General features: G+C 46.2%; 3 protein-coding genes across 3 annotated transcripts; 2 read left to right on the top strand and 1 right to left on the bottom strand.

Moving 5' to 3' along the window:
* Positions 1-31,247: 31,247 nt before the first annotated feature.
* LOC309548207 (uncharacterized protein) lies at positions 31,248-77,828 on the top strand (the record flags this gene model as incomplete). Its single annotated transcript, XM_082248161.1, has 3 exons — positions 31,248-32,786; positions 45,474-45,622; positions 77,504-77,828. The coding sequence occupies 3 exons, from the start codon at positions 31,248-31,250 to the stop codon at positions 77,826-77,828; spliced, it is 2,013 nt and encodes a 670-aa protein (XP_082104287.1).
* On the top strand, positions 62,517-83,894 carry MFSD5 (major facilitator superfamily domain containing 5). Its single transcript, XM_082246514.1, has 2 exons — positions 62,517-62,604; positions 82,126-83,894. The coding sequence occupies exon 2, from the start codon at positions 82,159-82,161 to the stop codon at positions 83,515-83,517; it is 1,359 nt and encodes a 452-aa protein (XP_082102640.1). The 5' UTR covers positions 62,517-62,604; positions 82,126-82,158; the 3' UTR covers positions 83,518-83,894.
* A 35,934-nt stretch (positions 83,895-119,828) lies between these two features.
* Positions 119,829-139,202, bottom strand: PFDN5 (prefoldin subunit 5). The gene is made up of 6 exons (XM_082246290.1): positions 139,067-139,202; positions 132,979-133,081; positions 132,678-132,709; positions 129,964-130,038; positions 129,245-129,350; positions 119,829-120,166 (listed from the first exon to the last, which is right to left on the bottom strand). Exons 1-6 carry the CDS (start codon positions 139,136-139,138, stop codon positions 120,096-120,098), a joined length of 459 nt encoding a protein of 152 aa, XP_082102416.1. The 5' UTR covers positions 139,139-139,202; the 3' UTR covers positions 119,829-120,095.
* Between the last annotated feature and the right edge of the window lie 4,977 nt (positions 139,203-144,179).

Here is a 144,179-nt window from a genome sequence, read left to right as displayed (position 1 = left end):
TAATATCACTAAAAGAAAGCTTTATTTGTAGGAAAAAAGGACATAAATGTTATTTGGGTAAAGTGTCACGTTACTGCGCAATTGTCAGTTAAAGTAACGCAGTGCCATATCACAATAATATCTGGAGCTGAAGTGGTTATTTAAAATCATTGTTAGCTGTTAATTAGATTGGTGTTTAAAGTTTGCATTGTCATGCTAATATCCTCAAGAGGGGAATGTCCTTCCGTGGGGTATAAAGTATGCGTCTAAGTTTCAATAAACAGTCATTCCTTTGGTTCTATCCCAACATCTTGTCTGTGTACGATGCTTGGGGTAAAAAGGACTGGTATTAGTTCTCTGTCTGCTTGGAACGGTTTGGAGAGCAGGAGGCACTGTTTGGCAGAAGGAAGCGCCCAACGGGGTGCCAAAGCGGTTCTGTCACAAGAGCTCTCAAATGCTGAGCTCAGGGCTACTGCATCAGGATAGAGAATATGCATGTGAGGGGGTTTGAATCAAAGAAAGAGCTCATTACTGTGATGGTGGAGGTGAACAATAAGAGCTGGGCCTCTCTTACCAACGTCCTAGCAACATCTTGGGAGTATTCCAGTCAGTCCTCATTAGATACGTAAATAGCCTACAACTCTTGCAAGGGCATTATTCAACTTTAGTCAGAGCTGTACAGTTTGTTTTATTCACAGACACCCATTACCTGCATAGGTAGTTTTTTGGTAAAGGTGGACTAACCCTTTAGGTCCAATCTGACAGCGTTATTGAGTCTCATAAATGAGTCTTAGCATTACTGTGGCTTGGTTTCCTCCAAGCTGGCACTTTTCTGCCTGCATACATGTTTCATACTCCACCGGCTCAGCATGCATTGCACCTTGGCTTTGCATGTGAGTACAGGAGTTGATAGAGAGTGTGACCAGTGTGCAGACTGTGGACAGGGAAGAGGAAAAAGTATTAGGCAGATTGTAGGCAGGTGCAGTCTACTTTCCCCACTGCAGGTGGCGCTATCCGCAGAGGCACTGCACTTAGGGATCAGTTCAGGAGGAACATGGTTCCGCTATGGTTTCCTAGGTCACTGGTGAAGTGGTCTGATTGGATGCTGCCACCCCATGTGACTCTAGCGACCATCTTTTGGTTAGGTGCGCTTTTGGCGAGTTGGTGGAGTAGGGACAGGTCCCCCACCTGTGAGGGACAGTACTATATCTAGGGTAAGGTACCTGATGAAGAGGGAAAGCGTAGGGTTCAATCTCCTCTGGACACCTCCCCGATTGTGCGCGAGGCGCAGGCTGCATAATGCTTCCTCTCTACAGACGCTGTAAGTCCAGGTGGAATCTGCTTCTTCATGTTGTTGGAAACTGTGAGTACACCCAGCTGGTGGGCCTTTCCACCAGGTTTGTTGTGATCTGTTGCTACATTACTTCAATACAAGTATTACATTGCATCCGACTGGGTGAATTATTGCCGCACACGCTGCACCCCACTTACAAGCTCCACTGCTGCTTCTGCTGCGGCTGCTACTGCTTCCTTAAGAACACAGATCTGTCTGCTGGGGCTTTCTCATGTGGTCAGGGGTGTCGTAGGCTTGATCTACTGTTGTCACTACCAGGAAGCTGGTCCAGAGCAATGAAGTGAAGCTAATGCTGGAGTGAGTGCAAGAAACTGGAGAAGATCAACAGCTCTGAGATATAAAGAATGAAAATGTGAATGAAAAGAAAAACCAAGGCAAATGTTTATGATATACAGTGCTTTACAAACTAACTGTCACCTAGTCAAAATGTAGATCTGCTTTTACTAGATGACACAAACACTGGAAAACCTCTGTTATCAGATTTTGTTATGAATTTTAGCAGTAACTTTTCATCCATGTTCCAACAGTGCTTCTTACAACCTCTGAAAACACGCCAGTTCAGCTTCTACATGTGGAAGCACGCCACTAAGTAAGTCGTGTGCACAAGTTTACAGAGCACCTACAGTGTTTACATAAGATGAATTTGCATAGAAGCGAAAATTGGAAAGAAAAAAGAAGATGGGATAGACTGAAGCGCTGATTTAAAATATAGAAGGGTGTAACCTAAGCATTTTTTTTTTTTTTTTTTGGTGAAGTGTCTTATATTACAAACTAAGGGTTTCATCTTTCATCTTGATGACACTTCTAAAGCTTGCTCAGGCCAAAACCTAGTCAGTTTCCGCACATTGTATATAGCGTTTACGTTTTATTGTAAAGTATAAAACGTATGAGCTAAAGTATATATAATAAAACACTACTGAATGGTCTATATACACTTATTTGGGAAAGCTGACAACATTAAAGCGGAGTTCCAGTCATTTTTGTGTTTATTAGAAGTCAGCAGCTACAAAAAGTGGAGCTGCTGACTTTTAATAAACAGCCACTCACCTGTCCCATGATCCAGCGGTTTACTCACCACAGCAGTTTTCTCTCTGTGTTCTCCCTTGGTGGCGGCGGCATCTTCACTATGGGCACCCAGCTGTGATAGCTTGCGGTTTCACAGCCAGATGCCCAGTGCGCATGCAGTCTCCTGGGACCTGTCATGTGTCTTAGAAGACTTCATGAAGGAGAATTTCCGCCTCTGATCGCCTAAGGTGACCGAAACGGAAGTGGGAGAGGGTACCTGTCAAAATCGGGTACCTGCTTCCCCCATCCTCCCCAAAAGCTCAGTTTCACAAACAGGAGACAGGGGGGGAGGCCTTAAAGCGGAACTTGCCCTTTTGGGAGGATCTCTGCTTGAAGTATTGTTGTTATGCTTGCGTGTTTTCATCTCACTTAGGTATGTACAAAGGGTTCCTTCTGTACACCATTGTTTTGTTATGGTCAGGAATATTGACTGTGGGCTGGTTCATACCAGGTGTGCTAGGGTGCTCTTTTAAATGCATTCTCAACACACAGCATTCAAAAAAGAATGGTTCCCTATAAACCTTGTTCACACCAGAGTGTTGCATTACATTGCGCTTGTTTTGCGCTGAAAAAATACAGCAGGCACTTCTTTTTTTCAACGCAGCATAAGGGCATGCAAAAGCAAATTAACACAATGCACTGCAGCTTCATAAAGTTTGGCTTCTCTGAGGAGTAATACACCACTTAATGTCACATGTTCCTGGCTGTAAAACTTTGCAAGAGGAGGAAAAATGACTAACAAAGACTGGTTGGACACAGACAGACTGCTAAATAGTGTCCAAAATCATCCAGTTCTCTATGATCCTAAGCATGGGCAGTACAAGGACAATCTTAAAAAAGAACTGGTATGGAAGGAGACTGGTACCTGTCTCTGTCCACACTGAGAGCATAAACAGATCACAGTCAACATTTCATTACAATGTACAATCCTTTAAAGTATATTCCAAAAAACTCCAATAAAACACAAGAACATGTAAAGCGCACATCAATGCAGTACAACGCATTAAAAAAAGCATGGTAATGTGCATGCATTAACACATGCAGTGTGGTGTGCATAGCTCCAAATTATCCCTGTGGAACAATTGGCACTTGTGGGTTTAACCAGTCATTTTTATTTTGTACAACTCTCCTTTAACCACTTAAGCCCCGGAAGATTTTACCCCCTTCCTGACCAGGGCCTATTTTGCGATTCGGCACTGCGTGAATTTAACGGACAATTGCACGGTCGTGCGACGCTGTACCTAAACGAATTTGACGTCCTTTTTTTTCCCACAAACAGAGCTTTCTTTTGGTGGTATTTGATCACCTGTGCAATTTTTTGATCATGCGCTATAAACAAAAAAAGAGCGTAAATTTTGCAAAAATAACAATATTTTTCAAATTTTTTTTCTATGAAATTTCCCCCCAAAAAAATGTAAAAATCAAAATAATTTAACATTTTAGGCCAATTTGTTTTATGCTACATATGTTTGGTAAAAAAAATCGCATAAAGCGTATTTTGATTGGTTTGCGCAAAAGTTATTGCATTTACTAACTAAGGGAAAGATTTTTGTCATTTTTGTTGGTTTTTTTTTAACGAGTAATGGCGGCAATCTGCGATTTTTTTTGCGAGACTGCGACATTGCGGTGGACAGATCGGACCCTTGACTGACATTTTTGACACTTTTGGGGTTACCAGTGACATTACTACAGTAATCAGTGCTATACATACGCACTGTTACTGTAAAAATGACACTGGCAGGGAAGGGGTTAACTTTATTTGAGAGGGAGGGGTTAAGTGTGTCCCTAGGGGTGTGCTTCTAACTGTGATTGGATGTGGCTTGAGGTGTAAGAACAGAGATCAACGGTCCTACATAGCAGAACCGTATGATCTCAATTCTTACACAGGGCAGAATGACAGGCGGCTTTGTTTACATTAGCCGTCTGCCTTTCACCCGCTGTAACGGACAATCGCGAGTGTCTGGCAGACATCGGGTCCGCCGGGCACACGCACGGGGGGGGGGTCCATGAGCGAGTGTGAGCGCGCCTCCAGCGGCGCACACTCGCTCCCTAGAGCCTCACAGGCTAGCGACGTAGACCTACGTCGCTTTGCCTGTGAGGGGCTGACTGCCGACGTAAATCGTCATTAGGCAGTCGGCAAGTGGTTAACCACTTTAAGACCGGCCGCAGTACATATACTGCTGTAGGCCGGCTCTATTGTGCAAAACAACGTACCTATACGTCATTTCACGCAATAGCCATCATGGACACGTGCCACCGGAGACGCACGCTCGCTGGATGGGCAGAGAGGGAGCCAATCAGCAGGTCCAGTGGAGACAGAACTGTGGTCTGCGGATGTAAACAAGGCAGACCGCCGTTCTGTCACAGATGAACACAGGGATCCGGTGTTCCTGCTATTTAGGAACACAGACCTCTATGTTCATCTAGTGAGCCCCCACAAAGCATCCCCTAGGGACACACTTAACCCCTTCCCCGCCAGTGTCATTAGTAGAGTAACAGAGCATATTTTTAGCACTGATTACTGTAGTAATGTCACTGGTCCCCTCAAAAGTGTCAGTTAGGGGTCCAATCTGTCCGCTGCAATGTCACAGTCCCACTAAAATCGCTCATCGCCGCCATTACTAGAAAAAGAAAATAAAATAAAAATGTCATAAATCTATCCCCTAGTTTGCAAATACATATTGGCCTTAAATGATGAAGAAAATTAGATTTTTTTTATTGGATGTGTTTTATATCAGAGTGTCATTCAAATACCACCAAAAGAAATCTCTATTTGTGGGGGGAAAAAAAAGGTCATCAATTTTATTTGGGTACAGCATCGCACGACCGCTCAATTGTCAGTTTAACTAAGGCAGTGCCGTATCGCAAAAAATGGCCTGGTCATTAAGGGGATAAAACCTTCCAGAACTGAAGTGGTTAATTGTAGCGTGGCAGGGGATGTGTCTTATGCCTACATACTTTTGCTAATAGGTGTCCCCCGCTCCCATCTAAGAAAGCTGGGAGGTATGGGTGTGAATTTACCCATACAGTTAGTAAAAAAAATCTGTTTTCCATTTTGATGCTTGTACCTAAGCACTCATGTATTGTACATTGCCAGTTAAGTTCCCTGCTGTATGTTTAGTTTGCGCTGTATGCCACGCTGGTTAAATTTTACATTTTTTCTATGATGCAGAGAACAGTAGGATCACAGCACAAGCACAAGGTAACTATTACATGATCAGCACTCTGCATGATCAAGTAATGTAGTTTGAAACACTAATGCCATCTAGTGTCAAAGGCAAGTACAGCAAGCAGATAACTACTGAACAATAATGTTTTAGCACTTGTTCACACCATAGCCATTGAACTTTATTAATCTCGATAGTTTAACACAAGGCAAAATAGGTAAAATTTGTTTTCTATGTGTTCTGTTCAAACTATAATGTTGCATTGAGGTCCTGGCAGAGGTCTGCAATAAAAATGAAGAATGTCTGTGGTGTGATGCTGTGAATGAAGCATTAAACCAATTGCACATGGATTTAAGAATTTACTGAGGTTTATACTTAGGATCTTGTTGACAGAAAGATCTTAGGTAAAATGTTCTGTATAGACATTGGGGGAGATTTACTATAGCTGCTGCAGACAGAATCTGGTGCAGTTGTGGCTAGTTACCATCCAGCTTCCAGGTTTTATTGTCAAAGCTTAATTAAACAAGCTGAACAGGGGCGTAACTACAGGGGTTGCAATTCCAACCAGGCCCTATGCTCCAGGGGGCCTGTGCGGCTCCCCTCTATACCTGGATAGGAGGGACAGCGGGGGCAGCATGTAGAGAAATCACTGTCCTCCTTTTTCCTCCTGTAGCTGCAGGAGGAAAATGGAGGAGACTGGGTCCTCTGCATGCTGCCCCCCCCCCCCCCCACTCCTCCTATCCAGTTCACTTGTGTTCTGCTGTCTCTGGGCTCCTGTGTGCTCCCCTGGTCACCTCATCCCCCATTGTGCTGCCCCCCCCCCATCCCCACTGTGCTCCCTCCCCTCTCCTGCCGGCTGCTGCAGGGGATGTGTCACAATAGAGAACCAGGAAGGGGTCGGTAAATATGTAATTTACCAGCTCCTTCCTTTTCTGAAAGGACAGAGTCATAGTCAATGACATTGTAAAAAAATAAAATAAAATGATAAAAAAATAATACAATTAAAATACCAAAAAAATAAAAACTACTGACACCAGTGGGTGGACTTCCAGGATCGCAAAGGTCACACTTGCAACCGGGCCCTGGCATTCCACCACCGTGGGGAGGCACCAAGATGGCAGGAAGGGAGCCCACTGCAGAACTTGTGAAAGGGTCCTGCTGCGGGACCGTAATAAAGGGCCCCACAACAAGAGTAAAGGGCCCCAGGATCAGTGGAAAGAGCCCCAGGCTTAAAGGGAAGGGCCCCGGCACCGGCACCCTTGCTCCCGGCACCCTTGCACCGGGGCCCTGAAGGTTCTAGTTACGCCTTTGAAGCTGATCACTTACTATGCACAACTGCACCAGATTCACTTTAAAGTAAAAACACCCCACTACCTGTCCTTCGCTCTCTATCCCTAAACACTTATGAGGATGGAGTAGGGGCGTGGCTTACCTGCACTGTGTGAGTCTATGGACACACACAGCCTAGTTCAGGACCCAGCGGGATCGCGCAAATGCCTCCTTAGCACCCGGCTTGCTACAGGAAGCATTTAAAGTAGAGAGGAGCCAACAGCACTAGTGGGGACTACAAGAAGAGGAGGAGAGCAACTATTGTGTGCAATATTGTTTTAAAGAACAGGTAAGTATAACCTCTTCATATATATATTTAGTATATATATATATATATATATATATATATATACACATATATATTTAACTTTGCCTTTAGTATCACTAGATACCGCCCCCTTCAGAACCTTTTAACCAACTTTTTTTTTCTTTGATTGCACCATCTATACCTTTTTAAAGACTACATGAGCCCTCCTACCATTCAATACCATCTATTTCCCTTTCCGTGCCTCCCCCCCCCCCCCCCCCATATCTTTTCTCTCCTTATACTTGCTAATGCTGGCCATATATGTAAAAACTTCTGGGATGGACAAGAGAAATCCATAGATACCCCCACCCAGTTAGCTGTCAGAGTACACAAACAGTGACTGAAGCTGATTGCCTTCAGTCACTGTTCAGCCAAATTTTTCTGCTGGGCTCCTTCTATTTATCATCCGAAGTTTGTTCAGCCGGGTGGTGTGGACAGGGCCACTCATGGCTCTTTTGGCTGATTAATAGGAATCAGTTCAAATTAAGGCAGTGTATGGCCAGCTTTAGTCTTGTTACTATACGCATCTCTTTTCTGCTATGTACAGTGGGTACGGAAAGTATTCAGACCCCCTTAAATTTTTCACTCTTTGTTATATTGCAGCCATTTGCTAAAATCATTTAGGTTCATTCTTCTTCCTCATGAATGTACACATAGCACCCCATACTGACAGAAAAACACAGAATTGCTGACATTGTTGCAGATTTATTAAAAAAGAAAAACTGAAATATCACATGGTCCTAAGTATTCAGACCCTTTGCTCAGTATTTAGTAGAAGCCCCCTTTTGATCTAATACAGCCAGGAGTCTTTTTGGGAAAGATGCAACAAGTCTTTCACACCTGGATTTGGTGATCCTCTGCCATTCCTCCTTGCAGATCCTCTCCAGTTCTGTCAGGTTGGATGGTAAACGTTGGTGGACAGCCATTTTTAGGTCTCTCCAGAGATGCTCAATTGGGTTTAAGTCAGGGCTCTGGCAGGGCCATTCAAGAACAGTCACGGAGTTGTTGTGAAGCCACTCCTTCGTTATTTTAGCTGTGTGCTTAGAGTCATTGTCTTGTTGGAAGGTAAACCTTCGGCCCAGTCTGAGGTCCATAGCACTCTGGAGAAGGTTTTTGTCCAGGATATCCCTGTACTTGGCCGCATTCATCTTTCCCTCGATTGCAACCAGTCGTCCTGTCCCTGCAGCTGAAAAACACCCCCACAGCATGATGCTGCCACCACCATGCTTCACTGTTGGGACTGTATTGGACAGGTGATGAGCAGTGCCTGGTTTTCTCCACACATACCGCTTAGAATTAAGGCCAAAAAGTTCTATTTTGGTCTCATCAGACCAGAGAATCTTATTTCTCACCATCTTGGAGTCCTTCAGGTGTTTTTTAGCAAACTTCATGCGGGCTTTCATGTGTCTTACACTGAGGAGAGGCTTCCGTCGGGTCACTCTGCCATAAAGCCCCGACTGGTGGAGGGCTGCAGTGATGGTTGACTTTCTACAACTTTCTCCCATCTCCTGACTGCATCTCTGGAGCTCAGCCACAGTGATCTTTGGGTTCTTCTTTACCTCTCTCACCAAGGCTCTTCTCCCCCGATAGCTCAGTTTGGCCGGACGGCCAGCTCTAGGAAGGGTTCTGGTCGTCCCAAACGTCTTCCATTTGAGTATTATGGAGGCCACTGTGCTCTTAGGAACCTTAAGTGCAGCAGAAATTTTTTTGTAACCTTGGCCAGATCTGTGCCTTGCCACAATTCTGTCTCTGAGCTCTTCAGGCAGTTCCTTTGACTGACCTCATGATTCTCATTTGCTCTGACATGCATTGTGATCTGGAAGGTCTTAAGCCCCGTACACACGTACCGATCGTCGTCATACAAACGTCGGCGGACGAAAGATCTGCCGATTGTACGCTTGTTAGTATGGTGCCTCCGACAGCTGTCTGCGCACATTCTGCGGACAAGAGTCTTTCTTGCAAACATGAAAATTTTTGTATGCCGACACCAGAACGGACGATTGTTCGCCAGTCAGTACAGAATTCTGCCGACAGACCGCAGATTTGCAAGACTGGGCATGCTCAGAAAAGAAAAAACACAGGGAAAGTTAACCATTACATGACATCACTTCTGCAGTCAGCTGAAGTCGGCGGACAACATTCTTGTGCTGTCTTTGCACTTTTCAACAGACATCGACATCCCGGGGAGAAAAGACGAACGTTTGTATGACGACGATCGGTACATGTGTACGGGGCTTTATATAGACAGGTGTGTGGCTTTCCTAATCAAGTCCAATCAGTATAATCAAACACAGCTGGACTCAAATGAAGGTGTAGAACCATCTCAAGGATGATCAGAAGAAATGGAAAGCACCTGAGTTAAATATATGAGTGTCACAGCAAAGGGTCTGAATACTTAGGACCATGTGATATTTCAGTTTTTCTTTTTTAATAAATCTGCAACAATGTCAACAATTCTGTGTTTTTCTGTCAGTATGGGGTGCTATGTGTACATTCATGAGGAAGAAGAATGAACTTAAACGATTTTAGCAAATGGCTGCAATATAACAAAGAGTGAAAAATTTAAGGGGGCCTGAATACTTTCCGTACCCACTGTAGCTTGATGTCCATGAATCAGTTTTCAAGTTGTGTGCACTGCTACAAGTTTGTGTCTTTTCTTCCCATTTTCTCACTCAGTGATTATAGATGCATTCCCTGCTGTCAAAGACCACACAGACAAGCTCTTTTGTCTCAAAGGGATTCATTGTAACTCTGACATACATTTGTATAATGTTTGACAAGGTGAGCTATATTTCAGTGTTTTGTTTATACTATGTATCCCGTGTTTCTGTCTGTAAAATACAATAAAACCTAAATAAAGAATTTTTACCACTTGCCGACTGCGCACAGTATATTTACTGCGGCAGTCAGCCCCGGCCAGGCAGAGTGACGTAGGTCTACGTCGCTACTTGCCGCCGGTCCTGTGCACGCTCCCGCGCGTGCCCGCCGACACCGATGGCTCGATTGGGTTCAGAACCGATCACTCATCAGGTCCAGGCCAATGATTTTTGGCCTGGACCTGTAGATCGGTCCTGCCCAATCAGCTTCTGTTCTTAGTCTGTGAAATGTAAACACAGACTCAGAAAAGACTTGCCCTCTTCTCCCATGATCCTTTTTGGATTCATCTGGAGAAGAGAGCACATCTAACTGTAAGTACTGCACCAAACACAGTCACACACAGCTAGATAGGCACATTTACCCCCCGATTGCCCCCCCCCCCCCCGATTAACCCCTACAGACCCTGACACAACACACACTATATACAGCATATAGCATTTACCAATATACCTGTATAAGTGTGATTTGTGGTCAGGTGTAGCGCTTGCGACCCCCCCCCTTTTCCACTTGAATTACCCGCCACCCCCCCTAATAAAGATTTAACCTTCTGATCCCCCCTGACCCCCCCTGATCACCGCCAGTTAACCCCTACACCCTCTGTCACATCAGCACTAATACAAACGTAATATACGGTATTTTTGTATTAGTGTGATTGTGATCAGAATTAGCGCAGGCGACTAAGTTTCTGTCCCAAGGAGGTTTAGGGTCCCTGCCACCCGCCCAATAAAGATTTAACCCCCTGACCCCCCCCCCCCTGATCACCCCCTGCCATAACACACCGTATACAGTATATAGCCTTTGTCCTATACAGGGCGTCAGGACGAACTGGATCTTTCCGGGAATTCCAGGAAGAGATCATCCTTGCCTACCTGTACCCAGGAGGCATGCCTGCCCAACTTCCCCTTCCAGATGCAGTGAGCCAGCTGCATGAGAGGCATTTTTCTTATGTCCTCCTGAGTACCCCTACCCAAAGATACCCCCAAAAAAGATGTTGTGTCTGTAGCAGGCGCGGATGTAGGCGTGACACCCGTTATTGTTGCCCCAAATGTCCTGACCAACCTGGTCTCTGCATCGGGGAATGTTTTGAGCGCTACCATACACTAGTGGAGTATTAGTGTAGGGAACAGCACGACACAGTGTAGGGCACACAAACACAGGGTCTCGAAGGATGTTGGATGTCCATCGACATTTTGAGAGACCCAAGCTGGAAGATCGCAGACTTTTAATGTCCTTTGTTTGTTTTTTCATTCTTTTGTGACCTGTTTCTCTTGCAGGTACTCGTCGGCTACCACGCATTGATTTTATATATTCTGACACAAACAGTGTTTGCGCTCAGCATATATGAATACCTTTGCTGATAGCAGCTGTGGTGATTTTCTGATTTCAGCACTGCAGTTAAAATCCTATTTTGGTATACGTGAATAGTGTCGTGTATACCCATCATTAAATTCAGTGGGTGGTTGTTTGGGCGGTTAATGATGAGTAATACTACGCATTATTCCTGTGCTGATTTCTGATAGGTTCTCTTTTTTTCCGTTAAGCCCACAGGCTGCATGAAAAAAAAAAAAAAAAACCTATATGCCAAACAAGGACCAGCAATGTACTGGTACGTTGCTGGACTTTGAGTGGTTATACCAGGATGATGCCTGCAGATTTAGGCATTGTGACGGTACTAGCCGTCACTATGGGTGACGGATCACCCTGTCCCTGGATTGTAAACCCCTTTGTGTCATTTTCTTATGAGTTTGGGACATTGCATTTTATTTTCCCTTTAGTCATCCTCTGAACAACTGACTCATGGCATTGAGTTAATGTAATGTAATGTTACAACCCACCCCCCCCCCTCCTGTTTCTGTGTCTAAGTGTGTGGATTCATGGCAGACAATGGTCTGAGTTGGAGACATCTCTCCGCAGGGGGTGTGTATTAAGACTGCATGTTTCAAATGTACAAATGTTCAGTTCTCATTGGTTGGTCCCTGTTCCCTTCCCCACCTTCTGTGGAAAGGCTAAGGGGAGTTTCCCTAACTGTATGTAAAACTGTTGTCTTGGAATGTAATAAACAGTTTAAGCTCTGCATGGCTAACCCTCAACACCTGTGTGGATTGTCTCGTGATTGAGGGGTTACGGGCTGGATATGGCTTTTCTGCAGGCTGTGGGTGCGTTTGGAGGACAGGAGACACAGATCCGGCGGATGTGCCCACCTGGGGTACAAAGATCCGTTACATTGGTGGCAGTGGTGGGATGTCTCCTGCAGTCCAGGACATCCAAACCACCACCAGGATTCAAGATCTGGGCAGCTGCCGAGGAGTGATACGGGGACCAGCCAGCATGAGAGCGGAGTTCGGGAGGAGGCTGCAAGGCATGCGGAAGCACCATCGGGGACCAGCGTCAGAGCACACCAGGCTCGGCTGGGAGGATGTGATCCGCCGGCAACTCTGGCATGAGGCGCTAAGCCACGAGCGGCACCATCAGGGGAAGATCCTTCCCTCCTCCACAGAGATGTACCGGAAGCAGTACCGTGCGCGAGAGGTGTTCCTGAGGGAACGACCGCGAGATGAAGGGAAGACGGAGCTCGGAAGATTGGTCCAGGAGGAAATGAGGCTGGACGCCAGCTACAGAGCCCTCCGGTGGTTCGCGGCTCAACTGTGGCCAGGTACAGCAGATGGCAGCCCAACAGAAGGCGTTGGCTATGGCGGCGTGGGGCTGCTCCATCAAAAAATGTACGGAGACCCAGACTTTGGGAGCGATGAGGAGTGGCGGCTGGAACACATTCTGGATTTCCGAGATGAGGTGCTGGACCTCCCCGACGAGGCGTGTGACCTGGAGGAATTGGAGTTCCTGGTTGAGCAGGAATGGGAGCTCGACATTGCCTACAAGCGGCTGTTTGACGGTGATCAGCAGCCTGGCATGGCTCCCGTTGCCTGGGACTGTCCGAGAGAAATAGCAGACAGTCACGAAGATGAGAAGCAAATGGGGCCAGGGGTGACCCTGCGTTTTCCCGTACTAACTGCAATGGAAGAAGCAGCGATGATACAGAGGGCACTGCGAGCGCTAGAATGCCGGAACGCACCGGAGGTCCACCAGGCAGCGAGACAAGCTGATAGCATAAAGGTCTCAGAAGGGGGAGTTGAGACAGGCGCTGGAAGGCTGGGAAATGGTGATCAGCAGCAAGTCCAGAGTATCTCATCTGGTGCCCCAGCAGAAGCATTGGCTACAGGGCAGAGTGCCCCTGGCATCTGCCCAGCATCAGAAAAAGAGTTGGATCCGGAGAGTCTGAGAGAGGATCTGCGTGAGCTGTTTTCCCAACAGCAGATACCCCCACCGGGAGTAGAGGAAGCAATTCTCACTCCCCAACAATTGGACACTACCCCAGTGTTTATCCCCCCAGCACAAGCGCTGGCTACGGGGCAGAGTGCCGCTGGCCTCTGCCCACCCTCAGAGGTAGATCCAGAGAGTCCGAGGGGTGACCTCAGTGAGCCGTTTCCCCAGCACTTGGACACTACCCCAGTGGTTATCCCCCCAGCAGAAGCGCTGGCTACGGGGCAGAGTGCCGCTGGCCTCTGCCCACCCTCAGAGGTAGATCCAGGGAGTCCGAGGGGTGACCTCAGTGAGCCGTTTCCCCAGCACTTGGACACTACCCCAGTGTTTATCCCCCCAGCAGAAGCGCTGGCTACGGGGCAGAGTGCCGCTGGCCTCTGCCCACCCTCAGAGGTAGATCCAGGGAGTCCGAGGGGTGACCTCAGTGAGCCGTTTCCCCAGCACTTGGACACTACCCCAGTGTTTATCGCCCCAGCAGAAGCGCTGGCTACAGGGCAGAGTGCCCCTGGCATCTGCCCAGCATCAGAAAAAGAGTTGGATCCGGAGAGTCTGAGAGAGGATCTGCGTGAGCTGTTTTCCCAACAGCAGATATCCCCACCGGGAGTAGAGGAAGCAATTCTCCCTCCCCAACAATTGGACACTACCCCAGTGTTTATCCCTCCGGCAGAAGCGCTGGCTACAGGACAGAGTGCTGATGGTCTCTGCACAGCATCAGAACCAGAGATGAAGAATCCGGGAGACAGTCCCTGCAAGATACCTTCTCAGCGGCTCGTAACTACACCAGGAGAAAAGCAAGTACCTTTTTCTCCCCAAATGCATAGCCCTACCAGCCTACATTCCCTACCAGCGGAAGCGCTGGCATCAGGGCAGAGAATTAGTCAGCTCCCCCCAATATCTGCAACCCTGCCCTGGATCAGAGGAGTGCAGACAGCTGTTCCCACTCTGCAGCGGCTGTTTTTATTCATGGGAGACCCTATGTGCGGTGTTGCTCCCCAGCGCCAGAGTCGTTCTTTTAGTTTTCCTGGTTGCCTGGGGTGGAAGTTTGTGACTAACACAGGTCCAGACCATTTGAGGGTCAGGAACCTCGTTAGTCTGTTTTTAAAAGGGGAGAAATGTGACAGAACCCACTGTCACTGTGTGTTTTGGAGGGGACTGTGTGCAAGCCTCCTACCAACAGACTATGGGCCAGAAGATACTGGAGTTTGGCGCTGCAGCCTTTTGACTTTACCATCCACTACTGCCCTGGGAAGCAAAACGGCAACGCCGATGAATTATCCAGGCAAACAGACATTGACTCTTTGGGATTTGTTACCCGACTAATTCAGGCACAGACCAGTTGGAGGTCTAGTACCTGGATTAGTCTACCTTTGGGGGGAAGAGATGTGACGGTACTAGCCGTCACTATGGGTGACTGATCACCCTGTCCCTGGATTGTAAACCCCTTTGTGTCATTTTCTTATGAGTTTGGGACATTGCATTTTATTTTCCCTTTAGTCATCCTCTGAACAACTGACTCATGGCATTGAGTTAATGTAATGTAATGTTACAACCCATCCCCCCCCCCCCCCCCTCCTGTTTCTGTGTCTAAGTGTGTGGATTCATGGCAGACAATGGTCTGAGTTGGAGACATCTCTCCGCAGGGGGTGTGTATTAAGACTGCATGTTTCAAATGTACAAATGTTCAGTTCTCATTGGTTGGTCCCTGTTCCCTTCCCCACCTTCTGTGGAAAGGCTAAGGGGAGTTTCCCTAACTGTATGTAAAACTGTTGTCTTGGAATGTAATAAACAGTTTAAGCTCTGCATGGCTAACCCTCAACACCTGTGTGGATTGTCTCGTGATTGAGGGGTTACGGGCTGGATATGGCTTTTCTGCAGGCTGTGGGTGCGTTTGGAGGACAGGAGACACAGATCCAGCGGATGTGCCCACCTGGGGTACAAAGATCCGTTACAGGCATCTTGGTATCGTTTTTTACAGCCAGCAGTCGGCTTACATGTAAAAGCAATCCTAGCAGGTAATTGGCCGCTAGACTGCTTTTACATGCAGTGGGAGGGGCCTCCCCCCCACCTCCGCCTTCCGCAGCCTTCCGTGGTTTTTCTCGGGCTCTCCTGTCCCACCGGTTAACCCGAGAGTGCAGCCGGTGGTTCAATTATCTAACCATAGAGCTAATTGGAGATGAGAATGGCTCCAATCATCTCTATGGCCTAAGATGCCGGAGGCTACGAGCATTTCATGACTTCTGTTTCGCCAGAAATAAACAGGGCCATTGGGAAATTGGGAAAGTATTTTATCACACCAATTTTGGCGTGGTCAGATGCGTTAAGGTCAGAGGAGAGATCTAGAGTCTAAAAGACCCCAATTTTTTTAAAAAAGAGTACCTGTCACTTCAGATTGCTATCATAGGGGATATTTAAATTCACTGTGATAACAATAAAAATGATTAAAAAAAAAAAAAATTAAAGGAAAGGTGTCAAAATAACATAAAAAAGCAAAAGAAAAAAAAATTCGAGCCCCCCCCCTTTCCCCCCGTGCTTGCGCGTAATGGCGCACGCAAGCGTTGATCTAGTGTCATATGTAAACCGCAATTGCAGCATGCATGTGAGGTATCACCGCGATCGCCAGATCGAGTGCAGTAATTCTTGCAGTAGACCCCCTCTGTAAGTCTAAAGTGGTAACCTGTAGAGACTTTTAAAGGTTTTTAAAAATGTACGTGTGTTTTTGCCGCTGAGCATTCATGCGCAATTTTTAAAGCATGTCATGTTAGGTGTCTATGTACTTGGCATAAGATCATCTTTTAAATTTTACCAAAAAAATTGGAATTATATAGTGTATTTGTGCAATAAATTTAAAAAAATGTATTTTTTTCTCAAAAATTGCGTTTGGAAAATCTGTGCGCAAATACCGTGTGACAAAAAAATTTGCAACATCCACCATTTTATTCTATAAGGCCTCTGCTTTAAAGAAATATATGTTTGGGGGTTCAAAGTAATTTTCTAGTAAATAAAATATATTTTTTCATGTAAACAAAAAGGCACAGAAAAGGCTTGGTTTTCAAGTGGTTAGAAGAGTGGGTGATGTGTGGCTAAGATTGTGCATAAAATGCCGGGACAGTTCAAACACCCCCCAAATGTCCCCTTTTTGAAAAGTAGACACCCAAAGCTATTTTCTGAGAGGCAGGGTGAGTCCATGGAGTATTTTATATTTTGCCACAAGTTTCGGGAAAATTATTATTATTTTTTTTTTGTTTTTGTTTTTTTACAGAAAGTTGTCACTAAATGATATATTGCTCACGTATGCCATGGGAATATGTGAAATGACACCACAAAATACATTCTTTTGCTTCTCCTCAGTACAGGGATACCACATGTGTGAGACTTTTTGGGAACCTAGCTGTGTACGCGACCCCGAAAACCAGTCCACATCTTCAGGTTTTCTAATGGCGTAAATTGCTGATTTTACCCCTGACTACCTGTCACAGTTTCAGAGGCCCTGAAATTTCAAGATAGCACAAAACCCCCCCAAATGACCCCATTTTGCAAAGTAGACACTCCAAGCTATTGGCTGAGAAGCATGGTGAGTCCATGGAATAGTTTATATTTTGCCACAAGTTTCGGGAAAAAATTTTTTTTTTATTTTTTTTTTATCTTTTTACACAAAGTTGTCAGTAAATGATATATTGCTCACACATGCCATGGGTATATGTGAAATGACACCCCAAAATACATTCTGCTGCTTCTCCTGAGTACAATGATACCCCATGTGTGAGACTTTTTGCCAGTCTAGCCGCGTACAGGACCCGGAAAACCAATGCGCACCTTTTGGCTTTCTAAGGGCGTAAATTGTTGATCTCACTCCTTACTACCTATCACACTTTTGAAGTCCATAAAAAGCCAAGATGGCACAAAACCCCCCCAAATGACCCCATTTTGCAAAGTAGACTCTCCAATCTATTTGCTGAGAGACATGGTGAGTATTTTGCAGCTCTCATTTTTTTTGGAAAATGAAAAAAAAAAACAGGAAAATGCATTTTTTTCCCTCTTTTTTCAATTTCCAAAACTTTGTGACAAAAAGTGAGATCTGCAAAACACTCAACATGCCTCTCTGCAAATAGCTCAGGGTGTCTACTTTCCGTAAAGGGGTCATTTGGGGGGGGGGGTTGTGCTGTCTTGGCATTTCATGGCCTCCAAAACTGTGATAGGTAGTCAGGAGTGAAATCAACAATTTACGCCCTTGGAAAGCCTGAAGGCGATGATTGGTTCTCGGGGTCCTGTACTCGGCTAGACTGCAAAAAAGTCTCACACATGGGGTATCCCTGTACTCAGGAGAAGCAGCAGAATGTATTTTGGGGTGTCATTTCACATATACCCATGGCATGTGTGAGCAATATATCATTTACTGACAACTTTGTGTAAAAAAAAAAAAAATATATATATATATATATATATATATATATTTCCCGGAACTTGTGGCAAAATATAAAATATTCCTTGGACTCACCATGCCTCTCAGAAAATAGCTAGGGGTGTCTACTTTCCAAAATGGGGTCATTTGGGGGGGTTTTGTGCTATCTTGGAATTTTAGGGCCTCCGAAACTGTGATAGGTAGTCAGGAGTGAAATCAACAATTTACGTCCTTGGAAAGCCTGAAAGTGGGGGTTGGTTTTCGGGGACCTGTACTCGGCTAGACTGCAAAAAAGTCTCACACATGGGGTATCCCTGTACTCAGGAGAAGCAGCAGAATGTATTTTGGGGTGTCATTTCACATATACCCATGGCATGTGTGAGCAATATATCATTTACTGACAACTTTGTGTAAAAAAAAAAAAAAAATATATATATATATATATATTTCCCGGAACTTGTGGCAAAATATAAAATATTCCATGGATTCACCATGCCTCTCAGCAAATAGCTTGGGGTGTCTACTTTCCAAAATGGGGTAATTTGGGGGGGTTTTGTGCTATCTTGGAATTTTAGGGCCTCCGAAACTGTGACAGGTAGTGCAGAGGTGACATGAACAATTTACACCATTAGAAAACCTGAGAGTGTTGATTGGCTTTTGCGGTCCTGTACACAGCTAGGCTCCCAAAAAGTCTCACACATGGGGTATCCCCATACTCAGGAGAAGTGGCAGAATGTATTTTGGGGTGTCATTCCACATATACCCATGTCATGTGTGAGAAATGTATCTTTTAGTGAAAACGTTGTGTTAAAAAAATAAAAAATAAAAAAAAAAATGTAATTTTTCCAAAACTTGTGGCAAAATATAAAATATTCCATGGACTCACCATGCCTCTCAGCAAACAGCTTGGGGTGTCTACTTTCCAAAATGGGGTCATTTGGGGGGGGGTTTGTGGTATCTTGACATTTCAGGGCCTCCTAAACCGTTATAGGTAGTGAGAAAATGCAATGAAAAATGTACGCCCTTTGAAATTCTGATGGTGGTGATTTGTTTTCGGGGTCCCGTACACAGCTAGGCTCCCAAAAAGTCCCACATATGTGGTATCCCTGTACTCAGGAGAAGCAGCAGAATATATTTTGGGGTGTAATTACACATATACCCATGGCATGTGTGAGCAATATATAATTTCAATGACAACTTTGTGTAAAGAAAAATAAAAAAAATTTCATTTTTCAAACACCTGTGACAAAAAAATGAAATATTCAATGAGCTCAACATGCCTGTCAGGACATTCCTTAGGATGTCTACTTTCCAAAAAGTGGTAGTTTGGGGGGGGGGGGGTTTGTACTGCCCCGCCATTTTAGCACTTCATGAAATGAGATAGGCAGTCAGAAATTAAAGCTGCGTAAATTTCACTATTTACACCATAGTTTGTAGACGCTATAACTTTTGCGCAAACCAATAAAAATACGCTCATTGATTTTTTTTTGTCAAAGACATGTAGCTAAATATATTTTGGCCAAAAAATGACATAAATTGAGTATATTGGATATTTTTTATAAAGACAAAGTTGAAAATGTAATTTTTTTGCAAAATGTTCGCTCTTTTTTTATTAATATCGCAAAAAATAAAAAGCGCAGAGGCGATCAAATACCACCAAAAGAAAGCTCTGTTTGTGGGAAAAAAAGGACGTAAATTTCGTTTAGGTACAGCATTGCATGACCGAGCAATTATCAGTTAAAATCACGAAGTGCCAAGTTGAAAAAAGGGTTCTGGTCTTTAAGCTGCAAAATCCTCCGGTGGTAAAGTGGTTAAAAAGCAGTGGCGGAACTACCAGGGTCGCAGCAGTCGCAGTTGTGACGGGGCCTTGGCGTTCCACCACTGTAGGGGGGCCCGCCGCCTCCTGGGAGATAGTCATTGCACTGTCTGCACACACTCCCCGCCCTGTCCCACTGAGTGCACTGTCTGCACTTCCGAGTCCCAGGCACACACTCCCGCCCCGTACCGTACCGCTGAGTGCACTGTCTGCACTCCGAGTCCCAGGCAGGCACACACTCCCCGCCCCGTCCTGTCCCGCCCCGCTCCGCTGAGTGCACTGTCTTCACTCCCAGGCACACACTCCCCGCTCCGCCCATCGTCTCCGCCCTGCCTCTTCCAGCCCATCTCCTCCGCCCGCACTCACGGGCACTGACATTCACACGGCCCCGCCCATTGAGTTCCCTGGAGCAGAGAGATGCAATGTCGGGACTCGGGAAACTCAGGGCAACAGAAAATCAGCTGACTCGGGCCGGCCCAGTGAAGTGAAGGAGCGGGAACCGAGTGATCTGCAAGTGAGTGACTGTCAGTGACACTGATCCCATCCCTCTACTAACACTGCCACTGATTTCCCCACACCACCCCCCACTGCTGCCACTGACCCCCCCCCACACCACCACCACTGGTGCCACTGACCTCCCCCCCCACTGCTGCCACTGACCCCCCCCCACACCACCACCACTGGTGCCACTGCCCCCCCACGCCACCACCACTGCTGCCACTGCCCTCCCCCCACCGCTGCCATTGCCCCCCCACACCACCACCACTGCTGCCATTGACCCCCCCCCACTGTTGCCACTGACCCCCCCCCCACACCACCACCACTGCTGCCACTGACCCCCCCCCCACTGTTGCCACTGACCCCCCCACACCACCACCACTGCTGCCATTGACCCCCCCCCCACTGTTGCCACTGACTCCCCCCTCAACACCACCACCACTGCTGCCACTGACCCCCCCACACCACCACCACTGTTGCAACTGACCCCCCCCCCACACCACCACCACTGTTGCCACTGACCCCCCCCCCACCACCACCACTGCTGCCACTGACCCCCCACACCACCACCACTGCTACCACTGACCCCCCACACCACCATCACTGCTGCCACTGCCCCCCCCCCACACCACCACCACTGCTACCACTGCCCCCCCCCCCACACCACCACCACTGCTACCACTGACCCCCCACACCACCACCACTGCTGCCACTGACCCCCCCACCACCACCACTGCTGCCACTGACCCCCCACACCACCACCACTGCTGTCACTGACCCCCCCCCCACCACCACCACTGCCCCCCCACACCACCACCACTGCTACCACTGACCCCCCACACCACCACCACTGCTACCACTGACCCCCCACACCACCACCACTGCTACCACTGACCCCCCACACCACCACCACTGCCCCTCCCCCACACCACCACCACTGCTACCACTGACCCCCTCACACCACCACCACTGCTGCCACTGACACCCCCCCCCCCCCACACCACCACCACTGCTGCCACTCATCTCAGGGGCGTAACTACAGGGGTCACAATTGCAATGGCCAATGTGTTGCCCCTGTACACCTGGATGGGGGGGGCAGTATATAGAGGAAAAATCCCCTCCATTTTTCTACTGCAGCTGCTAAAAGCCAGCTTCTCCTCCTCTCCATCCCATAGGCATTCAGAGACTGCAGGAGGAAAATGGAGGGGATTTGTTCCTCTATATATCCCCCTACGCCACCCCTCTTATCCAGGTCCTGCTGCCCTCACGCCCAGGATCAATGGGAAGGGCCCTGACCGGGGGACAGGGGGGGCCCTTCATGGTTTCTTGCACCAGGGCCCTGAAGGTTGTAGTTACACCTCTGTTAAAAAGCATTAAATTAGTGTAGCACCCTCCTAGGTAGGTGGTAGAAGAGCGTATAGTTTTTGGGTCTTTCTGCTTACCAGAGAGATTGCCAGGTTAATTTAGATTGCTCTCTGCCTACCAGGGAGCAGAATCCATTGGTAAAGTCTGCTCATGGTACTGAGGTGCAGCTAACCTTGTCTGAATGTTTCACACTGATCCAATAGGGAGGCATATTGGACAGTGGGAGGAAACCTGACAAGTGAGAGCACAGGCATTGTTACAGCCCTGGTGGTTGGCAGCGGAAAGTGCCTCAATGTATGCTGGATGACTGCATAAATGCCAAGGGCACCTGTGCTCTGGGTCTTCGGCTGGAGAGCGGGGTCCCGGAGGGAAGGGCGGCTACTCCTCCTCTGTCGAAGCTGCCATGCAGCCTTGGGTAGTCAGCCTGAGGGCCTGAGAGTCAGATAGGAGCCTAACCCAGATGTCCTGCAGAGCTGACTGGAAGGAAGACACTGGAAAGGAACTAATTCTGCCTACAGTGAGTAAAGATCTGTGTCACAGGGCCTGTCCTGTGAGGGCCATCCCTTTAGCTAGAAGAGTCAGTGGACAGGTGTCGGTCAAGGGGATGCTAGAGCATGTCCTGAAGATAAAGTCATTTGCATCAAGTCTGCTGCTAGAGAGAGCAAGAAGACTGAATTCTTCCATACAAGTGGCAGTATGGTAAAAGCAGTGTGTCTGCTTCCACAAATAATCTGGTGAGGTCAAGTGATGATTATCCTTATATACTGTGAATAGTTCAGTTGGAGTATCCCATTTATGGTAAAAGCAGTGTGTCTGCTTCCACAAATAATCTGGTGAGGCCAAGTGATGATTATCCTTATATACTGTGAATAGTTCAGTTGGAGTATCCCATTTTTCCTTTCTCCCATCCAAGTTCCACAATACATACAAAAAAACCAAACACCCTGGACAGTTTATTGAGTAACGAGCAAAATGGGAGTAGGGAGGGCTATGTGAAAAACCCCCAGCAACTGCCTGCAGGTAATCAGAGGGAGGCCTATGAAGTCAGCACATAGCAAGCCCTACGAGGACAGTGCTACATTAGTCTTTTGGATAATCAATGGCCTCAGGTCATGTTCGGGATCAAAGTCCCAACCCACGTGAGCAATCCAGCCAGGAAGCCAACACTGCACACTGCCAATAATAGGCAGTGAGGCATTTCCCGGTGCCTCACTGTCTATAATTGGCTGTGTGCAGTGACGGCTTCCTGGCAGGATTATTCAGGTGGGTTGGGACTACGATCCCAAACACCCCATTACGATCCTAAAAATGAGCCCATTGCTATCATGCACCATAAGATGTCATATTGTGCATTACCTTTTATAGGCAGTTTGGCAGCATCACCCCCCCCCCCCCAATTGGTCATGCATATAGCTGACATTGTTGGGAAGCGCACTTAGTTTTTATACCAAAAACTATTTTCACTGGGGGCACTTTGCTGGGGTTCTTTCCTTTAGTACTATTTTTTCTCTAAGTGATTCTTTATACAAGTAATATGCACTTCATGCACCTGAATGTCTCACTCTCATCTGAACATACATTTTCTGCCCTTCCACTGGTATAGTATCTTCCTGCTTTACATTCACTCAAAACTGAATATTGATGGTTTGCTTTCACTGAGTCTGTGTGCATTTTGATATGTTGCTGTCTTCATGATCTGTTGCCCTGTCTGCATCAATATGTTGTTTATGTTGCTCTGTAGCATCTTACCTAAGTTATGAGCTGAACTTATGTTTACAACTCTGCCCTCTTGCAAGCCTGGCTTAGATGTGAAGAGCTTTCTTTGATAGCCAACCATCCTTATATTAGTGTAGCACCCTCCTAGGAAGGCGCTAGTGAGAAGTATAGTTTTGAGCTCTGTCTGCTTACCAGAGGGGCTGCAGGTAAATCTATATTGTTCTCTGCCTACCAGAGAGCAGGATCTGTTAGTGAGGTCTGCTCATTGTGCTCAGTATGCAATTCATTCAGTCTAGAGAGTGTTTCACACTGGTCCAATAGGGAGGCATGTTGGACAGTGGGAGGAAACCTGACAAATTAGTGCATAGGCTTTTGATACAGTTCTGATGATTGGCAGAAGGCAGGCTGCCTCGGTGCATGTTGGGATAATGTATAAAAGCCAGGGGCACATGTGCTCGGGGTCTTTCGTTGGAGAGTGGAGTCCTGGAGGGAGGGGGAAGCTCCTCTGTTGAGGTGCCATACGGTCTCAGGAGGTCTTTCTGAGGACCTGAGGAGTGGTCGACAGGAGCTGGACCCAGAGGTCCAGGGAAGCTGACTGAGAGGGGAGACACTGGAGGTCCTGTTTCTGCAGTATCGTGACTACAGGAACTCGTGTCAAGGGGCCTGACCCGAAGGGGCCACCCCTGCTCATAGGATAGTCAGTGGACCGGTGTCAGCAGAAAGAGGATGCTAGGGAGAGTATCCTGAAAATAGGTGATCGTCCATCAAGTCTCCTTGTTAGAGAGAGTAAAGAAAACAAGAGACTGAACCCCATTTATCTCAGTGGCAGGGTGAATTAACAACATGGCTGTTCCATATCTATCAGCAGGGATTTGAAGATAGAAGTCCTCAGATATTGTGAATAGCTCAATTGGAGTATCCCACTACTCCATTCTCCTATCCCAATTATTCAATAAACAACAAAAAAAACCAACACCCCTAGACTGTTCATTTCCATAACTGTGTGTTGGTAACCAGGGGAGACTGTAGAGACAGTATCCAGCAGTCCTTACGGGGGCAGTGCTACATTAACTTATGAATAAATAATCAACAAACAACCACCCCCCCCCCCCCAACAGTATAAACCTAGAGTACCCTTATGGGAACAGCACTTTGCTGGGAGGATTGTTGCTGGGGTTATTTTCTTTTAGTGATTCTTTCTCTAAGTGATTCTTTATACAAGTGATGTGCACTTCAGGCTCTGCACTTCAGCAATTGTACGAAGCGAGCATACATAGCAAACTGCACTGAAAAGCACCACACAGGTTGCATGTGGCCCTGTCTCCCTATTCAGCTCTCCTTCTACACTGTACTATATGTTCTCTACCACTCCTTCTGGCAGTTGTCTCCTCTCTCCTTAAACTCTCTTTCATTCACCCCTCTTCTCCACCCCACAGTTTATATATCACCCTTCCTTCTGTCCTCTCCCTATTACTGCACTCACCAACTCTTGCTAATTCTACATCCACATGCTGATAAAACCTCCAGGACACTAGAGTATGTCCCTTCAAATACATCACACTCCCATAATACCTCTCTCACCCTTCTGCGTCTCCTAACCTCTCCTATCCCCTGGTGTTATATCCACAAACCCCGGGCCTCCATTATTTATCTGTGCCCAATGCTCCCATCACCCCACACCCTCTGGCAAAAGCCGCAATCCACTTCCCTCTCCCATGGTGGCCTTCTCTGGACTCACTTCCCTAGACCCAGTAAATAGATGGGAGGCGGAGTGGGAATCGTTCTAGCCCCATGCAGCACCTATCCCTTCTAGCCCCATGCAGCACCTATCGGGTACTAGAATTGCTGTGATATACCAGCCCCCTGGACTGGTATCAACCCTCCTTGATGACTTCTCTGCCTGTATCCCCAATTTCTCTCTTCCAAAAGCCCCACAATCATTCTCTACGACTTCAACATCCCTGTTAATGCTAATACTGCTGCTACTTCTACACTTCTAGAAGTGTCTAACCTCCTCTTTTCACCTGGAGTAATGGATAAAGGCTCCTACTCACTCCAATGGCAATACCCTTGACCTTGTTTTCCTCTGTTTTGTTTTCTTTACCTTATTTTTCTCAATCCTCTCCCACTCTTTGATCACCACCTTATAAGTTTCGCTCTCTCCTTGCCTTCCACCTCCTCTCCATCCAACTTTTTAACAGTTACTCGAAGAAACCTTCGCCACCTCAACCTTTCACTTCTCTGCTACTAAACACCTCTATGACAAAATCTCACGCCTGTCCTGCCCCAACTTAGCCACTTCTGTCTACAGCAGCTCACTGTCATTCTCGCTAAATAAGCTCGCCCCCCTCGCTACACACACACAATCAGGCCCCAACTTCTTCAACTTTGGCAAACAGATGATACCAAAAGTCTCAAAAAACATAGCTGCGTTCTTGAGCGCCTGTGGCATAAGACTAAGTCTCAGAAAGACTTCAACCAATATAAATCTGTCCTCAAAAAATACTATTCCTTCCTCCTCACTGCCAAGCAAACCTATTTTATCACTCTCATTAACACCTTCTCATTCAGTCCCAGTCAACTCTTCTCTACCTTCAACTCTCTTCTTCATCCTCCACTGCCTCCACCCACTAACTCATTCAACCCCCGCTACTATAGATGAGGTTGCTAAACTTTTTTCTAATGCCCACCGAACCACCTGTTCCCTGAACCCTGTTCCCTTGCAAATGCTACGGCCACCCTCTGACACTATCCTTCACTCTCTAATTTACATCTTCAATCTCTCTCTCTCTCTTCTGGCATCTTCCCCAACTCTCTAAAACATGCTCTCGTCACCCCCATACTTAAAAAGCCCTTCACTGGACCCTACCAATCTTAACAACCTACACCCTATCTCCTTAATACCCCTTTCCTCCAAACTCCTTGAACGTCTGATCTGGCTGAGCGACCACCTGACTAAGAACAAACTTCTTGATCCCCTTCAGTCCAGATTTCGTCCTCAACACTCAATGGAAACTGTTCTCCCTAAACTCACAAACAATCTACTAACAGCTAAAACCAATGGACACTATTCTGTACTCCTACTCTTGGACCTCTCTTCTGCCTTTGACACGGTGGACCACCCTCTCCTCCTCAAAAAACTCCACTCCGTGACTACTCTTTGCTGGTTCTCATCCTACCTATCCCATCACATTTTCAGTGTCACTTATAATTCTGCTTCCTTTTCTTCTCCTCCTTTCTCTGTCAGGGTCCCCCAAGGTTTTGTTTTTGGACCTCTCCTATTCTCAGTCTACACCTCCTCCCTGGGTCAGTTGATTGCCTCCAATGGTTCTCAATGCTATCTCTATGCTGATGAAACCCAAATCTATCTCTCTACCCCTCAGCTCACTCCATTAGTCTCCTCGCACATCACTAATTTGCTGTCCGACATTTAAGACTGGATGTCACACCACTTCCTCAAAGTCAATCTATCCAAAACATAGCTCATAATATTTCCTCCCCAATGTGCTCCCTCCCCTGTCTTCGCCGTCAAAATCAATGGCTCAGCTATCAACCCGTCCCCTTATGCCAGGGTGCTAGATGTAATCCTGGACTCTGAACTATACTTTCGGCCCCACATCCAATCTCGACTACTGCAACTCCCTCCTCATTAGCTTACCTTTTTTTTAAATCAGAAAAGTTTATTGAGAAACGAAACACAGTACAGAAAATATAAAACATTTGCATAGAAATAGGACAATACAAGCAGGATGTCAATGAGCAATTCTGTACCAAGAGTAATTAAAAGAAACAGAAAACCAAGAATACAGGGTATAACAGACCAACAATCTCATGATCGTAAGCAACTCTTCCCAAGTCGGTAACATTCGCCCCGGCTGCCCCCTCCCCCATCACCATGACAGGTATAAAAACAATCAACTGTGATCACACATAGTAAATAGAGGGAACCACCGCCCACTAAGAAAGCGTAGGGTACCATGCACCCGCAGCCGGGAACACCCATCACCCCAGTCACCAGGCACTCTGCAATATGCATTACTGTATAAGCCTCTGCATGACAAGCTCCCGGGAGACATCCCAGGGGTATCCAGCCAAGGAGACCACAATTTTTCAAACTTTTGGGGCCTACCCCTATGTTGATAAACATACTTCTCCAGGATAAGCATATCCCCCATGGAGGCCACCCACCTTTTAACCGAAGGAGAATTTTCTGAATTCCAAAACTGAAGCAGTACCTTCCGGGCCTGAAAGAGGGCTCTAGAGAAAGCGAGTCTAGTCACCTCCTCCGGAATTACCCCCTTCAGGACCCCCAGGAGGCAGTGAGTCAGCTGTAACGGGACAGATACCTGAAAGATTCGGTTGAGCGTGCGCAAAACTTCAGTCCACTAACGATGCAGCTTCGGGCAGCGCCACAGAAGATGAATAAGATCGCCCGGGGCACGCCTGCAGTAGTAAGTACAACTGGGAAATTTTTTGAGACGTATTAACCACTTGCCGACTGCCTAACGCCGATCTACGTCGGCAGTCAGCCCCTCACAGGCAAAGTGACGTAGGGCCACGTGATAACTTTTGCGCAAACCAATCAAAATACGCTTTTTGCGATTTTTTTTTACCAAACATAGGTAGCATAAAACAAATTGGCCGAAAATGTTAAAAAATTTTGATTTTTACATTTTTTTTGGGGGGGAATTTCATATAAAAAAATGTGAAAAATATTGCTATTTTTGCAAAATTTACGCTCTTTTTTTGTTTATAGCGCGTGATCAAAAAATCGCACAGGTGATCAAATACCACCAAAAGAAAGCTCTGTTTGTGGGAAAAAAAGGACGCCAAATTTGTTTAGGTACAGCGTCGCACGACTGCGCAATTGTCCGTTAAAATCACGCAGTGCCGAATCGCAAAATACCCCCTGGTCGGAATGGGGGTAAAATCTTCCGGGGCTTAAGTGGTTAAGGGAACATGTGTTAACCAACTGAAAGGCCTCCTCCACTGGTCGCCCGTTAAAGTGCCAACGTCCTCCTCCCATTTAGACATAGCTTTGGAGGGGTGCACCTCCAAATACTTGGACAGAAGCATATGGTATCCCTGAGAGATAAACCCCTTTGTGGTAGCAGTGTTCTGAATAACATGAAATATTGGTGTGGGGGGAGTTCCCATGAGGCTGACTCGCCCTGAGCTTGTACAGCGTGTGCCAACTGTAGATAGTAGTATACCATGTGCGAGGGCAACTGAAACTGGCTCTGGAGATCCGGGAAGGACAGAAGAGTCCCAGACCGGAATATTTGATGCAGACGGTTCACGCCCAACGTGCGCCACCTGGCCCCCTGGGGAATCTTAGCTAGTTCAGGGTAAGTCTTGTTATCCCAGATAGGGCTGTAAATGATAACGCTCTGCAATTCCTGTAGTTGCTTGACCTTGTTCCACACTTTTTGGAGTAGGGAAAATGTGGGCATATGTTTGGTAGACCTAAGAAATAATTGGGCCTCCAGTCCCTCCGGCACGGAGGTCGCACCAGAGCCGACCAGGAGGAGGCAAGCAGCCACTCCCCCCGAGTCAGGGGCCATGAGACCAATAAAATGCTGGAGTTGGGCGGCCAGATAGTAGATCCACGGGTTTAGCAACGCCAGCCCCCCACCATTTTTGGGGAACTGGAGTTGCTCCAACTTAATTCTCGGAGGACGGGTCCCCCATAGCAGCTGCCGAAACAGAGAGTTAATTATGCGGAACAGTTTAAGGGGAACCAAAACCAGGGAGTTATGTAGTATGTATAGAAGTTGAGGCATCAGTATCATTTTAATAAGATTCGTTCTCCCTGCCAGGGACAATTTAAGTTTACTCCAAATATTAATCCGCAGCCGGGAGCGTTGCAACAGTGGTTGGAGGTTAAGGTCACAGTAGTCCCGAACCAAAGGGGAAACGTAGACACCCAGGTATTTAAAAGAAGGAACCAGAGGGATGGGACAATCGTCCGGCCTCCCCGGTGCGGGATCCAGCAGCATCAATGCGGACTTGGACCAATTGATCATAAGACCGGAGTAGAGTCCAAACTCAGAAATGATGGACATCACCTGGGTCAGTGAGGACGAAGTGTCACCCAAAAACAGTAACATGTCATCCGCGTATAGCATGATTTTCTCATGGAGGTCCCCATAGTTGAAGCCGGTTATGAGCTGCTCAGAGCTCACCAGAGGCTCTATCGGGCCGAGCCCACACAAAGGTCAATGCGGGATAGGGAGCCATGGGTTTTGGAAAAGCAGGAGAATTGAAGGGTGGTGGGGTTCCAGTGGTGCCAGCCAACCCACCTCCGATAAAAATCGGCTGAGAATGGTGCCTCTACCAGGAGGGAAGGAGGGGGGTGGGGGGTGCCTGATCCAGGGGACAGTTAAAGTCTCCCATGAGGAGAACAGGGAGGTCAGGCTTGCCAGCTATGAAGGACAACAGCAACTGTAGAGCTTTCCTAGAAAAAGGAGTAGGAATGTAGACACATGCTATAATCAAAGTCAAAATATGTTATTTGCAGTGCAAAAAAAATAAACCGACCACTAGGTCCACTAAGGAGTCCAGTTCCAGGTAGGCAATGGCCTTGTGAATCAAAATGCTTACCCCACGAGAGTACACAGAATGGGTAGAATGGTAAGCCACCCCTATCCAGGGGTAGTGAAAGGAGGACAGTGTGTCATGGGTCAAGTGGGTCTCCTGTAGGCCATCAACGGCCGGGTGAAATTTCTTGAGACAGGTGATGATCATGGTCCTCTTCAGGGGGTCGCTTACCCCTCGAACATTCCACGAGATCAAAGTTGTCGCTGCCTTGGAGACAAAGGGTATGCGTCGGCAAAAACAGGACCAAGAGGCGGGGGCGGGTCAGATGGATATATCCGCAGCAAAAGTCCAGGTGGGAAGAGTGTGAATGGAGACGTCGGAAGGTTCTTCTGAAAGCTAGATTGTGGCCAGTAGATAGACAACTTGCGCAACTGCGCTGCAGGTAGGTAGAAAAGCAACTGGAGGAGCAGTGGAGGCTCCGCGGCAACAACCGCTGCACACCGCAGCCCTCCCGTCAACTGGTAGAGGGATAGGGTACACAGGAGCATGAAGTGTAGGTGCTAACAGGGCACACCGAACTGAACAAGTAAATTTGGAAGTCCAGGGAGCCCATTCAGATCCATCATGGCCGGAGCCCTAACAGAAGGTGACATTTTGGGCACTGGACAGCAAAAGCAAAGGCAAGTCAGTATTGTGCGCTGAATGTAGAATAGGAGTAATGGTCCTCAAATGAAAGTGTGCTGCCACGCAGCTTTAACTGTCTAGCAGTTGTTATTACATGTTATGTTATGCTATGTTATTGGTATCTTCCTTGCACCCCTGCTGTTTCTGGCTTGATGGTTTCTCCCATCTCCATTTTCCTGCTGTATCTACCATTTTGTTTAGTTGTTATGAGGAGACTGCAGAGTGTGGAAGCTGTGTAACTTCATTGTAAATTTACCTATGGAAAAGTCTCTATGTTTATGCCTTTGCTAACTTGAAGCATAAAGAAGCATTGGAGAACACCTCTGGAGTCTTTATTCATTGAGTAAACTATCTGTTAAAGCCATCATTCAACCTGCTGCACACATTTACAGACTGGGGGTCTACAAGAAGGTCACAGGTACAATCGATGCTGAGACAGAACAGTAAATTTATTGGAGTACACAGCTTCAGAGAGTAAATTTACAGGAATACACAGCTTCAGACAGTAAATTTACATGAAGAATTCATCACAGGTATCTCTGCAGCTTAAGAAAAGTAAATTTCCAAGACTCTGCAGCTTCAGAACAGTAAGTACCACACTTGTCTGTGAGTCACCAGAAGCATTACTCTGCATATGAAACCAGCCACCTACTGAATGCTTCATTACTGTTACAGCCTTCTGAGGTGATCCAGTTTGAACTAGTTCCAGCAATAGCTAGCTATTGTATCAAATACCCAGCACCTCAGCCAGCCTGCTTAATAACAGAAGTCACTACTTACAGAGCTGAGCTCTGGCAGATTTCTAACAAGACACCAGAAATACAGTACTTATTATGTCTGACAGAGATCTCACAGAATTACCTGCATTTAGTCAAGATAAAGCAGACTCCTTACTTCATTCTGCTCGTCCTGTCAGAGCCCCTCACCCATCCTTGAAGGCAAGGGAGGTTTATGAAGCAAGTAAGGAAGAAACATCTAGTAACCTGACTGCATTATGGGAAAAGACTTTAAGTTGTATAACAGCCACTAATGAAACTAGCAACAATTCTGAGAAATTGAACACTGCTCTCTCAAGGGTTAAGAAGGCATTTGAGAATTATAAAAGACTTTCTGAGAAGTACTATTCTCTATTGTCACATTCCAACATAGAGGAAGCTGCATTGGAATTAAAGGACTTTACTTCTACTGACCAGCAGAGGCATAGCACATATCTTGAAGCAAAGGCACAGATAGAAGGGAGATTGGCACAGATACATGAGACTACATCCTGTAACTCTGCTTCTTCCAGACACTCAGGAAAATCTTCTAGGTCTGCCCGCTCATATCATAAATCTTCTTCTAAGTCATTGCGGTCCTGCTCTATAAGGTCAATACTGAGCGACCAAATACTCAAAGCTCGCCAAAAGGTTGCAGTAGCCCAGGTTCAAGCCGCCTGCTCTGAAAAAGAAGCAGCCTTCAAAGCAGAAGTTAAACGCATTCAAGCAGAAACAGAGGCTCAGCTAGAAATTCTTCAGAAGAACAGAGAAAAGGAAGTAGCTTTAGCAGAGTTATCTGTCTTGGAACAAGCCCTATTGGAAGAAGAAGGAGCAGCTTGTACCAGCTTGCCTGCTTGTCAAGACCCTGTTGAAAGGACCCTACAGTTTGTCCTAACTCAGAACCACGACAATACAGTCCCACCTACAGTTGGATATTCTTCTCATAATCATCCAGCAAGTGGATCAGAAGGCAATGTGTCGCCAAAGCAAGCTGGTCAACTAGACACACCTACTAACAGAGACCCTCCACAACTACCGCACGTCACAAAATCAAGTGAATCAACCTACGCAGCTCATGTGCCACCACAACCCTATGTGCATAGAGATTACAAGGGCACAGCAGAAGACTACAGAATGAACTCTATACCCCCTTTGATACAGCTCTCTTTGACTTCAAATGCTCAGAGACCTTCAGTCGACAGACCCTTACCTAAATTAAACCCATCTGCAACACCTTTCTCTCTACCTACCAGCCAACATCAGATACCAACCATGGTCCAAGACGGCGCACCATCAGTAGACCCTGTGGCTATAAAAACTGAAAGCACTGACATTGCAGAGTTCAGCAAGTATATGATTCGACGAGAGTTGATTACAACTGGACTGTCTGGATTTGATGACCGCCCAGAGAACTACAGGAGTTGGAGATCTACATTTAAGGCGGTAACCAAGAACTTGGACATTGATCCTCAAGCAGAACTTGACTTACTAATAAAGTGGTTGGGGCATCAATCTTCAGAACAAGTAAAGAGACTTAAATCTGTCTACATTTATAACTTTAAAGCAGGCCTTGATGCTGCCTGGGAACGTCTAGAACAAGACTATGGGAGCCCCGAAGTCATTGAATCTGCCTTATTCCAGAGACTAAACGACTTTCCTAAAATCTCTGTTAACGACAATCATAAGCTTAGAGAGTTAGGTGACCTCCTTCATGAACTTGAAATTGCTAAGTTAGATCCTAGTTTACCAGGTCTTAGCTATTTAGACACTGCTCAGGGCGTAAATCCTATTGTAGCAAAGTTGCCTAGTTATCTTCAGGGAAAGTGGACTAGTGTAGGATCAAAGTATAAGTATGAGCATTGTGGGGGCGTGGCCTGGCGCAGCATGTGAGAGGACGTGTGTGAGAGGAGCTCCGCCGGACCGATATCCTCTACCGCTAATCCTGCAGCCCTCCGGGCACGATAATCCTTCCTTCACCTCCCGCACACCCGCGGCACTGACCTCCGCATGTCTCCGCCGAAGAAAGGCTCTGAAGCTGCGGCAAAACTGGCTGCATTCCGGAGGCTGGAGAAGGAGGCCCCGATCCAAGATGGCGCCGGCCCGTCGCTTGTGGTGGAGGAGCCTGAGAGCCCTGCTACATCCAAGGTTTTGGAAGCGATTGCCACTTGCCAGACCATGCTGACAACTAAAATCGAGGAGGTGAAGGTAGATATATCTTTGATGCGTCAGGATATGCAGAAGCTAAGGGACAGAGTTGGTGAGGCTGAACACAGAATTAGCGAGGTGGAAGACTCCCTCCCCCCATTGCAAAGCTCCTCAGACAGGCTGCAGCAACAAGTACACCTTATCCTCCAAAAACAAGATGACATGGAGAATAGGCTGCGCCGCTGTAACCTGCGGTTCATCGGCCTCCCGGAGGGCTCTGAAGGTGCAGACCCCTCATCCTATTTGGAACAATTGCTCACTCAGACATATGGCAGAGAATCCTTTTCACCCACTTTTGTTGTGGAACATGCACATCACCTCTCAGGGCGTCCCCCCCCTCAGGGTGCACCCCCCCGCACGTTCATCGCTAAATTCCTGAACTATCGGGACAGAGATGCCATATTACGCCTGGCCAGAGTTAAGGGGAACATTCCATTTGGAAATCACAAAATAGCGATTTTCCCCGACTTCTCTGCTGAGGTCCAGAGGCGCCGCAAGAGCTTTTTGGAGGTCAAACGCAGGCTGCGTATCAAGAATATCAAATACTCTATGTTGTATCCGGCCCGTCTTAGAGTGGAGGGTGAGGACCGAGCCCACTTCTTTGAGGATCCGGAAGCCGCCATCTCCTGGTTAGAAGGACTAGAAGCTAGAGCCTGACCACCTTGCCCTGGCGACTTCATGATACTTTCTCCCTGATTGCCTATACCTTAAGCTGCTGCAGGGGTGGAGGGGGGTTTTGTAGATCCTGCGGAACTCAAGACTTTACATCCCCCTTCCCCCCCCCCCTCCCCCCTCATTTCCCTGCACTACTGATCCTGTGTTTGACCGGCGGAGCGCCCTAGCTCCACAGATGGAACTGATTTTTCTGTTCTCTTCCTATGGATTTCCACCTGCCCATAGGCTTTGCTACCCAGCGATACACCTGTTGGTTTTCGCCCCCTACACCCGCTAAGGCGTGTGTTTGTGCCCAACTCCCCTGTTGCCCCCTGCGACTTCTGCTGGACCTGGGCCCCCGGGCCCCCTTGCTTGTCCTAATTGTATTTTGCTGTATTTTTGCTGACTACCCTGGGGGTCCCTGGCCTCCTGATCTTGCTCTTTACCAGTCGCATGTGGGCCTGTTCTGGTTGAGGCACTTGTTTGGGAACATGCCCGCACAAGTTGGGGTTGGTGCAGGGCAGGGAGGGGGGATTGGGGTATTACCATTGTTTACAGTTTATATTTGGTACAATCTCTATACTGTTTCTGTTCTATGCACATTGACCTCAAGTAATAACTATCTGCTCTTTTGCTGCCATTTGTTACTGCTAGTGTATGACCGTGGACTTGTTAGTTCTGTGGCCTTATTGCCTGAGATCCTGGGAGCCTCCGCTCCACGCTCCGTATTACCCCTGCCATGGCCGCATTGAAGTTGTTGACGTGGAATGTCAGGGGTATGCGCGATAAGATTAAACGGACGGCTGTCTTTAATGTTTTACGCCGTGTACGGGCTGATATTATAGTTCTGGTGGAGACACATTTGGAGGGCCGAGTACAACAGTCTCTCAAACGGCCCTGGGTTGGCTGGGTGCAGCACTCTGCTTATAGCTCGCACTCCAGGGGTGTGGCGCTTCTGGTGGCCAAATCGGTACATTTCCAGCTCCTAGGATCTCAGGTTGACCCAATGGGTAGATATGTCTTTCTCAAAACGTCAGTCTATGGGGAATTGATGCTGCTGATGGCTTTCTATGTGCCCCCCCCTTACTCTGCTGTGATTATTATGGAGGGACTGGCGTTTATGGCACAATGCCCGGGGGCCCCGGTGATCTGGCTGGGTGACTTTAACAATGTGATGGACTCGGGTCTGGATAGATCCGGTGGCGCCTCCCAGGCGCCGCCGGGGTCGTCCCCGACCAGGTTCTCCCGATTGTTGGAGAGCTTTGGTTTGGCCGACTCTTGGCGCAGCAAATACCCCGCTCAGCGCGCGTACTCCTGTTTTTCGGCTGCACACCATTCTATGTCACGCATTGATCTGATATTGCTGTCTCGAACCCTGCTCCCCAGGTTACTGGCGGCAGGCTTCGCCCCACGGACTCTGTCTGATCACTGCCCTTATTGGATACTGTTGTCCTTGCCCTGCAATAGACCTCCCCCGGCCTGGCGCCTGAATCCCGCCTGGCTCCCCTTGGTGTCTGATGGGAACGACATTGAGGGGACCTGGACACAATTCTTCTCTGATAATGAGGGCACTGCCTCCCCGGCTGCAGTGTGGGAGGCATTTAAACTGTTCGCCAGATCCACTATGATTTCCAAAATCAAAGCTGTTAGAGCGCGGGCTGCTGAGGAGATCTCCAGGGCAACGACAAATCTAATTGAAGCTGAACAGGCCTTTATGGCGGACCCGACTCCGACACATGAATCCCAGTATAAATTGACCTCTAAAGTCCTTTCCCAACTTGAATATGAGAAGGCGAAATCTAAGATGTTTTTTCAGAAGCAGAATCTGTTTGCACATGGAGAGCGGGCGGGGAAACTCCTCGCATATTTAGTCCATTGTGAGGATAGGCCCCCGGTAGTTATTACTTTAAAGGATGACCTGGGTAATGAGATCACTGATCCTGCTGCGGTGACACAGTGTTTCCGATCATTTTTTAGTACACTTTACACCTCTAGGGCCCCCGCTGACTGCACTGACATGCATGACTTTCTGGACTCTATTGACTTTCCCACTTTGACACCCGACCAGTTGGCGACCCTCGAGGCACCCATCTCTGTGGAGGAGATTGCAGCAGCCGTGTCCAAGTTCCCTAGATCTAAGGCCCCCGGCCTAGACGGCCTCCCGATTGAATTCTTCTCCCAATATTCGGAACTCCTTTCTCCTAAATTATTGGCTTTGTTTCAATCTCTATTCAAAGATGCAACCCTACCCCCTTCTATGCGGGAGGCGCTGATTGTGCTCATCCCCAAGCCGGGCAAGGACGTACACGCCCCAGAGTCTTACCGTCCCATCTCTTTGCTCCCAGTAGACACTAAAATCCTTGCGAAAATTTTATCCCTCCGTCTTAACAAGGTGATCCTTTCACTCATACACTCGGACCAGGCCGGGTTCATGCCTGGGAGGAACACCTCATTTAACCTTCGCCGGCTATTCATGAATCTCCAGGCACAACACGACGGAATGGGTGGCAGGGTGGTGGTCTCATTGGACACGGCTAAAGCGTTCGACTCGGTAGAGTGGCCATTTCTATGGACCTGCCTGGACCGATACGGCTTTGGACCTAATTTTATTAAGTGGGTCAAACTTCTATATAGCGCCCCGGTAGCTAGGGTCCTGGCAAACGGCTGGCAGTCGACCGCCTTCCCTTTATCCCGTGGCACTCGACAGGGGTGCCCCCTCTCACCCCTGCTGTATGCCCTGGCCGCGGAACCCCTGGCGATGGCCATTAGAGCACATCCCGGGATTCGTGGCCTACGTAAGGGACCGCTGGAGGAGAAGATCAGCATGTATGCGGATGACACTTTGTTATATTTGGAAGACTCTCGAGAATCCCTACTCACGGCCCTTTCTTTAATTGAACGGTACGGACGATTCTCCGGTTTTCAGATAAACTGGGATAAGTCACAAATTCTCCCGCTTGACGAGAGCCCGCAGGCGATCGCCCCCGTAAACCCGGCCTTACAATGTGTATCCCGCATTAAATACTTAGGGATTCAAGTGACAGCTAACTCAGCAGATTATGTCCCGGATAACGTTCAACCCTTGTTCCCTCTGCTTAAGGCGAAAATTCAAGTATGGTCCAAATTACCTCTGGGAGTGATGGGTAGAGTCAATTTAATTAAAATGATTCTTCTTCCCAAAATTCTCTATGTTGTATGGCACTCTCCTACTTACCTGCCACTCAAGCTGTTTAAGCAGATGGAATCACTCCTCAAGACCTTTGTTTGGGGTGCTAACCGGCACAAGATCTCCTGGCGCAAACTCAAGAATCCTACAAATCTAGGGGGATTGGCCCTGCCGGATTTTAATCTGTACTATCTGGCAGCTCAGTTGTCCCAGTTCTTTCACATAGATAAAACGGATAGAGAACGCTTCTTGACCCTGCTCTGCCCTGGGTGGGCTCATCCCCTCGGGGACCCCCTCCTAGTTATCCTTAGGGGCGTCAGGGGCTCGCCGGAGCCCCTGTGCCCCAGATCTCTTCTATACCACTATTGTCGGATCTGGGAGGTGGTAGCGTCCAGGCTTCGGTGGCCTCCATTCCACACATTCACCCCTCTGTGGCATAATAGTACATTGCGTGAGTTCCTCTCCATCCCTGACCTGTCGGTATGGAGTGGGAGGGGTATTCTTCTCCTTAGCCATATCTCCACGACCACTGGTCTACGGTCTTACGAGACCTTGCAAGACCAGTTTGCGCTCCAGGGCCCCATGCACTACAGATACTTACAGCTCTCCCATGCCTATAGATCTCAATTCCCTGACGGCCCTCCTGAGATAGAATCGGTTACCACCCTTGAGATTGTTAAAAGTACAGAACCCAGTCACCTCATTTCCATGTTCTACTCTGAACTTCACACACCTTCCTCGACCACTTTGGCTTTTGCACTTAAGACCCACTGGGAGCGCAGTGTGGGGGCCATGGAGGATGAGGAATGGGAGGATGCCCTGGAGACGTGCCGCAGAGTGTCGCCAAAACTGTCGGATCGCCTAACCCAGACCTTTATAATACACCAGGCTTATCTCACCCCACTTAGACTGTCCAAATATCACCCTGACTTGGTCCCCTCTTGTCCTATGTGCGGAGACCCTGATGCTTCCTTCTTTCATCTATTGTGGAGCTGTCCCCAATTACAGACTCTATGGCAACAAGTAGTCACATTTCTGCATGACAAGATGGGGTCTCCTCTACAACTCTCCCCTAAGGAGTGTCTCCTGGGGGTCTATCCGGATGGAGAGATGCCCAAATCCACTGTCATATTTCTTCAGGAAACTTTGTTTATAGCACGTAAATTGATAGCCAGGAGGTGGATGAGACCTACTCCTCCTACTCTAGGATTGTGGATTAAGGAAATTAATAGTGTCATCCCATTTCATAAACTTTTATATAAACATAGGGGGTGCCCTCAGAAGTTCAACAAGATTTGGGACAAATGGGTGCAGTGCCCTGATACGGCTCAGTAGTGCAGTGGGTAACTACTTTATGCTGACCGCCCCTGTTAAACCAATATTTCCTGTTTGAGTGTTGGGCCGACAGGGAGTCACTGACTACTGCCTTATTTTTACTATGTCTGTTCTGTTTCTAAGTGTTAATCACTGTGTATATTTGTATTTTTGTACCCCAATGTGTTATGAATCTGATCGCAGTTTCAATGCACGGTTTATTTTTGTATTGTACCAAAAGTTTCAATAAACCTCACTGTTTTAAAAAAAAAAAAGTATGAGCATTGTGTTTCCTTCCCTCCCTTTTCTTATTTTTCAGAGTTCGTGCGGAAGGTTGCAAGATCCAAGAATGACCCAAGCTTCTTCTATCCAGATACAACCACCATTCCTTTAAGTACTTCAAGGGGTATTGCCACCAACGGTAAATTCAAGGATTTAAGGCATCCTATTGCAGTGGGGAAGACCGCGATAGCATCCAACGTCTTAGCTACAGACATCAAAGCTAGCAATCTTAATCAACAGTGTCCTATTCATAATGCGCCACACTCTCTCTCCAAATGTCGTGCATTTAAGGACAAGCCTATTGAAGAACGCAAGTCATTTCTCAAAGAGCATAATATCTGTTTTAAGTGTTGTGCATCCTCCGATCATTTAGCTAGAGACTGTAAGATCGCCATCAGATGTTCTCTCTGCAACAGTGACAAACATGTGGACGCTCTTCATTCAGATCTGTTCAAAAGGAAACCTTCACTCGGCAGCAACCCCAAGACTACATCAGATGATGGCGGGGAGAGAACTGAGCAATATGCCGACCCCGTAACCACAAGGTGTACAGAGGTATGTGGAGAAGGGCTTCATAGCAAGTCTTGTAGCAAGATATGTCTTGTAAGAGTTTTTCCTGAAGGATGTCCACAAAAATCCATAAAAATGTATGCCATACTCGATGATCAGAGCAATCGCTCATTGGCCAGTACAGAATTCTTTGACCTATTCAACATTCAAGGAGAGACCTGGTCTTATACCTTGCAGACATGTGCAGGAAAGGTCAATACTTCTGGAAGAAGAGCCCATGGCTTCATAGTTGCATCAGAATATGAGGACACAGAGTTTCCTCTTCCAACTCTAATCGAATGTGATCAGCTACCGAACAACAGAGAAGAAATCCCCACACCTGAGGTTGCACGTCATCACCCTCATTTGAGTCACATTGCTAACTACATTCCACCACTTAACAAAGATGTTAAGATTTTGATTCTACTAGGGAGAGACATTCCTAGAGTTCATAAAATAAGAGAGTTATGTAACGGTCCAGATGATGCTCCTCAGGCCCAGAAACTTGATCTTGGATGGGTGATAATAGGAGAAGTCTGTTTAGACCAATCTCACAAGCTCTTGGATGTAGCTTCCTACAAAACTAATGTTACCTGTCAATTGATGAAATGTCCATCGCACTATTATGTGAAGGAAAGACTTGATTTCAAAAACGAAGTTCCATATCAAGCACTTCAAAGTATTAACTGCAAGGTCACTTCTCAAAAGGACTTTGGTGATTCAGTGTACCAGACTACTTGCGATGACAACAAGATTGCTCCTTCAGTTGAAGACAAGGAGCTCATTAAGATTATGGATGAAGAGTTCTTCAAGGACAATTCCAACAATTGGGTAGCTCCATTACCCTTCCGAGTACCAAGGCTTACTCTCACTAACAATCGAGAACAAGCTTTAACCAGATTTGCTGCACTTAAGAAAACTCTCCGTAACAAACCTGAGAAGCAAGAGCACTTTCTAGCATTCATGCAGAAGATTTTAGTGCCAGCAGTTGTCCTCACACAAACCATTTGGTTTTCAGGACCCAGGTTTTTAATGGACCAGTCTTCTACAGACTCAGAAGAAATTATCGATTTCCACCTGGAGGATCCAGATACTGATCCGGAAATCCGGCCTGAAGTTGTAGCATTGAGTTCCAACATCTGCTCAAGAAGAAATTTGGAGGATGAAGATGACTACACAGATATGGGGGATGGAGCTGATGAATGGATGGAGGCCAAGACTCTGGTTAAGCCTCCGGACCAGCTGGAACTCAGCGACGCTGAACCTCAAGGAGGAATTCACTCGTATCCTGACTGCAAACAACCCTCATGCCCCCCAGAACATTGTGAGGTACAGTTTTAAGGAACGGGCCTACAAACCCATTAGCATCGTGGACCAGCTGGCCGTACACTTCTCCCTGGATGAAAACATGTCACACAAAGACTCTGATGAAGCGTGGCGACAGATGGCGAAGTTGGGAGTCATTGAAGAGACTCAGACCAACGACTCCACAGAGCCGGGAGACAAAGATACAGATGGGAAGTCTGACACTCAGGCTAGTGAAGAATGGACAGAAGGTGAGGAAGTACCATCCAGGAACAAGGAGAGAAAACTGACCAACCAGTTCAATTATAGCGAGAGAGCGTCCCAGAGCATTAACAAACCCCTGCGGGAGCGAGCTTCTCAGACAGAGCCACCTCCAAGGGCCACCTTCTCCGCCACTGCAAACCTGTGGAAATTCATCCAACCACACGCTTCACACATGGGCGGAGCATGGGAACGTATGATTGGGATGGCAAGGCGCATACTGGATTCTATGTTGCTTGATGTGAGTTCTTCACGTCTTACCCATGAAGTACTTATTATATTCCTTGCTGAGGTCGCAGCAATAATTAACTCAAGACCGCTGACAGCTGTATCCACAGACCCAGAATGTCCAACTGTTTTAACTCCAGCTGCATTATTGAGCCGGAAAATTGGACAGATCCCAGCGCCAAAGAGCATCTTTGATGAAAAGGACATATATAAACGTCAATGGAGATACGCTCAATACCTTGCAGATTGTTTCTGGAACAGATGGAGGAGGGAATACCTCACACTTCTTCAAGGACGTAAAAAGTGGCATACCCAGAAGCCTAACTTAAAGGAAGGAGACCTGGTTCTTCTAAAAGAAAAGCAAACCAATCGGATCCAGTGGCCAGTTGGAGTTATTTCAAAGGCCATTGCTAGTGATGATGGAAAGGTCCGAAGTGTGGAAGTCAGGATTGTAAAGGACGGGAGCCCAAAAACCTTCCTGAGACCAGTCACTGAGACAGTCCTAATTATGCCTGCTTCCAAAAATTCTGATTCAGTGTTATGTGAAGGAGTCACTTAGATCTCTAGCATAGTTAGCTTAGAGAAGAGGGCTACATAGCATTCTACTGTATGCAATGTTAATTGTATGTTTATGGAAAATAATTGTGTAGTGGTATCTCACGATACCAGGCGGGGAGTGTGCTGCCACGCAGCTTTAACTGTCTAGCAGTTGTTATTACATGTTATGTTATGCTATGTTATTGGTATCTTCCTTGCACCCCTGCTGTTTCTGGCTTGATGGTTTCTCCCATCTCCATTTTCCTGCCGTATCTACCATTTTGTTTAGTTGTTATGAGGAGACTGCAGAGTGTGGAAGCTGTGTAACTTCATTGTAAATTTACCTATGGAAAAGTCTCTATGTTTATGCCTTTGCTAACTTGAAGCATAAAGAAGCATTGGAGAACACCTCTGGAGTCTTTATTCATTGAGTAAACTATCTGTTAAAGCCATCATTCAACCTGCTGCACACATTTACAGACTGGGGGTCTACAAGAAGGTCACAGGTACAATCGATGCTGAGACAGAACAGAAAGCACGGAACCCAGGCAGATAGCAACCGCCTCACTGTGAGAGTACCACAGGCTCAGGTGGTGAAGGATCAGTTCCGACCATTGAAATTCCTGTTCACACACATCCAGTCAGTCAGTAGCATCTGTAGCCATTTCAAAGAAATGAGACTAGCCCCCTGCAGTGACCCGAAGTCGGGCTGGTACAACATAGCATATTTAAGTTGAATCCGCTGCAGCCGTTTTTTAACATCAACATATTTGGACCTCTTCCTTTGGACCTCCGCAGAAAAATCTGGGAGTAAGGATATGCAGTTACCATTGTATGTAATCGAGCCCCTTTCCCACGCCAGCCTCAGGATGATTTCCCTGCCAGAAGGGAGAGGCCGAGGCGGTGTACGGTGGGCCCTCTCAACCATGAAAAGGGGTGTAAAGGCATCCTTCCCAAAAAGATCTTGTAGCCATTGTTCCGTAAAGGCGGTGGGATTTCTGCCCTCAAGTTTTTCTGGAAGTCCCACTATACGAACATTATTGCGGCAGAGCCTGTTCTCAATATCATCTGCCCTGTCATTAACTTGAGATACTTGCTGGGCCGCCATTCTGACATCCCTGGCCAGGTGGGGCAAATGATCTTCCAGGTCACTAATGCGGCCCTCCGCAGCTGTAGTGCGCTCTCTAATTTTCTGTATATCTTGGCGCAGGAGTGACACAGTCTCCCTCAAACTGCCAAAACGTTCCATAAGGTCAACCACAGATGATGTGCATTTATGTACGGCATGTAATATCTCCCCCAGGGTAGGCTGCACCTCCTCATTCATAGGCATGTCAAAAATATCAGGGGAGGAAGTATGAGAGGCATCCAGTGGCACTGTGTCATCCAGGAAAGCAGGCTCCACCGGCCCAGGAAGGCTGGAGTCCAGAGCACCATGCTGGGAGCTGTGCAGGGGAGGGCTGCTGGTGCTGGGCAGTCTCTGGGTGTAATAAAGCATGTCCCTAGGGGGATCTTTGGTGGGTGGCTTGGGCCCCTTCAGTGACTTTCCCCCAGTGTCCTTAGGAGTGTCCGTGCCTCGTACGGAACGCTGAGACAGGGGGGTGCGGGCGCCATCTTGGAAGGCCGGGTCGTGGCAGAAGCGGCGTCTTTATCCCCCTTCCTGGTCATCATGGGGCACATGGTAAGTGCAGGCACTGCAGGGGGGCTCGAGGGGGGCTCGAGGCAGCAGCGGTGGTCGGTACTGAGCAAGGTAAGGGGCGAGGAAAGGATCAGATGAGGAGATACAGCGGGAGCTCTGTGAAGTGCGACCACTCACATGGCGGTGCAGGCCACGCCCCCCCATTAGCTTACCTTTACATAGGCTATCCCCCTTTAGTCCATCATGAATGCTGCTGTTAAACTCATCCAACATACCAACCACTCAGTGTCTGCTATTCCTCTCTTCCAATCCCCCCACTGGCTTCCGCTCACCCAAGGAATTAAATTCAGGATACTAACAACAACTTACAAAGCCATCCACAACTCTGCCCCCAAATACATCACTAACCTATTCTCAAAATACCAACCAAATCATTCTCTTCCTCCCAAGACCTCCTGCTCTCTAGCTCCCTTGCCACCTCCTCCTATGCTCACCTACAAGACTTCTCCCAATCCCAATCTGCTCAATTAATTTGTCACACAGTTTGATCGAATCCAATTGAAATTGCATCTAAGTTGATCGGAAGAGAAAACACAATACATAACCCATTTTTTTTTTTGTAAAGTATAAAAGATGATGTTACACCGAGTAAATTCAGTAGCTCACAAAAGTGAGTACACCCCTCACATTTTTGTAAATATTTGATTATATTTTTTCATGTGACATCACTGAAGAAATGACACTTTGCTACAATGTAAAATAGTGAGTGTACAGCTTGTATAACAGTGTAAATTTGCTATCCCCTCAAAATAACTCAACACACAGCCATTAATGTCTAAACCACTGGCAACAAAAGTGAGTACACCCCTAAGTGAAAATGTCCAAATTGGGCCCAATTGGCCATTTTCCCTCCCTGGTATCATTTGACTCGTTAGTGTTGCAAGGTCTTAGGTGTGAATGGGGAGCAGGTGTGTTAAATTTGGTGTTATCGCTCTCACTCTCTCATATTGGTCACTTGAAGTTCAACATGGCACCTCATAGCAAAGAGCTCTCTGAGGATCTGAAAATAAAATTGTTGCTCAAGATGAACTTATCCTTTAACCACTTCAGCCCCGGAAGATTTTTTCCCCGTTCCTGACCAGGCCCTATTTTGTGATTCGGCACTGCGTGACTTTAACGGGCAATTGCGCTGTACCCAAATAAAATTGACGTCCTTTTTTTCCCACAAAGAGAGCTTTCTTTTGGTGGTATTTGATCACCTGTTTGATTTTTACTTTTTGCGCTATAAGCAAAAAAAGAGCGACAATTTTGAAAAAATAACAATATTTTTCACATATTTTTATATGAAATTCCCCACAAAAAAAAATGTAAAAATCAAAATTTTTTAACATTTTAGGCCAATTTGTTTTCTGCTACATATGTTTGGTAAAAAAAAAATCGCAATAAGCGTATTTTGATTGGTTTGCGCAAAAGTTATTGCGTTTACTAACTAAGGGAAAGATTTTTGTCATTTTTATTGTTTTTTTTTTTAACGAGTAATGTCGATGATCTGCGATTTTTTTTGCGGGACTGCAACATTGCTGTGGACAGATCGGACCCTTGACTGACATTTTTGACACTTTTGGGGGTACCAGTGACATTACTACAGTAATCAGTGCTATACATATGCACTGTTACTGTAAAAATGACACTGGCAGGGAAGGGGTTAACTTTATTGGTGATGCAGGGGTTAAGTGTGTCCCTAGGGGCGTGCTTCTAACTGTAACGGGGTGTGGCTAGTGATGTAACCACAGAGACATACGATCCTACATAGCAGGATCGTATGATCTCTGTAGTTAGATAAGGGAGAATGACAGGCGGCTTTGTTTACATTAGCCGCCTGCCTTTCTACCTCTGCACCGGGATATCGCGAGTGACCGGCGGACATCGGGTCCGTCGGTCACACGCGCGGACATGTCAGGGAACGAGCAGGGGTGGGAGCGCGCCTCCGGCGGCGCCGCTCTCCCCCTAGAGGCTCTCAGACGAGCAACGTAGTACCACGTCACTTTGCCTGTACGGGGCTGACCGCCGCAGTAAATAGTCGTGCGGCGGTCGGCAAGTGGTTACATCAGATAGTTTTTATTAAGTTTTTTTTTTTTTTTTAATAAATTCTTTATTTATCAAGAAAGGCATACAACATAAGCATGAAAATCGACAGTTGACAAATCTACAGCTTGAGGAGGGTATAACAAATCAAGGTACTGATATAACATTAGACCGCTATGAAAAGGAAGACTGCATGGTGCGACAGATGATGTATCCTGAAGGACAAAGGTAATATCGTAGCCATGACATATATGAATAAGAGTATGTTCAAAGTATAGAAAATAACAATCAAGAGGTGGAAACACAGTGGTGAGTCCCGAGGGCATCCTCCGTCCCTACCGGCATCTGTCTCCTGGCCGACGTACTGGAACAAAGGAGCGCGCCAAGGGAGACAACCGACCACGGCACCTCCAACATACCCTACTCCACTGCAAGCATGCCTGGGGGAATGGGGAAGGGGAAAATTTTTCATGATTCTAAGAGAATCGAGCAATTTGAAAGGGGGCAGAGAAGTAAGAGAAGCAGAAGAGATCAGACAGGAACAGAGAAGGGGGGGATGAAGAGAGAAGTGTGGGAAAAAAAAAAAGAGGGGGAAAGTTTTTTGTTTTTAATACACAGCCGCGTGGCACTTTAGACATAACAAATCTAAATGCATTTAAATGTGTTTATGTCCATCAAGTTTGAGAGCATTGTAACATGTTTGGGTTTCTTAGCTAAATGGTAGTGCCAAAACAGTGAGTTTACTCCACACCAGATATAGTTTTCAGGGATTTTCTGCCCACTTTTATTTAAAGGAAAGTCAAAATTCATACAGGTATGTCTTCCCATCAGGGGATTCTCATCATCACTGTCAATCAAATAAAACATTCAGCCTCCTGGTGCTCTTAGGGAATCTTTACTGCTCTGAGTACCTCTTCAGCGTCTTCCTGAACATCACTACCTTTTTGGTCTTTCAGACCATGAAACACGTCCCAGTGTTTATGCAAAGACACTGCACCCCAGTTCTGTGTCTTCCGAATCCTTACAGATTCCAGGTTGCTCTGTCCTTCATGGACTCTCTCTACAGCTTCCTTGCTGCTCTGTCCCTCATGGACTCGCTCTCAGGCTCTGGCCTTGGCCTATCTGGATCTAGACACCATGGTGCACACCAGCACCTCTCACTCACTGGCCCCCTCAAGAGGGTGGGGCTCTGAGCTCTATCTCTGGCTCTCATATAAAGCCAGTACACACATGTGCCATTAGTGTGCTTGCTTGTTAGAAACCATGGCGTAATCCACCATTTTAAACAGTGGCACAAAGTCATGCATTTAGATGCACTTAGGGGTATTCATGCATGTTTATATATATAAAAAAGTAGACTCTGGATGCCCACTGACACATCTCTACTTTTTTTTATGCTGTTAACAGCCTTATAGCAGCAGTTTCTCTCCCATGACTGAAATTGGGCCATTACAACATGCAATTTAGCTTTCTTCTTGATCTAAAGGCTAGTTCATTTTATATTTTATCTCCCTTTTTTGTGGCTTTGCAGTGAGAGGAGTGGAGGTCATCTTTCACACCAGATGTCCTCTATATGTTGTTTTCCAGCTCATTGACCACTGAGGGTTTTATGGTTCTGGTAAGCAGTTTTCTAGTTTATCTGAGTGGAATCTCTTCACTACTGGATGTTCTTCCTGATACAGATTTCTCACATTGGGAGTGTTACATTTTGGACTTTTAATCACATTTGTGATTCTCACTGATTGTGATTGTAGTGTGTGTGCAATTACTCGTTTTGTTTACATATGATTTTCCGATATGCATTCGTAATGCACCCCTAGGAAACTGCAGATGAACTGGGATCCCCCACCCTGCACAGACAGGCACACCGAATTTTCACAGGCACTCCAGAGATAGAGAACTGTCCGTGACTTTGTTTTTTGTGGTTTGTGGAGGGCTAATAACTTGAATGGGGATGGGAAGTTATGGGGTGCCCACATGACTTGAGCAACAACTTCAGGGAACATCTTCCTGTACCCAGCCTATATACAGCCTCCTTGACACTCCTCTAGCACTTTACTTGCTTGCAGTTTCAGCTGAATCACTGTTTGTGGATCTGACAGGCACAGTCAGATTCTGAGCAATGACCCTTTGCAGGCAGGAACTCCAAGCCCCTGTTGTGTAGCAGATTGCAGTGATAAGCTTGTATTACTCCTCCTGTGGCTACTGGTCCCAGCACCACCTCTTTAGGCACTGCCAACCCACCTGGCTTCAGCTGCTCCTTTCACTGTCCCTCCAAGCTAACTTTCCTCCACACTGTCACTCACCAGCCCACCTGACTGACTCACAGGAGATCTCCCAGGGATGGGATGAAGACTTGGCACAACGCGATATTTAGGAAGAATTAGATACATATGACAGGTCCCCAGTAGTGCTGCTGTACTCACACTGTCCTCTCACTAGATCCTGTGCCTCCAGGAAGGGCTTCCTCTGTGTTTTGTGGTAGGATCCTTCCTGCACCTGAGCCCCGGCCCAAAGTCACCCTCCCCCCCAGATTAGGGGGCAGCCGACAGTCTCTACAGCCCCATCTTCCACCTGACTGCCCCTGCTGGCATGGCCCATGCCTATTTATGAGGTAATCCTTGCCCACTGCCAGCCCTACATTGGGGACTGGCTGATGCCCTCATAAATATTACAAACAGCCCCTCCTCACCTACACCCACCAGCTCTAGAAGTTTCTAAAACCTTCTAGACCCAGGGCAAACACCAGAGGAGCTGTCAAGATGAGTTATCCAGCCCTGACTCACTGAACCCCAATCCAGATTCACAGCTAAGGCTTAGCCCTGAGCCAAACTAGATTTTCCTATAGTAACAAACCAATACTACATCTAGCACACACTAGAGGGTGCTACACATTATTTTTTGCATACTTACTTTGATCTTTTTGCTTTCATTTATCTTTGTTGCATTGCTTATATACAGTGGGTACGGAAAGTATTCAGACCCCCTTAAATTTTTCACTCTTTGTTATATTGCAGCCATTTGCTAAAATCATTTAGGTTCATTCTTCTTCCTCATGAATGTACACATAGCACCCCATACTGACAGAAAAACACAGAATTGTTGACATTGTTGCAGATTTATTAAAAAAGAAAAACTGAAATATCACATGGTCCTAAGTATTCAGACCCTTTGCTGTGACACCCATATATTTAACTCAGGTGCTTTCCATTTCTTCTGATCATCCTTGAGATGGTTCTACACCTTCATTTGAGTCCAGCTGTGTTTGATTATACTGATTGGACTTGATTAGGAAAGCCACACACCTGTCTATATAAGACCTTCCAGATCACAATGCATGTCAGAGCAAATGAGAATCATGAGGTCAAAGGAACTGCCGGAAGAGCTCAGAGACAGAATTGTGGCAAGGCACAGATTGTAACACTCCTGCGTTTCTTATATGGTGTGGATTTTCAGCTGCAGAAATAGTTCCACGTCAGTAGTCATGTAAGAGATATGCTGAGATACCATTCCCAACCTCAATGACTCATCATGTGTGGAAGGTCTTATTTCAGCCAGTAAATACACACAATTAGCAAACTGGTTCCTAGAGTGACTTTATGTATGTGGTAACACAATGATGAAGGTTGAGGGATAGGTTGAGTGGAGGTGGTAGGTGATAGACACTTGAAGGTGAGACAGTAGCAGATGGATGCAGGAAGGTTTAGCAATGTTGTATGATAGCAGATGATAGAATAGCAGGTGGACATACAAAAGAGATCAACCCAGTGCAGAAAAGTAGCAGTAGTCTCAAGAGCTAGCAATCTAGTTATGCAGATGTGATAAACAGTCTTTACTATGCAGAGCTAGATAGTGTAAGCTTAGTATAAGTTTATAGAGAATTCCCCTGCGGGGTACTTAGCACTATTAGCGATACAGCCAAAGGGTGGTTCAGGAGAGGCGGATGATCCAGTAGCGGGATACAGGGATCAGCGCAGCGAGGTTCCGTCAGCGAAGTAAGCTTGCAAGCATGGAAGCTTCAAGCAAGGTTAGCATCCAGGTAAGGGTGTTTGAACGAACACATGTGAGTGAGAACCGGCGCTTTAAATAGCCATCTAGTCCGGCGCTGGGTGATGACAGCTCCAGTCTTAAAGGTGTATGCGCACCTTTCCAAAAGTAAATGGTGGGGCGCATACACTTGTGGAAAGTGTAATTTAGGGTACCAAAGGTACCGGAACATTACACAGATCTGGCCAAGGTTACAAAAAGATTTCTGCTGCACTTAAGGTTCCTAAGAGCACAGTGGCCTCCATAATCCTCAAATGGAAGACGTTTGGGACGACCAGAACCCTTCCTAGAGCTGGCCGTCCGGCCAAACTGAGCTATCTGGCGATAAAAACCTTGGTGAGAGAGGTAAAGAAGAACCCAAAGATCACTGTGGCTGAGCTCCAGAGATGCAGTCAGGAGATGGGAGAAAGTTGTAGAAAGTCAACCACCACTGCAGCCCTCCACCTGTTTTTCTGTCAATATGGGGTGCTATGTGTACATTCATGAGGAAGAAGAATGAACTTAAATGATTTTAGCAAATGGCTGCAATATAACAAAGAGTGAAAAATTTAAGGGGGTCTGAATACTTTCCTTTCCCACTGTATGTACTGTATATGAATAGTGCAGTGATTCTGTTTTTATTTGTAAATACTTGGCTGATCATGCTGTTCCTCCTCACTTTCTAGTAGTTGGTGGCAACCCAAAAGAAGCTGATTCTCTGATTATAGTGTTGCCACCCTTACTGAGCATGCTCCTCCAGTGTACTCAGAGGACGTTCACTTTCTCTATTTCTCTGCAAGCTGTTCCACATGACTCTTTTCCTCAGCTTTAGGGGTGGCTCAAGCGCCACTGACGTGTCCACACTGTCCTCTTGCTGCCCCATGTGATCATTACATGATTTAATGGCGGATCTAGCAGGGATACTTAATAGAAGCTTCTTCTTCTTGCTAGATTCTCTGTGTGAGACACATTTCTCATAGTTGAGTGTTGTACTGTAGATTGTAATTGTCAGCAGCTCCTCCAGTGATCCTCCCTGCTAGTCTGTTATATTAATACCGAAGTCACTGCATTACTACTATAGAGTATTGATTCATTGCATTACTACTATATGTTCTTAATGCAGTTCAAAATACAATTTAAAATAACATTAAAAAGTAAGTATTTTTCACCTGGAAAAAAATTCTCCTGGATTTCGAGATATTCCAACTGAAGAGTGTGATATGTTATGTAACGGGGTTTTGAGGGCGCCCCCTAGTGTCTTTGGGGTCCCTAAACCTAGTTAACCCACTATGCCTGACAGGCGGATCCTGAGCCTCCGCTATCTGGGAGCTGGGGTACATGTCTGCGGCAGTGCCTCCACCCAGTGGGGAATCCGGGGTAGGGATGTGGGGTCCCACTGGGAACATACTTGGTGCAATGAGACTGACACAGCCTAACTGGAACTAACTTTATATAGTAAGTAGCAAATGAACCAACATACATGGGAAAATACAATAGAGTAACACAGATAACAATGCAATGTGTATTTTCCTCACCCACCCACTAGCACACCTGCGTCCCACCCCCTTATATTCACCCTAATGGCCGTTGGTGCACATAGGGGAGTTGGGGCCCTTATAAGTCCTGCTCCGCAGGGTCACTGAAGCAGCCTGAGCTGTGCAATGTCCACTCTGGACCTCAGAGTCTTTACTGTGAGTAAGGAGACAGGTGCCCTGTGGTGATACAGGGAGAGGCTTGGCTTACCCTCACAATGCAATTAACCAGGTCAGTCCGCTGCAGTCTCCTCTCACTGGATTCACCAGACGTCTGGACTCAGTGCGTGTCTTTGAAAGCAGGTCCCTCTCTCAGCTGGTGTGGTCTGGGTAAAGCAAGTTCTCTCAGCAGGGTTCTATCTCTGTGCTGCAGTCTTTCACAGCTAGTCGCATGTCCTTTCTATGGCTGAGCATGTGGTAACTTCTAGAAGTCTTCCATGACCTCCTTTCTCAGAGCTGTGCAGGAAGTCCTCCCAGGACATTAATAGGTGATAAAACCTGAGCAGAAGGATAAGAAGAAATCCAGAGCTGGTGTCTATCTCCCTCAGTCTTCTCATCTCCTCACACACCACTTCCTGGTCACACTGTGATGATGCCACAATCATGTGACTGAAAAGGCCAAGTCCTGTGATCAGTGCTCAATGTTTAATTAACAGCATACTGAGTCCATCTGCCATCTACTGGGCATTTCAGATAATACAGCCTGTGTAACTCTACAGGGCTACATGCTCCCCCTTGAAAATACTTGCCTTCCACTGGCAAGTCCTAGCCAGGGGGCTTAACAAAATTTCAACAGAAAAAGGTTTAGCATACATACTGTACAGTTAGCACAGTAACATCCTAGCTAGCTAGTTATCTAGGGTAAAGAGTCACTAACATTTACCACTTCAGCTAGTGCATGTAGGAAAGTGGCCATTTTGGATGCCCCTTGTGTCAACGGGGCATAACTGGGCTCTCCTATATTATCATAAACTAGGGCCCTAGGGGGTTGCCGCACTCTGGTGCTGTGTCTCAGTTCTCGCTGTGGGAGAGGATCTTGGGACATCAACTGTGGAACTTCGACTCCTGCCCTCGAACTAGAGTCTCTAAGGGAAGTTCCAGGCACAAAACATGGACTTTCTGGATTCAACCTTGGAGAACTTTGTGAAACCACAGGAGTTAAAGGAGGCAATTGCTGTGTTTCTTCAGCGGGTGATGACCACCACTGATCCTCTGCACTGGGAGTTCCTGGGGTCTCCTCTGCCCCATTTCCAGGACTCTCTGCTGGGTTTTCCCTCAGTTCTTCACTACTCTCCTCCTCTTCATCAGCATACACAACTGGAAGCAGATGGTTTCTATGCCAAGCCTTTATTCGGCCCTCCGGGCCCCTAATGTTGTACACTGGCAGCCCTTCCAGCTTGGACACAACCTCAAACAGGGTATCTTTCCATCTGTCAGCCAATTTGTGTTTTCCAGGCACACCTAGATTCTGGAGAAGAACTTTATCCCCTGCTTGAATCTCCCGATATCTCACCTTAGCATCATACCTTCTTTTGTTCCGTTCTTCAATTTTTGCTGCAGCTTGGGTGGCCAACTCATAGGCCCGATGAAGGTTTTGTTTGAGGTTCCTCACATATTGAAAGTGTGAAGTTGAATCTGTTCCATCAGGAGACACTCCCAAACGGACATCTATTGGCAATCGAGCTTCTCTTCCGAACATTAGGAAATAGGGTGAGAACCCTGTAGATTCATGCCTTGTACAGTTGTATGCGTGGACCATGGCTTCCACATGTTTACTCCAAGACCGCTTCTCGACTTGCTTGAGTGTCCCTAGCATATCTAGGAGGGTCCTATTGAACCGTTCTGGCTGTGCATCGCCCTCCGGATGATAAGGTGTGGTTCTGGACTTCTGCACGTGCAACATGTCCAACAGCTGCTTGATCAACTTACTCTCAAAGTCTCTACCTTGATCATAGTGTATCCGATTGGGTAGTCCATAGTGAATGAAATACTTCTGCCAAAGGACTTTGCCTACAGTCACAACCTTTTGATCTTTAGTGGGGAAGGCTTGAGCATATCTGGTGAAATGGTCCGTTACCACCAGCACATTTCCAATTCCCGCTGTATCGTTCTCAATGCAGAGATAGTCCATGCACACAAGATCCATGGGTCCCGTACTTTTCAGATGACCCATAGGGGCAGCTCTCACAGGCAGGGTCTTCCTCTGGATACACCTCCTGCATGTCTGTACATGTTGCTCGACATGTTCCCTCATGCGAGGCCAATAGAACCGATCTTGTACTAGGCCATAGGTCTTGTCCACCCCGAGATGCCCATGTTGATCGTGGAGAGCTCTCAGGACCATGCCACGGTATCTGTGCGGTAGTAACAATTGTTTTCTGTCAGGGTGATCATGATACTTCACGACCCTATAGAGTACTCCATCTTCGAGATGTAGTCGGCTCCATTCTCTTCGGTATAATTCTCTTTGACTCACAGGTAGAGAAGTCAGCAATTTAGGATTCTTAGTCTTTATTGCTCTGATAACTATCCCAATATACCAGTCCTGCGCTTGAGCCTTCCTCTTGTCTTCTGTGGTTATACTGGACCACTGTTAAAGCATGACTGGAGCATGGAACACCTCAGGCACAGCTTCCGGAGAGTGGCTAATGGAGTCTATCCCTCTTAGCTCGGCAAATTCTTCTTGACTCTCGGCCACCACATACATCTGACAAAAGGCTCCTACCCCCGGCCCAGGGATCTCTTCCCACTCCTCTTCTTCTCGGTGAGGAGGGAGTCTAGGTCTGTGGGACAGGGCATCTGCGCTGACATTCTTGGGCCCAGGCTTGTACTTCAGGCTGAAACTGTAGCTTGACAAGGCAGCCAACCACCTATGTCCTGTGGCATCCAGCTTAGCTGTAGTCTGTATGTAGGTAAGTGGATTATTGTCAGTCCTTACTTCGAATGTTGCTCCATACAAATAGTCATGCAGCTTATCCACGATGGCCCACTTGAGTGCCAGAAATTCCAATTTATGAACTGGATAGTTCTTCTCTGTACCTGCAAGACTTCTGCTTATGTAAGCCACCGGCCTCAATCCTTCTGGATAACTTTGGTACAGTACACCCCCTAGGCCTTCCATACTGGCATCCACATGGAGGATATATGGTTTCTCAGGGTCTGCATAGGCTAAGACAGGAGCTTCTGTAAGTCTCTTCTTCAATGTCAGAAAGGCGTCTTCACATCCTGAAGTCCATTTTTCTCCAAAGGGGTCTTTAGGATATGGTGCCTTAGCACCCCTTACGTCAGGGGTAATCTTCAGTAGGTCATGTAACTCTCGAGCAATCTTTGAGTAGTCTTTCACGAACCTTCGGTAGTAACCACAGAATCTGAGAAAGGACCGCAACTGACTGATGTTATTTGGTCTTGGCCAATTCAACACTGCTTCAATCTTAGCAGGATCTGTGGCTACTCCTTCAGCGGAGACTATGTGCCCCACATAAGTGACAGAGTTTTGGGCAAATCGGCATTTGTCCACTGATAGCTTCAGGCCTTCAGCTTGAAGTCGATCCAACACCTTTAGCAACCTTTGTTCATGCTCCTCTGGCGTCTTCCCGAAAACAATTAGGTCATCTAGATACACTAGACACTCTTTGGGATTCATATCCCCCACAGTTTTCTCCATCAGCCTCTGAAAAGTAGCAGGAGCTCCTGTGACTCCCTGTGGCATTCTGGTAAACTGGAAGAACCCCAAAGGGCAGATGAAAGCTGTCTTTTCCTGATCCTCCTTCTTCATGGGTACCTGATAATATCCAGACCTCAAGTCAAGCACACTGAACCACTGGCTGCCAGATAGGGCGTTCAGGAGATCCTCTATCCGGGGCAAAGTGTACTGATCTGGCACAGTCCTCTTGTTCAGAGTACGGTAGTCCACACATAGCCGAACTGAACCATTCTTTTTCCTCACTACCACAATAGGTGAGGCATAGGGGCTCCGGGACTCTGTGATGATGCCTGCTCCTTTCATCTGCTGGAGTATGTCCCGGACATCTTCCACATCTCGAGGGGGTATTCTTCTTGACCTTTCTCTGAAAGGAGTAGAATCAGCAAGTCTTATAGCATGGGTGGCACTCTTAGAACACCCCACGTCCATCTCTGCTCTGGAGAACACTCCCTCTCGGGTGGCCAGTTTTGTAACGAAGGCTGTCTTTCCACTGCTGTGGTAGAGGAGAATCTTCTAGATCAAAATCTAAAGGTGTTTTCACATGATCCTTCTGTTCTGCACTCACAGACATGATGGACAAAACTTGATCTAAAAGGTGTATCACACCAATCTTCTGATGACGATCAATCCAGGTTTCTGTGGGGGTTAAATTCGGTACCATCACAGGAAAGCTCCGCCACCACCTTTTTCGCCAATCTTTTACCTCAGGTATGAGAGTCCAGCCCTTCTTCTGATCCTCTTCAGGCAGAGACTCAATAAGGTATTGTCCAGTTCCCCCCAACATTTCATGGTGCATTGAGGCTATGGCTCGTAAAGTTTTGGTCTCACCAGGCTTCACAAATGCAGGTTCTGTTCCTGAATAGTGGCACAACCCTGGTTTTGTTTCAAGGGCTAGTCATTGATACTCTTTTCCTAGGACAGGGCTGACCTCCATCAATCGGTCTAAAGAGACATCTCCCACTTCTGTCAGCTAGGGGTGGGATAAGGGGGTGGGACTTTGCATAACATTACAGCTTGCTGTAATGGTACATTTCTTTGCTGGGCCCACTCTTTTGCAAAGGAGGGAGTGGCCTGAGGACTTAACCTATTCTCTCTGGTTGTACCCCAATAGATCTCAGCAGTGCCTCCATATGTAACGGGGTTTTGAGGGCGCCCCCTAGTGTCTTTGGGGTCCCTAAACCTAGTTAACTCACTATGCCTGACAGGCGGATCCTGAGCCTCCGCTATCTAGGAGCTGGAGTACATGTCTGCGGCAGTGCCTCCACCCAGTGGGGCATCCGGGGTAGGGATGTGGGGTCCCACTGGGAACATACTTGGTGCAATGAGACTGACACAGCCTAACTGGAACTAACTTTATATAGTAAGTAGCAAATGAACCAACATACATGGGAAAATACAATAGAGTAACACAGATAACAATGCAATGTGTATTTTCCTCACCCACCCACTAGCACACCTGCGTCCCACCCCCTTATCTTCACCCTAATGGCCGTTGGTGCACATAGGAGAGTTGGGGCCCTTATAAGTCCTGCTCCGCAGGGTCACTGAAGCAGCCTGAGCTGTGCAATGTCCACTCTGGACCTCAGAGTCTTTACTGTGAGTAAGGAGACAGGTGCCCTGTGGTGATACAGGGAGAGGCTTGGCTTACCCTCACAACGCAATTAACCAGGTCAGTCCGCTGTAGTCTCCTCTCACAGGATTCACCAGACGTCTGGACTCAGTGAGTGTCTTTGAAAGCAGGTCCCTCTCTCAGCTGGTGTGGTCTTGGGTGAAGTAAGTTCTCTCAGCAGGGTTCTATCTCTGTGCTGCAGTCTTTCACAGCTAGTCGCATGTCCTTTCTCTGGCTGAGCATGTGGTAACTTCTAGAAGTCTTCCATGACCTCCTTCCTCAGAGCTGTGCAGGAAGTCCTCCCAGGACATTAATAGGTGATAAAACCTGAGCAGAAGGATAAGAAGAAATCCAGAGCTGGTGTCTATCTCCCTCAGTCTTCTCATCTCCTCACACACCACTTCCTGGTCACACTGTGATGATGCCACAATCATGTGACTGAAAAGGCCAAGTCCTGTGATCAGTGCTCAATGTTTAATTAACAGCATACTGAGTCCATCTGCCATCTACTGGGCATTTCAGATAATACAGCCTGCGTAACTCTACAGGGCTACAGTTATATCAATCAAAACTTACTCCATCTTTGTAGTAATGACAAATATTAAATAAATATTATACCAAAGGTTATTTCTTGCTCATAATAAACTTTTGTAAAATTTTTGCTTTTTTAATTAAAATAGAAAGTGTTTTTTTTTTTTTTTTTCTATTTGCTGTGGAGGCGTGGGGGAACTCTGTGAACTTCCTGGAGTGATGTACTTGTGTACCTGCCAAACTACAGGATTACTTCCTTCTCCTCCAGATCTGACAATGCAGCGGGAGTTCAGTAGGCGTTAGTGCCAATTGTTTCCTGCATGTCCTTGCGGTGACAGACCTTTTACGATGCAGTACATTGTGTAAGGCTGAAATCACACTGACTTGTGATGAAATGCAGGGGAAATAGATGTACATTTCCATGAATTTTTTGAGCGTTTTAACGCACATTGAGTTGCGTTGATCTGTGTTTTAGCGCACTTGTAAATAGTCATAGTCAAATAATAAATGCATAGTTTATTATGTGTCCTGTTCACACTACAATGATGCGTTGACCTGTGTTGCATTAAAATGCAACATGAATGCATTTTAACTTGACGCGAGTCAATGCATCCTTTTGTTTTTCTATGTGTCTATGCGCTGACTTGCATTTTAGGTGTGCATTAAAACGCAGATCAATGTACATATAAACATGCAAAAAATTGATTTGAAATATACATCCTTTTCCCCTGCATTTTAATCGCAAATCAGTGTGAATTCTGCCTGAATCAGCCTGTAGCTGCTTGCATTACCACCCTGTTTTCATGCCCCCAACTAGTATGTGGAAAAATTGTCTTCCACCAAACAGGTCCCAGGAGACTGTGGGAAAATTCAGAACACATGACTTGAGCAGGTGCAGTGGGGAGCAGTGGCGGCTGGTGCTCAAAATTTTTTTTTGGGGGGGGGGCGCAAACAGAAAAATGTAATAGGCATTGCTTTGCGGCAAAAAATGCTGTAAAAAATTGCGTGACTTTGAGGTCACAAAAGTGTGAAAGGGGCCTTCAGTAATTAAGGTATAGCGTGCCCCCTCTCAATGCAGAAAGACCAGCGTGCCCCCTTTCAATGCAGAGAGACCAGCGTGCCCCCTTTTTAATGCACAGAGACCAGCGTGCCCCCTTTCAATGCACAGAGACCAGCGTGCCCCCTTTCAATGCACAGAGACCAGCGTGCCCCCTTTCAATGCACAGAGACCAGTGTGCCCCCTTTCAATGCACAGAGACCAGCGTGCCCCATTTCAATGCACAGAGACCAGCGTGCCCCCTTTCAATGCAGAGATGCCAGTGTGCCCCCTTTCAATGCACAGAGACCAGCGTGCCCCCTTTCAATGCACAGAGACCAGCGTGCCCCCTTTCAATGCACAGAGATCAGCGTGCCCCCTTTCAATGCACAGAGATCAGCGTGCCCCCTTTCAATGCAGTGACCAGCATGCCCCCTTTCAATGCAGAGAGACCAGCGTGCCCCCTTTCAATGCAGAGATGCCAGCGTGCCCCCTTTCAATGCAGAGATACCAGCGTGCCCCCTTTCAATGCAGCGATACCAGCGTGCCCCCTTCAATGCAGAGATCATCGTGCCCCCTTTCAATGCAGAGATACTAGTGTGCCCCCTTCAATGCAGAGATCATCGTGACCCCTTTCAATGCAGAGATGCCAGCGTGCCCCCTTTCAATGCAGAGATGCCAGCGTGCCCCCTTTAAATGCACAGAGATCAGCGTGCCCCCTTTCAATGCACAGAGATCAGCGTGCCCCCTTTCAATGCAGAGAGACCAGCTTGCCCCCATTCAATGCAGAGATCATCGTTCTCCCTTTCAATGCAGAGATGCCAGCGTGCCCCCTTTCAATGCAGAGATCATCATGCCCCCTTTCAATGCAGAGATGCCAGCGTGCCCCCTTTAATGCAGAGATATCAGCGTGCCCCCTTTCAATGCAGAGGGACCAGCGTAAGCGTGCCCCCCGCGCGAGACCAGTGCACTTACCTCAGGCAGCGGCGGCTTCTCCTCATCCCCCAGGCATCTCCTCGAGTCCTCCCGCCTCCTCCTCGGCCAATTGCATGGGGTTTGCCTTTCGGCCAATCAGGAAGCTGGAGGACCCGCTTCCTGATTGGCCAGGAGGAGGATCCGTGTGACAATAGATGACAGATCACGCCGCTGCGTGTCCCAGTGACGTGGCATCATGACAGGACAGTATATGACGTCCAGTCAGGATAACAAAACCACCACCTGCCCATCAATCTGCTATTGGCCGGGCGGGAACTGGTTAGCACTTGTTCACACTGAACGCGGCTTTGAAATCGTGTGGGTTCATCTGAACTCGCACAATTTTAAAACCGCAGTTCAGTCCAACTTAGGGTGCGACTTGAAAGACATTTGTGTGGGTTCATGCACAGATGTCTATTGAAGTCACCAAAAGTAATGCAGGAACTACTTTTGGAAATCAGTGCGGCGCTGCACCGATTGGGACGCTCCGGTTGCCAGGAATAGGCTGCGCTTTGACTTATCAAATCGCGCCAATGTAAACAGGGGCTTATAGCTTTAGTAAACTCTGTATTTTTAACTACAGGTAATCTTATAATAAAGCCTACCTGTAGGTGAACTGAATATCTTCTAAATGTGCAGTTTAACCACTTCTGGACCGGAAGAATTTCCCCCTTAATGACCAGGCCACTTTTTGCGATTTGGCACTGCGTTACTTTAACAGACTATTGCGTGGTCATGCAACGCTGTACCCAAAATCAAATTGATGTCATTTTTTTCATATAAAATAGAGCTTTCTTTTTGGTGGTATTTGATCATCTGTGCGATTTTTTTTTTTTTTTTGCGTTATAAACAAAAAAAGAGCGACAATTCTGAAAAAAAACAATACTTTTTCCTTTCTGCTATACAGTATAACATTCCCAAAAAAAATTAAAAATCAAATTTTTTAATCATTTAAGCCAATTTGTATTCTGCTACATATTTTTGGTAAAAAAAACCTCAGTAAGCGTATTTTGATTGGTTTGCGCAAAAGTTATAGCGTCTATAAACTAGGGGAAAGATTTATGCCTATTTTATTTTTTTTACTAGTAATGGCGGTGATCAGCGATTTTTGAAGGACTGCGACATGCGGAGGACAGATCGGACCCCTATCTGATATTTTTGGGGGGACCAGTGACATTACTACAGTAATCAGTGCTAAAAATATGCAGTTACTGTAATAATGACACTGGTAGGGAAGGGGTTAACCCAGGGGCGATCAAAGGGTTAAGTGTGAGCCTAAGGGAGTGTTTTCTAACTGTGGGGGGGGGGGGTTGGCTTGTAATATCAACGCAGAGACCTGTGTTCCTAAACAGCATGAACACAGGAGCTCTGTGTTGATAGCAGAGATCTCTCTTCATGGGGAGCGATCGCAGGTGCCTGCGCCTCAGCTTCTCCGCTGGCGAGTTGGCACGCACACAGGGTTGCTTTGACGATTGGCAGGAACCTGCCTCTGTATAACTGCGGCGGTTGGTCGGCAAGTGGTTAAGGAGATATTCTAGGGAGGAGCAGCTGGTGATGTCTCCGACACATGAGGTCTGCTCGGTTCACATTTGTGCGATGCGGGTACGCTGCGAATATGAGGCGTGATGCCGCATCGCATCCGCACATCTGGCAGTTCACACTGCCATATGCGATACGCAGGGGGTGTCAATTAAATGTTACTGACACCCCCAGTTTGATCGCATATCGCAGTGCGATCTGCAAGTTCGCACAGAATCAGATCGCACAAGTGTGAACCACTGTGCGATACGATTCTGAGGCGGTGTTCTGTCAAAAAAACCCACCCATGAGAAATGCCTACCCTCGTCACTTCCGGTGCACCTACGTCAGCAGAGGGTATGAAATGTTCACGGTAGTGTGTTATACACCGCATCACCACATTAAAATATCTCCGCTGCAATATGAGTCATCTCCGCTCCTACCCGTCACTTCCCTCATCTTGGCTACTAAATGTAAAAGCGGATCACGGAGCCGACATCTCCGTCATTTAGATTTCATACACCCGCTGCTGCTTTTATATTTAGTAGCCAAGATCAGAGAAGTGACAGGGATAGGAGCGGAGATGATTCATATTGCAGCCGAGCTGTTTTAATGTAACCGCCGCTGTGTATCGTTACACACACTGCCGTGAACAATCCATACCCTCCGAGCATGCGCACTTGTCAATTCCTCAGCTGTTCAATGACGTATCCGGGGCTTTGAGCTTGCGCACTGCTACGCTGCTCAGCTGTTCCTGACAGGAAGTGACGTGGGTAGGCATTTCTCACGGGGTAGGTTATGGGATGGTAGGAAGGAGTGGATTTTGATCTTAATACCTTTAAGCAAATAAACCAACATAACAGAACCCAATACCACTGACCATACTAGCCATTAAATGGTTAATACATTAAGAAAGGCACTCGGAGACACATATTGTGGTAAAAATAAGGCTGCGGCTTGTTTTATTAACTGGTAACCAATATATTACATCCATGTTTATTTTTTCAACATAACAAACAGACAACCCAGTCATTAACAACTCGGGTTGTAACTTTATAATAAATAATCACAGATTGATCAAACATCCAACATATAATAAAATAACATAATGACACAACAACACGTCCCCCTCTGGAGTACAGAGGTGACCCAACCAGTTGATATTCTAAGCCGCGACAAACCAAAGGGAGGGAGGGGAACACAGGTGATGAGATTCTGAAGAAGATTGAGCCCAGGGAGATCGGGGAGCTGCTTATATTGACCTGTTCCTGAGGTAACTTACTCCCCATAGGTGGAAGAGAGCGGGCGGAGACAGGGGCTTATTCGCTAGTTTATCCAAGGGGAGACTAAACTGCCTGGATACCCCACTAATCTGCCTGGCTACTCGTCCCGGCGGGAAATCCAGGGCGGGAAGCACTGAGGGAAACAACATATAGGTCAAAAGGACACCATACCTTTACCCTTCTTTAAACCAATCCTTATAGCTGACATCCATCTTTATTAAATAGCTCTCCCTTCCATCCTCCCATAAGAAAGAGGGGCTAATATGGCCCCCTTTCTAATATTCTCACTGAACAGCGGCTCAAAAAATGCCTCATGTGCGAGTTTGCTGCAAATTCAGCCATACAAAGTGTATGGCTGAACTCGCATCCGCACAGGAGATCGCATGTAATGAAGGAGCAGTGCGCTCCGAATTACATGCGATCAGCTCATCCGCACAAGTGTGAACCGGTTTTAAAGGAATGGCATACCTGTGGCATCCCTTTATAGCTCTGTGCTGCAGCCCTGACTAATATGCATGTGCAGCAGTGACATTGTCGTGGTGTGGCCATTCAAGTGGCTGCTGCCCGTGAACCCGGATGCACATGGAAGCCCCCATGAACTGGGGGCAGCACCCTCCTGGAGGGCTTTGTTTCAAGGCAAGTCTTTGATAATGTGCCAGTATGTGATGTACACTAGCCCATTACACCTTTACCTTGCATAAGAACTCTGATCCACCTGGTTTTGCCGCCTGACAGTGTTCAGTGATAAGGAGTGCATATAAGAAAGGGACAGAGCACGTGGAATGTCCCTCTCCTTCTATATACAGCACAGGGAGCGATGCCATGCGTGCACTGCTTCTCTCCTCACCCGGACACTCCCCTCCCAGCTCACCTCAGGCGGACGTACAGCCGCGTCATGTGACGTCATCTCCTCCTGTCTGGCCCTCCACGCGAGCTTCTTCCGGGAGTAGGGAGATCGGTGGAGGAGGAAGCGGCGGGCGGAGGGTCGGTACGATCGGTATGATTAGCGTACTCCGTGTACGGTTAGAATTGTCCTCCTGTAGTCATATTAGAAGAGAGAGTGGTGTGATGAGTGATAATAGGAGGTTTGATCCTGTGTGCAGGCTCCAGGATATGGCTGCTTGAACTTTATGAATGATTGAAGTAATAGGGGGAGATTGCTGCACAGTGCCCCATTCTGTGACATCACTTTCATAAGGCAGTGTGTACAAGGTACTGTGTATGCCAAGTTCTGCGTATGGCGTTCTCCATTCATCTCGCTGACACGCCCTCCGCAGAGTCGCCTCCACAGCATTGCAACCAACAACACTTTATGGGGTCGTTCACACCAACGGGCGCCATCAGGCCACATGCGCGTTGGGCGTCAGCAATGGCGCTTGGCTTTTTTTTTTTCCTGCATCTAAATGCCGCTTCATGTTAGTCTGTGTGACCACACAAACACACATAGAGGCAGAAAAGAAAATCCATCACTTGTGCGTTCAGGAGAGGAGTAATTGAACAGAAATAACGCCAGACGCATGTAACTGCCCCCGAGGCTGCGTTCACTCCTGGACATATTGAATGGCGGGCAGATTTGCCGTGATTCTGACCATGATTTCAAAACGCTGAGGTGTGAATGACAAATCACACAACACACATTTCAGATGCCATTCATTTGAATGGCACCTAAAAACAGGGTGCTGTACTGCCGCTATTGTTGCGTGATAAATTGGGACAAATCGCATCAAGCATGTTGCCCAAAAGAAGCTCCTGAACTTTTTTTGGGCAAGTTTCACCCAATGCAGTTTGCTGCGATTGCAGCGCAATTTCTCTTGCCACAACTGTTCCATGTTTCTAGGTGCCATTCAAATGAATGGTATCTGAAATGTGCGATTTGTCATTCGCGCCTGGGCGTTTTGAAATCTCTGCAAATCGGCCCGTGAATTAAAACACTCTGGTGTGAATGCAGCCTAAACGCTTGCTGCGTTTAGTGCTTGAGCGTTCTTTTCAATAAATTAATATTCTGGCCAATGAAATTAATGACCGTCAAAACGCTTAAAGCAGTTGTATTCTTAAAAAAGAAAGGCATAATGAGCTAGTATGCATCGTATCATTAGGAAATACTTACCTTAGAACGAAGCCCCGACGCGGTCGCCTGGACATCGCTGAGGGAGCTGACATCTTCCCTCTCAGTCTCTTCCGGGTTCGGCGGCTCCGGCGCTGTGAGTGGCCGTAGCAGCGATGACGTCACTCCCATGCATGCACGTGGGAGTTCACTTTCCGGCAAAGAGCTCTGAAGGTCTGGCGGACCGTCACAGCACATGCGCCACTGGTGTCAGCGGATGCATGCAGGGCCAATATCTCCTAAACCGTTCAGGCTTAGGAGATAATAATTTTACTTACAGGTAAGCTTTATTATAGGCTTACCTGTAGGTAAAAGTTAAAAAGCGGAGTATACTACCACTTTAAAACACCTAAATGCGTTTGCGACCCCTTTTTATTACGCTGCTTTTTAATGCTGCTCTTCTGGCAGGAGAAAGGTGTTCAGAGAGCTGGGCAAACGCTAAGTGTGCATGAGGCCTAAAACCCACGTGAGCAGCTGTTCATTACCTAGGGGCGGAGCTTTAAGTACAATTCATCACATTGTTTCCTTTTTTAAATTTATTGAAATGTCACAAAATGGTATTTTAATCAAGTCTTTTCACAGCAGGGGGTCATGACATGCTATAGGGCAGTGATGTTCAGCAGAATTGTGCCAGGTAGAAATGCAGGCATGCCACGCACCTCTGCACATGTGTGGTGTGAACAGGGCGGCAGATTTTTTTTGGCCCTCGAGTACTAACTTTTCCTCAGACTAGGTTCTGGGGATTTCACGGGGCTGATAAAAAGTAATTTTAGATACCCAACCCCTTTACGTCCAACCGTACACAAATGTGCCACAAGAAAAGGGTGGACTTTACCGCCCACACGCCACAGATATGCGACACTGGTCGGCCGATGTTTATGTGCAGAGAGCATGTTTACTGAGTGCTCTCAGAACAAGGACCAAGCTTTCAAATACAGCTCTAGTTGTGGAGATGGGTGGCCAGTGGGACCAGCTATCGATCGTGGTCGCGTGATCATCGATCTTTCCCAACCCCTCGGGTATTTAGAACTGTTTAACCAACTCCATACCGTAGGACATCTATGGACAACTAAGTTCCATTTCCTCTGCCGGTACCCATCCAGTGCTTTTTTGATGCTTCAATAAAATTGATTGAACTGATCGTATGTGTGGGTGTGCAGCCTATCCGATTTCTTCATTTATAAGCCCTTAAAGTGGTTCTAAAGCCAAAAAGGTTTTTTACTTTCTTTATATTTCCTGCATTAAGGTAAAATATATTCTACTAGTGGTTCCAACCACCCCCTCCCTAAATACTTACTGGAGTCCTGTATCAGTGCAGTGCTGTGCCCGTCGGCAGTAGCACTGGTTCTCGCTCTCTCCCCTCTCACAGGCTAAGAGACAGCTGTGGGAACCGTTGGCTGCTGCTTTCATTTAAATGCTGTGAGGAGGGAACAAGGGGGCGGATGGCTGAGCCGCTCTTTGTGTCTATGAATGCACACAGCTTGGCTCAGGAGCAAGCCCACAGGTTTCCTATGGGGGTGCACAGAGAAGAGGAGAAGCCTAGAGAAGCCTAGAGAAGCTAAGTATAACATGTTAGTTATTTAAAAAAAATATATATAGTCTTTTTAAACCTCTTTAAGCTGTTCATAGATGGATTGAAATTTAAGCGGTTCAGTAGGGATTGGTCAAGTTTTGATCCATCTATGGCTATTTACAACCCTGGCAATCCGCTTGCTGCAGTCTATGAAGGAGTATCCCCTGTCAGAACACAATGGTATAGCACAGGGGTCTTCAAACTATGGCCCCCCCAGTTGTCCCGGAACTACAAAACGGAGTTTTACAATGCCTCATGGGATGTGTAGTTCCTCGACAGCTGGAGGGCCGTAGTTTGAAGATCCCTGGTATAGCGGGTAGGATTAATTCATCCATTTCACTCTTTTCCGATCAGCCCTTTGGCTGATTGAAAAAAAAAAAACAAGGCATCTATGGGCCATACATTATTCATTTTTATTCAGGTTGAACGAAAAAAGGAGCTGATTTCTACATCCACACATTCGTTATAGATAAGGGAATCCCTCTCACTGAGCTATTGTATTCTGACAGTGGGGAACCTTCCCTACTGGCAGAATATCATCAGTGTTGCCGTTTATAGCTGGCATTGAACATTCAGGAGAAACCCAACTGGCATTGGTAATTTGCTTGTGTTCAACCAGCTAGCCTATGTCTTTAGCAAAAAGGGTCCCAGTCAAAAAACTGGTTGGTGGGGGTAGTCCTTCTCCGACTCACCCCAAAAGGGGGTGTGGGGAACCTATGGGAGTAGAACCATCAAAAACAAAATGCAATGGGAATATCCATTCACAAGATAAGGCGATACCCACGCCATGTAAAGGGTAAAAAGAAATACTTTATTCAAAAATTGAGAATTAATAACATATTGTCACACATATCTGAAATTACAAATCGCAAGACATGACATTAACATGATTAAAAGAACATCCCAATGACAGTGCAGGTGAATGGATACAGGGGATATGTCACTCACAGCTGTACAATAAGCAAATATCAAAACTCCCGCTATGCTGTGAAACACAATAGCAATATGATAGTTAGCATTAATTGGAATCAATTTGAAAACGTGAATTGAAAACCACAGTAAGTGTATCACATTTCAAAAAATGGCTGGCTTTAGTGACTTTGTGTGCACTGTTGCAGTTATTCTTCAGCCTAGTATTTATTGGTTACGGCACTACAGGGTTAATTAGAAATGTCATTGTGAGAACACACCCAGGTCTGACAGCTAAGACTATAGCTAACTATTCATATGTCTATCTTTATAGTGCTGTTTGGCTCATATTAAGCCATGCTAGAAGTTGTGCACCCAGAATCTGATTGTGTACTGTGGTTTTTCTGTCACTTCCTCATTCAATGTCATATTCAAGTATAACTACAGCCTTTTTTTTTTAATTAACTTTGGTTGAGGAACGGTTCAAGTCCCTGTACTCTTTCATTATTTGGCCATATTTACCCTTTACTTATTGGAGTTGATTTACTAAAGGCCTATAGGCTGTTCATTTTGCAAAGGAATTTTCCACTTGCTTAGTGAATGTGGTGAAAATGCACTACGCTTAGAGGAATTTCCAATCACATAAAAGGAAAATGAAAAAAAAACAGGATGTTTGCTTGCACATGATTGGATAATACACATCAGCAGAGCTTCTTCACACTAAGTTAAAGATAAGTTCCCTTGCAAAGTGACCACCCTAACTGCCTTTAGTAGATCAAACCCATTGACTTTATAGTAAGCATGGTTGACGCCTGTCCTGATGACCACAGTTCCAATTAAAAAAAAAAAAAAAAAACAAATTTTGGGTATAAAGTGCATTCGCCAGAGATGCACGATCTGGTAGTGTCTAGGTTACCTACTCTCTCCCATCCTGTGAATATTTCTGTAGGCACATCATTAACCAATAGGAACATGGGACAGCACAGTGGCTAAGAGGTTAGCACTTACACCTATCAGCACTAGGGTCATCGGATCAGATCCCAACCATGACACTACCTGCCTGGATTTTGCTTGTTCTCCCTGTGCCTTCATGGGTTTCCTCCCCACCTTCTGGTCGGTGAATTGGCTCCTGTTTAAATTCTCACTAGTATGTGTATGCATGACCTTAGACTGTGTAAGCTCGTATTGTAAGCAAACCCTATAAAATAATGGCCGTCATCCGTATTGTAAATTTAGGGAAAAACAGGGGAGACACCCCCCCAAAAAAAAAAATCGGATGCTACAGGCCAGTGAGAGAAGCGTACACAGTTGTATAATAAAATTGACAAGTTTATTTTGACATTTGAAAACAGCACAATAATGCTATAAAATATAGCCAAATAAAACCCCCATTAAAATAGCATGTGGGTATATAACCAGATAGAAAGCACGATGGTACTAGGGTCCTCCAGTGCCGAAGCGTTTTGCATATCGCTTCCTCAGGCTATGGAGACCACATAGTACTTGTCTATGGGAAAGAAAATATTTACAATCCTGTATACAACCACATTAAAATGTTAAAACAAAACATATGACATTAGAAGTAGGTAAATGAACACCCACCTAAGTAAATGCCCCAAATGCATCCATAAGGGAGAGGCCTCAGAGACGGGACAACCAATTCTAATACAAAGGAATGATTAAGAACTCTTAATATATCTATACTCCAATCACTGATTTGTTAGATGATAACCAGTAAGGATACTTGCAGCCACTGGATTATACTCCTCAAGAGAGGAGGTAAAGAGTAGGGATGCACAGAAATGAAAATTTTGGGCCGAAACCAAAAATGCAGGATGCCCTTGGCCGAAAACCGAAACCGAAAATGACTTTTTCCCCCAAAAATTTTTATAATAGATAGAACAGGGGCATACACCAAAAACAGGCAGCGACGTACACCTGTCGCTGCCACCCTGTCACAGTATATGTACTGTGACGGGTTGGCAAGAGGTTAATTTAATTACCAATGGTATTTGTATTATGCAGCATGAGGGGGTTAATGTATTGTCACTGCTGGTCACTCATCTATTAGTGATCGACCAGTGGCAGTTAATTAACCCCTTTGTGCTGCATTAGTGTAACCAGTGTTAATTAACACTAATACTGGTCACACTAATGCAGCACAAAGGGGTTAATTACCTGCCACTGGTCGGTCACTAATGCATCAGTGACCTGCAGTGGCAATACATTAACCCCTCATGCTTCATAATACAAATATCATTGGTAAGCTTAAAAAAGGTGCAACAAATGCAGCTTGCATAAACCAATTTGTGACACTAGCAGCGCTAAAAAATATTTTTTAGCGCTGCTAGTGTCACAAATTAGTTTATGCAAGCTGCATTTGTTGCACCTTATTTCAGTTTTCCCCTTGTATAGCAGCAGCTTTCACCTTCACGGTTTTTATTTCAATTGTTCTTATAGTGTATTTTAGCGCTGGGTGAGTAAGTGATTTTACACGTATTAGTGTTTTGAACTCTTGCTCCTTTGATCTACATCATTGGTAAGCTGCCTCAGCTCCCCCCATCTCCTACCCCCCCCCCCCCCCGCCTCAGCTCTCCCCCATCTCCCCCCCCCCCCCCCCCCTCTGGCTCAGCGTCCCTCCTCGGGTGTCCTTCATTCAAAAGTCCCGCCTCTGGCCGGTGGCACCGCCTCCCGGTGATGTCACTACTACGATCTGTGTTGAATGAAGTGACATACCGGGCGGGAGGGCGGGGCGAGCGGCCGCTATAGATATAACTATGTGATCCATCCCTGTCAGCTCAGCCGGACTATGTGTGAATGAGAACAGAATTGACCTGACATCGGGCGGGGGGGGGGGCGGGGCGAGCGGCCTCTATTAGCTGTAACTATGTGAGCGCTTCACCTCCTTGTCAGCGGAGATCCATGCCTGACAGTGAAGTGTAGCTCTCGCATAGTTACAGCTAATAGCGGCCGATCCCCCCGCCGGGTATCAGGTCATGCAATAACTTTTGTGCAAACCAATAAAAATACGGTTATTGCGATATATTTTTTTTTTTTTTTTTTTTACCAAAAATATGTAGCAGAAAACAAATTGGCCTAAAATGTTAGTTTGATTTTTACTTTTTTTTTTTTTTTTTGAGAATATGTGAGATGTGAAAATATTGTTATTTTTTTTCAAAATTGTCGCTATTTTTTTGTTTATAGCGCAAAAAGTAAAAATCACACAGGTGATCAAATACCACCAAAAGAAAGCTCTGTTTGTGGGGAAAAATAAGGACGTCAACTTAATTTGGGTACAGCATCGCACGACCGTGCAATTGTCCGTTAAAAGTCACGCAGTGCCGAATCGCAAAATAGGGCCTGGTCTTTGAGCAGCCAAATCCTCCGGGGCTTAAAGCGGTTGTAAACCCAAAATTGCGAAAAAAAAAAAAAAACCTGCAAGACAAAGCCATAATGAGCTAGTATGCATCGCATACTAGCTCATTATGTATTACCTTAGAACGAAGCCCCGACACGGACCCCCGGACATCGCTGCGGGCGCTGCCATGATCCCTCGCCGTCTCTTCCGGGTTCGGCGGCTCCGGCGCGGTGATTGGCCGGAGCCGCGATGACGTCACTCCCGCGCATGGGCACGGGAGTGATTTTCCGGCAAGCTCCCGGCAAGCAAAACTGAAGGTCCCGCCGGACCTTCAGAGCGCATGCACCGCTCGCGTGAGCGGCTGCATGCACTGGAAATATCTCCTAAACCGTGCCGGTTTAGAAGATATTAATTGTACCTACAGGTAAGCCTTATTATAGGCTTACCTGTAGGTAAAAGTGTAAAAAAGCAGGATACTACCGCTTTAAGTGGTTAAGGGTGTCTATCTTTGTAGAGAAGCTTATCTATATAAGTAAAGAAAAATATTCAGTCTAGAGCAGCCTTGGTACTAGATGTTAATTATAATAAGAGTATAACTTACTGAGGATGAAAATATGCAATGCATATCTGTCATCACACGTTCCAGTTGTTAGGATGGGTTTACTTAGAAGGCATGGGACTTCAAACGCTGTCCTGTTGCCTAAGCAAGTACCCAGTATAACCCCAGTTAGTGCCTGGCTACAATATATTAGATAAGCAACAATGTTTGTAGGTATAAAACAATTATAAAGTTTATTTGTCCCCCATATATACAAGGCCAATTCTTACCCTCTCGTATATTCAGTGAGTTTGGTTGTCTCCGATCTGTATGGCCATGATCAGCCCTCCCTATTTGTAGCCCCCTCTGTTCAATAACAGCGTCCAGTTGGCGCCACACATGGCCGAGTCCCTGCACATTAGGACGCCGCACCAGGTCACTTCCGCAAGTCGCCCCGTAGAGCGTCATCGCCGGAAATGACGAACAGAGCGGCCTGCATAATCAAGATACGAAGGAGCAGAGGGCTGCGAGCCATTTCCGCTCCAACCACGCTAGGCCAAACGTCCAGATAGGGAACAAAAACATGCATTTTACACAGCAGATAATAACCCCTCCAATGTTGGAACAAAACATATATATCACTGTCTGATAACAATATATCACAATACAAAAAACCAAAGTCAAACAAAATTTCCGCTATCAAGCATCTGAGAGCTATATTTTTATCTCGTTCTTGTGTTCAAACCTTCAAGAAAACAAGATAAAATAATATTAATCCTGTTCTCTTGGTCCTGTGTTTCTAGATAATTAAACAACACAGGAACAAACTAAAAGGGGAGGATTTGTAACTAGGCAAATCTGGGCATAAATATATCTTAAAGCGGAGTTCCGGGCACAAAATCGGTATTTTTTTTTTGTGCCCCTCCGCTAGCTACACATAACCTGAAAAGGAATTGGATAGTTTTTTTTTTTTTTTTTTTTTGTATACTCACCTTGTAATTGAAGATCGTAAATACTCACCTCAGGGTACTTCCTCCTCCAGCGCCGAGGCTCACCCCGTCACTTCCTGCCTCGCAATGATTCCTGGGAGCTGAACGTCATCGCTCCCAGGAATCAATGCGACGGCACCGGCCCCGCACGTCACTTCCGGGCGACGCCGCATTCCCCCTGCTAAACAGCTTCTGGGCATGCCCAGAAGCTGTTTAGGAATACGGCGCCGCACTGGAAGTGACGAGAGGGGTCGGTGCGGCGCATTCTGGGAGAAGAAGACGCGGAAGAAGACACCGAAGAGGATCGCGCCGGCTTCAGCTGCCCACAAGAGAGATGGAAACGCTGTGGAAGAAATTTTCAAAGTAAGTATTTCTTCTAAAAGGTAAGTGCGAACCGGGACAGATCAGAGGCTAGCCATTGTGGAATGTGCTAGCCCTGACTGTCCCGGGGGTATGTTCAGTAAAAAATCATTTCTGTGCCCGGAACTCCGTTTTAAGAAAAGGCTTATAACTCAACATATTGTTGAGGCCAGGAGGATTGGTAGCATTCAGACTATATATCCAGTGGGCCTCTCTTCACAGCACTTTTTGTCCAAATATCCCCCTCGGGGGGGGGGGGGCCCTCAGATACTGTCCCAAGGATAGTAAATTTAATAAGGGACTCATCAAATTTATGTTTATGTCCTACGTGCCCCCCAATTGGGGTATTGATTTGGCCATTGCAACTATAGGAAATAAAATCTGAAATTCTCTTCCAAAAGGACCTAACGGTTTTACCCACCTAAAGTTCTCCACAGGGGCATAGCATAATATACTCTACCCCCCTTGTTTGGCATGTCACATGTTTGCGAATCATTATTGTTCCCCCATTGGGCAACTTGAAGGATGGGCCCTCCAGGATCCAAGGACAAAACTCGCATCGGCCACATTTAAGTAACCCTGTCCGTTCATTGTTATTCATTTTAGGTCTATTAATGGCTATTAACCATACGGTCCTGTAGCGAAGTAGATCGTTGATACACAATTTTCGGTTTATCTCCTAGATATTTTTTTAATGTGGAGTCACTTGTCAAAAGAGTCCAATTTTTTTCAAGTATTTTTCTCACTTGGGCATGCTGATTGGAATACATTGTAATAAGCCTAATTACTTCTTTGCTATCTTTTTTTTTTTTATTGAAGAGTAATTCTTGTCGTATCTTAGAGTTGGCCTTATTAATTAAATGCTTTCCTCAGTGAGGTTTTAGTATATCATCTTATTAATAAATGGTTGCACCGATTGTTGGCTTCATTTTTAAACATGAAACAGAACAGCTACTTTTGAATCTCAAGTATTGAGAAAAAGGTATACTTTTTGATTAGTGCTTGTGGATGTGCACTTTCGGCATGTAGGATAGTGTTGCCCGCAGGGCTGTGGAGTCGGTAGATAAATGTTCCGACTCCTCAGTTTTTTGTACTTCCAACTCCGACTCCTCTGTATTAATATGTATTAAAATCTTTCCACACTGACTTGGGTGGGTGGCATTGCAGTAACTATTCTGGCCACATCACTAACGATCTCTGGATAAACAAGGATGGCTTCTTCAACAGTAAGGCCTCATGCACACGGGGCGTTAGAAAAAACGTACGTCAAAGTTAGTTCTGACGCCGGAAAAAGCAGCTGTAAAAACGTGCTTTCAGTAGCTTTATCCATTGGCGTTATTGCACGTTTTGCCACGTTGCTTTTAGCAGCGTTTTTTTTTCTTCCATTCAAAATCAATGGTTCCCTATGGAAGCCTATTGATTTGAATGGAGGTCGCACCGCCACACCGCAAGTCGGATCCGACTTGCGGGGTGACTTGCGCTGTGGGAATCTTGAGGGGGAACTCCACGCCAAAATTGGAAAAAAAAAGGCGTGGGGGTCCCCCCCAAGGTTCCAAACCAGGCCCTTCGGGTCTTGTATGGAATTTGAGGGTAGCCCCATGCCGAAAAAAACGGCGTGGGGTCCCCCCCCAAAATCCATACCAGACCCTTATCCAAGCATGCAGCCCGGCAGGACAGGAAAGGGGAGGGGAAGAGCGAGCTGCCCCACCCCCCCGGACCACACCAGGCCACATGCCCTCAACATGGGGGGGTGTTGGTGCTTTGGGGCAGGGGGAGCTCTGCACCCCCCACCTCAAAGCACCTTGCCCCATGTTGATGAGGACAAGGGCCTCATCCCCACAACCTTGGCCGGTGGTTGTGGGGGTCTGCGGGCAGGGGGCTCATCGGAATCTGGAAACCCCCCTTTAACAAGGGGCCCCCCAGATCCCGGACCCCCTCCCTATGTGAATGGGTATGGGGTACACTGTACCCCTACCCATTCACCCCATAAAAGGCAGTGTATGGAAATAACAACAAGAGACGTTTTGGAAAGTTTATTAAAAATCTTCCGACTCTTCTTGTCTTCTCCTCTCTGGGGTCTTCTCTCTGGGGTCTTCTGCTCTTTTGCTGTCCGCCCTTCTTGTCTTCTCCTCTCCGGGGTTTTCTGCTCTCTGGGGTCTTCTGCTCTTTTGCTGTCCACCCTTCTTGTCTTCTCCTCTCTGGGGTCTTCTGCTCTTTTGCTGTCCCCTCTTCTTGTGTTCTTCTCTCCAGGGTCTTCTGCTCTTTTGCTGTCCCCTCTTCTGCTGTCCTCTCTTCTTTTCTTCTCCTCTCCGGTCTTCTGCTCTTTTGCTGTCGGCTGTCGGCTCTTCTTCCTTCGGTCCTCCTCCGACGATGTCTCCGCTGATTATGCCTATCTCCGGTCTCTGCAGCTTATTATATAGCCAATAGGGGCGTGGCCCCGATGACGTCATCGGGAGGCCCCGTCCCCTCATGTCACAGATGACGTCATCTGTGACACGAGGGGGCGGGGCCTCCCGATGACGTCATCGGGGCCTCGCCCCTAATGGCTATATAATAAGCTGCAGAGACCGGAGATAGGCATAATCAGCGGAGACGTCGTCGGAGGAGGACCGGAGGAAGAAGAGCCGACAGCAAAAGAGCAGAAGACCGGAGAGGAGAAGAAAAGAAGAGAGGACGGCATGGGGCTACCCTCAAATTCCATACCAGACCCGAAGGGCCTGGTTTGGAACCTTGGGGGGGACCCCCACGCCTTTTTTTTCCCATTTTGGTGTGGAGTTCTCCCTCAAGATTTCCACAGCGCAAGTCGGATCTGACTTGCGGTGTTGCGGTGCGACCTCCATTCAAATCAATAGGCTCCCATAGGGAACCATTGATTTTGAATGGAAGAAAAAAAAACGTACAACGTGGCTTAACGCACGTTAAGCAACGTTATAGCAACATTATTCAGCTTTTAGCAGCGTCAGGCGTTTTTAACGCTGTAACGCTGGTCCTCAGAACGTGCAGGTTGTGGGTTCTTGTTGCAGCTTAAAAACGCCTAGGCCACTTACAGCTCAAAAAAGTCTGAGTGTGCATGAGGCCATAGAATAACATGGAGGGGCGTTTTTAGGCTGCAAAAAGAAAACGCCTGACGCTGCTTACAGCGGCGTTAAAAACGCCCCGTGTGCATGGGGCCTAAGTTTTGATGAGCGATCATACTTTTCAACTTTTTAGTGCTTTATAAAACTCCTGTTGGATTTTTTTTTATTATGACATTTACTGGTTCTGTAACGCCTATGCGACGTCGCTTTCCTTTAGCAACTTCCATTTTGTCTAAGAAGGAATCAAAGTCTAATTCTTCATTTGAAGAAGATGGTCCTGAGTTAACACTATTGCTTAAAAGAACTTCATCCTGTGGAGGTATTTCAGGTCGTAATCCCTTCATGCGAACTGCTACATCATAGAGGGCCTTTTTCCCAGTAGCAGTCTGTTCACTGTTCAACAAAAGTCAGCTCATTTTTTTTGTTCATTGCCGCTAACAAGATTTCAGCAAAAGACTCTTTCTTTTCATCATTGAAGATGCAATGCCCTCAGCTATTAACCCTCCATTTTTGTTCAGGCGATATAACAGGCTCTTCCATTCCAAGAGGAATTTACCCGGGGTTAGAGCGTCACATTGCAACCTCTTTGTGACAGTGAAGGGGTGAGAAAGAAGGTTCTCCAGCTCTTTTGTTTGTGTCCACTGGCTTTCAGTTAATGCAAGATTTTCATTGTCCATTTCTTCTAGGAAGTCTTTAAGTTCAAGCAAACACTTCCCCATTAAATAAGTGCTTCCCCAGCAAGTTGTTTGATCCAAAATGGCTCCTTTTCCTGCTCGTCTTTTCAAAATTGCATCTATTTTCGGGGCTCTGGCTGCAACAGTTACTTGTCGTAATTTGCCATTTAGTGTAGCTGCATGGCGATCTTTTAATCCATCTCTTATGGCAAGCTGCATTGTATGAACAGCACATCGCATATGATGAATAGTAGCAAGCTTCAATGCTTCTTCAACAAAGTTGTCTAAAAAAATGTCAGCATTCTCTTCAGTTTCTAAACTTTCTCCAATACTTGCAGAGCTGTCTTCCTCTAACTCTAATATCTGTTACCTTCCTCATCTGCGTTCATCTTCTCAATTGTGCTCAACATGTTAGAAGCGTTATCTGTCACAACACATAAAATCTGTTCCTATGTAATTTCAAAATCTTCTAGAACACCCTCCACTTACTTCTGAAGGTAATCACTGGTGTGATGTGCCTGAGTGTCCTTTAATCCGAGGGTCCGTGTTATTGTTTTGTTATTTTCATCCACAAATCTAACATTAATAGCAAAATAATTTAATAGTGACATGTGCATGCATCCATTTTAAGGAAGTCAAAATGTCCTTTCAGAACTTTCTGTAGTTCTTCCTTTTTACATTTGGCCACCTCAATTATACGTTTCCATATAATAAGTCGTTAATTATATCTTTTTGTGAATTGGGACATTTAAACCTGCTTTTTTTAAAATTCCAATCTAAATTTAGTAGGAGTCGGTGCATTGTTTGCCGACTCCAGGTACCCAAAATTTTCTCCGACTCCACAGCCCTGGTTGCCCGCCATTGGTTTTCTGTTTAAGGTAGTACCAATGAGTCCATCAGCTTGGATGAACAAAGTTGTATCTAAAAAATTTTTTTGTATGTCACTGTATGACATGGTAAATTTAAGGTTGAAAGAATGGTGTTGAAGCGTAATAAAAAAAAATTGGTGAAAATCGTGTAAAGTTCCAGACCACAGGATGAAGACATCATCGATGTACCTGAACCATAGAAGGATGTGTGTCAGGTACATCGAGAGGCCCTCATCTTTAAAAATATTGCACTCCCATCCCCCCCAGGGGCAGGTTAGCATAAGATGGTGCACAACATATGCCCATAGCCACCCCCTGCACCTGGAGGAAATGGGAACCATGGAGTACTTGAGAATATGGGCCAGCACATCCCGCATAAAATGATTATACCTTTTTGTGGTCCTGGCATTTCCCTTTTTTGTTCATATGCAACATTTTGGATGTCTCAGGGACTCTTTTTTTCTGTTGGTTTTTTGGGGATCCAAGCCCGCACGTGTTGGGGGTGGTGCAGGGCAGGGTGGGGGGATGAAGTTTCTACATTAGTACAACTGTTTTATCTATGCAATGTATATTATCACTGTTCATGTTATGGTACCAGCGGTGCAATTTGTATCAGTTACAGAGTGCTTTCTGTTGCTCCCTTTTTGCTGCCTCCCTGGCCATTGTGGAGGGGGTACGACAGAGATCCTTGAGGCTTTTGCCCCCCTATGTCTGGTAAAGTGGGTATGGCCGCCCTGAAAATTTTGACGTGGAACGTCAGGGGCATGAGGGACAGGATTAAGCGGACGGCTGTCTTTAATACCCTTAAACGGCTGCGTGCGGACATCTTGGTCTTGGTCGAGACTCACTTGGATGGCCGCATGCAGTTGTCACTCAAACGCCCGTGGGTGGGTATATCATTCGGCTTACACCTCCCATTCCAGAGGTGTGGCCGTCCTTGTCACCAAGTCGATTCATTTCCAGCTTCTGGGATCTCACGTCGACCCCCAGGGTAGATATGTGTTTCTACGTGTTTCAATATTTGGTGAACCCATGCTTATAATGGCCTTTTATATACCGCCTCCTTTCTCCAGTTCTGTTATATTAGAGGGGTTTGCCTTCCTAACTCAGCATCCAGCCTTGCCGGCTGTCTGGATTGGGGACTTTAATAATGTGTTTGACCCCACTCTAGACAGACTGGACACCTCTCCCCAGATGTTGGCTCCGGCCTGTAGCACTAGATTTGCCTGATTGCTGGAGAGTTTTGGACTGCAGGATACATGGCATACTCTATACCCCTCTCAGAGGTCATACTCCTGCTTTTCTGCATTCCACCACACCATGTCCAGAATTGACCTGATACTGTTGTCCCGGGCCTTGCTTCCTAGATTGCTTAAGGCAGGTTTCTCCCCCAGGTCTATGTCTGATCACTGCCCATATTGGGTGATATTGTCTTTGCCCCACAGTAGACCGCCGCCAGCCTGGAGGCTTAACCCAGCGCAGTTGGCTTTGGTGGAGTGGAATGCTCTGGATGATTCCTGGAGTCAGTGTTTTGCTGATAACGAGCACACCGCCTCTCCGGGGGCTGTGTGGGAGGCATTTAAATTACACGCCAGAGCTACCCTGCAATCCCGTGTCAAAGCTATTAAGGCGGACTCTGCTGCGGCCTACTCTCGGGCAATGACTAACCTTACCACGGCTGAACGTGCCTTTTTGGCGGATCCTACTAAGGCCACTGAATCCCAGTACAAGTTGACCTCCAAGGTAGTGACCCAATTGGACTACGAATGAGCAAAGACGAAACCGTTTTTTCAAAAGCAGCGGCTTTTCGCACACGGGGAACGAGCTGGGAAGTTGCTCGCCTACCTAGTTCCTTGTGAAGACCGGCCCCGGTGGTGATCTCCCTGACTACAGACTTGGGTGCCCCTTTGACTGACCCCCGCTAGTCGCGGACAGATTCCGTACATTTTTTAGTGATCTTTATACCTCCAGGGCCCCTACCGACTACTTGGACATGCATTCATTCTTACACACTGTAGAATTCCCTATGTTATTTCCCGAGCAGGTCGCGCTGTTGGAGGCGCCGCTCACCGAGGGCGAAATTGCAGAGGCTGTGTCCAGGTTCCCCAGATCAAAGCCTCTGGGTCTTGAGGGACTCCCGGTGGAATTCTACGCCCAATACTGAGTTCCTATTACCTAAACTACTTGCCCTCTTCAATCAATTGTTTGAGGGTCATGCCCTGCCCCCCTCTATGAGAGAGGCGTTAATAGTTTTGATTCCTAAACCCGGGCAAGTACCCTCACCTCCCTGAGTCATACCGCCCCATCTCTCTCCTACAGGTAGATGTTAAAATCCTGGCTAAAGTCTTGTCCATCCGTCTTAATCAAGTTATACTGATGCTTATCCACTCTGATCAGGCGGGTTTCATGCCGGGCAGAAACACCTCCTTTAACCTACGTAGATAATTCATGAACCTTCAAGCTGAACATGACAACCCGGGTAAGAGGGTGGTGGTAACTTTGGACACGGCCAAAGCCTTTGACTCGGTGGAGTGGTCCTTCTTGTGGACATGTCTTGAGAAATATGGCTTTGGACCCAACTTTATAAAATGGGTACAACTGCTTTACAACGCCCCGGTGGCGAGAGTCCTGGCTAACGGTTGGACCTCGGCGGAGTTCCCCCTCTCTAGGGGCACCTGTCCCCTTTACTCTATGCCCTGGCGGTGGAACCCCTGGCTATTGTCATTAGGGCACATCCTGATATCCGTGGTTTCTGCAGGGGTTCCCTTATGGAAAAGATCAGCATGTATGCTGACGACACCCTGCTTTACCTGGAAGACCCGGACAACTCCCGGTTAACAGCCCTGTCTCTTTTAGAGCACTTTGGAAGATTCTGAGGCCTCCAAATTAACTGGGATAAATCACAAATTCTCCCTATAGACGCGACCCCGTCAGCTGTTGCCCCTGCGAACCCTGCTCTTAAATGTGTCCCCCGCTTTAAATACCTGGGGGTCCATGTTACGACACGCCCGCAGGACTATGTCTCGGATAACATCCAACCCCTATTCCCCCTGATAAAGTCCAAAATTCAGGTGTGGTCCAAATTGCCTTTAGGGGTAATGGGCAGAGTCATTCTGATTAAAATGATCCTCCTCCCTAAAGTACTATACATTGTATGGCATTCCCCATTATATCTAGCCTTGAAACCCTTCAAACAATTTGAGTCCCTTCTTAAGGCCTTTGTTTGGGGATCAAGCAGACATAAGATCTCTTGGCGGAAACTTAAGAACCCAACGACCTTGGGTGGCCTAGCGCTCCCGGATTTTAACCTCTATTATTTAGCGTCCCAGCTCTCCCAATTGTACCATATAGACAACACCGACAGGGAACGATTCCTGATTCTTTTGTGCCCTAAATGGGCTTGTCCCTCTCAAGATCCACTGACTGTGATACTTCGGGGCACACGGGGGACGGTAGAAAGACTAAACCCTAAATCCCTGCTCTATCATTATAGCTCGAGTTTGGGAGGTGGTGATGCATAGACTGAACGACCCTTCCCTTTATGACCTTACCCATTTGTGGCAGTACTGCTCGCTTCCTGACTCCTCTTTGTGGAGCGGGCATAGCTCGAGTTTGGGAGGTGGTGATGCATAGACTGAACGACCCTTCCCTTTATGACCTTACCCATTTGTGGCAGTACTGCTCGCTTCCTGACTCCTCTTTGTGGAGCGGGCGGGGAGTATTCCTGCTGCAGCATATACTGACGGGGGGTACCCTAAAAACTTACGTCATGATGAAGGAACAATTCTCTCTCCCAAACCATATGTACTATAGATACCTACAACTTGCCCACGCATTCCGCACTCAGTTTTCGGAAGCCCCACCGAATCCGGAGCCCGTATTCATTTTAGAACTGATCAAATGCCGGAACCTACGCACTTAATCTCCCTGTTCCATGCCGAACTTCACACGCCTTCCTCCACTGAGATAGCCTACGGGCTTAAGACTCGTTGGATCCGGGATGTGGGGCCTATTGTGGATGAAGAGTGGGGGGAGGCATTGGAGATCTGTCAGAAGGTGTCCCCTAAACTATCCGGCAGACTCACCCAGACGTTCATTGTTCACCAGCCTTACCACCTTTTATCTCTAGAAAATGTATAAACTTTCTAGAGATAAAATTAGGAAAGAAAAAGATAGCAAAGAAGTAATTAGGCTTATTACAACATATTCCAATCCGCATGCCCAAGTGAGGAAAATACTTAAAACAAATTGTACTCTTTTGACAAGTGACTCCACATTAAACAAAAATCTAGGAGATAAGCCGGAAGTTGTGTTTCGACGATATACTTCGATATGGGACCGTATGGTTATAGCCATCATAATCGACCTAAAATTAACGTTGAAAGGACAAGGTTATTTAAATGTGGCCGATGCGCGTTTTGCCCTTGGATTCTGGAGGGCCCATCCTTCGGTTGCCGAATGAGAGAACAATGATGATTAGCAGACATGTAACATGCCAAACAAGGGGGATAGTGTATATTAGGCTATGCCCCTGTGGAGGATTTTACGTGGGTAAAACCATTAGACCCTTTTTGAAGAGAATTTCAGATCATATTTCCTATATCGGCAATGGCCAAATCAACACTCCAATTGGGGGGCATGTAGGACATAAACATAACTTTGAGTCCCTTATTAAATTTACTGTCCTTGAGAGTATCTGAGGGCCCCCGAGGGGGAGATTTGGACAAAAAAGTGCTGTGCAGAGAGGCCCGCTGGATATATAATCTAAATGCTACCAATCCGTCTGGCCTCAAGGATATGTTGAGTTATAAGCCTTTTCTTTACATATGTTTATGCCTAGATTTGCCTAGTTACAAATTCTCCCCTTTTAGTTTGTTCCTGTGTTAACTATCTAGAAACACAGGTCCAAGGGAACGGTATTATTATTTTTTATCCGGTTTTCTTAAGCTTTGAACACAAGGATGAGATAAAAATAAGCTCTCAGATACTTAATAGCGGACATTTTGTTTGACTTTGGTTTTTTGTATTGTGATATATTGTTATGAGACACAATGATATATGTTTTGTTCCGACATTGGAGGGGTTAATATCTGCTATGTTTGACCTATGCATGTTTTTGTTCCCTATCCGGGCGTTTGGCCTAGCGTGGTTGGAGCAGGAGCGATCCTGCATTGTTCCATGCAGGTTGCTATATGGCAGATCGTGTGCCTGTGGTTAGGCCTAACGCCATCTGTTGCTGGTGTGGGCGTGGCTCCCGACAGGCAGCCCCCAGCTCCTCCTATCCGGATTACGCAGGCCGATATGTTTGTGACATGATGCTCTATGGGGCGACTTGCGGAAGTGACGTGGTGCGGTGTCCTCATGTGCGGGGATGCTACCACGTTTAGCGTCAACTGGATGCTGTTATTGAACAGAGGGGGCTACAAATAGGGAGGGCTGATCATGGCCACACTGAATATACGAGAGGGTAAGAATTGGCCTTGTATATATGGGGGACAAATAAGCTTTATAATTATTTTATACCTACAAACATTATTGGTTATGTAATATATTGCAGCCTTTAAATTTGTAGCCAGGCACTATCTGGGGTTATACTCGGTACTTGCTTAGGCGACAGGACAGCGTTTGAAGTACCATGCCTTCTAAGTATACCTATCCTAACAACTGAAACGTGATGACAGATGGGCATTTTTTTAGAACCTTTTCGTTTCCTGTTTTTGTTTTAATTGCTGTGTGTGCCCCTGCCTAGGAGATTCCCCCACTATTTTTATCCTGCTGACCATTGTAACAGGGAGAGAAAGTGATGGGAAATCCATAATTTTACGGTAGTCACCAGAACAGAAGGAGAGAAGAAATCTTCCAAAGGGGACATCTGCTCAGTGGCAGGAGAAAATGTACACTCAATTTAACAATTTCCTGTTGTGTATCTGGGATAGGAATTCTCTCCCTTGTGGCACAGTGGTCTATCTAGAACATAAAAATGGCTTTAGAAATAATAATAATAAAATGATTGTTTTCTATTTAATCTTTTAATGTTTTGACCCTTTTTTTTTTTTTTTTTTTACAGCTTTTTTCTTTCAGAATGCCATTTCACTGAGACATGTTGGTCACTGCATACTTGGTTCTCCTGGGGCTCCTGGCTCTCTGGGTTGTGTTGGAGTTTTCTGCTTGCCATTCCAAAACATCTACCACAAGCAGCGCATTAGGAAACCCGGCTTTCAAGAAGTTTCAGCATGATTTTTTCAGAGCTTATTTTCCTGCTTTGGCAGCGGACTGGTTACAAGGTCCCTATTTATATAAATTATACCAGCATTACAATTTCTTGGAAGGACAGATCGCCATCATTTATGTGTGTGGATTTGGTGCCACTGTGTTGTCGGGTTTGGTGAGTGGCCCCCTAACAGGACGACTGGGGCGTAGGAAATCAGTCATACTTTTCTGCCTTTTGCTGTCAGCATGCTACTTATGCAAGCTGTCCCAGGATTACTTTGTGCTTCTGACTAGCCGAGTCCTTGGTGGATTTTCCAGTGGCCTGCTGTTTTCTTCCTTTGAATTCTGGTATGCTCATGAACACGCTGAACATCATGATTTCCCTGCAGAGTGGCTCCCTCACACCTTCTCACAAGTGGCTACCTGGAATGGAGGAATCGCTATTTTAGCAGGAGTTACAGCAAATGTATGTGCAGAATGGCTTGGTCTGGGGCCGGCCTCACCCTCTGTGCTTGCAGTGCCCCTATTAGGCTTGGCCATTGTTCTAGTGTTCCGAGAGTGGGATGAGAACCACGGACAGTGTGTCGGCTTCACTAGAAGTTGTGGTGATGGGCTGAGATGCCTCTTGAGGGACCGCCGAGTTGTCCTTTTGGGTGCCATTCAAGCATTATTTGAGAGCGTGGTTTATATCTTCATTTTTCTGTGGACTCCAGTGCTGGATCCCCATAACACACCACTTGGAATTGCCTTCTCAGGCTTCATGGCAGCCAGCGCAGCTGGATCATCGCTTTATCGTCTGGCTACATCAAAGAAATATTACTTGCAGCCCATGCATATACTTTGCTTGTCTGTACTCATGGTTTTCTTCTCCCTTTTCATGCTGACCTTCTCTACAGGCCCAGGACAGGAGAGGCCAACGGAGTCCTTTCTCGCTTTCCTTCTCATTGAACTCGCTTGTGGCCTCTATTTCCCAGCTATGAGCTTTCTGAGGCGTCGATTAATCCCAGAAAAAGAACAGGCTGGAGTGTTGAATTGGTTTAGAGTGCCTCTGAACCTGCTTGCTGGACTGGGGCTTCTCCTTCTCCATGACAGTGACAACCAGAGCGGAACTAGGAACATGTTCAGCTTGTGTGCTGTCACAATGCTGCTTGCACTTCTCAGCGTGGTTGGCCTGTTTTCAATGGTAAGAAATGACCCTGACCTACGCATGCCAAGTACAGAAACTGAGCCCAGCGCACCTGAAATGTGAATATGCTGTGAACAACGGCAAAGCCAAAGCCAAGAATGGGTCTAGAATTGTGAATCAGTGCATGGAAGGACAAATACACATAGGAAAATGGGTTTAGAATATTACTTTGAAGACAAAGCAGTAAATTAGTTCTGTACAGTTTTTATCATTCCAAATGGAAAATTTTGCTATCTGTCATAAGTGTTAATGATTACACCCCAAGGGTATGGGGGAACATTTCTGGGCATCTGTAAACGGGAGATTTGGGATCAAATGGGTACTGCTTCTGAGACATAGACATTGGTTACCTATTAAAAATCTGTGCTGAGAGCACTTCTTATAAAGTGTCAGATGCAGACGTATTGTGTGTGTGTGTGTGTTTTGCCATCAAAATGTGTTTTTTTTTAAAAAATGGGTTTCGGGGCTGCTCTAGGTGCAATAAAATACTAATATAACCGTGTGCTTATTCCCTAAAGTCACAAATGTGTGCAAAAAAATTACTGAGTGCAAAATGTAATTAAGTGCAATAATTACAATAGTGCCCCAATGGAGTGAACTTCCAATTGCACTCAAATCATAAACACTTTATGTAATCCATATAGTGATGCAAAAGTGATCTGTGCTTAGTGAGCAGTTCTTGGATAATGTGCAGTGTCCTTTTAATTAGTCTGTCGTTCCAGCTATTCTTGCTTGTTCTTATGGTAGCATCAATAAAGGAACACTACTTGATGATGTTACAACCAGGGGGTTGTGCAACAGCATGCAGTGTGCCCGGTGTCTTCACTCAAGCCCCCCTTCTGATAGTACACTCACCAGACATCTCTCCCCTTGCAAAAGGGATATCCAGCTTTAACAGCTACACCTGGCTGTAGGCTGTGTTCCACGAACACTCTTTGACGGCCTCTTCTTGCAATCCCCAGCAGTCTCAGTGATACATAGAAATAGTGTGAATCCGTATAGTTAGTTTTAGTGGTAAAAAACAATAGTGCACTTACATTGAGTAAAATTCAAGCAGCTCAAGTTAAAAACCAGGAAGTCCGAGACGTGATGCGCTCCATGGACCCAAACCGAAAGTGGCACTGTGACGCTAGGCTCCGCCCTACACCTTTTGTCACGCTGACGTCATCGAGAGCAGCCACTAGGAGTGGAACATAGTAATGAAACCCGTAGGGCAGAGCCTAGCTTCATTGCGCCACTTCTGTTTGTAACATCATCAAGTAGCGTTCCTTTATTGATGCTACCATAAGAACAAGCAAGGATAGCTGTAACGACGGACATTACTAAAAGGCCGCTGCACATTATCCAAGAACTGTTCACAGATCACTTTTTCATTGATTTATGGATTACATAGTGTGTTTATGATTTGAGTGTAATTGGAAGTTCACTCCATTTGGGCACTATTATTGCACATATTTTTTTGCAAATGTTGCACAATAACTTACATTTTGCACTTTTTTTTTTTGCATATGTTGTACTATATTTTATATTTATTTGATTTGTGGCTTTTGGAGAATAAGCACACGGGTATATTAGTATTTTATTGCACCTAGAACAGCACCAAAACCCATTTTTTTTAATACATAGAATTACAACAGGTACTACTCCGGTAGCGGTCTATTTGGGAGCAGCAGCTCAAAGCACTTTTAGAATATTATCACAATTTTGTTGATTATCCATAACGCGGACTATACTTATATTTATTTATAATTTGTATGTTTGTTTACTACCATTAAAATCAGTAGGGGAGTAAAAGTTAGGGGCTGACATGGAAATGAAGCAGCTGTTGTGATGATGATGGCTTGTGTGATTTCTTGTGTCTTTGTGAGCGCAGCTTTTTCTTACAACATCATGGGCAAATAAATCTGAAGGAAAAAAAATATTTAATATGTTAAAACTAAATTGTTTTTACTTCATGAAAACTTAGTGGTGCACCGAAATGAAAACTGTGGACCGAAACTGAATCAGGATGCACTTGGCCAAATACCGAAACTGAAATGGACAGTTGTAAAAAAAAAAAATATATATATATATATAAACTGTATTCGACTTTTTAATAGTTTTTACATCACTTTTGCGCATTAAAACAAAAAAAGCACACTCACACTGGCCTGTTGCACCCTCCCCCCCCCCCCCCAAATTGAAATGCATTAAAAACGTGGCAAAACATGCATCAAAAACGCACCTACGTTTTTCGGTGGCCATTATCTGCACCTTTTTTTTTTTTTTTTCTATTAGCAAAACACAGAATTCTATTTTCACCAGCTGATATTGGTGCATCCCTATGATAAATATACATTTTAATAAAGCGTTAGTAAATTCGCAATTTGTTCCTAAAGGTAAGCTTATAGAAAATATTACCTCCTAGGTATAGTTATTTAGGGGACATTGACATCGGCTCCAGCTGATGACATCACTGCGCATGTGCAGTGATGCTCTGCCCCGTGCAACTATGCTGACTACTGTGCGCATAAGCAGGAGTGAAGTCATTGCCCCAGTCATTCGAATGGCAGGAGAGCACTAACCAGAAATAAAGACTTGTCGGCAAGGATGAAAGCATATCACTGGAGGGCTCCGTTTTACGGTAAGTCTGTCATAATGTGCTCATGTGCGATACATACTATGGCATAATACTGCAGGGGCCATTCAAAAAACGTGTATAGCATTTTCCTTCCTTTTTTTTTTTTTTCTCCTAGCCCACAACTCAACATGCTGCTCATAACTTCACGAGAAACTATCCATCACAATGTAATATCTCAAGGCCCTAGTAAACTATTAGGCATAGTTCACTGAAAAATTGACCTAACTACGAGTTGAGTATCTTTGTTGCTTATTGGTTTGGTACTTTTAAAATGCACCTGTCATTGGATAAATATGGGGGCTGCCAATGCTAGTTACTTGGCTCTCGTGCTGATAGTTTTGCTTAAATACTTTGGGTCACTGAACTGAAGCAATTTTGGATATATAAGGAATTCTGAGTTTGGCACTCCTTTTGCTGCCTTATTGTTCCAGGGTAGTGGCTTTGAAGTACTAAAGCACTGACAGCTCCTTGATTTCTTGCATTTTATGAAGAAGGCCAACAATTGCAGCCACTATATTTCTTGCATTTTTTGACAAAGGCCTGTGTTGGTAGCCACAATCTTTGTCTCATAACATGTGTACTTTAACAGCCGGTTCACACTAGCACGACTTGTCAGGCAACTTGTCAGCCTGACAAGTCGCGGTCCATTGACCGCTAATGGACCCGTTCTAATAGGAGCGACACAAGTCGCTCCGACTTAGAAAAAGGGTCCTGTACTACTTTGGGGGGGGGGGGCTCAGAGCGACTTGCATAGACTTCCATTATGTGAAGTCCCTGCAAGTCGCTCCGAAGTCGTGGTGCATGGTAATGCACAAGTCGCCACCGAAGTAGTAAGGAGTTGTGTCGCCTCAGTGTGAACCGGCTTTAAAATTCAACTATCAAGATAAATATTTGGCCTTCCTGGGCCACTGGTTATGTAATCAGTGACTGGTGGTAAAATCTCAGACATCTCTAGCTCTGCCCTAAAGTGGGTCTTTCATCTTCATGCTTGCTAAAATCTTCAACTTTTAGGCCCCGTTTACACCTGAGTGTATTTCAGCTCTCAAAACACCCAACAAGCAAAATCCCATTCATTTCAATGGCCCCTGTTCACATCTGAGCGTTTTGTTGCCTGAAGCTCAAAAAAGTACATGACCTTCTTTTTTGGCAGATTACACACATTTTTGTTAGATTTCAATGCTTGCCTCCAAACACCTGCAAAAAACGCCCCCCAAAAAAACGCCTGAAATTGATACTCAATGGAATACTGTTGATGGAGCGTAAAGGATAAGTACCTTTTTAACAAAAAATAATAAATGCACATTTTTTTGCAGGTAAAAGTTTATTATTTTTTGTGCATTTATTATTTTTTGTTTTAAATCAGCAGCTCACTGGTTCCATGCAGGACTTCTAAAGATATGTCGGTGTATCTGCTCATATGGGCAGGCAGAGACACAGACCGGAAGAATAAATGACCTACCACATTGCTCAACAGCACCATGGTAGTTTATTGAGAACTACAAGCTGATAGCCACAAAAGCTGTTGGGACTTGTAGTTTCCCATTCACCGAGGACTGAGCCCTGCACGGTCACGTTCATTTCAAAGGGTAATAGCGGGCGCCCAAAGAAGATGCCCACTCAATGTCACAGGAGAGGGGGGGAGAGGCTGCAGCTGATGTTCCATGTCACACCCTAAATACGGGTGGAACATGTAACATGTTCCAAAAGGTGAACTTATCCATTACCAGTTTAACACTATTCCTGAACATTGCCACAGCAATTCTAGTCCAAGCAAGACTTTGGAAACATCTATAACATCATTTTTTTGATAGAACACTTTAAGATTTTTCCTTTCCCAATCCAGACTCGGCAGTCTTTAGGAATGATGCTGCCTCCTTTCCAGATAGGGGGCACAATGATCAACATGTCTAAATACATAAGTGGACCATACAGTGAACTCCGGTGTAGAGGTTTTCATGTTCAGATCATTACAGAGGACGATTGGGCACTCTTCACGTCTGGAGGCAAAGAGATTTAACCTTCACATACGGAAAGGCTTCTTCACTGTAAGAGCTCTGGAATAGACTCCCTCAAGCACTAGTTCTGGCCAGTTCTGTAGATTGTTTTTAAAAAGGGGCTGAATGCATTCCTAAATGCACAAAACTAATTTTTGGAGGTAATAACGGCAGGGAATATCTGATTGCCTCCTGGGGGATAAGGAAGGAATTTTTCTTCCCCCACTGGAACGAATAAGACCATGCTTTATTTGGATTGTTTGCCTTCCCGTATCAACTATGGCAGGGCTTGACAAATTTGCTTTGAATCTAGGAGCCAGCTAAAAAAAAGTTAGAAGCCAGTTTCTTTTAAACTTACAAAGATTGCTGATCTGTGTACAGACAGAGTAAACGCAGGACTCTGTGCTGTGATTGGCTACAGCCCATCAGCAGGTCTAATGCCCCATACACACGTGCAGATTATCTGCAGACTTTTGTCTGCAGACTTACCTTTTCTATGTAGTACAAGGGCCTGCCGGATTGCATACAAATTGAAAGTGTTTAGGTTTGACCTCATATTATATGGTTTTGGTAAGTCTGCAGACAAAAGTCTGCAGATAATCTGCACGTGTGTATGGGGCATTAGCCATAAACCATTGGCCGGGCCCTGCTGACAAAATCCTGTGTGTCCCTAACCCGGAACAGGCTCGATGCTGCACATGTACATTATCCAGCCTGCTTGTGCCACTTGCCTGCACTAAATGTACTGTGGACGGGTGGGCAGCAGTCAGTATAATTATAAGGGGGAGGTTGCGCTGCATTTGTAGAATTTTTAGGTTTTTGAGGTGTGGGAGCACACCTTATATAAGTAAACCCCCCTTAGAGACCAGTTGGTCTCAAAGTGGGGGGGTTGCTAATATAAAACACCACATGGTCCTAAATCAGTACTGAAACTCCATCCATCCTCCCCCATGGACATGGGCTGCTTCCAGGGACACACTGCTGTTGCCTGCTCTGACTCAGGATTCAGCAAGTAAAGCACAGTCTGGCCCTTCCATCCCACAACCGTCTCTAGTCTGGGAGAGACCAGCTACAGGCCAGGCTCCCAGGAAGGACATATACACACAAGGGAGCCAGCAGGAACTACAGTAGCATGGAGGAGATCGGAAAGGCACCTCGCCTCACCCTGACAACAATGAGGAGCCTGGGGGGAGGGGGGGGGTCAGGTGAGCAGAGATGACGATGGGAGCATTAAATGCAGCCCACACGAGCTACACTGGCCAAACCTCTCCCTGGGATGTCGCCTCACAGCTCCATGGCCCAGGCTCGGGAAGACACATTCACCACCACCAGCGATGACGACTGAGGTCAGTCACAGACAGGGTACAGAGCTGCCGCCATCCAGACCAGCCTGCCAAGCCAACAGCGAAGGCAGCAAGAGCCACATGTAGCCCAGCCACCTGATGCCTTGCCTTACTAACAGCTGCTGAGACCAATCACGAGTGGGAATGCCGCGGCCTGTCCAACCAGAGCTCAGAAAACAGGGGCGGGCTTTGTTTGAAAGAAAAAAAAAAGACTATAAGGAGATGGCCTATGGGGTTGAAGGGGGAGGGACTTGATGAGAGATTCCCGGTGATTGCCATGCATCAGGGCCAATCTTTTTCACTCTATGCTCATGCCTGGTGCCAACAGTAAATGGGCTAAGAAAGGCCAGGTGCCAGGATGCAATTTCTAGTTGCAATTGAGACCTGGCGCCTGGGATTTGTTGAGCCCTGAACTATGGGTATGCAATAGTATATATGAAGATGTTCTATTTGTGTGTTTTGTATTTTTTTATTTCATTTTTCCACCTAACTGTAACTACCACTGCTCCTGTCATCTCCACATAGTCTCCCTGGCAATCTCCTTTTACTCCCATCTGTGGCACTACAGTACACTGTACATGCAAGCCAATAAAGCTTTTCAAAGTGTAATAACTGATAGGATTCGGGAGTTACATCTTTGCTGATCTCACTTAGATCATCAAAATCTGATTGGTCGCACTCGTTGACTACCCTTTTGCATTTGTGCTATTTCCTAAGGTTTCTAAACAGAGAAGTGACTAGTCACAATTAAAGTGATTGTAAAGGCTGAATGTTTTTTTACCTTCATGCAATCTATGCATGAAAGCAACAAAAACTTCTGTGTGCTCTTTACCCCATCAATACTCACCTGAGCACCCTCTTGATCCAGCGATGTGCACGAGAGCCTCAGCTGTCCCGGGTCTTTCTCTTCAGACACAGACAGTAAGCCAATGAAGAGAGAGTGGGGGGAGGCGATGGAGCCCTGGCTCTATGTGTCTTATGGATGCGTAGTGCAGGGCTGCCCCCATAGCAAGCTGCCTTCTCAAGGGGGGGGAGCCAGGAGAACCAGTGGGAAACCCGAGACGAAGAGGAGCGGGGCTGCTCTGTGCATATGACAAGTTTAAAAAAACAAAAAATACTATGCCTTTAGTATCACTTTAACTAACCTCCCAAATCAAGACTAGTTGCCTTCAGATGCTGCTTAGTACGAATGTCTCAAGATTATCCACTAAAGCAAAATACCTCCAAAACCTGCAAAAACTGGTATCCAAATCCAAAAGGGTCTAAGCTGATTACCATTGCCAGCACATACCACAATGCAAAAAAACGCTTTCATCTATTGATGGTGGGCCATATGTCTGAAGCTTCTAAAATCAGGGAATGGCATATAGTAGGTACCCCTGGGTTTTGGAGGGCACTCTGCAGCAGTGAAGTAATATGAGGTTTTGTATCCTATCAGCTTTTGACATCACTTTTTCTTTGATTTCAAAATTTGTGTAGACAAAAAAAAAAAAAAACAGATTGCCTTTATTTGTAGACTGAATATAGAGATTTCGATGTCTGTGCTTTTATTGTCAGGAACATAAGACTTGAGTTTATCATCTCTTCATATAGTAGTGGACATACATGGGCTACTCTTCCCCCACCAAGGGCAAGAAACTATTAAAATTCTGCCCTCATAGGCAGCAGAAGCTAGACCAAAATATTTGATCCACTACTCCCCTATGTTTTCTGCTGATGGAGCCTGCCTTTTGCTGAAACCTTAACAGGTCAGCTCCTTCTTCAGGGTTGAAAGATGGCCACCATTCAATATAAAATCTGTAACTTTTACCTTAAGGTAGCCTATGATAAGGCTTACCTATAGGTATTGTATATATCTCCTAAACTTGCACCGTTAAGGAGATATTTACTTTATATTCAGCCAGTGACATCACTGGCGCATGCGCTTTGAAGGAACAGCCCCTTGTGCCATTCCTTTAGAGCCCTGTGCTGTGAACGGTGACTCCCAGCCACATGCATGGGAATGATGTCCTCGCAGCTTCAGCCAATCAGCAGGTCGGAGGAAACAAACCTGGAAGAAAGACGGGTGAACATGTTGGCCGTCTCAGCTGTGAGCGGGCCCCGCTGGAAGGGCTTCATTCTAAGGTAAGTATTTCATAAGGAGCTAGTATGCGATGCATACTAGCTAATTATGCCTTTGTCTTACAGGTTTTTATTTTATTTTTTGTGGAGGTTTACAACCTCTATAAGCCAGGGAAGGGAGAAGTCTATCAAAAACTGGATTTCTGTTTTAAATAAAACATAAAACGGAATATACAGGTGCATTTCATAAAATTAGAATATTGTTAAAAAGTTAATTTATTTCAGTAATTCAATTCGAAAAGTGATTCAAATATTGATGCGTTACAGACAGGGTGATACATTTCAAGCATTTCTTTCTTTTAATTTTGCTGACCAATAAAATAAATGGATTTTTAATACAGAAATGTTGGCTTACTGAAAAGTATGTCCATGTACAGTATAGTTTGCACTCAATACTTGGTTGGAGCTCCTTTTGCATGAATTCATGCATCAATGCGGTGTGGCATGGAGGCGATCAGCCTGTGGCACTGCTGAGGTGGTATGGAAGCTCAGGTTTCTTTGATAGTGGCCTTCAGTTCATCTGCATTGTTGGGTCTGGTGTCTCTCATCTTCCTCTCGACAATGCTTCACAAATTGTCTACGGGGTTTAGATCAGGTGAGTTTTTTGGCCACTCAAGCACAGTGATACTATGACCATTAAACTAGGTTTTGGTACTTTTGGCAGTGTGGGCAGGTGCCAAGTCCTGCTGCAAAAAGAAATCAGCATCTCCATAAAGCTTGTCAGCAGAGGGAAGCATGAAGTGCTCTAGAATTTCCTGGTAGAGGGCTGCACTGACTTTGGACTTGATAAAACACAGTGGACCAACACCAGCAGATGACATGGCTCTCCAAATCGCTGACTGTGGAATTTCACACTGGACTTCTTGCAACTTGGATTCTGTGCCTCTCCACTTTTCCTCCTGATTCTGGGACCTTGATTTCTAAATAAAATGCAAACTGTTCCACAGTCTGTGATGATAGTAAGGTCCGGTTCACACTTATGCGATGCGGGAAGGCTGCGAATCCGCATAGCACACTCACCCCCGGCAGTTCACACTGCCATATGCGATACGGCATGTGGGTGTCAATGTAATCTTAACGACACCCCCAGTTTGATCGCATATCGCCGTGCGATCTTGCAGTTCGCACAGGATCGGATGGCACAAGTGTGAACCGCTGTGCGATCCGATCCTGATGCGGCTGCCAAAAAGGGTCCTGTGCGAGTTTGCTGCGGGTGTGAATTTAGGCATACAAAGTGTATGGCTAAACTCGCACCGCACAGCCGATCGCATGTAATGAAGGAGCAGTGCGCTCCCACATTACATGCGAACCCCGCACTCGCATAAGTGTGAACCGGGGCTAAAGTAGATTCACTTTCTCTATTTGTCCTGATTACAATTATCTTAGAAAGTAAAGTAAAAGAAAATCCCAAATTGTGGGTTGTCCCAAGAAAAGTAATGGAGGGGAAATCTTCCAATGGGCACACTAGCTCTGATGACCTGGGGAATTCCCTTAAAATTATACTATGGTCTCGTTTTGTTTTCTCTAAAAATAACAAACTTCCTCCTGTGTAGTGGTTTTACACAGAGCAGCCTTGATTCTCCTTTTCTCGGGTCCCTCATTGGCGCTCCTGGCTCCTCCCTCTTGCTGGTTGCCCCCACAGCATGCAGCTTGCTCTGGGGGGCACCCAAGCAGGCGCACTCCTGACCCGCAGCTCTGTGTGTCCATTCACACAGGCCCCGCCACTTCCACTCGGCCCCGCCACCTCCATCTCCTGATTGGCTCACTGGATCCAGCTGCTGCCAAAAGCCAATCAAGAGTACGGGTCTCTGGAGAGGCAAGGCTCTCGTGGACATCACTGAATTGAGATGGGGCTCGGGTATTAGGGGGGGTCTGCTGCTTACAGAAAGTTTTTTACCTTCATGTAGAGAATGCATGAAGGAAAAAACCTTGTGCCTTTACAAGTACTTTAATTTTCAGTGATTCTCTTTCTCACTTTCTGTTTGGCTATGAGACAGAAACTGAAGGGAAATCTCAGCAATGGGACACAGATGGCAAAAAAAAAATTGACAGGGGATATAACCCTCCATTGCTTCATCCAAAATGAAAAATGTAAACAAGGCAGCCCGCTGTTCTGTCACAGATGAACACAGGGATCCTGTGTTCCTACTATTTAGGAACATAGGTCTCTGTTATTGAGTACATCCCCCACACAGTTAGAAAGCACTTCCTAGGAGCACACTTAACCTTTGATCGCCCCTGGCATTAACCTCTTCCTTGCCAGGGTCATTAGTACAGTAACAGTGTATATTTTTAGCACTGATTACTGTAGTAATGTCACTGGTCTCCTCAAAAGTGTCAGTTAGGTGTCTGATCTGTCTGCCGCAATACCACAGTCCCGTTAAAAATCGCTGATCGCTGCCATTACTAGTATAAAAATGACATAAATCTGTCCACTAGTTTGTAGACACGATCACTTTTGAGCAAACCAATCAATTAACACTTATTGGGATTTTTCTTACCAAAAATATGTGGCAGAATACATATTAGCCTAAATTAATAAAAAATTAGATTTTTTTATTGGATATGTTTTATTGCAGAAAGTAAAAAATATATATATTTTTTAGAATTGTCAGAATGTTGTATATAGCGCCAAAAAAAAATGCAGAGATGATCAAATACCACCAAAAGAAAGCTCTATTTGTGGGGAAAAAAAACATAAATTTTATTTAGGTACAGGTTTGCACAACCGCGCAATTGTCAGTTAAAGTAACGCAGTGCCGTATTGCTAAAAATGGCCTGGTCATTAAGGGCGTAAAACCTTTCTTAAGTGGTTAAAGTGTAACTAATAAGAAAACTTTTTTTTTTTTAAGTTTTGGATAGATTGGAGAGGGATTAAGACACCTGTGTCCCCGTTAGGGAGATTCACCCTCTCTGTTTACTGCTGTTATTGAAAGTAAAAGTAGAAGAAAATCCGAAATTGTGGGTTGACATCAGAACACATTTATAGAGGCAAAGTCTTCCATTGAGTCTGATGACCTTGGTGACATACCAGGATTCCCTCCATTCTCTTCACTTCCTGCCTTGGCTATGGGACAGAAAGTAAAGGGAAATTTCCCTAATTGGACACAGATGAGCCAAAAAAAAAAAAAAACCCCAAGAAACCGAGGGGGTTATAAACCTCTGTTACTGTAGCCAAAATAAAAAAAAGTTGTACCTTTTAGGATACTTTTAGGAAACTTTTCCTCTAGTCCTGATGAAGAGGGATTGTGTGGTTACTGAAACGCCTTGGTTGTCCTTTGCCCTGCTTATTGTATTTTATTATTTTACAGGATTCATATAGCGCCAATCGTTTACGCAGCACTTTACAATACAGTTACAATACAATAAAATAAAATAAAAGAGGAATAAGAAGGCCCTGCTCAGAAGAGCTTACAATCTCAAAGGGTGGGGCAGTTGTTACAAAAGGTTGTAACTGTGGGAAATGAGCTGATGGAAGAGGTAAAAGATTAGTTGGAGGAGTGATAGGCTTCCCTGAAGAGATTACTTTTCAGGGATCGCCTGAAGGCAGCTAGAGTAGGCGATAGCCAGACAGGTTGAGTTAGAGCGTTCCAGAGGATGAGAGAGGCTCTGGAGAAATCCTGGTGACCAACATGGGAGGAGGAGACAAGGGAGCTTGAGAGTAGGAGATCTTGAGAGGATGGTTTGGGTGATATTTGGAGACAAGAATGGTGATGTAGCTTGGGGCAGATTTGTGAATACCTTTGTATGTTATGGTTATTATTTTGAATTTAATTTGCTGGGTGAGCCAGTGAAGGGTTTGGTGAAGAGGGGTGGCAGACACTAAGCGGTTGGTAAGGTGGAAAAGCCTGGCAGCAGCATTCATGATAGACTGAAGAGGGGATAGCCTATGGAAGGGTAGGCCTATAAGAATGGATTTGCAATAGTCAAGGCGAGAGATAACAAGGGAGTGAATGAGTAGCTTGGTGGTTTCATTGGTTAAAAAGGGGCGAATTTTAGAGATGTTACGGAGGTAAAATCGACACGCTTTTGACAATGCTTGGATTTGGGGCTGAAAGGACAGGTCAGAGTTTAGGATTACACCTAGTACCCTAGCACGAGGGGAGGGATTGATGGTTTCAATACTGATTTTGGTGGAAAAGTCATGGAGGGGGGCATGGGTAGGAGGGAATATTACCAGCTCAGTTTTAGAGAGATTTCGTTTAAGTGGTGTGACATCCATGCTGATATGTCAGTTAGTAATGCGTAAGGAGACTGAAGGAGTGGACAGATAGATTTGGGCGTCATCGGCATATAAATGGTATTGGAAGCCGTGGGCAGTTATAAATGACCAAGGGAGGATGTGTAGATAGAGAAGAATGACAGTCCACAAGGTCAAAGTGGGAAAGTCCAAAAGTAAATCCTTATTACAATAAGGTGCTCAGAAATTGAGTAGGCAAGCATTTGTGAATTGATCAATATAGAATCTGATTTGAGAAACATGAATATGGGAGGGGAGATTGACAACACCAGACCAGCCACAGACACAGGCAAGGGTCGTAAAAGGTAATTGAGTCTCTTGATCACTCATACCAAATGCAGTTAAAGAGGTTGTAAACTCTTTTCAAACTTTTTTTTTTTTTTTTTTACAACCTGCAAGAGAAACACATAATGAGCTAGTATGCATCGCATACTAGCTCATTATGAAATACTTACCTTACAACGAGCCCCCGCCGTGCCGCTCACTCACCTGTATGACGAGCGACATGTTCAGTCGCCCGTCTTCTGGGATCACGGCATCCGGCCATCTGATTGGCCGGAGCCGCGGTGACGTCACTCCCGCGCACGCGCGCGGGAGCCGACAGTCACGGTACGGGACTCTGAAGGAACGGCACGAGCGGCCGGTCCTTCAGAGCGCATGCGCCAGTGACGTCACTGGCTGCATGAAAGGTAAATATCTCCTAAACGGTACATGTTTAGGAGATATTTACAGTACCTATAGGTAAGCCTTAATATAGGCTTACCTATAGGTACAACTTCCCGAGGAGGGTTTACTTCCTCTTTAAGAATCAGTCACCAGTTATGTTGCTAATGCAGTGTATTTGTTATAGGGCTAGCATTCAATATTTAAGTTTAAAGATATGGCAGGATATTACCAAAAAATAAAGAGCAGTGTCAGAATCAGGCAAAGCAGGGTGTACATATGGATAGTAGAAGACATTTACCCAAAAAATAAAGAGCAGTGTCAGAATCAGGCAGAGCAGGTTGTACATATGGATAGTAGAAGACATTTACCTGTAATAAAGAAGAGAAGAAATGATCAGAATTGATAGCTGTGGCAGTGAAACTATGCAACACTCGTGACTGAGACACTTAGGAAAGAGACACAGCGTCTGCGTAATTAGTTGATCAATAAAGACTCCTGAGGACTTTTCATTTGGCACTTTCTTTGACTTATTACACTTAGATTTCTCAATTTGGGCGAATGTCCTCTCCTGGGGGATCCCTGTCTTTTGATGAGCTGCTGAATACAAGCAAGTTGGGTTTAAGTAAGGACTTCTAACCTGTAAAAATCCATGTTTAGCTCCCCTGTACCGCATTCTTTTGGATTTTAATATATGCCTCAAAGCAGGCAGCTGCTGGTATGCTGCCATTTATATATGAAAAAAAAAAAAAAATACAATTTGTAAAAATGTTTGAACGAAAAAAAAAAAGATCCACCCACCACACAAAATCACAAGGGTTTGAATGTTTAGCGGAGGTTACTTTTAAACGTTCATTAAATGGATGTGAGTTTTATAGCTCTGATTATTGTGATTTTTACTTGAGAAACACTGCCTCTTCTTTTATTAAAGAGTGAAGTCTACCATTTATAAAAACTTCTGATATGTTTGTAACAAGAGAGGGGCCAGATCCTTCATGGAATGCACATACCACTCTATTGGCTGCCCATCAAGACCAGTAGTCTCACCACTAGGAAATGATTTAATAGTAGTAATAACTTTTTCCACTGTAATAGGATTACCCAGAATAACACGCTGATCATTCTCAAGACCTGAGAAAGTAGCTGTATCATATGCCCGCTAATGTATATACTTTACAACTGAAATCCACAAAAGCTGGATAAAGACTGGAAGGGGACGTATATAACCTAAAATTAGGTCAGGGAATAAATTAAAATAGCAAAATCTAATTTGGCTAAGAATTTATTTTTTTCCGATATCCTGAAGGAGAATTTTCCTCGTATGACATTTTTCTGTGGCATGAATCAGAGTTTAATGAGATTTCTGATGTACATCTTTAAATATACATCAGCAAAATATTAAAGAAACCACAGAAATAGAGCAGACGGTTCTCCAGTAACAGGGAAACATGAGACGACAATTATGGTTTAATACAGCCATTCTCAACCAGGGATCCCTGAAAACCTTAGGGTTCATTCAGTGGCTGGCAAAGGCAGACTGATCTATCATCTTATGGGGCCAATGCCACTTGTCAAAACCAACAGCATGACACAAATGTTTTTTTTAGCTGTATAAGGGTGGCTGTGATGGAGGTATTGATGGAATAGAATACACAGAGATCAAGAGGGATTTTAAGGCCCCTGGCCAAGGGGTTCTTTATTTTGGGAGCTGAAAAACAGGAAGTCAGATAAGGGGAAGGCCAAAAGGGCAATAATTCCAACACCGGGAGGGACATATAGAAATATAACAGGGTGGCAAAAGGGCACATGAAGGCATAGGTCCAGAGGCACAGAGTAGCAATCTAGTACAGTAGGGATCTAGTCCAGAGTCACAGGGCAACAATCCATGCACAGTGAGTAACAGGCCACAATCTGGTACAGCAAAGGTTAAGCACAGGGCAGCAGGGACTTAGTCCAGAGTCACAGGGTAACAATGCATGCACAGTGAGTAGTAAGCCACAATTCGGTACAGCCAAGATTACATATAGGGCAGCAATTCAGAGACTACCCAGCCAACAGTAGCCTCAGCAGAGGAAGTCCTGGCAGAGTGGCAGGGAAAAGGAGATCCAGAGTGCAGAGGTCCTTCACAAACCCATCACGGGTCCTCCGAGGGCTGTGTGTCTTGGTCTATGCTTCAGGGCCAGATAGGCAGAAGTTGAAGAAAGAGCAGAGGATAGAGACAGTGACATCACTAGGTTTGGTGTCACCTGGGGCGGTAAAACACGGTGACACCCCCCCCCCCAATATATTTGTTCCCATATAACACTGCACATAATGGCAACAGTAGTGCCGTTAGAAACTATCAAGCAACTAGCAAATTTGAATAACAATATCATATGAAAATAGAGCTCCCCCAGGAAATAACCCCCCGGATCAGTGCCAGTTTCTGCAATAACAATCCCCAGCATTGGTGTCAGTATCAGCAATAATAACCCCCCACATCTGTGCAGATTTCTAGAATAAAATAACTCCCAGCATCTGTGCCAGTGTACATAATAATGACCCCCACCACTGGCATAAGTTCCTACAATAATAACTCCCAGCAGTCAGTAGCAGCAAAAATAACCTCCCAGCATTACTGCCAGTTTCTGCAATAATAACCCACAGCATTGGTGTCCGTTTCAGCAATTTTAACTCCCAGCATTGGTGCCAGTTTCAGCAATAATAACCCCCAGCATTGGTTCCAGTTTCAGCAGTAATAATCACCAGGTGGAGGAACTGACAGGTTGCTGACATCACTTCCGGTTCCGGGTCACTGCTTTCATCGACCCCGCTGTACACAGACATCTGCAAGGCTGCCCATCCAGGGAGCCTGCACCACCTACAGCAGCAACCGCCACCTGTATCATAGACACTGCCACACAGCACAGGATCGTTCAGCAGGTCCCCGGATCTGATCATCCCGGATGTGTCCCATTGCGAGTACCGTTGTTCATGGTTTACTGGCTGTATTTTGGATTGTTTGTACATGTAAGTCACTACAATAAATTGTCATATTTCTCATACTATATTGTGACCTGGCGCCCTTTGTCTTCTTCCTTTTTTGCTATATGCCTGGAGGGTCCCTCACCTCCCGAGGAGCTGCCTGCACTCTATATGCCACATACACCTTGATTTGGACTCCATGACCATCCACTACAAGGAATCATCTACACTGTGATTTTTTCCAAACTGTGGAAGGACTTAGTTCATAGATGAGGTTTTTGCACTCCCATCTTTGACTTGTTTGTTATATATACATCCCCCCCCCCTCTTCCTTTAGAATTTTTTGCCTTACCATTTTATATGTTTTTATATATTTATATATGCTTGTGTGTTTTTTGCACATATGGTCTATGCAATTTACCTTCCACTGTGAGTCAGTGAGCGCTGACTTACTGACTTAGGTCATAAATATGCAAATAGCGGTTTTGTCAAGCGAGATGTATTAATATTAATGGGCTATTTTTGTTTTAAAAAATGATTCTGAGGGTGGATCTCCACTTTAAGTCCAGTGAGATTTAAAAAAAATAAATAAAGATATTTTTTCTTGTTAGGGATTCACCGATACTATTTTTAATTAGGATGTGCCGATACCAATTACTAATACCTACCGCAACGGTTTTGTTTACATTTCAGCTGTCAGCAATGGTACAAAGCATTCAAAAGTTATTTACAAATTAAATAAGGCTCCGTTCACATGTAGGCGTTTTGGGGCGTTTTTGGGGAGTTTTTCTGCTCTAGGATCAGCTCTCAAAACGCCCAACAAGACAAATCCTATTCATTTCAATGGCCCCTGTTCACATCTGAGCGTTTTGACGCTGTAAGCAAAACGCCCAACGCTCAAAAAAGTACATGAGCTTCTTTTTGGGCAGATTACAGGCGTTTTCCATTGGTATCTATTCAATCAAAAAACGCCTGCACAAAAAACGCCTGTAAATCGCGGTAAAATCACGGTAAAAAAACGCGCAAAAAACGCTACGCTCAGGTGTGAATGTAGACTAAATGTAATTTTTTTTTTTTTTTTTTAATTATGCGCTTTTTTTTTTTGTGAAACATGTAAATATATTTTAAAGTGATTGTAAAGTCAGTTTTTAAAAAAAAAAAAAAAAAAAAACAAACGTTACACTTACCACCTCTGTGCAGTTGGTTTTGCACAGGACAGTCTGGATCTTCCTCTTCTCAGGTCCTTCAATGCTGCTCCTAGCCCCTCCCTCCTGACAAGGGCCGCCACAGCAAGCAGACTGCTATGAGGGCACCCGAGCCGAGCTGCAGCTCCGTGTGTCCATTCAGACACAGAGCTGCTGCTCGGCCCCATCCCCTCTCTTTCCTGATTAGCTAACTGAGTTTGATTGACAGCTGTGGGAGCCAATGGCGCCGCAGCTGTGTCTCAGCCAATCAGGAGGGAGAGTCCCAGATACCCAAGGGACTCGTGGACAACGCCGGAAAGAGATGGGGCTCAGGTAGGTATTAGAGGGTGTTGGAGAGGCTGCTACACCCAGAAGGTTTTTTATCCTAATGCATAGAATGCATTAGAATAAAAGACCTACTGACTTTACAACTCCTTTAAAGGTGTAGAAATATTAATGAACAAACCAAATAAAAATAGGTTTTTATAATTAAAAGGTTATGAAATAGAAGTGAACAAAAAATAAATAAAAATGAATAAACAGAAAGATACAAAAAAAGCAATGTTTCTTTTTATCTCTCTGTTTCCACAGTATAGCAATGTTGTTGATAAACATTGCCCAGCTGCTTTTTTTTTTTTTGACACCTCCAATTGCCAGAACTTAATTTATACTTAAAGAGGAAGTAAACCCTCCTCTACAACTTGTACCTATAGGTAAGCCCAGTGGTGTATTTAGGTTTTGTGCTGCCCTAGGCCCCCCTAATTTAAATATCATACCGACAGGTAGCCGCTTTATGGGGGTGCCAGGCTGATTCGCCTCCTGGACCCTGTCCTCCAGCCCAATTTGTTCCATAAGACTGGCACCATACTAAAAGTGTAGCGCAAGACGGCAGGGACCTTTTTCGTGCAGGAGCCGGGAGGAGGCTGTTTTTTTTTCAGTGCAGGGTGCAGTTTTTTTGCTGCCCCCCTGCAAAGTGCCGCCTTAGGCCTGGGCCTTGTTGGCCTAGGCCAAGATACAGCACTGGGTAAGCCTATGATAAGGCTTACCTATAGGTACTGTAAATATCTCCTAAACATGTACCGTTTAGGAGATATTTACCTTACATGCAGCCAGTGACGTCACTGGCGCATGCGCTCTGAAGGAACGGCCAATCGTGCCGTTCCTTCAGAGCCCCGTGCCGTGACCGTCGGCTCCCACGCGCGTGCGCGGGAGAGACATCACCGCGGCTCCGGCCAATCAGATGGCCGGATGCCGCGATCCCGGAAGACGGGCGACTGGACATGTCGCCCGTCATAGAGGTGAGTGAGCGGAACGGCGGGGGCTCGTTCTAAGGTAAGTATTGCATAATGAGCTAGTATGCGATGCATACTAGCTCATTATGTCTTTCTCTTGCAGGGTGGGGAAAAAAAAAAAAAAAACGAGTTTACAACCTCTTTAAGCTGTCAACAGGGGAACCCCACTGATAGCTGAATGAGTCATCAGTTGTTAAGGACATGGCAGCTCCACTTCTTAACAACCAATAATTGCTTTTTTTTTTTTTTTTTTACTTTTTAGCGGACAGTGGAGGAATCCCACTGACAGCTGAAAGAACTGAGCCTGAAAGTATCAGTTTCAGGTATCAAGGCATTTGCATGAGCAGGGCCAGTGCTAGATTATTTTGCACCCTAGGCAAGACCAGCTTCTTATTAATATAATAAAAGACTGCTGCTTTTGTATATATAATATTACTGCTGTTGCGGATCACACTGGTCCCCAACCCCCATCTCTTCTCTCTTACCTTGCCTTCTCAGTCCCTCTCCCTCCCTACAGGGAAGGACAGGGACTGACTGCGGCCCGCTCTGTTGTGTGGGTGGGAGAAGGAAAATACCTTAAGGTGCACCGCGTGCAGCACCTCATTGGCTGGAAGCTCTGTCTGGCACCTGTCCTGGACTGGACTCCTGGCAGCCTGGCTATTCACGATCTGGATTGGCAGAGCAAGTCCGGGCTGGCCAACATCAACCAATCCGGGTTGCACTCCAATTTGCACACAGGTGAGGACTGTACTGTGCACAGTGACAGTCAGCAGCACTGTCTGAAGCAGTATGCCAGGCCAGTGGAGCCTCACTTGGCCACGGCCGCTGGTGAACAAAACATGATGTCCATCCAATCTGCGCGCACACACACAGAGTCTCGGGAACCTGGGCAGGCTGCACCCTCCCTAAGAAACAGTGCGCCCTAGATGGCTGCCTAGTTTGCCTAGTGGGAGTGCTAGCCTTGTGCACAAATACCGATACTCGTGCAAATGTTTGGTATCGGTGAAACTCAAATTCTTGTGTTAAAGATTTGTGAATTGAGCTGAATGAGTTAGAGATCATGATAGCCTCTACCTCACTAAAGGACACAGAAGTAGTTTAGCAGGCAGCAGGAGGAACCAATCATCTACAAAATATGTCAGATGCTGAATAATCTTCAGCCGTCATTGCCCTTGAACAGGGTGAAATTGAGCCTGCCACCCATCATAGAATTAATACTTTTGTTTTGCAGCGGACATTTCTTTAGAATTTTTTCAGGTAACAGTTGCTTTATCATTGGGGGAAAAAAATAGTGTTTTTATATATTATATTATTACAATATTATACATTTGTACCGGAGCACAGCCTGATCTGCCCATTACATATGCAGTTTCTGCTTCCTGCTTTGCTACAAATTGTTTGTGCTTTATTGCTGGTCCTTACAATGCAAGTCTATGAGTCGGCTGTGCCTTTGAAAACAATACACTTCTTATTTGACTTTCTTTGTTGTTACACTGTGCTCTGGTAGCACCACTAGTTTGTGCATGTTACAATAAAGCACAGGATTTCTAATCCTATCCACTGTGTGCTCCTTAACATCTTTAACATAAGTGGAACTGAAACAATAACTTATACCATAAACCCCCATATACTTTCTCTTCCCAATATTTAGACAAAATGAGAGAAATAATGTACTGCAGAATTTAGATTACATTTATGAACACAACATTTTTCTTCAGAACAGAAAGTTATCATATGACAAATATATTAATAGAAAATAGTGACTAGTACTTCAGGAAATCCTAGTTGCTTGGCTGTCATGCTGATCCATTGGCTTTGTTACTTTCTGATTCACTATCCTGGAACAAGTTAGCATAACTATTGCTTACAGTTTCTTTGACTTGAAACTATTGTCTATTTTGTAAAGCACTGCGTAAACTATTGGCACCATATAAATTCTATATAATAACTGGGAACTCTTCAGATCTTACCTGAAGAGGCCGACTATTCAACTTGCCTGCCAAGACTCCAGGCTGTCGGTTTCCTTAAGCTCCGCCATTACTAATTCTATTCCTGTCTGTACTTCCATCACTCTTCCCCATCACCACATTACTGCCATTTGTTTCCCTTCTGACTCAGTTTAGGCTGGGTTCACACTGATGCGATACGGAAACCACGATTCCTGTGTGGGATCCTGCATTGCATCTGACTCGCAGGCAGTTCACACTGCTCTCTGCGAACTGGTGTGGATATTAATGTAAAGATAATGACACCCCAAATCGGTTTGCATAACGCAGTGCGAACTGTGAAATCAGAAGGGAATCGGATCACATGGGTCTTGACACACATGGGCTCTGACTCCATTGCGGACCAAAAAAAGGGTCCTGCACCATTTTGGTCCGAATGCCAAACTGTATGGCTAAAATTCGCATTGCAAGTGATGTGCAAAGCAATGCGGTGTGAACCACATGCGATGTCTGGTATTGCATAGGTGTGAACCCAGCCTTAGTCACCCACACGTCCTGTAACATTGCTGTCACTGCCTCTGCTTCCTACATTCCTTCTCTGACACTGACACTTCATCACTTTCCGTCACTGAGCCTACACTACTTCTGCATCTGCCTACCCTTCTGCCCGCACCTCCAGCATTCCTCCTCTGGTAACATATTCCCGGCCTACAGCCTTCGCCCACTCCGGTTTTGTTTTTATACATCCTGTTGCATTGCCGTTACTGTTTCTGTATCTACTACCTCTCCCACTGGCTGCTGAATCCCTCATCCTCCTACTATTCCTACTACAGTCCCCTCCCTATTCTATTACATGGCTGGGAATCCCTGTCCATATACGCAGGAGGACAGAGATAGAAAAAAAAATGGCTTGGGAGTTCTACCATAATTAATACCAGGTCCTTTAGGTCTGAATTTAATGGAAGACCCAATGAAGAAGGAAATTTTAGGCGGGCAGGGGGGGGGGGGGACCAGAATCTGGAAGACCCTTTTAACAAGAAGGCCCCCCTCCTCCCCCCCAATATACTAGACCTTCTGTGCTAACCACTTGCTGACAGCCCTATGGCAGTTTTACTTCTACAGGACAGAAGCTATGCACTGGATCACGTATATATATATATATATATATATATATATATATATATATATATATATATATACATATACGTGATCCTGCACAACCGCCTACAGGTGGCTCAAGTGGTGCTTTTGCTGTGATTATTCACAGCAGAAGCCGAACGGCAGTAGCTGGGCTCTCACTGATCCTCGGGCAAAGTCTCAGAATGGAGCTCTGCATATGTAAACAAGGCAGAATTCCATTCTGACAGAGGAAGGGATGGATTCTGTTTCTGCAAAGCAGGAACTACAATCCATCTCTTCCCCTAGTAAAAGCAGCACACACTGGCAAGGCACACAGTTAACCCTTTGATCGCCCTGGATGTTTAACTCCTTCCCAGCCAGTGTCATTAGTACAGTGACAGTGCACATTTTTAGCACTGATTACTATATTAGTGTCACTGGTTCTCGCAAATTGTCAGTTAGTGTCCGATTGTCTGCTGCAATATCGCAGTTCCACTATAAGTCACTAACTGCCACCATTACTAGTAAAAAAAAAAAAAAAATCCATTATATATCCCATATATTGGATAAACTTATAAATCAGAGTCCATAAGTGTCCATATAAAATAGATCAATAGGTAAATCAACTCCCATTTGTTCAGAAAAGTGATCCTGTGTAGAACTTTCAGTGAACTGTGCAATCCCACCACCAAGTGAATTGGTCTCTCACCTCCACTCAAGACCCTATCATGGGTCAGTAACAGCGTGGTAGTATACACAGGGATCTCCAGACCACATAGACTTCAGAGAGCCTTTTCACCTCCAGAGCGATAACTCCACTCAAGACCCTATCATGGGTCAATAACAGCGTGGTAGTATACACAGGGATCTCCAGACCACACAGGCTATAAAGAACCTTTTCACCTCCAGTGCGGTTACCATATGCAAAGGAAAAGGAATAAAAGATCTAGTGCTCTCTGTTATCATTAAGCAAAACAGCTTTATTCAATATCAGGGACCGTACTCACAAGGACGGCGCTCCACAGCGCATAGCAGTCAGCATATACAGGAAGACAAACGGCATCCAGCACGCAGGCTCCGCCCCCTATACGCGTTGCGTCGGCGCTCAATTAGCGTTGACTTCTTCGTATAGGGGGCGGAGCCTGCATGCTGGTATCCTGGAACGGGTAAGAAGAGGGTACACTGGAGAGAAATGCTATCCAATGTTGAAGCTGGAGGAACACGGAAATACTTCAAATGCGGAGCATCGTGAGACTCACAAAAGGCAGTCTATGTCGGTGGAGACCGGGTAGTCAGAAAGTGTCGCACATGAGAAAGGCCACAGGAGGTCCACCAAGCAAACAGGGATTGGAGGGCTCACAGGACTCCCCTTCCCTTTCCTTGATTCCCCTTTGCATTTTCTGCATCAGGGGGTGCTTGAAAAAAGGCAGGGGAAACAGGTGCTTGCTCCCTGTTAAGGTTGGTCTCTTTCCACTTACCTCTGCTCAGGCCAGTCTGGGTAGGTGAGGAGCCCAGGGATTTTTTTATTTCCAGCCAGCAGGTGGTCCTACACGAGGCTGCCCACCACTCCCCTTACTCTGGCTCACACGCGGGGCTCTAGGGGCTGGGGAACCCACGTGCAGCACGCCAGCAGATTTCTTTCCAGGTGGCACCGCTACCGGAAGTAGTTCGTCGGCCATCTTCAAGCGATAGATAAATCTAAAAAGAAGACATACTGCCGCACTTTCAGCGTAAAGTTCCCCCCAGATACCGACAAATTATTATGCCACAAATGCATAAAAAGGATGAGCGAAGAGACTAAGCCATTATCAAAGGACTTCCTGGATTTCAAGAAAGAACTAACCTCAACTCTATAATCCCTTCAGGCATCCATAAACAAGATCAAGAACGTGGACCAGCCATCAACATCGTCAGCTATCCCGAGGAGAAGTATACACCGAGAAGACGGGAAAATCCCAAGCCGTCCTCTGTCACGCTTAACCTCCTCCGACTCTGAATCAGAAGAAGGGGAGCTCCTTTTTCAAGGCACCTCTGATTCAGACGAACCAGACTGGGCAGTGCCACAAAAGATACCTAAACACTCATTTCCAGCGGAAGAAACGGAGGAACTCCTTAAGGCTATTTAGAGGATATACAGGAGATCGAGACCACCGACTCCGTCCGTGACCAGTTATATAGAGGTCTGCACGAGACCAAAAACCGATAATTTCCAGGCCACCAATCGCTGATGAGAATAACAAGGGATGGGAATGTCTGAAAAACAAACCGTTCTTTCCTAAGGCCTTAAAGTGGAGTTCCGGCCTATTTTGCAACTTTAGTGATTCCTGGAGTGCTCGCTTTGCTGATCAACAATTGGGCATTTTCCAATTTTTTTCGGGGGTCCCTTACCTTATTTTCAGGGCATTTTTAATTGTACTTCCTCCTTCTCCCCCCTCTGTGGCCGCGGCCACCGACATCACTTCCCCCTTTGCATTGCATCCTGGGAGCTGTTTGTCATCACTCCCAGGAGGCTGGAATCAGGAAGAACTTCCAGAACTCTCCCTGGAATCAGGAAGGACACAGCAGATTACACTGCTGCTTCAGATGCCTACATCCAAGATGGCCGCGCCCAGACAGCGTTTTTAAAAGTAAGATTTTGACTAAAATCCAGTACCGTACACCTTGTAAGTATGAGAATAGCGGTTCTGTAAAGGGCGATGGATTAGTATTATAGGGGTATTTTTAGTTTAAAAAGGTATTTGAGGCTGGAACTCCGCGTTAAAGAGAAGATTTCCTTTCGAAGAAACGGAAGGTGTCCCGGCCAAATGCCCAAAGTTGGACGCACCTTTGGCAAGGATTTCTAAAAAAACTGGTTTGTCCTTTGAAGATATGGGCCTTCTCAAAGACCCACTGGATAAGAAAATCGATGTAACGCTAAGGAGAGCATACGAAGCAGGGGCGGCTGGTTTTCTACCCAACATGGCCAATACCTGTGTAGCCAGGAATGTGGTTTTCTGGCTCAAACAACTCCGGGGTCACCTGGAGAAAGGCTCCGGCCCAGAAGATGCGCTAGATTCCCTACTCTTGATAGAAATGGGAGTGGCATATATGGCCGATGCTTCCGCGGAAGCTGTCAGAGTATCATCTCGCACCACAGGCCTTATTAACATGGCCAGAAGAGCCCTCTGGCTCAAAACCTGGGATGGGGATTACGCATCAAACAACAAGTTATGTAACATCCCTTTCGCCGGTAGCCTACTGTTTGGTCCTGCACTCAGCAAAGTGCTGGCAAGATCGGCTGACAGGTTTTTTGCCGCCCTAGAGGAGAAACCCAAGTGGGAAAAAGCAAATCCTCAAAGAAGATGAGTTTTCAACAAAAAAAGGGGAAGTCAAACGTCCTGCCCAGAGCTGGAAAAGAGAACAGTAATAAACTCCAAAGGCACCAGTCTACCAGTGGAAGACTACAGCACTTCTTCCAGCAATGGCAAGGCTTTTTTGCAAACCCTTTCATCCTGCAGATAATCAAGGAGGGATACAGGATCGAATTTGTGACAAAGCCACCTTCCAGCTGCTGTGTCACATCTCTTCCAGATTCGCTACTTTTAAGGAAAGCCATAGAGGTTGCTGTCACGGATCTACTAAATGGGAAAGTGATCGTAAAGCTACATCCTTCTCAGCAAATGTCGGGTTTCTACTCCCAAGTTTTCTTCAGGACAAAATCTTTGGGCAAACATCGCCTGATCTTAAACCTTAAGGGCCTCAACTGATCAATCCCATACAGGAAATTCAAAATAGAAACCATCATCTTTTCAGTGAGATTCTTACTTCCAGAAGCAGCCTGTCTTGTACCCTAGACCTAAAAACACTTACCTCCATGTCCCGATTCATCCCAGCCATCAGGAGTTTGAGGTTTGCTATTCATACGGAAGGGCAAGTCTGTCTCTTCCAATACCGGGCTCTCCCTTTTGGGATTTCATCGCCTCCTTGCATATTCACAAAAATAGTGGCAGAAGTCATGCAGGAGCAGAAGATCTACATGCAAAAATCAAACAGAACCCCACCCCAGCGGGTGGTATTTCTGGGTTACATCATCGATTCAGGGCCCAAAGGGTTTTCTTGCTAGAGGTCAGAGTAACAAAGCTGGCCAACGCGACAAAACTGATTTCTACTACCAGGGCAACAAGAAAGTACAAAGTGGTCTTCTTAGGCCTCATGTCAGCTTCCATTCTAGTAGTTCAGTGGGGCCAACTTCACATGATAGCACTGCAGTTAGGCCATTGGGATGGAAAGACATTCTCAATGGAGGAGGAGATCTCAGTTCCCCTTATCAGAAAAACCCTGGCTTGGAAGACTGGCTTCTGCCCATCCAGGTCAGAGTGATCTTGGATGCAAGCGCTTTCGGTTGGAGAGCCCATATAGGCCACCAGGTGCGACAGGGAGCCTGGTTCAACACAGGGCCAGAAATTTCTTTCAACTTGAGAGAGCTCGCAGCTGTACAGGAAGCACTGCTCCCCTTCCAGAAAGAAAATGACAGGCAGACACATCCAGGTACTCTCAGACTATCATGACAGTGGAATACACCAACTACCAGGGGGGGCACACGGTCAAAACCTCTCATGAGGGTTGCAAACGACTATCTTGGGCAGAGACCCATCTGATCTCCCTTTCAGCAGTCCACATAAAGGGCGTGTTAACGTTCTGGCAGATCTCCGCTAATCCAACTCATTCCAAGGACACTCAGGAAGATCCAGCTGGAAGTGATAAGGGTGATTCTTTTAGCACCTTATTGGCCGAAGAGGGCATGGTTCATTCCCGTGAAAAAGATGGCAGAAGAGGATTCCCTGGATCCACCTGAGCCAGGGCGACTATCTCAATCAGGAGACTATCATCCCCAAATCCAGACCTTGAAACTGGTGGCTTGGATCCTGAACGGTGCTCGCTACTAGACAAGGGACTCTCTACCAGGGTAGTAGATACCCTTCTTCAAAGTAGGAAACCAGTAACCAGGAAAATTTACGGAAAAGTATGAAAGGTATACTAATTGAAGAAGCGGTCCGGTAATAGAAATCTGAAAAGCATTAGTACCATTTTAGACTTTCTCCTGGATGGGGCAGAGGATGGAATCGCAGTGAGTACCCTCAAAGTCCAAGCAGCAGCCCATTCAGTATTTCCTGACATGCCGGTCAACAATAACCCATTGGTTAAACATCTTTTAAAATCCTTCAAGAGGACCCGTCCCAGTAAGTGCCACGGGAAGCCCCCTGGGGCCTCTACTTAGTGTTCAAGGCCCTCCCCAAGCACCCTTTTGAACCTCTGGTAGATTCTTACCTTAAGGTAGCGGTACTGGTTGCCATCACTTCTGCCAGGCGCGTAAGTGAGTTAAAAGCCCTGTCCATAAAGGAACCTTTCCTCACGATCTTTCCAGATAAGCTGGTACTCAAAGCAGATCCCCTGTTCCTCCCTAAGATCGCATCGGCTTTTCATCGATCACAGGAAGTGGTGCTACCATCTTTTTGCCAGAATCCTTCTAACCAGCGAGAAGAGGTTTTCGCTACACTGGACGTCAGAAGGTGCGTCCTGCATTACTTGGAAGCCACTAAACCTTTCCGAAGGGCATCCAACCTATTTATATCATTCGGAGGCGCTCGCAAGGGAGAAGCAGAATCTAAATATTCTATAGCCATATGGATCAAGATGGCAATAGAAATAGCCTACGCGACCCAAATCCAGACCAGTCATCCAGATGTGAAGGCACATTCCACTCGCTCTGTAGCTACTTCTTGGGCAAAAAAAGCTGGGGCGTCCATCGACCAAATTTGCTGAGCAGCCACCTGGTCCAGTGACTCTGCCTTTGTGAAACACTACAGGGTTGATCTGGTCTCCGCCCAAGATCTGACCTTTGGTCTTAAGGTCCTGAAAGCGGTAGTCCCACCCTAGGTATGCATCGTTGGGGTCTCATGTGACCGTCATGAAGGATGACATGGGAAAGTCAGAGTTATTACCTAATAACTCCCTTTCCAGGAATCCTCCAGGACGGTGGACCCCCACCCTATTTTAATGAGAAATTGTTAACAGTTATTTCAGGCTCTTAGCCTATGCTGTCTAGGTAATCTTTATACAACTGAGGGGCAGCCTTTTTAAAATTATCTCATGTGATCATCCTGGAGGATTCCTGGAAAGGGAGTCATCAGGTAATAACTCTTGGTACGTTCCCCATGACAGTGTCCAGCCACCCATGCCATTTATTAGGCAATCCCTAGCTGATTAGCCTAGGTAATGGCCATTTTTCTTTTTAAATATTCAACTCCTATTGACCTCAATGGGGATTTGGGTTTATATTCGCTTAACTATGCTCGAATTGAACCAAGGTATGTTAAACTCCTCACTATTGGGAGGAGTTCTTCATTTAGTACTGATTTTCTTTAGTACTTATATAGCAGAGCAGAGCTAACAGGGCTTAAGGTAACTTCCTTCAGGTGTGCTGGCCCATCTCTATATTTCAGAACTTTCTTGCTCCGTGTGCCTCTGCTTGGGAGAAGTTTCCTTACACTTCCTGTTCTGGAGGAATGCCAGGTAAAAATCTCCTACAAAGAATTTTACCTAGTTGGTCACTTTTATCTCAGTTTATGTGACATGTTTCAATTGTTACTGAGACAGGCAAGGGGTATTCTCAAGAATGAGGACAGAGATACTAACACAATTATTTTCCATGAAATGTAGGACAAAAAGGCACAACAGGGTACTTGTACTTCTGGAACAAAATATATCTAAACTCAAAAACAAAATTGAATATATTGCAATTTACCTATCCTTAAAGTATTACTAAACCCACAACAGTAAAATCAGTCTGTAAAGCATGCTTGTTATACTCAAAGTAAAACCTAAGGGGTTAATCCTCTACATTGTGTAAAAGGTCTTTAATCCTGTCTTCTCTGATCCTCCCCTTCTTCCACTGACCCATTATATGTGCTGATAGAACAGAGCATTGGGGTCACTCTGCACCCTCTGTTTTGTGTGTATTGCTAGCAAGTTTGTCGTTTTTTTTTCTTGGGAGAGTGCATGTGATCAGCACAGGGCCAATCAGCACTGTGTAGAGGTCCAGGGGTGCTGCAGCCTCTTACAGCAGTAGAATGAAAACTCCTGCTACAAACTTTAACAGGACACTCATAAATGTCATAAGACTGCTATATACTGTAGATGGGAAAAACTGAATTTTTGTAAAATCTTACCTGTAAAATTCCTTTCTCTGAGTCCTCCGACAGTCGCCGCCACCTCTAAGTCATCACTATTGGGTATTGACTTCCGCTCCGCAGGAGTAGCTAGGCATAAGACTTAGTCAAAAGAACAAAAGCATTTGCATACACACACCCATGGGAGCTGTCCCACTGGTCAATACCCCCCTGCAGTGATCACTCCCAACTCAGTTTGGTAGCATAGCAGTAAGTGTACAAGAAAAAACCCCAAAAGAGGGGCAGGGACTGTCGGAGGACTCAGAGAAAGGAATTTTACAGGTAAGATTTTACAAAAATTCAGTTTTCTCTTACGTCCCCTGACAGTCGCCGCCACCTCTAAGTCATCACTATTGGGATGTCCCAAAGCAGTGTAGACATGAGGGGTGGGAGACGCAACCATAGAAAAGGCAACGCAGTACCCACATCAGAGAAAGGAACCTTAAACGCACAGTAAGAGAACCTTCTGGGCAACAGAAAAAGCTCAACAGGAACAACAGCTCAGGAAAGCAAATAACCCAGGGGATAAACAACCCCAACAGTCAGGGACCCACAATAAAAAAAAAAACAAGGGTCCCTTATGGCACTGCCGCACTGAGAACTTTGCGGCCAAAGGAGGCATCAGCTGATGCCAGAACATCCACCTTATAGAATTTGGAAAAGGTGTGCACCGACGACCAAGTCGCAGCCTTGCACACCTGGGCCACCGAGGCTCGATGCCAGTAGGCCCAGGACGCACTCAAAGATCTGGTAGAGTGCACCTTAACAGGGAAGGGTGGAACCCGTGCCTTCAAAGCATAGGCCTGTTCAATGGTCTGTAACATCCATTTGGCAATGGTCGCTGCAGACGCAGCCATGCCCTTCCGAGGTCCCTCAGGAAGGACAAAGAAGGAATCCGTTTTCCGAAAGGATTCAGTGGACAACAGGTAAACCCTGATCGCCCTGACAACATCCAAGGAATGCAATGCAACCTCCTTAGGATGCTTAGGCTTCGCACAGAGCGAAGGCAGGACAATGTCCTCATTAAGGTGAAACTCAGAGACCACCTTAGGAAGAAAAGACGAATGAGGTCGCAAGACCACCTTATCCTTGTGAATCACCAAGTAAGGAGAGCGGCAAGACAACGCCGCCAACTCCAACAGTCTGCAAGCCGAAGTGATCGCCACTAAAAAAGCAACTTCCTTAGACAGTAGAGGCAACGATATCGCCCGGATGTTTTCAAAGGGAGAACGCTGCAACGCGGACAGAACTAAGTTCAAGTCCCATGGAGGCAAAGGCTCCCTCCGGGGAGGAGCCAAATGTCGCACACCTTGAATAAAGGTGTGAATCAAGGAATGAGACGCCACAGGGCCTTGGAAAAGAATAGCCAGTGCAGAAACCTGACCCTTAATCGTGGCCAGCGCCACACCAGTCTGGAGAAAAGCCAACACTCTCGACACAGAGTACGAGCGAGGGGAGAACCCCCTGGACTCACACCAGGTGAAATAGGCTTTCCAGGTACGGTAATAGATTTTTCCAGATGAGGTCTTCCTAGCCTTGATTAGAGTAGGAATGACCTCTGGGGAGAGACCCCTGTCTCTCAGGACCTGGGTCTCAACAGCCAAGCCGTTAAAGCCAGCGACTGTAAAGCAGGATGGAAGATCAGTCCGAGACAGTAGATCTTCCCGCATTGGCAGCTGCCAAGGAGGCGCCACTGCCAGGTGAACAACGTCGGCGTCCCAGGACCGGCGCAGCCAGTTTGGCGCCACCAGAAACATCAAGTGCGGTTCCGAGGCTAACCTGCGAAGGACCCTTGACAACAACTGAATCGGAGGAAAGGCATACATCAGGCGATACTGATGCCAAGGGGCCACCAAAGCATCCGAGGCCTCCGCCCACGGATCGCGCGTTCTTGCCACGAATCTTTCCACCTTGTGGTTTAGCCACTTCGCACACAGCATTTGGAAGACCTCCGGGTGCAGGGACCATTCCCCCTGGTCCAGGGTCTGGCGGCTCAGATAGTCGGCCTGCCAATTCTCCACACCCAGAATGTGAACTGCTGAGATTGCCGGGACATGAGTCTCGGCCCAAGACAGAATGTCAGTCACCTCCCGGGCCACCCGGGCAATCCTGGTGCCTGATGTAAGCCACCGCGGTAGCATTGTCCGTCTGTACCCGAACCGGACGGCCCCGAAGTCGATCCGACCACTGGAAGAGACAGAGTTTGATCGCTCTCAATTCCAATATGTTGATCGGAACGGAGGATTCCTCCCCCGACCAAGTGCCCTGGGCAGACAGGTTGCCCAGGACTCCACCCAGCCTGACAGACTGGCATCCATGGTAATCACCGTCCACAGCAACAGACGGAAGGATTTTCCTTCTGACACGGCCAGGGACTGAAGCCACCACAGAAGATCCATTCTGGTCCAGCGACTCAATGAGACACTCAGATCCAAGGACTGAGGTAGTCTGTCCCACCTGGCCAGGATCTCCGCTTGAAGAGACTGTGTGAAACAAAGGGTATTGCCTCGAAGGCCGATACCATCAACCCTAGGGACTGCATGCAGGTCCTGAGTGACGAGGATGGCTTGTCCCTGAGGGACCTGATCTCGTCCTGTAAGGTCCGGAGCTTGTCCTCCGGCAAGAACACCTTTGCTTGAGCAGAGTCCAGAACCATTCCCAGATAGGGAAGACGAACCGAAGGAGACAAGGTCGACTTCTGTACGTTGATGGTCCATCCGAACACCTGGAGCGTCTGTACCGTGGTGGACATATCGCGCAGTAGGTCCTGATCGAGTAGATTGTCCAGATATCCCAAGACCGCAATGCCCTGAGCCCTTAGCAGGCCAAGAACAGGCGCCAACACCTTGGTAAAGACCCTTGGAGCCGACGCAAGACCGAAAGGTAACGCCACAAACTGATAGTGGTCCTCCGCTATTGCGAACCGAAGGCACCTCTGGTGACCCTCGAAAATGGGGATGTGTAGGTACGCATCCTTCAGGTCTATAGAGGCCAGGAATTCCCCTGGACTCAGGGAGGCCACCACCGAGCGGAGAGATTCCATACGGAACTTTCGAATGCGCACGAAACGGTTCAGTGCTTTTAGGTCCAGAATAGGACGCACCTTGCCCTCCTTTCTGGGCACAGTGAACAGATTGGAATAAAATCCCCGAAACCTGTCCCGATGAGGCACCGGGACAATCACCCCCTGGGCAGGGAGGTCCTGCACCGCTTGATGCAGGTCCTGCAGGCGCCCTGGGGTCAAATGAAGATTTGAGGGAAAAAATCTGTCCGCCGGCCGGTAAAGGAATTCGATCTTGTACCCTGATCGAATGATTTCCTGAACCCACCTGTCCGGAATTCAGAGCAGCCAAGGTTGGAGGAAACCGCGCAAACGTCCCCCCACCCCAGAAATGGGCGAGGGCGCCCCTTCAGGCAGAGGAGGATTGACCCGCCGCACCGGCATTGCCAGACTTCTGCTTGCCCGTCCAGGGCTTCTTCTGGCTACCTTGGCCCTTGAAGGGCTTGCCCTTGGTTTGATTCCGAAAGGCACGAAAGGACCCTTGATTGGGTCGAGAGGCGAAACCCTGCTTGCCACTAAAGGACTTGTTCTTCGGGTTCTGGGGCAGCATGGTGCTCTTGCCCCCCGTGACGCCTTTTACCAAGGTATCCAATGCCTCGCCAAAAAGGCAAGAACCAGCATAGGGAAAATCAGCAACTGTTTTCCGTGATGTCTGGTCAGCCGACCAGCTCTTCAGCCAGATCAGTCGACGGTTAAGCACCGCAACACTAGAAAGGCGTGCTACCAAAGGGGCCTCATTTAAGGCCGCATCGCACAAATACATGACTCCTTGGTGAATTTGATCCACCATAGCCAGCGTGGCAGAATCAGACGCGAGGTTGCATCTAAGCACCTTAGTCCAATCAGCCACTGCCTGAGCCACCAGAATGGACGCAAAAACAGGTTTGAGCAAGGAACCCGCCACCGTGTAGGAATGGCGGGCTAGAGACTCCAACCTTCTGTCCGTGGGATCCCGAAAAACCGGGGTCTCCTCAGTAGGAATCAAGGTAGCCTTGTTTAACACGGCCAGTGTGATCCACCTGTGGAGGCACACACCATCGCGATTCCGTAGCCGGCGCAAAGGGATAAAGTAGTTTAAACCGACTAAGAACCATGAATGGACGTTTTAAAGTGCGCCACATTTCTTTCACAGTGTAATGAAACTCAGCGGGGCAGGGAAAAACCTGCGCCGACTTGCGGGTCCTATGTGTACCAAAAGAGGACACAATGCCCGGAGGACTGGGCTCATCCTCCAAGTGTAGTGTTTCTTTTACAGAAACAATCAACTCATCCATGGTCGCGCGTTCTTCAGGCGACCCCGGGGGAGAAACATCAACCCCCTTCACCTCCCCCTCAGACCCCAGAGGGTCCAAAGATGAGCGAGACCCTGAAAAGGGCACACCCGCCGCAGCAGCCACATCACCATCTGAATCAGAGGAGATAGGTAATCTGGGTCTTTTCCTAGCAGCACGTTCAGCCATCAGTACCTCCATTTCGGACACTAAAGACGCCACTACGGCGGCCAAATCAGGTATAACAGGGGCCCCAGCAGGACTGGGGTCCCCCACCAGAGCTGGAGGAAATTTGCTGTCCTGAGATTCCATTGCCCAAGTTAGAAAACAACAGTGCAATAAAAAGGTACTGGCCCTTTAATACCGCTGCGGAGTGCGCAGCCCACCGCTATATGTACAGTGACTAAAGACCCCCAAAAGGAGAAGAAACTGAGCCAGGAATGACAAAACAGAAAGTTCTGGAAGAGACAGTCTACAGAGCCCCACAGAGTGTTACCACATTGATCGCTGCTTCAGAGGAAAAGGAAGTGAGGTCATAAGAGGCTGAACTATAACCCAGGGAAAATGGCTGCCTATAGAACTGAATGGGAGGCTTCGGGAAAATGACCACCGAATATGTGCTCGGAATGATCGGTCTGCCCCACGCATGATGGCGCCAAAACAGCATGTAATGTAGCCCACAGGGAAGCCAGACATGCTTGCCCATATTAAAAATGGCGGACCGCGCGGTTTTCCCCCGCCACACACACATCGTCTGCACCCCCAGAAAAACACTGAAGTGACACAGGGGAAGGGGCCCCCCCAACAATACACAGCACCGCAGCGCATGTACAAAAGACCCCCGCAGGGATCGCCACAGGGAGCCCCACACAGGCACAGACATGGGGGACACACAGCAACACAGGACTGCCACCCCAGACAGAGGCCCCACACAGAAGTACTTACCTGTACCAGATGGCGTGGGGTACCTCTATGAACGGAAAGCCGCTGTCCTCATCTGACAGGGAATGCTGTTAGCCAAGGATAGGACACTGCAGCACCGCAGATGTGTCCAGTGAGGTAGCCACCTCACAGGCTGCATCCCTGCTGCAAGCAGGGATAGGTGTCGTTCACAATGCCAGGGCGAACACATGGCTGAACGCTCGATGGCGGGCTGGGGGTCCCTCTGACCCTCTGCCCTGGAGAACCAGGGCGGTCAGTCCAATTTCCAGCTCCGCAAGAATCCATCTTCATCCGAAGAGTCGACTAACAACTAAAGCTGACAAAAGAAACAGCTAGTATAACAAGAAAAAAAACTGACATTTTTAAAAGAAAATCAAATAAAAAAAAAGATTAGAAAGGCTGAGACTGTAGCCCCAGCACAGGGAAAGCCTAACTACTCCTGACGCTAGGCAGAAACAAATTGAGTTGGGAGTGATCACTGCAGGGGGGTATTGACCAGTGGGACAGCCCCCATGGGTGTGTCTATGCAAATGCTTTTGTTCTTTTGACTAAGTCTTATGCCTAGCTACTCCTGCGGAGCGGAAGTCAATACCCAATAGTGATGACTTAGAGGTGGCCGCGACTGTCGGAGGACGTAAGAGAAAGGTATTTAGCAGTTTATAATTACTAAAATAATTGCATTTCCATGTTCTGAGGGAGACCAGCTACAGAGAATGTAGAGTCCTGGGTTTAGTAACACTTTAAATGTGGTGGCTGCATAATTTTCATTTTACAGCTTTTCTTGCCTTTATTTTTTTTAACTGGTGATCTGGCCACAACTTTTTTTTTCTTTCTGAGAAAAATATGAAGACAACACACACAGCAAAGAGAACATAATATACTAGATGTCAGACTAACTGCATACTGCCTAAGGAGGTTCTAATCAACTGCTGTAGTCTAGCTATTTATAAACCACCATACATTATACTATCTTTAGTTCGTGATTATTTCTCCTATACCCAGAATAATTTGACCCTCTTAAGTTGGGAAAATCCAATAAATTGTAAATCAAGATAGTGAATACTTTAAAGTAAACAGAGACTGTCATTGTTTATTTTCTGAATAAACTAGGCCCTTAGCGGTCATACTAATTAAAATGCTGCAGTACTTTTTAAAGGCACTACCTTCACAGCAGTATTTAGATCAAACTTACTCAACCTATTTACCCCAGATGAATCAAATAGTTTTTAGGTCTTGTGGAGCCCTTACTAAAACCAATTAATTGGGGGTCAATGGGAAAAATGCCAGTTACATCAGTGGCAAGTAGGAAGAATGCCACCCTTACCCCCTTCACGACTGCGCTAGAGCCAGACAGCTACAGCACAGTCCCACATTGCCAGGAGGGCATCAAATAAGGTCTTCCCATGCTCACACTTCCCTATGGTGGGCATCGCCAGTAATCTGTGATCACAATGGCTCTTTACCACGTGACCAGCTATGTCCAATCCCAGCTAATCACAGTGTAAACAGGATTTGCCAGTTATCAGTGTCCTGATAATCAGTGCAGCTCCAACAGTGCCCACCATTGCTGCCAATTAGTTCAGCCTCATCAGCACAGGAGAAAAATTTACAAACTTTTTATAACAGAAACTGAAACTAAGCCTCCTCCTTTTTTTGTTTATTTAGCAAAAAAAAAACAGTGGCACTTAAATACTGCCAAAAGAAAGCTCAGTCTCACAAAAACAAATTGTTTGGGTGCAGTGTTGCATGACTATGCAATTGTCATTCAAAGTGCGACAGCGCTGAAAGCTGAAAATTGGCCTGGGCAGGAAGGGAGGTATAAGTGCCCAGTAGACAAGTGCATCAAAAAAATTAAAAAACACTGGTGTCATGCTGCTGGCATGGGCCCTGGAACTGTGCAACCACTATCAACTTGGGGGTCATGCAGCCACAGTTAAAGGAACCCCTAGTAACCTTTAAAAGGAACCCTGGATGAGAATGGCTGATCCAGATTAAGTGGTAATATGACTTTCCCGATTGAATTATGCTTTCCAGGACAGGGTCTCCTTTCATGGTGGCCAGGCAACTAGCATTTTCAGATATTTGACAATGGCAGCTTCCTTTTCTCAATGCAGGTTCCCTTTAAAGGAAATCTTCAACAGAGAAATGTGAACATGATGATATTGCCAACTTGTTTCTGAAGGTGCAGGCTCCAGGTCTGTCATCCTTATCCCTTCTTTAATACTTAGTAGGTCAGCAACCTGCAACAAGCATATGTATATCAGATTCAAGGACAGCAGGGTTAAGGACTCACTGGGTAGGGAAGAATACCAACCCCAGGCCTTTCAAAAACAAGTCAGCAATAGCACAACTATTTTTATTTAGCACAGAGCACACAAAGAAACAGGACACATTATAAAAAGAAAATTCATCATTTCAATAAATGTGAATGTATTTATATTTCCCAGACACAAATAAAAACAAAAAAGAAAAATAAATTAATCCCTTGGCTGAGGATGCAGGAGAGTTGTCACGCAGTCTGAGAGACGATGCTCGGCTGGTATCTGCGGTAGTGACGGAGTTTACTGCACTGGTAGGCAAGGCCAGGGATACCAAGAAACGGCCTTCACTGCAGGAGGATGGTGCAGCATCTGCTGTGAGGGGGAGTTGTTAGGGCACTCTATGGAGACCGGGCTAAGCCTTGGATGTCCCTGCCTGGGCCGCTGTCAACTGCTGGATTTTTATGCTCATCATTTCCATGACAGCTGCAGAGAGTAAAAAAGATCAATGAAGCTACAAATGCATTTAACACACAACACAGAATATAGACATTGACAACATATCTGGAATAAAGTGTGTGTCCCCCCACAGAAAGGACTTTAAGGCCAGGTTCACACTAGCTGCAACCATGCTCACAGCATGGGGTCCCGGGCGTCCTTGTTCTCCGTTTCAGGTGCGAATCAGGTACAATTTTTTGGCTGAAGTCGCACCTGAAACAGACCAGAAGAGACAACCCTTTTCTAGTGTGGACCGCTGCCACCCCGGAGGTAGGTGATCCGGCTCCATTGAGAGCCGGTCACACTTTCCTGTCACACTAATTGGAATGTGGGAAACGTGCTCAGTGTGAACCCAGTCTAAAATTGCATGGGCTTGTCCTTATGCATCCTTATGGCTTTACAAGGCAGGAGCACAAAAATAAAAAAACTCCTCCTTACTGATAATCCTTCATTCTAAAAATTTAAAAAGAATAAAAAGCTAAACTCTTTTGGCTGTAGTTTAATATTAAAAAGGAGTTTATGCATTCTACACATTAAGATAAAAAGCCTTGGGTGTAGCAGCTTCCCCAGCACCCCCTAATACTTACCTGTGCCCCCTCTCTGTCCAGTGATGTCCACAAGTTCCATCGGCTGTCCAGGACGCTCCCTCCCGATTGGCTGAGACACAGCCAGGGCGCCTTGGCTCCCGCAGCTGTCAAAGTCAGTTAGCCAATCAGGAGAAAGAGGGGACGGGGTTGATCTGCAGCTCCGTGTCTGAATGGACACATGGAGCTGCAGCTCAAGTGCCCCATAGCAAGCTGCTTGCTGTGGGGGCACTCGACAGGAGGGATGGACTAGATGCAGCAACGATGGACCAAAGAAGAGGAGAATCCAGGCTGCTCTGTGCAAAACCAACTGCACATAGGAGGCAAGTATAAATTTTTATTTTTTTTTTTTTTTAAAATAAAAACACGAGACTTAGCAATCAGTTTAGAGGCCCCATGCACACTGGATGTTTTTAAAGCTGCTGTTTTTTGGCTTCAGGCATTGTTTTCTGCAGCCAGTAAACTCCCCAGCACGTTATCCTAGGTGTCCATGCACACATAGGCTTTTATCAGCAGTTTCTGGCAGGGGCATTTACTGGCTGAAAAAAACTCCAGAACTAGTGGGTTGTAAAAAGTTTCAGTTGTAAAAACGCTCCAACTCTGATAAAAGCTTAAAAACGTGGCTATTTGGCGTTTATCAGCGTTTTTGAGCCATAAGCTTTTGTTGAGAATAGTTTTTTTTTTTTTTTTTAAAATCAAAACGCTACTGCCAAAAAAAAACCCTGAAAAAGTCATGCTACAGCGAAAGCTACTGGCGTTTTCAGAATGTCCAGTGTGCATGAAGCCCAAGACTTGCGTGTTAGGACATATCTGCTGGAAATTATTACTGCCTTGCACACTGCTACGTGTGTGAGGTAATCCTAGCACTAATTTGCAAAACTGCAACAGCACCACTTAAAATTGTATGTGAAGACAAAAACTTATTTTTTAAAGTTTTGTATCGAGTATGGAAGGGTTAGACCCTCGGACAATTTTACTTCTGTGGTTTGTATCCCCTCTGGGGAGATTCACCCATCTATCTGGTGACCATGGTTTATGGACACACATACAGCCCAACTTGGGTGCGCACCTGTACGATTTGCCCCCACAACATACAGCTTGCCATGGGGGCACTCAGAGAAGAGAAGGAGCGGACAGCGTCGGCAGGGGAACCCAGAGTAGGAGTTAGGGGCTGCTCTGTGCAATTCCATTGCATAGAGCAGGTTACTAGATGTTTATTAGCTTAGAAGAAAAAAAAAAAAAAAAACTTTTATAGCTGCTTTAACAGAGTGATCCAACCCTTCCACTCCTTTTTCTCGTTCAATCTGTTTATTGTAATTTTTTTTTTTTTTTTTAGACTGTACAGATACAAAAATTAAAGAAAAAACATCCAAAAATGGTAAACAATGAAATCAAAAAAGTCTCTTGGCAGCAGTGATGAAGTATAGCATATGTCCATGCATATGTGCCGACACATGCTCTGTGATGTGTACCTACCCAAAAATGGGACATTTAAGGCTTCATTCACACTGACAGGGACAGACGTGTTTACAGGACATTCTATTCTACAAATGCAAGTCATGATTTTAAAAAGGACCCATTCACACTAGAAACTGCACGTGAATCCTTCAGGAACGCTGTGCGGTTCCTTTGCGATTCACATGCAGTGTTTGAATGGGCTGAAATCGCACAGGACCAAAAGTAGTGCATTGCACTACTTTTTTGAAACACACAGCAACTGCTTCGCGTAGTACTTTTGTACCATGCGATCCGGTGAGGGCAAAAAACGCACTGCGTTTGGGTTGTTAACTTTGCACTGACTCCCACAGATTCCAAGTGCAGCGCAAATGGAATGCAGTGCAGGAGGCCATATAGAACATGGCTTTCCTGCACTGCATTCCAGTGTAAATGGGCCCCAATTCATTTAGCTTCTTGGTTAAATTCCTCTCTCTTTCTCATGGGAGGACTAAAATCAGAAAAATGGGATTTTGGACTTACCGTAAAATCCATTTCTCTGATGTTCAATGACAGACACAGCTCCTGATTTCTATTAACAATTGGGTTATTCTGTCCCCTACAGGAATAGGACACTAGGCAGGAAAAATCTTGACTAAGCCTTTGGGCAGTCCAAGGGGGTATACACCCACTCTCAGCCATAGGCACTCAGTTTTGTTGAAAGCAGTGTCAGAAGACAGACAACTCCACAGAAGGGTGGGTGCTGTGTCCGTCAATGAACATAAGAGAAATGGATTTTAGGCCAAGTCAAAAATCCAATTTTCTCTTTCATTTATTGACGGACACAGCTCCTGATTTTTCTTAACCATTGGGATGTCCCAAAGCAGTGTTAATATGAGTGGTGGGAAAAAAAGCAGAAAAAAAAAAAACAAAATTTCCAAGGCTAACCATAGCCATCCAGGTAACATGGAGCTCAACCATAAACAACTAAAGCTCACCTGAAAAAAAAAAAAAAAACAAATACAACCTTAAAATAGGACCAGGTCCTCTAAGCAGCAGCCAGCAAAACCTTGCGGCCAAAAGAAGCATCTGCAGAGGTCAAAACATCCACTTTCTAAAAATTTTTTTTTTTTTTTTTTTACAAAAAAGGTGCACCGACGACCAGATGGCTGCCCTGCAAACCTGCGTCACTGATGCTTGAAGCCAAGGAGACACTAATGCCTCGTTTCCACTGAGCGGAACGGTTCGGGTCGGTACAGTTTGGAAGGGTTAGAATGGTCCGGTCTATTCAGGTGAGCGTTTCCACTGCAAGTCGGGCCACCAGGGACCATGCGGGGTTTACACCAAATGAGGTGTTTGTTTTGCTCTTTCATTTGACGTGAGCATTGATGGTTTCCTGTCCGCCAATCAGAGGACTCTATCGTGTGACGCCAGTAGCTCCGCCCTAACCGTACCGTACCATTTCCTATGGCCCTACATCTGAAGCAGGACCAGGAATGGTGCGGTTTGGTTCGGTTGTATGGGCCACTTTCATAATGGAAACACTCAAATTAGCGTACCGTACCGAACCGACCCGAACCGATCCGCTCAGTGGAAACGAGGCATTAGGCTCCATTCACACCTGAGCGTATCGTTTTCAGGTTTTTTTTTTTTTATTTGGGGCTTTTTTTCAGGTGTTTTGAGGCAGGCTTTGACATCTAACAAACGCCTGTAATCTGCCAAAAAAGAAGCTCGTGTACTTTTTTTTTTTAACTTCTGGCGTTTTGCCATTTGACAGGGGCCATTGAAATGAATAGGATTTTGATTGTTGGGCGTTTTGAGACTTCAGAGATGGGCATTTTACGAGCTGAAAAACACTCAGGTCTGAACAGGGCCTAAGCTCCCTAGTAGAGTGCTCCTTGACAGGGAAAGGAGGAACCTGACCACTGATGCAATAGGCCTGAACCACCGTCTTGTCTGATCCATCTGGAAATGGTCGCAGAAGAAGCTGACAACCCTTTGTGAGGTCCATCAGTGAGCACAAAGAGTCTGACTTCCTGAAAGACTCCGTAGCTCCCAGGTACACCCTAACTGCCCGAACCACATCCAAGGCAAATTTCCTTCAGATGTTTTGGCTGGGACACAGGGAAGGCAACACAATGTCTTCATTCAAATGACAGTCAAAGACCACCTTAGGAAGGAGTGACGGACAGGGCCGAAGCACCACCTTATCCTTGTGAATCACCAATAAGGTGGACAGGATAACGCCACCAGTTCTGACACCCTGTGCGCAGAGGTGGTAGCCACCAAAAAAGGCCACCTTCCAGAGTTCACAGAGCTCTCTCCAGTTGTCCATTAGAGCAGTCGGAGACTCCGCTCGCAGAAGAAGATTGTCCAGGTACCCCAGTACTGAGATTCCCCCTTTGACTCAAACAATGCCAGCACCGAGGCCAACACTTTTGGGAAGACCCGAGGAGCGGAGGCGAGACCAAAAAGGTCCACGCCACAAACCGATAATGCTCCACAAATAACAGCACTTGCGATATAGATATATATATATATATATATATATATATATATATATATATATGAGAGAGACAGAGAGAGAGACAGAGAGAGAGACAGAGAGAGAGACAGAGAGAGAGACAGAGACAGAGAGAGAGAGACAGAGAGAGAGACAGAGACAGAGAGAGAGACAGAGAGAGAGAGAGACAGAGACAGACAGAGAGAGAGAGAGACAGAGACAGAGAGAGAGACAGAGAGAGAGAGAGAGACAGAGACAGACAGAGAGAGAGACAGAGAGAGAGACAGAGAGAGAGACAGAGAGAGAGACAGAGAGAGAGACAGAGAGAGAGACAGAGAGAGAGACAGAGAGAGAGACAGAGAGAGAGACAGAGAGAGAGACAGAGAGAGAGAGACAGAGACAGAGAGAGAGACAGAGACAGAGACAGAGACAGAGACAGAGACAGAGAGAGAGAGAGAGAGAGGTGATTTTTTTTATTTCATCTTTTATTTTTAATTTTTCTTACTTTGACCTCTAAATATTTTTCATTTGTCATTTTTATATTCCATTTTATTCCCAGTACACTCTTTAGTGGTTGAAGGAGGCATTTTTAAATATTTTGGAATTGTTATATATGGTTTCTTGTGCACAGGATGTGATGATTGTTCTATTAGATGGTTAATGCTATCCGCTTTGTTATTGACCGATATTGGAGGGCGGATTCCATTTCAATATATAAATTCACTCATCAATACACCGGAGATTATGTCCTTTGATGATGCTCGGGGCGGCGGGCGAAACGCATTGAGGCAACTTCCGGTGTACTCTTCTAACCATCTACGTCACTTCCTGGTTATCGGTGGAACGCACGCAAGACGGCCTTCCAGGAAGTATCTTGCCATTGTTTGGCTATTTTTTTTACAACTCTTTTGTGAGTATTCTTGTCTACATTTCATTAATAAAAAAAACATATACAGTACTTCACTATGATCTATCCTTTTTAATTGGGCTGAGTCTGTTAAGGAACCATCTGAAGAGAGCATGTTGCTTGGATGATATGGTCACCAGATACCCAGGACCCTGTACTCACCTCAAATTTGCCACATTTGACCCAACAGAGGGTCTTTATTTTTGGTGGGTAGGGGGTGCAAGAGGGAAGTGTTGCACCTTGGCACTGATGAGCTCTTTATTCACCACACATTTGCACTGGTTGTTGGATAATATATGGATGTTTATATTGAAATATTGTAATATTGATGTAATTTGAAACGTTTTATATTTTTTTTTTTTTTTTTTTTTTTATTGTATTCATCCCTATATGGATTGTATGCATTTGGCACTTTATATTTATTATTTATGTACTTGTATATCTACCAAGCGCTGTTAATATTTATTTAGTCCCACATCTCCTTTGGGTGAACAGCAGCTTTTTGTTTCTTCTTACACCATCCAAGCGCTGGTTTCCCAATATAATTTCGATAATGCTCCTCGCCCACGGCAAAACGGAGGAAGCGATGGTGACCGGCACATATTAGAATATGCAGGTAGGCGTCCTTGACATCGATAGAAGCTAGAAAAAATCCCCTTGACATAGGAACGCCACTACCATGTGAATGGACTCCTCTCAGAAATTCTGTGCTTGCACAAGCAGTTTAGCGTATTGAGGTCCAGAATTGTACCTACCTTGCCTTCCTTCCTGGGAACTGTAAAGAGGTTTGAGTAAAAACCCCTGGGAAAAAAAAAAAAAAAAAAAAACACTTTTCGAAATTGGAACAATCACCCCTTGAAAGAACAAGTTTTGGACTACCCCAAAGAGACCCGTAAGTAATCTGGGGAAAAGTGCAGGTTGGAAGGGAAGAACCTTTCCGGAGGATAAGACCGAACTCGATCTCGTAGCCTAACCAAATAAACTTTGTGGACCCACATGTCCTATACCAGGGAGGGCCATGGATCCGGAAACCAGCGAAGATGTCCCCCTGCCCCAGATACGGTTGAGGGCGCCCTTTCATGCAGAGGCAGCCTTGACCGCAGGTCAGGAAGAACATGTTTGTGGCTTGCCAGACCAGGTCCTCTTGAAACCCCCGGTGGAGGCCCTGACTTTTGATCCCTTGTCTTGAGACCCTAAGGGATGCAAAAAACCTCCTATGAGCCGAGGAGAATGGCCCACAAATACGATGGGGCTCCTTACCTTTGGTGGCCTGCAGAAGAAGAGTGCTCTTCCCTGTGAGACCCTTAACAATGTCATCAAAGGGAGCTCCAAACAGGCAATCCCCCACAAGGGGGAGATCAGATAAGGCCTTCTTAGAAGTCTGGTTTGCAGACCAGTATTTCAGCCAGATAATACGCCGAAGGACCACTGCTGATACAGACAGCCTAGAAATCAAAGGAGGCGCATCCAAAGAGGCATCACAGATAAACTGTAGCCCCTGGACCAACTGATCCGCCAGCCCCGCAAAGACAGGGGCAAACTGTTTCCTCTCCTTGTCGTGGCGTAAAAGTTTAGCCCATTCGGTCAGAGCTTGTGACACCAGGGCAATAGTAAATACCAGCCCAAGTGCCAAACCAGCCACAGCGAACATATGGCGGGCCAGAGACTCTGCCCTCCTATTAGCTGGATATTTAAAGGCCGGGACTCCTCAACAGGAATTAAGGTCGTTTTAATTACCCTGGAAACCAATGAGTTCACTACAGGTGGGACCATCCACCTTTAATGCAGTTAATCCTCATAAGGACACCACAAGCAAAAAGAACTTAGGAGCCACTGCATTTTGGACAATCCCACTGTTTGGTTGCAATCTTGTTAAAGTAAGTGGAAAAAGAAACACCCTCGCCGCTTTGGAGGGCCTGAGGGTGCCAAAAGGGACCAGCGCCTCCGACTCATCAGCCGCAACCGCCATTTTTAAAGTGTCACGCACTGACACAAACAGTGCATCCACCAGCGCCTTTTCATGAGCAGCTAGAGGAGCAGAGGAATCATCCTCACTATCTGAGCACTCAGGGTGCGTGGACGCATACCCAGTGGGGTCGCTATATACTAAGCTCACATGACAATCAGGGGGGGCCACCAACTGCGATCCTGCAAACAAGAAAACAAGGGGGCTATTTCCATAATAGGAAATGCCCCCTTTAAAAAGGGGGCCACACGCCGTGATGCAGATGCGCAGGAAGGGTACCCTGATGGTCCTGCAGCGTTAAAAAGGGGCAGGTGCCTCACACAATAATGGTGGCAAGGCTGTCATAAAAAAAAATGAAGCACCCCCACAGCACCACCACTTCCAAGGGAGGGGTCAAGCTGACCACATGGCCTAGCAGGCCGCGACCTAAATTTTTGGGAAGGCCCAACAGCAAGTGCACGGATCCCAGCCTGGTAGATGCCCAAAGGAAGAGTGGGGGCTTCAGCTAAACGCACTGGGGCTGCCCCCCAACGGAGGCGCACGACTCGACCACATGGACATGAGCGCCAGCAGAGCCGACCACCCAGGGGCAGCGGCTTCAGCCACCCTCACAGGGGCCATCTCACGTAGTTTCTGACTAGTAGGCTGCAAAGCCGCTGCCTAAATTTTTGCCCGGATCTGGCTGCGTGAGGTGCGTACCTGCGGCTGCTAAACTATCCGCTCCCCCAGCCCAAAGGACATCCCTGCCCCAGTCACCAACCCCCAGGGTGGCAGGGAACCCTGCTCAACACCCCCCCCCCGTTGCGCACCAGGAAAAACCAAGTCAGCATCAACTCCAACCAGCCCCCCCTTAAGAGCATGTGGCAACAACCAGCTCATAACCTCACCCAGGGAGGGGGCGAAAGACCCATAGTGACCACTGAAATTTGAGGGGCCGGGGAAGGAGGAAATCCGGGGTCCCACTGCCCCAGGGAGGAGCCCACGTCGACCCCAAAACCCTCCAGGAGTAAAGGGGGGGGCGGGGGAAACAGCTGCTTACCATACCAGGAACAAGGTGGGCACCGCTCCGGACAGACCACCGCTCCATCATAATGTGGGTACTCTGTCGGCTAGGAGAAACGCTGTGACTCAGGCCGAAGCCAGGTCGTATGTGTCCTCGCGAGACATTTCATTTGCAGGCCAGTCCAGTGAGGCTATGTCGCAGCCAACCTAGCATGGAGCTGCAGTCTGCACGCGCTCGCTAGCCAGACTGGGGGGACCCTCTGGATCTAGATTATCTAGTCCTCCGCTCAGTCTGGTAATTGATTGAAGATTCTCACAGGAAGAAAATAACAAAAAATTCCATTAAAAATAAATAAAAAAAAAAAAAAAAAAAATTGCCAGGATCAGAGATCCCAGCAAGGAACTAGGTCTTTACTCCTGACTAGGCAGAAAAAAAACTGAGTGCCTCTAGCTGTGAGTGGGTGTATACCCCCTGGGACTGCCCATTAGTAGATTCAAGCTTTTTCCTGCCTAGTGTCCTACTCCTGTAGAGGGGCAGTGTAACCCAATGGTTAAGAAGAATCAGGAGCTGTGTCCCTCAATGAACGAAAGAGAAATTAAGTTACAACTCCATAAGCTAACTTGTTAAAGGGTCTAAAAATTTTTGCCAATAGACAGTAATGGGACTTACCTTGTTTCATGCCGTGCTTTTCCTGTAGAGCTGGCTGAATCTTCTCGATTTGCTTTGTAAGGAAGTCAATTTTTCTTTTAAAGAAAGCTTTGGCATCTTCAGCAGTCTATAGAAAGATTTGTTAATTCACAGAGATGAAAAAAAAAAATTAAACATACTGCAACTTAACAGGCACTAAGAAACTAAAGAAAACTAATGCGTGAAGGTGCTCGATCACAATTTTGCCTTATAGCACAGCTGCAAGCCAGGGTGTGGCAAATTTTTTTCTTTAGCAATGATGAAATAACCTGCCAGAAATGAAATACAGAATCAGATAGTAAAAATTGGGGCATGCCCTATAATTGGAGGCCGGCTTAGAAAGGGTTACTGCACATTGGTGGTCGGCAGAAAAATGGCCAATGTACATTGGTTGTCAGTGGAGAAATGGTTAACCATTAAGCTTTGCGGAATCTTTAGCAACTTCTGGAGGTGCCATGGTTGAGAAAGACTGCTACAAATAATCTAGGAATGTATTTGTGATTTAAAATGATCTAGATAGGAACAGGAATGATTGACTTGTGTTTTAATTAGGCTTGCCACATGGCACAAAACTCCAGATTTATTTATTTTTTAAAAACGGAGGTTAAAAAAATCCAGATATCCAATAAATCCTACTATTACTATACCATTTTGGTGTTACATGGGCGGTTAGGTTAGCTCATAGTTGAAAATAAACATACCTTCTCTACATAGTATCCAGTTCCCACATCTACTAGCACATTAGAGACATTGCTAAGTGTTCCAGGCACATACATCTGTTGTATGAAGTAGGTAAGGAAAGTAATATATCTATACATATTTTTAATAGTATATACACCTCTGTGGCAGTAATAAAGCCTTGAAATAAGATTGTCAATTCCCATTTATTATGCAGTTTTCTTCTGTTTGCTGTGTACTCTAAAATGACAGGGCCTTAAAAGTGTTTCAATCGTGAAAGACAAAATGATGGCAGCCATTGCTGACCTCCCTAGAAAATAGCTAAGGGACTGGCTATCATGCTAACCTGTTAATTTTACTTAAGTCACTGACCTGGAACAATGCAGACCAATAAAGCAAGAGAAAAGACTGGATCACAGAGCTGAGACAAGTATACAGATGAGTTCTAACTACTTAAAAGAAGGGTCAGGTACACAGCTTATCAATACAGAAGTAAAAGGTCTGCAATAACAGGCTACAAGCTTATTGAAAACAGATTACCTTTAAAGAAATATCACACATTCAGCCTTCAAGGAAGAAAAAAGAAAAAGAAAAAAAGAAGACGGAGTGTGCAGCAGTCCCCCCTCAGTCCCACTAATACTTACCAGAGCCCCTCTTGATCCAGCGATAGTAACGAATGCTTTGACCGTACAAGGACTCACTCTCCCGAGTGGCTGCAACACAGCAGCGGCGTATTGGCTCCCGCTATCAAACTCAGTTAGCCAATGAGGAAAGAGAGGGGACAGGGCCGAACCCGCAGCTCCGTGTCTGAATAAATACATAGCAGCGGCTTGGCTTGGGTGCCCCCATAGCAAGCGGCTTACTGTGGGGGCACTCAACAGAAGGGAGGAGCCAGGAGCTCCAGCCAGAGACCTGAGAGGAGGATCTGGGCTGCTCTGTGCAAAACCACTGCACAGAGCAGGTAAATATAACAGGTTTGTTATTTTAATAGAAAAAAAAAAAAAAGACTTTACAATCACTTGAATTGAAAACTATAACAGAATGATCTGCCATCTCCACAGAATATTTTGGGATTTCACTGTTGTCTGGCTACTAAAAAGACTTAGCCCCTTTCACACGGCTCCGTTCTGCTCAGCGGGGGATCGATACGCTCTGTGTGCAGAGACAAAGGTGTCAGATCCCCGCTGTTCTCTATGGGGGAATCGGATGAGAACGGACCGCCTGTCCATTCTAATCCGATCCGATCCACCAGACGGGTGGAAAATAAAGTTTTCATCCATCCGGATTTGACGGACAGGATCGGATTAGATGTCAGCGGACATGTCTCCGCTGACATCCGCTGCCCCATAGAGATGAAAGGGGCAGCCGTTCAGATCCGCCTGAAAAACTGACAGACGGATCTGAACGGACCGTATGTGTAAAAGGGGCCTTAGGCAGGCCATAGATTATGCGATTTTCTTTCCTGCAAACAAGAGCTTTAGGGAAGGAAAAAAAAAAAAAAAAAACACTCGATTCCCTCCCGTGGAGATAATGTGTTCTCCTGGCAGGGGAGTGCACGGTAAGCCACGGGAGAACACAATGACTATTGATAGCGGGTATAGCTGCTGCCAATAATCGCATGCTAGATATCAAACATGCTCTTTGTACCCAAGTTGATTGATGGATTGGTTTGGGGACCATCAGCTTGCCCATAGAGGGTTCAAATTTCAGCAGCTCCCTGCTAAACCAACCGAGATTCAAACCATCTATGGCCAGCTGTGTCCTATAGGGCTGCACGATATTGGGAAAAAAAAAAAAAAAAAAAAAAAAAGTCACATTGCGATATTTTTTCCCCAACGATATATATTGCTATATTTATACCCGCCTCTTCCTAGTGTACATGGTACAGTCGCCTCCCCTCTGTATTTGGTACCTTCTTGGCGGCCTCGGCCCATGTGCGCTCCCTCCTGTTTGTCCCTCATGATAGGGCTGTGAAATCGGTTCTCCCGGAGGGAGGGGAAATCTCTCTGGCTGGGGGCAATCGGAAACGCGGGAAGTGGGGGTAACGCTGGGAGTTGTAGTCCTCTCCACCAGGCAGCTCCTTCGCACCGGAAGCACACTCCCAGTCCCCACAATACACTTCCGCCCCACAGCACAGCGAACCAATCACGTCATGAGTAGAAGCACAGCGAACCAATCAGGTGTGCAGGCACGCGTGATTGGTTCGCTGTGCCGCTGCTAACCGCTCAGTCAGGAGAACTAGCTGCAGGGCTGCCTTACATCGTATGTTCGGCGATGTGACTATCGCCCACGCTCACAGCACGATAGTCGATATCACATTCACATATCACAGTTTGTGCAGAGCAGACACAGGCAGACCCTGTTGAGCTGTATGGGTTGCCAGGTGTAAACAGACTCAGCCGTCTCTTTATATCAGGGGACTTCTGATCCAGTTTGCCAAAACAGAAAAAGGATGCAGTTTTTCTAAATTTTCTTTTACTGCACCTGATCAAACCTGGAGACAGGTAGGTGTAAAGGAACATATTGGAAAATTTCACCTCTATTACGGTTTTGGGGACAACCCAAAAGTAGGAATATTTCTTTCAGTTTTGGCGATAACAGACATGACAAAAACATGGTGAATCTGTCCAACGGGGAACAGACAACAATAACAACCTGACAGAGGTTGACAAGTCCCTCTCCACTGTTAATTTTAGGTTTGGGATTTAATAAATACATTGAACCAGAAAAAGGATACAGAGCTTGTCAGAGGAACAAGAATTGGTTTACCTGTAAAATAAAAGAAAGAATATAGTTAATAGTGGCTGTATCATACTCCAGAACACTAAGAGCATTAGCAGCCAAAAACAAACAGTCCAAGTATGAAAAGCTAATAAAAAGTACAGAAAGCAATACCTACTGACCAAATTGCACATTGCTGAGGTCAGCGCACCATATAATGCATTTCTATTCTAGTTTTATAGGTATTGGTCTGTGAAATTCACATTTTGATATTGGACTTTTTACTGAATAAACCTGAAATGATACTAGTCACCTACCTTCATTACTTTTATTGAGAACATTCAGACATTCCTTGGCCTCTACAAACTTGGTCTGCACCACTTTTAACTGAGCAATCGATGAAGACAGGAACTCTACTTCCTAAAATGAAAAGTAAGAAGAGTGACAGAATTAACTGCAGGACCAATCTGGTGATTTGCAATTGTTCAGCACTGCAGAATATGAACCATACGTCTCAGCAGTGGTGGTAAAAAAAATTTATAGGTTGAACTATTAGGAATTGCTTGGCCTACAGCATGTTCCTGGTTTAATGCCCATCATGATCACCAGTCATGTTTTAGTGTAATTCCTCCTACAACCTAAAACATATCAAAAGCACTTGGCGGGGGGGAAAATCAATCTTTTGCCAAACCCCTACTTTTCACTACCATTTTGAAGGGAGTCTTAGTGTGCTGGTAAAGGAGACACTAGGACTTTTCCGATTCTGGTAAAAGTAACAATGTCTTTGCAAAGCTGTCCCTGATGCCAACATTGCCAGTGGGCCAGGGCAAAGGGGCCTTTGGAAAAACATTGTCAGCTAAACTTGAATGGGCAAAATAACAATGTCCCTTAAAAGCCCAATCTCATGTTTTAAACCATTTGTAAAACTAATTGCCCAGCAGCTAAAAAAAATAAGTAAATAAAAAAGTCCTCCACTAGACAGTAGAGCTGCATGATTAATCGTTAAAATATCCCGATCAACAAAAAAAGACCGACAATTTTGAAAAAAAAAAAATAATAATAATAATAATAATAAATATATATATATATATATCCCCCTTTAAGTACACAATGAGACCAGAGCATGTATGTAAAACAAAAATGTACTTAAAGTGAAGCAATACCTTTTTTCTAGGGATGCACCGAAATGAAAATTTTGGACCGAAACCGAAAATGCAGGATGCCCTTGGCCGAAAATGACCTTTTCCCCAAATTTTTTTTAAAATGGATAGAACAGGGGCAAACACCAAAAACAGGTAGTGACGTACACCTGCCGCTGCCACCCTGTCACAGTATATGTACTGTGATGGGTTGGCAAGAGGTTAATTTAATTACCAATGGTATTTGTATTATGAAGCATGAGGGGTTAATGTATTGTCACTGCTGGTCACTCATCTATTAGAGACCGACCAGTGGCAGGTAATTAAGCCCTTTGTGCTGCATTAGTGCAACCAGTATTAGTGCAACCAGTGTTAATTAACACGGATACTGGTTGCACTAATGCAGCACAAAGGGGTTAATTACCTGCCACTGGTCGGTCACTAATAGATGAGTGACCAGCAGTGACAATACATTAACCCCTCATGCTTCATAATACAAATACCATTGGTAAGCTGCCTCAGCTCCCCCCCCCCCCCACCACCCCACTGCCTCAGCGTCCCCCTCCTCGGGTGTCCTTCATTCAAAAGTCCCGCCTCTGGCCGGCGGCACCGCCTCTCAATGACGTCCCTACTACGATCTGTGCATTATGAATGGACATACCATTGGGGGGGGCGAGCGGCCACTATAGAGAGAACTAATGTGATCCATCCCTGTCAGCTCAGCACGACTATGTGTGAATGAGAACAGAACTGACCTGACACCGGGGGGGGGGGGGGGGGGGGGCAGGGGGGGGCAGGGGGAGCGGCCGCTATTAGCTGTAACTATGTGAGAGCTTCACTTCCTTGTCAGCGGAGATACATGCCTGTCAGGGAAGTGAAGCTCTCACATAGTTAAAGCTAATAGCGGCCGCTCCGCCCGCCCCCCCGCCCAGTGTCAGGTCAGTTCTGTTCTCATTCACACATAGTCGTGCTGAGCTGACAGGGATGGATCACATTAGTTCTCTCTATAGCGGCCGCTCGATCCCCCCCCCCCCCCCCGCCTGGTATGTCCATTTATAATGCACAGATCGTAGTAGGGACGTCACTGAGAGGCGGACGGCCGGCCAGAGGCGGGACTTTTAAAACCTGCCCTGCGCCCTCCTCCTTCCCCACGGCGGCCATATTTATTTTCGGCAATGTTAACATATTTTCGGCCGATAATTTCAGTGGCCGAAATTTCGGTGCATCCCTACTTTTTTCACTTCTCAATGCATGTAAATACACTAGCTCTATAGGAAATCTTGGTCAGCTTGACATGGCACTGCTCCCAAACCATAAGTGACAAGGACACCAAACTTGGGGACCATGTTAAGTGCAATGCCAAGCTGGCCAAGCTGACCAAGCTGTGTCCATACTCGCGAGTGTAAGTAAAGTGAGCGTACGTAAAGCGGGGTATGCCTGTATATATTTTTTACTTTCTGCTATAAAACACATCCAATAAAAAAAAAAAACCCTAAATTTCTTTATCAGTTTAGGCCAATTTGTATTCGGTTACATATTTTTGGTAAAAAAAAAAAAAAAAAAAAAAAATCCAAAAAATGTATTGGTTTGCGCAAAAGGTAAAGCGTTTACAAGCTATAGGATAGATTTATGGACTTTTTTAAAAAAAAAAAAACTTTTTTTATTAGTAATGACGGCGATCAGCAATTTTTAGCGGGACTGCGACATTGCGGCGGACAAATCTAACACTAAGTGACACTTTTTGGGGACCAGTGACACCAATACAGTGATCAGTGCTAAAAATATGCACTGTTACTATATAAAAGGACACTGGCAGGGAAGGGGTTAACATCAGGGGCAATCAAGGGGTTAAGTGTGCTCCTAGGGAGAGATTTCTAACTGTAGTGGGAATGTACTGACTGCAGGAAGAGAGAGATCTGTGTTCCTTGTTAGTAGGAACACAAGATCTTCCTCTTCCTGTCTGAAAGAATGGCATTCTGTAATTCTTCTGAATGATTGCTGATGGCCTGTGGCCATCGCGGCCGTCGGACCTGCTGTGTCCAATCCCATAGAGCCCCTTTACAAAATCACGTACAGGTACGTGATTTTGTGCTTAAGGGATGCCCTGCCGCAGTAAATGTACGCGGGCAGTCCTTAAGTGGTTCTAAATCCTCAAGATTTTTTCCCTTCATGCATTTTATGTGTACAGCAGCCCCCCCCCCCCTCCCCCCCATACACACCTGAGCCCCATCAGGATCCAGCGATGTGCACAACAGCCTCAACTCTTCAGGGACTCTCTAATTAACTGTGTGTTAATAGACAAGCAGAGCAGTTGCTCGGGGGCGAGCCTGCTTGGGTGCCCCCACAGCAAGCTGCTTGCTTTAGGGGCACTTGGCAGGAGGAAGGTGCAAAGAGAACCGGCGAGGGACCTGAGAAGAGGAGGATCAAGGCTGCTCTGTGCAAAACCACTACACAGTGAAAGGTAAGTATAACTTTTTTTTTTACTTTAACCACTTGCCGACCGACTATATACGGCGGCGGTCAGCCCCTCCCAGGCAAAGCGACGTACGGGTACGTCACTAGCCTGGGAGCGAATAGGGGGCGAGCACGCGCCGCTGGAGGCGCGCTCACACCCCCGCTCGTACCTGACGAAGGCGGCGCGTGTGACCGGCGGACTCGTGATCGTCAGGTAGAGAGGGAGAAAGGCAGGCAGCTAATGTAAACAAAGCCGCCTGTCATTCTCCCCTGTGTAAAAGCACAGATCACTCGGTCCTGACAGTTATCATTCACAATTTTTTTAGAAACTGTTAATGTAATTGTAAAGTCTCGTTCTTAAAAAAAAAAAACAAAAAAAAAAAAAAAAAAACCACAAGCATGTTATACTTACCTGCTCTGTGCAGTTAGTTTTGCACAGAGTGGCCCAGATCCTCCTCTTCTCGGGTCCCTTGCCCCTCCCTCCTGTTGAGTGCCCCCCATAGCAAGCAGCTTGCTATGGGGGCACCCGAGCCAACCTGAAGCTCCCTGTGTCCATTAAGACATGGAGCCACAACCCAGCCCCATCCCCTCTCACTCCTGATTGGTTGACTGATTTTAATTGACAGCAGCAGGAGCCAATCATGCTGTGTCAGCCAATGAGGAGGGGAGTCCCAGGCAGCTGAGACTTCCTGCAAAATTGCTGGATAAAGACAGGCTCAGGTAAGGTATGAGAGCTACTTCACACATTTACCTTAATGCATAAAATAAAAAAAAAAAAAAAAACTTCAGCCTTTGCAATCTCTTTAACCACTTTACCACCGGAGGATTTTGCTGTCTTACATCCAGGCCACTTTTTGCGATTCGGCGCTGTGCAAATTTAACTGACAATTGCGCGGTCGTGCGACGCCGTACCCAAACAAAATTTACGTCCTTTTTTTCCCCACAAACAGAGCTTTCTTTTTGTTGGCATTTGATCACCTGTGCGATTTTTACTTTTTGCGCTATAAACAAAAAAAGAGCGTTTATTTTGAAAAAATAACAATATTTTTAACATTTTTTTATATGAAATTCCCCCCCAAAAAAATGTAAAAATCTAATTTTTTTTTAATTTTTGGCCAATTTGTTTTCTGCTACCTATGTTTGGTAAAAAAAAAAATCATGATAAGCGTATTTTGATTGGTTTGCGCAAAAGTTATTGCATTTACTAACTACGGGAAAGATTTCTGTCATTTTTGGTATTTTTTTTTTTAACGCGTAATGGCGGCGATCTGCGATTTTTTTTGCGGGAATGCGATATTGCGGCGGACAGATCGGACCCTTGACTGACATTTTTTACACTTTTGGGGGTACCAGTGACATTACTGCAGTAATCAGTGCTACATATATGCACTGTTACTGTAAAAATTACACTGGCAGTGAAGGGGTTAATTTTATTGGAGAGGGAGGGGTTAATGTATGCCTGGTGCTTACTGACGTGTGGGGGGGGAGGTGACTGAGTGACAGAAGGACAGATCGGATGTTCAGCTATGCTGAACACTCCGATCTGTCAGTCCCTGTCACTTAGGAGATCCGCCTGCTCTGTTTACACAGGCAGGCGGATCTCCTCACTCGATTCCCTCGACAATCGGGGAAGAGCGGCGGCGATCGCTGCTGCTCCTCCCCTGGCCCGACTCCCGCTGTGACTGAAAACAGCGGGAGTGCCGCCTACAGGGGGAGGAGTCCAGCGACGTAGGTCTACGTCGCTGGACGGGAACGAGCCACTGTGCCGCAGTAGCAGCACTGTGGCTGGGGGTAAAGTGGTTAAATCAAGTGGGCTTACTTCTGCTTTAAAGTGTAACTAAATCCACCAATTTACTAGTTTCCTAAGACAGTTCCATTCAAGGAGTGTTAAAGCAGTTGTAAACCTAAAATAAAAAAACCTGTAAGACAAAGGCATAATGAGCTAGTATGCATCGCATACTAGCTCATTATGTATTACTTACCTTAGAACGAAGCCCCGACACGGACCCCCGGACACCGCTGCGGGCGCTGACATGATCCCACGGCGTCCCTTCCGGGTTCGGCGGCTCCGGCGCTGTGATTGCCCGGAGCCGCGATGAGTCATTTTCCGGCAAGGGAAGCTGAGGGTCCGCTGAACCTTCAGAGCGCATGCGCCGCTGGTGTGAGCGGCTGCATGCACTGCAAATATCTCCTAAACCATGCCGGTTTAGGAGATATTATTTGTACCTACAGGTAAGCCTTATTATAGACTTACCTGTAGTTGAAAGTGAAAAAATGCGGTATACTGCCGCTTTAATTATAACTGGTACAGTTCCCTGTGTGCTCAGGTTAGCTGTTGGCCATCAAATGTCTGGTGTCATAACTGGTCACATGCGCAGCACCATGGCAACTGTAGATCAAACAGAGGCTAAGATGGCAGCTTCATTGGCTGCAAAAAAATAGGAGGGTTTAGTTCTGCATTAAACTTGCACAATGGAAGATGTAGGCTGGCTGCCATACATTGTTTAGCTGCTCCTGCTTTGATAACTTCCACTCCACGTGCAGAGCACAGCAAGGAATCAGATCCCGGATCCATGTCAGTAAAAGCTGGATTGTGATTGTTATGGCTTACTGACACATAATATCCAAGCCTTTACATGGTGGGTGATGATGACACTACATCCTCTGATGGGACACATGGGGTGTGCCTGCATTGCTGGAACACACCCAGCCCCCTGCAGACAAGGAGGACATAATGCAGGGTGAGTGCTGGGACCTGTAGTACCACACACTCTCCCCGTGCTGCAGCCGGGCCATGGTACGGCACACTCACCTGGTCCAGCTGACTTTTCAGGCCCTCTAGCTGAGGCAGAGACAACTCGGTGATGTTCACAGTCTGCGCCATCTTGGAGGAGGAAAGCCCCTCCCTGCGGGTCACTAACGAATACTTCCCATCTCACACAGGGAATAGGAAGTGACATGGAGGCTGAAGGGCGGGGCGAGCGAGAGGACAGCACCAATCATACACCTTCTACTAGTCCTTTTTGCTTGTTGTGGGTGGGAGGATGTGCATCTTACAGGGAAATCACATCTGTGTTAACAGAGTGCAGTGTGGGGTGCTGGGTGTAATGGAGTGCAGTGTGGGGTGCTGGGTGTAATGGAAATGCAGTGTGGGGTGCTGGGTGTAATGGAAATGCAGTGTGGGGTGCTCTGTGTAATGGAATGCAGTGTGGGGTGCTGGGTGTAATGGAATGTAGTGTGGGGTGCTGGGTGTAATAGAGTGCAGTGTGGGGTGCTGGGTGTAATGGAAATGCAGTGTGGGGTGCTCTGTGTAATGGAAATGCAGTGTGGGGTGCTCTGTGTAATGGAATGCAGTGTGGGGTGCTGGGTGTAATGGAATGTAGTGTGGGGTGCTGGGTGTAATGGAATGCAGTGTGGGGTGTTCTGTGTAATGGAAATGCAGTGTGGGGTGCTCTGTGTAATGGAATGTAGTGTGGGTGCTGGGTGTAATGGAATGTAGTGTGGGGTGCTGGGTGTAATAGAGTGCAGTGTGGGGTGCTCTGTGTAATGGAAATGCAGTGTGGGGTGCTCTGTGTAATGGAAATGCAGTGTGGGGTGCTCTGTGTAATGGAAATGCAGTGTGGGGTGCTCTGTGTAATGGAATGCAGTGTGGGGTGCTGGGTGTAATGGAATGCAGTGTGGGGTGCTCTGTGTAATGGAAATGCAGTGTGGGGTGCTCTGTGTAATGGAATGCAGTGTGGGGTGCTGGGTGTAATGGAATGTAGTGTGGGTGCTGGGTGTAATAGAGTGTAGTGTGGGGTGCTCTGTGTAATGGAATGCAGTGTGGGGTGCTGGGTGCAATGGAATGCAGTGTGGGGTGCTGGGTGTAATGGAATGTAGTGTAAGGTGCTGGGTGTAATGGAGTGCAGTGTGGGGTGCTGGGTGTAATGGAATGTAGTGTTGGGTGCTGGGTGTAATGGAGTGCAGTGTGGGGTGCTGGGTGTAATGGAGTGCAGTGTGGGGTGCTGGGTGTAATGGAGTGCAGTGTGGGGTGCTGGGTGTAATGGAATGTAGTGTGGGGTGCTGGGTGTAATGGAGCGCAGTGTGGGGTGCTGGGTGTAATGGAGCGCAGCGTGGGGTGCTGGGTGTAATGGAGCGCAGTGTGGGGTGCTGGGTGTAATGGAATGCAGTGTGGGGTGCTGGGTGTAATAGAGTGCAGTGTGGGGTGCTGGGTGTAATAGAGTGCAGTGAGTGTGGGGTGCTGGGTGTAATGGAGTGCAGTGTGGGGTGCTGGATGTAATGGAATGCAGTGTGTGGTGCTGAGTGTAATGGAGTGCAGTGTGGGGTGCTGGGTGTAATGGAGTGCAGTGTGAGGTGCTGGGTATAATGGAATGCAGTGTGGGGTGCTGGGTGTAATGGAGCGCAGTGTGGGGTGCTGGGTGTAATAGAGCGCAGTGAGTGTGGGGTGCTGGGTGTAATAGAGTGCAGTGAGTGTGGGGTGCTGGGTGTAATGGAGTGCAGTGTGGGGTGCTGGGTGTAATGGAGCGCAGTGTGGGGTGCTGGGTGTAATGGAATGCAGTGTGGGGTGCTGGGTGTAATAGAGTGCAGTGTGGGGTGCTGGGTGTAATGGAGTGCAGTGTGGGGTGCTGGGTGTAATGGAATGCAGTGTGGGGTGCTGGGTGTAATAGAGTGCAGTGTGGGGTGCTGGGTGTAATGGAATGTAGTGTGGGGTGCTGGGTGTAATGGAGTGCAGTGTGGGGTGCTGGGTGTAATGGAATGTAGTGTGGGGTGCTGGGTGTAATGGAGTGCAGTGTGGGGTGCTGGGTGTAATAGAGTGCAGTGTGGGGTGCTGGGTGTAATAGAGTGCAGTGTGGGGTGCTGGGTGTAATAGAGTGCAGTGTGGGGTGCTGGGTGTAATAGAGTGCAGTGTGGGGTGCTGGGTGTAATGGAATGTAGTGTGGGGTGCTGGGTGTAATGGAGTGCAGTGTGGGGTGCTGGGTGTAATGGAATGCAGTGTGCGGTGCTGGGTGTAATGGAATGAAGTGTGGGGTGTAATGGAATGCAGTGTGGGGTGCTGGGTGTTGATGGAGTGCAGTGTGGGGTGCTGGGTGTAATAGAGTGAAGTGTGGGATACTGTGTGTAATGGAGTGCAGTGCTGGGTGTAATGGAGTGCAGTGGGGGGTGCAGGGTGTAATGGAGTGCAGTGTGGGGTGCAGGGTGTAATGGAGTGCAGTGTGGGGTGCTGAGTGTAATAGAGTGGGGTGCTGGGTGTAACAGAGTGCAGGGTGGGGTAATGGAATGTAGAGGGGTGCTGCAGTGCAGAGAAGGATACTCGGTGTAATGGAGTGGGGTGCTGGGTATAATGGGGTACTGGGTGAAATGGAGTGTAGTGGGGTGCTGGAGTGCAGAGAGGGATACTGGGTATAATGGAGTGCAGAGTGGGGTACTGGTGTAGTGGGGTGCCTGGTGTGATGGAGTGCAAAGAGGGATACGGGGTGTAATGGAGTGTAGTGTGGGGTGATGGATATAATGGAATACTGGGTGTAATGGTTGATTTACTAAAGCTAAAGAGTGCACAATCTTACATAGTTAGTGAGGTTGAAAAAAGACATCAGTCCATCCAGTTCAACCTATGATGTGTGTGTGTTTTATTTTAACCCTACATTGTATACCCCTCTATGTTGTGGTCTATAAGGTGCCCATCTAACAGTTTTTTGAAACTATCAATGCTCCCTGCTGATACGACTGCTTGTGGAAGAGAATTCCACATCCTTACCGCTCTCACAGTGAAGAACCCCTTACACACTTTAAGGCTAAACCGCCTTTCCTCTAGTTTTAGTGAGTGGCCACGTGTCTTATTGTATTCCCTTACCCTGAATAGTTTGTTCATTATGCTAGGGTCGCCAGTACAGTATTTGTACATTGATATCATATCCCCCCTCAAGCGTCTCTTCTCCAGAGAGAATAAGTTCAGTGCTTGTAGTCTTTCCTCATAGCTGATGCCCTCCATTCCCCTAATTATTTTTGTTGCCCTTCTCTGGACTCTTTCCAATTCCAGCACATCCTTCCTGAGGACCGGTGCCCAGAACTGGACAGCATACTCCAGATGTGGCCGGACCAGAGTCTTGTAGAGTGGAAGAATAATCTCTTTATTTCTGGAGTGAATCCCCTTTTTTATACAACCCAGCATTCTGTTGGCTTTGCTTGCAGCTGCTTGCCATTGCATGCCACTGCCAAGCCTGTTGTCTACCAGTACCCCCAAGTCTTTTTCCATCCTAGACTCCCCCCTAGTGAGTAGCTTGCTTTCTGGTTTCTGGCCCCCAAGTACATTACTTTACATTTTTCAACATTAAACCTCATCTGCCATGTAGTTGCCCACCCCGTTATTTTGTTCAGGTCCGCTTGTAAGGTTTCCACATCCTGCATAGAAGATATTGGCATGCTTAGTTTATTATCATCCGCAAATACTGAGATTGTACTAGATATCCCCTCCTCAAGATCATTTATGAATAAATTAAACAGGATTAGTCCCAGGACAGAACCCTGGGGACCCCACTTTCTACACCCGCCCAATCCGAGTACTCCCCATTAATCACCACCCTCTGTACTCTCCCCTGGAGCCAGTTCTCTATCCAGGAACTCACCTTATGGTCCATACCTACCTTCCTTAGTTTGTACAGTAAGCGTTTGTGGGGAACGGTGTCAAAGGCCTTTGCAAAGTCCAGATACACCACATCCACAGGCTTACCTTTATCTAGGTGGCAGCTCACTTCATCGTAGAAGGTAAGTAGATTGGTTTGGCAAGAATGATTTTTCATGAATCCATGCTGATTACTACTGATAATACAGTTTTTATTACTAAAGTCTTGTATGTGGTCCCTTAACATCCCCTCCAAAATCTTGCAGACTACAGATGTTAGGCTGACCGGCCTATAGTTACCCGGGATACACCTCGGCCCCTTTTTAAATATTGGTACTACGTTGGCCTTTTTCCAATCGGCTGGCACCATACCCGTCTGTAAACTATCCTTAAAGATCAAGAATAATGGTCTGGCAATCACCTGGCTGAGCTCTTTAACTACTTGCCGCCCGCCCGCCGTCAACTGACGGCGGAGCGGTGCGACTATTATTCTGGGAAGACATCATATGACGTGATCCCAGAAAACAGGGCAGGCGCGCGATCGTGTGCGCGCCGCCCTGCACTGCCGGTGTCGGGGTGTCCCCCGGGACACCCCCCGTCACCGGCAGGGGGGAAACAGCCAATGAAAATACAAAGCAAAAAAGGGCGCACCAGCCTAGCGCATTATCCTTGGCAAGTTTATTTGGATAAAATTGTTTAAAATCAAATACTCACAAACAAACAAGAAGTTTCAGGCACATCAATTCCATACACCTGCCTCCTACCAGAGGATCAACGTCTTTACTGGAAGCAGAGGGCTGACGCGTTTCGAGGCTGTGCCTCTTCCTCAGAGCCTGGAGGCCATGGTCAAGTCCATAGTTTAAAAAAAATGGGCATGGCTGTTTCCCACGTGATCGGCTGTGTTCCAATGACACAGCCGATCACAATAGAGGAGCCCGGAAGATGACCGTGCATGCGCGATCGGGAGCGCGCAGCGCGGTCATGTCGGTGGCACTGTGTTCCGTAGGAACACAGCTGTCACCGGCAGTAGTAAACAGTCACTGACAGTGACTGTTTACTATGTGATCGGCTGTGAATCCATTCATAGCCGATCACAAAATGTAAACAAAGAGCAGTACCTCACTGTTACTAGCTCTTCTCCCCTCTTCTCCCCTCACACAGCTTCCAGTGTGAGGAGAGCAGAGCTAGAAATAGTGAGTTACTGCTCTGTAGACCTGTAAAAGTAAAATCACAAAAATAAATGTCCCCACACAGTCCTCAGCCCCCCCCCCCAATTACACCTGTCACCCAACAGTCACCTCATCAG

Source organism: Pelophylax lessonae (assembly GCF_965119305.1).
Source record: "Pelophylax lessonae genome assembly, chromosome: 2".
NCBI lineage: Eukaryota > Metazoa > Chordata > Amphibia > Anura > Ranidae > Pelophylax > Pelophylax lessonae.
Note: the sequence above shows the minus strand (reverse complement) of the source record. Positions and strands in the feature narration are given on the sequence as shown.

Excerpts from the sequence above, each read along its gene's own strand:
- PFDN5 (XM_082246290.1), bottom strand. The coding sequence starts at position 139,138 with ATGGCGCAGACTGTGAACATCACCGAGTTGTCTCTGCCTCAGCTAGAG. Across the intron at positions 132,710-132,978 it reads TCTCAATAAAAGTAATGAAG|GTAAACCAATTCTTGTTCCT; the intron begins GTAGGTGACTAG and ends TTTATTTTACAG. Across the intron at positions 130,039-132,677 it reads TTGTTCCTCTGACAAGCTCT|ATGTATGTGCCTGGAACACT; the intron begins GTATCCTTTTTC and ends TTCATACAACAG.
- MFSD5 (XM_082246514.1), top strand. The coding sequence starts at position 82,159 with ATGTTGGTCACTGCATACTTGGTTCTCCTGGGGCTCCTGGCTCTCTGG.